Here is a 144,179-nt window from a genome sequence, read left to right as displayed (position 1 = left end):
ACTTAGACGTGAAATGACTGACAATTCATTTGGAAATACCCATTGTTTTTTTAAGTCCGCATTAGTAATTCATTGTAAAATGGAATTTCTGAGGTCTGTTGTAGCTTCATTTGGATGACCTCTATGTTTTGTAAAGGTGAGGATTCCACCAAGAGACAAAACAAACTGAAGTAGAAACAGGCTGAAACAGATGTTAAACAAATACTATTCTTTATATTATTACTTGAAAATAACTGATATCAAAGAAAGAAATAAATCCATCGTACATTGCATTGTAAACTATACAGAAGTAACAACTTCATACCACAATTCCTTAGAGCAGCAAATTAATGTAAGTACTCCGAGGTAAGTCTCAGTAGATATACTCAAACTGAAGCAATACAAATTCACCATCTTTTTCCTTTCTAGAAGACAGCTGTGACAGATAAGCTTTGTAAATCAATGATAGAAAATGGATTTACAAATTATGATTTGTGCTAATATGGACTGACGGTCATTTCTTACAAAAGGAACAACTATCCTGAGAACTGATTGTGATTAATTCACAACAGGGTTACCACAGAACTGCAGAAACACATCTAAATATGCCCTTTAATTTCAGAATATTTTTTATTCAAAACATACCAAAAGACATAAAAAATCAGAGATGTAATAGACTTATTTCCTTTCCTGAGTTACCAAAAATGCAATAAATTCTGGCTAGGAAGAAGAAACTACAAGCAAACATTGTATGGATTACTGCATTCTCCTCGACTTTGTCTCCTTAAAGAAGCAAAAGTAGTTTTTATTGGCATACGTTTTTCTGACTTTTAAACAATACAGAGTAACTTCATTAAAAAATAAACAACAAATCTTACGTATCTGTATTAAAGCAAACCATTGCACCCTCCAATATTTTGATATTTCTTTTGTCTAAAATTCTTCAGTGCATATTCTGAGAGCTGCACATTTAGTTATCTGTTTTTCCTTTGTCTTCTTTATTCCTCAAATATATATGAGTTTAGTCCTGTTGAGTTTATCTTTATCCTACAAATTGCATGGCCTATAAATTGCGAATGTTGCTTGAAATGCTGAGAACAATGTCTTCAGTTTATGCTAGGTCAGACCATAAGCCCATCTAGCCCAGAAAGTTGTCCATATCTGTGGCCAGACCAGCAGCTTGGGGGAAGACTACACAAATGAAAAATGAATATAGTGGTGTTTCCTTTGACAAACACTTCTGGCTTCAGGCAATGTGTGACTTGTGAATGGAAGTTTAAAATGTACATTTGTGTTTAGAGAGTTTTGTTTATATTATTCCAATGTTTAACTACTTTTTAATTTGAATTGATAGTATTTCTGCCTAAAGAATCCTATGGCATTTGGTCCCACCATTCACTGTATGATGAAGTATTTAGTCTCTTTAAAGACTTCTGCATAGTAATTCATGACCCCTTGTCTGTACTTTTATAACAGAAGGTGCTTTGAGTGTCCATTCCATGTTCACCTTCCATGAAGCACTCATGATTTCATAGCCCTTAATCAGAATTCTTCTTCAAGTTTCTTTGCAAATATGACCTCTTAATTCTGTGGGGGTTACCTGTGCCAAAAATTTCAGTCATTTTAAAAGAATCTCAAAATCCTCAGTTTGCCCAATGATTATTGTATTCAGAAATCCATAAAACTGTTTTGTTTTGTTTTGTTTTGTTTTGTAGGTGCAAAAGGTTGATACTCAAAGAGCTTTTTGAAACTCACTATCAGCAACTGGAGACAACGCTGTTTGATTTTTCAGTCCCATGGTCTGGCTCTGAATCTACCAGAGATTTTTATTTATTTATTTTTATATTCTCAGTCTTGTAGATTGAATTTATTAGTCAAAGTCCATGAAAAATATGTGGTATCAAATTGCACAAGAAGAATAAAAATGAAATTCCAAAAATGCAGCTGTATTACATTTAACTTGCATTAAGTCTGAGCCTAAGCACCTTGTCATTTACGCTCCTTAGTCTGTAATCTTACTTTCATTTGTGTTTTCCTTCAGAGTACAATAAAGGAGCTTTTTGTACACCCCTGTGTAGTTGGACATAGAAACTTGCAAAGGTAACTATTCATCATCTCTAACCATGAAGTGACACGGACAGCTTAAATGGGATATCTAAAATTTCAGCATTCACTTAACTACACTATAAACTGATGCTCTGAGTAAAATCAGTTTGTTTCAAGATTAGTAGAGCTACATTAGTATTAAAGAAACCTCTCCTCTTCCGCGTTATACACAGAATTTATTCATGAATTATTAGCATGCTACAAATGTCTTGGCTTCATGGGTCTTACCTGCTTATCATTAAGATAGGTTAATGCTTAGTGTTAGGAGCATTAGTATTTTCTGCTGGGGGATCCCAAAAGTCTGTCAGATGTTAGAATCTGCCTTGTACAGTGACTTACAGCATCAGCCTGGGGAAGACTCAGTGAGACAGGTCATGCCTCCAGCTCAGGTCTCTGTCATATGCCTGCTTCTCGAGACAGAAGATGCAGTGCTTCACTGCTGCCAAAGGCTCAGGCTTTCACTCAATTTTGTCACTCTTCTGAATCCCTTACGTTCTGCCTGCCATAATGCTTTGTATCAACAAATAACTCAGGTGTCCCGCCGAAGCAGTTTTCTCATGAGAATGTGAAGACCTGCTGATTGGTGATTTCAGTGCTGCCCTCTACTGTTTAAATTGCGGTATTTATTTCGGATTTTCTATGTACTTTCATTCAGATCCTGTATCTTGTCATCTGTGAGCTGTTTCTTTTTTAAGATGAAAATTCCTGCTCTGCTCAGACTCTCTCCGTGTGGAAACCACACCTCCCATCATCCCTGTCACTTATTTCTTCATACTTCTTCTGATTTCAGTACATTCTGTTCAGTACAGAGACACAGACTGTGAGCATCCAGGATTCATTCACAAAATGAGCTTATAAAGAGGCATAGCCACCCACGGATTCTTTATTCCCTTCCTTGTAGTTCAAAGAATTGTTTCATGTTTGGATTCCCACTGAATTAATGGTTTCAGAAAATTATCCATATTTAATAAGATTTTTTTTTCCTGCATGCCAAAAGCCCATTTAAGAGAAGCATATACATATCCATAGGGATTTTTTTTTTCATTAACCTTTTCCTATCTTATGTCTTTAAGTTCATCACGCAGCCACATATTTTTGTAGTTCCTTTGCAGCCAGCTTTACTTCTGCATGTTGTGAATAATACTACCCACTTTGTTATTTGTACAATCCCTTTTAAAATATCAACAAATAAATCTGAGGTTCCAGCTCTGAGCTTTTCTGACTTCCTAACAACCATTCCCAAGGTATCCCTAACTCTTTTCATGTGTCTTTTAGCCAACTACTAGCACAGAAGCATAGAAACTACTGTTTCATGGACGAAAGTACAGTACTTGTTCTCAAAAACCTTTCAGTTTCTCCCATACCTGTAATTAATGGTTGGCTGTAAAGAACTTTAAAAAAGGAGTAACAAAAGGATGAATGACTGAATAGATGACTGGAGAATAAAGCAGGCAGTACAGTGTGTCAGTACAAGGGAACAGTGGGGCAGGCTAAAATATGAGTCTGTATTTTATCCTCAGGTAAATGTCACACCGATTTTAGCACAGTTCTGTGTATTGTGACCCCAGAAAACTCAGGAAGACCGAAAACAAGAACAGGTCAGAAGGCTGGAAGGAAAAATAATGTGACACAGCATTCCAGTGTGTTTATGAAGAGACCACATACACACACCCCTTGCTACGGGTATGGCTCATTCTTCTGCCAATAAAGCACGCAGTGGAAATTTCCACTGCAAGTTAAAGCACATTTCCACCCTTTAACCCTACACATACTGAAGTTTTGCAATTCTTTATGGTGGTTGAAAAGGTATAACCTTTGCTTTGGGAAAGATAACTAATCTTTTAAAATCTAACTTAATCTAATCTTCCTTTTTTCTCCCCAGAATGATTTCTTTACAATTCTAGCAAGAAATACATGGATACAGTAAATTAAATGATGAAGAGTTTTCATATATAACCATAAATGTCTATTTCAAATCATTTAAGGTAGTTGAGCATTTTTACAGATAAAAGAAATATAGGCAAAGAATTTTTACAGATAAAAGAAAGATAGGCAAAGAATAGGTAATGGGAAATAATAATAATGAGAATTTGTGATTCTGACAGCACTACAACTTCTTTTGCTTCCTTCATTTACTGAGATGCATGAACGTAAAGCATAGCAAGGAAAAAAAACAGGAGAACATGAGGGCAGTAATGCAGTGCCTTGCTGTTCCCAGACAAGAGTGTTTTTTTCCCAGGAGCCTTTGATAGCAGCAGTAACTTAGTTCAGATCTGCTGTATGAAACGGTAACAAAGACTTGGAAGCTGCTGCCTCCTCAGCTGTAACCAATTTGCCTTTCTTTCATCTGAATATCAGCGACAGTATTACGTGTCAGCCCACTGTAATGAATTCAGTGCTTAGTTTTTGAGAACATCTGTATCTTTGCAGGAAATATGCTATTAATTTTAATTGAACTTTCTAATCCTTCTTTGTTTAGGCTTTAGTTTTTACAATTTTGTGCAAACTGGGAAATGTATGTCCTTCTTTCATTGTCCCACATTTAAGCCACTCATTGAGGCTTCTACTTCTTTAACATCTCTTCTTATTACAGTTTTCAGCAGTGTATCTTTAGAGCAAGCCTCAGTAACTCTGCATTACCTACTTGATCTTTGTATTGAACTGCTCTGATAAAAACGTGTCATTGAAAGCAATGTTAACAGTCCATCTATTTGATTGTATTCTTTCCATCTACACAAGCTTTCTTCCACCTACCATCTCATTAGATTCAAGTTTCTTGGCCTCAAAACTTCCTTCAGTTCAACATTCTTTTTTCAGCATGAAGAGATACTTCCATTTTCCCATGTCTGGACAATCCTTCAGAGTCAAGAAACAGTATGACCCGTGGATGTATATGTGAGGCTTACTTTGCAAAGTCTCGCAGTAAAAGCAGAATTGAGGAGAAGCGGGCAGTCTATATACTTTCATTACTACTGAGCTGCAGTAGAGTTGAAAATCTTAGTTATTTTGTGCACCTTTTTTAAACTAACCATCAGATAACAGTTTTGGTAATTATACCAAAACTGGAAACTAACACTGCGGCTGGAATCTGACTCCTGCTCTTTAGGTTTCCCATGCTTGGAAACTGAAACAATGATTTTCACAAGATGGTTTGATTTGGAGGTTGTAAGAAGGGAAAGAGCCTATTGTGGTAATGCAGTTTGATCTCCATGTCTTAAATAGTATATTGTTTGAGTAGATCCTTTTTTTGAAGCGATGCCATTCTTCAGCAGTGACCCAACTTTTTCGTTGCTCATCAGTCCTCCAGACTGTCATCTCCAAGTTTTGTCAATTGCAATTTTCTATTTTCTCCCAGATAAGTTGTAAAAACAGTAAGACATCATTAGGAAAAGAACTGAACTTCTGTGAATATATTGTGCATACACTGAATCATTTGTGAATATTCGGAATATCACATTGTTGAAATTGGCCCACCCTTAATCTGCAGTACTCCTTGTTTTGTGTTAGACAAACACTGCAGTGCAGAGTCAGTGGTCTTAATGAAGTGTCAGAGACAATACTCCAGCCTCAGGATCTTAGTAAATAAAAATATTTGGTTGCATCATTAGTAACTGCTTTCATTAGGTTTCTATTAACTGGACATATTTTCGATTTTTTTTTACAAAATTAGGGTCTGAATTTTGGTAAAATCATTCTCAAGTCAATGAATTTGTAATTATCCTGCCTGCTCACCTGTTCAATACATGTGCAGCATCAGCTTCTTTCTACTTTTCAAGAATTCTTCCTGTGATTCATCAGTTACTGAACATCATCACTTGAGGTTCAGATAACTCTGAACTCTTTAGTAATTAAAATTTCTAAGTGGAACTTATAATGACCCAATGAGTTAAAATATTTTTATAGTTTTCTATTTTTTTCCCTTAATTATTTACTTTGTTTTGGAATGGAAACTCTGTAATGATTTTCCTGGAGTGTATATACTGCTCAATATTTCACAAGAAAGGTGTAGACCAGAAAAGATAACTGCATGCTGCTACTTTTTGCCAGTATCTTAGTGTCTGTGTTGTCATGATCTAAATCTAATATTAGAAACTTATAAATTGTAATGTATGGAATATCTCATTACTGTCCTTGTTCATCCTGAACACACTGACTCCTCCTTAAAATTTTTGGTTTTTTTTACCTGTTTCCTAACATTTCCATTCTTTTATTTATTTTTTTTCTTTCTCATAGTTTCCTTTTTTGGAAATATATTTGTGAATATATTTTTGTATATAATACACACCCATGTACAGACCCTTGCTGCAGACACAGTTTTGTCTTTCAAAATTTTCTTTGTTAGCTTCTTCTTCTACTTCCAGTAATAAAAGAATAATAGAAATACTTTCTATTACATTTACATTTATCTCCCAGACTTTTGATTCAGTGATTTTTAGCAATATAAGATTCACCTTTAAAGAACTCCTCACAAAAGTATACATATATGGATGTGTATTAGAAGCTGAAGTTTTCTCCTGCTAGCATATAAAAACATACTCAAATTAGAGATTTTGCCACTTGACTGTTGACTTTTCTGTTTCCAATTCTTCTTCATGTGTGCAGTGTCTTTAAAGTTACAAAACTGAGATTTATATTTTTTGTTGTGGATAATTATTCTTATCATCACTATTTCATTGTGATTGATCCTTGGTAAAAGGGAAACTGGAAAAATAAATGTAGATAACTTCAGTTTACATGAGGAGTTGGTATACTCCATTATCTGCATTTAGAACTGAAGAAGATACTGGCTGCCCTTCTCCTTCTCAGATGGAAGTCCTCTGTGATAAAACAGATCCCTGTTATGAACTGGTTCTAGAGGTGATTATCATGATGAGTACTGTGCCATGCATGATGAGTACTGTGCCATGCATGATGAGTACTGTGCCATGCATCAAGACCCTCATAGTAACTTGTTCTGTCTGCCCTTGAGTACGTTCAATTTTTAAGTATTCTGGAACCTTTTTATAACATTGGTGTGACTTGGAAACTTGGAAACCACCTCTGGCACAGACGGAGACTCTCTTTGTGTTTCTTGCCCACTTGATTCTTCCTAAATACTTGAGACTGATTGTGAAGTGGAAAGTTACAGGTATGCCTGGGAGTAAACCTTCCAAATTACAGGCTGAGGTCAGGCAAACTGTGAGCAGTATCCTAACAGTTCTTTCAAATGAGAGCAAACAAAGCTTCAGACCTTGTAAAATATTTAAAGCTGTGTGAAACTCAGCAGTTTTTGTTGGCTACAGGCCTAACTTTGTTCTGTCTGCAGTTTGCATACGTTTGCATCCACAGAGAGCTCAAACAAGAATGTAAGAGGAAACTGAGTGAAATGATTATGCTTTTGATAGAAGCCTCAAAGCAAATATTTTTGACAACTTTCAGTAAAAATCCTACTTTGGCATAAGAATTATCCATACCTTGGTCCAATTTTGTCAGAAGGTTTAGTGTTGTATTATCCCTTTCACAGATGTGTGGCCAAAATTTGAGTTGTCAGGAGAAGAGATGAATCCTGAATACTGGATTTTATTAATTTAGAAAAATCTAGCAGCTTTGGTAAAGTTATCTTCAGCTTTGAAAGCCCAGACTCTGCAGTCACCTCCATGGTACCATCACAGGGATTCCTCAGTCCCATATCAACTCTTAGTTTTATCTGACGAAACTGAATCGTATCATTAAGTTGTTCCAAGAGTGAATTAAACTGCTTGTGCAAAAAAAAAAAAAACTGAGAAAGGAATAGCAGCCTCCTTCATCTCCTCACATCTACTCCTTTGAAATGGAGGAGAGCTTAAGTTAAAGTGTATCTTGAGATTTCAGACCAAAACAGTTTTCATTTATTATAATAAATATGATATGTAAAGGATTCAGTTTTCTGATGGCAGAAGCAGTTATTTTAAGGTGATCCATGTACAAAAGAGGGAATATAAGGAAATAAATTTTAAGTGGGATAAAAAAAGAACAAATCAGAAGAGAAATAACATTAACTGAAGCATTTTGTCAGTGGTTGGAGTAGTATAATTCTCTTTGTCATTATCTTCTTTGCATTCTCTAATACAAATTGACATGTGCATATGATGAAATTGGAAACTTGGAGATCGAAATACTGCATGCCAGTGTCTTTCTACATGTACTGTAACGCATTATTGTGAGACAGATTTCTTTGTCTAAAAGAGCTACATGTTTCAGAATGTCAGGATAATCATCATCACCTTCACGATGACACATGTATGAGCAACACAGTATATGTACCTTCCCTGCTTCAGCTGATTTCACTGTCAAAATTGCCACTGACTTCAGGGGGAGCATAATGAGTATCTTTAACAAGTAGAACCATTATCTTCCTGTGCTTCACCCCAACTTTCCCCTGTTCATGTTTTCTTTGGAGCAGTTCACAGTCACATACAATCTTTTTTTGCTTACAGATCTGAGTGTTTTCTTCTCTTTCAACTAAGAGGAAACTCTTAAAGAACTAGCAGTTACAGAGCAGCTGTGATGTCTTTTTTTCAGTTTAGAGCTCTCTAGGTGTTGGTGAGAATATCAGTCAGTATATAATTCATTACATTATATTGGCATATGTCTGTGGTTCAATCTCCTGGTAATGAGGTAAAAGTGTAAAATTGACAGAAGCTTGAGAATAATGTATATTATGATCTGCAATTGAATACAACTTCATTTTAAAATGCCCATCTCCTCAACATGCCTATTAAAATAAAATTCAATTATTAATCAAATGTCCTTTTAGGAAGCTAGCTAAATAAAAGCAATTTAAGACATTTTATTATCAGAAAAAAACCTTCAAAACTAAACTAAAACTCTTGCCCTATTCTTAGCATTATCAGGTGAGAACTGCGTAAAGCAGCACAATATTAAGTACACCAAATATCAGGAAGTACAGCACAGCGAGGAGTTATGTACTAAGGAGTCATGGTTCTGATATAAAGTTTTCTTTATTCTTGGTGCCCCTTAGATTTATTAGAAACTGTGTTTCTACTCTGTGTTTGCCCTAATTACTGTAGGAAAGCTCTCCCCATCTTTCTTAATTTAGATCTTCCTGCTTCTAGCAGCTTCTCTCACTTAGATCTGTTCTTCCCTTCTGTTCTGTGCTCGGTGGTACCTTCTCTCAGTGTCTGCAAATGGTTCAGGGGTTGTTCAGCAGCCATATTTGCACCCTGAATTGTTCTGTTCTGCTCATTACTGCTCAGTCACCTTAGATTTTCGGTAGCCAGAGGCCCTGCTTTAAACTGCCTTTGTCCTCCTTGTTTCATTTTGCGCTGTAATGGCAGTCCAAGTGTTCTTGTGTCTATCTGAAATCCCCATCCTTCGTCTGTTAAAGTCCGTTCTCTTCTCTTTAGCTGACTTCACCTAGAGGTTCATTTAATATACCCCTGTAGCTGATTTTATCTGTTAAGCTGAGGATTAAACAATTCATTACCAAATAAAACCTACACAGTGAAGCTTTTTATCATATGCACTAAAGCTTATGAATACATAGTAGTATTTCAATAACTGAATTTCATTTGGGGTATGAGATGTACTTCAGAGTCAAACAACCAAAGTAAGTTGATTAAAGTGTCCATGAAACAGCAAAGTGTTAGACTGTTATTCTGAAGACAGTAAGTCCTATAGAAGCATCACTTGTGTATCCTTTGGCTGCATTATATGCAAAAGGAGACAGGATTCATACTGTCTCCAGAATAACAGAAGAAAGCCCTTTCAGAGGGAATCCAGTTGGGGCTAACACTCCCAGGCAGTTTCTAACACAGTACTTCTGATTCTAAGAGATGTGGATGGACCAACTCAAAGCATTGTTCAGATACAAACATGCACTTCAATAGTGAATACTTTCTAGTAGCTAACAAATACAAATTCTGCTTTGAAACTGAAGTATCAAATACAACAGATTGTAGAAAATCAAATAACTTCATTGCACTCTAGCATCAGACTTCTAGCAATTACATTTACAGAAAATCCTTCTTTAAATTCCTTATGTTAATCTGATGATGTAATATTTCCTTTCTTTCAGATTCTCCCCAGTAATCATTCTTGCTTCTTTGCATCCTCTGTTTTCAGATCTCCTCTTGAAAGGACTGATGTAAATTAAAGTAGTAGAAGAAAGCGCCTTCAAAAAGTACTGAAGGAAAACATGCATATATTAGAGGTGCAAGTAAGAAAATATTTAGAAAATAAATATATATGTGTGTTATTACCTTTCCTACATGTGTGAATTTAATCAAGTATTATAACAAACCAGAAGCTCAGTTTCTTGCTGGATAATAGATGTGACGTCAATAGTATCCAGAATTCTCCTAGCAAGACACATAATGTATGGTATGAAAGCCTGTCTGGATAGAATATGATTGCTGTATTTCTTGCACATTATAGCAGAAAATAAGGACTACTCCAACCCTCATTTAAAATTTTTAACTAAATCTGGATATCTGAGTAAAACAAATTTTATGACCAACAACTCAGGATCTCACGACATGTTATTTTACAAAACTTTTAAATCAAATAGTAACATTAATGTTGTCTTATGTTGTTATTCTTTATATTGCTATAAGCAAAAAACCCTCTCACAGCTTAGTTACAGAAGTCTGCAGAAAGTGAAATTCCTGAGCCAGCTTTCAGGAAGTTTGGAAGTTTTAAGTTTGGAAGCTCAAGTTACTGAGGAAGGCTGGTGTTACAATACCAATTACTTCAAATCATCCAAGATTTTGGCTTTACAAATCAGCTATGTTAGGGCTGATTTTCAACTAAGAAACATCTATTTTTCTCTTATTCAGGTACATTGGATTTAAGCACAATCTTATGCTTTATGTATAATTATATTTAAAAGTCTTGTAATACAGGGGTGATTTTATTGAAGGAGCACTAAATCAGCATCCTTTCCTAATAATTTTCCAACATTTCATTCTCCAGCATCCATTTTACAAATTATTTTTTGATGGGTTAGTTTTTCCAACGGTCTGCTGGCAATAGAAGTGAGAATCTGATGTCTTTACTTGCACTGAAGAGCATCTTTGCTATGTCATTTAATTGGTATATTTCAAACTTAAAACAAAAGGTCCATTAACAAATATTTTGTGTGCTTTAAGACTACTGTATATCAATCCAAATGCATTCTGCTTTTGTATTTCAAAAAAACTAGACAAAAATACTTGTAATACAAACCTGTTACATAGAGTGAGAATAAATAGTTTTTGCTTTAATATAAATGAAATGAGAATGTCCACAGAAGTATAAAATACATGGCGCCTGAACTGCAGTAATTTAATAATATAGATAGCTTTGCTCTTTTATTTTATCTCTGCTCAGAAGATTTTTCGTGACAACATCAACAAATCCTGTTTAGAGCTATGACTTTTTATAACATTAGTAGATGATGTGAACACAATGTATTTGAGGATGAGAGTTGGAAGGGAGCAAGACTCAAATATTTTCCCCTGCCAGGTGTCCTGCGCTGGTGTTCTACATGTCAGAAAGGTTACTAAAAAAACATCCTCAGTAAGAGAAAAATCTTTTCACTCTATGTTGAGGTTCTGTCTTTAATTAGTTGCATTAGCACTGACTTTTATAACACATCAAAGCACAATTTAGCATTACATTGTTTAAGTAAGTAAAATGCATCAAGTTTTGACATCTCTACGTAGCAGATGTGCAGATTATTCTGCACCTGCCTGGAAAAAAACTTGAAAAAGTTGATATGGAGCCAAAATATGCATAGAGACAAGTAAATTGGCAATTGTAACATTTTTTTGCCAGCAGCTTCCTTAGTCAAGCAAATCAAGTGCCATTCTATCAGCACTAAAATCAGACAGCTTGAGACTCTCCTGCCATTTTAAAATTTTCCCTAAGCAAAGATACTGTAGTGGAAAATCCCCAGCTCAGAGGTGGGGATAGAGAAAAAGTAATCATTTACCTGTCACCATGTGCCTGTAGCCTGCACCTGCCTTCCACATACTCTAGTTGTGTGTTACAAAATTCAGAAGGAGAAGGATAAGAAATACGTGAAACAGCAGATAAAAAAATAAATCTGTTTTTTTCATAAAATATACTGCTGCAGCACAGACATGTAATAGCCATGAACAAATGAACAAGCTTTTGTTAATTTTTCTGCAAGGAGGACAATGGCAAAGCTATTGTTCATCTTTCACTCTGCCCTGCGATGCTGTCTCTAAGGCACTTGGAACAAAGAAAAGCATTTTGGCCAAACATCAGAGGGTAAGATCAGGGCACGACTGGTCTGTTCTTACATTTATGTGACTTTGTAGTCTAAATAATTAAAGACCCATCCTGTTAATGCACTGAGATATTCAGATGAGGATATATGCTTTTCTCCCTTCAGAAGATGACTTGCTAGGATCAGGTGGTAGCCTTGGTCTGTGGTTCACAGGAATAGAGAAAGAAAAATTACACAATGCTACACTGAGCCCCTAGGCCTGCTGCCTTTCACTATCTTATCCCAGTCTAACCCTGCTCCCAAAGCAGCCCTCTACAACAGGTTGGTGTCATGATACAGCCTCTGGAAAAACTGAACAGTACAATGGACTGCTAAAAATTACACTGAGGACAATAGGTGCTGGGGCATTCGGACGTCAAGACATGCATTTAAATAATGCTGTCTTGTTAGTCAAGACTCAGGGATTTCCCATGCAAGCTAGTCCTGCCCAGACAAACTTCTTACGTACTGTAAGAAATAAAGTCCCCATACATACATGAAGAGCATGCTGGGTAGGATGGAGATATCTGGTGTGTGCCACAAGGGGATTTGATGTTGAGTGGAAATAGGCAATAATCTGAATTATGTTATACTGCTATGCCTCATAAATGGTATTACAGTATGAATCACCCAGTAATGAATTCTGACCATTTTCTCCAAGCTAGAAGTGGCTTCAGCACTGTGTATCATCTCTTCTACCCTGTTAGGACAGATGGAGTGTGCAGTGGAGTAGTCACTAAAGACTGAATGGGCAATATTCAGGGGTGGCCCACAGACTACAGGAATGATGTAATTATTGATGTGTAATTAATCAGGACATGGAGAATGACATATACGATGTGGGAGGAGAGGTTTAGTTTGCTGGGCTTGTTTGCTTGTAGAAGGAAGGTACGTTACATGCAATTTTCTCTCTAACTTCTGTTAGGAATTCTTTATAATTTTAATCCTAAATATCAGAAGGAGTGCTGCAAGGAAGGGCCCTGCCACTGCCACTAAGTTCCTTCTCAGCTCTCCTGGACGGACCCCACTGTGGAGGGAACTATAAATGATGGCAGAATCATCTCTTGCCAGCTTGATGTGCTGGATTTTGAGCTTGTGAAGTGTGCTGCATGTTTCTAAGGTGTTCCTTTTCCTTTTTACGGAGAAGGGCTGCAGGATTATATTTCTCTTGTGGCATGCTGATACACTCTTTGGCATAGACCTCTCCTGTTTTGAACATTGTCTCCATGTGGCAGACTATTTTGCAGACCGAGGATGTCTCAGATTCAGCCTTCTATTCCTCTAGTCTGAGAATCAGTTTATTTTGAGGAGGAAGGAATGAATGTTGTTTAATCAGAATGACATTTGAATTTAACACAATGAGGTGAACGAGACCCCCGAGAAGAAAACATGCTGTGGTTGAGGTATTGTCCAATGACAAAGTCTAAGGTAACACCTGCTGGCAGATATGGACAGTACTTTCAGATGGAGGTGAGGAGTGGCTAAAACACAATGACTGCCTGCCTTGGCTGACTGGCTGTCTGGTATTGTGGCCCATGCTTGCTTACCTCAGTGGGGCAGTTGAGGTCACAGCCCCTGCCTGCCTACACTGGCTTTCTGGTGTGGTGGCCCCTGGCTTCCTACCTGCCATGGCTGTCTAGCAGGCTGGTATTGCTGCCTCTGACTACCTAGGCTGGCTGCCTGGTGTCATAGCCCCTGCCTACCTACCTTGGCTGGCTGGCTGACTTCACCAGTGTCCTGAGTAAAATAATGGTTGGCAATTTGTGACCTCCCCAGTTAGGAAGACAAACAATCATCTAATCAGTTCAGATCATCTATTGCTCCATGCTGTCTAGCAGTCTTCAGTCATATATTCCTGCACACTTCTGTTTATGGAATGCTTTTGTTACATTATCAACACGGCCAGAGATACCTGTGTGAATTGCAGTTAACCATCTCCACATACAATATTCTTTTTACTTGGCAGAATTACTACCTTCACACAAGAAGGCACATGTTCTGTGTTACAGGATTTTATGTGATTCTGATTACACTATACGACCTCTGTTGTAAAATGAGATTGAAAAACAGAATTGTTTTAAGAAAAGTCATTTTATGAAAAACTGTCTTTCCTGTTACAGAATTACATCTGGAATTTGCAGAGTGAGATCTTAATATTTTGAAGTGTCAGATCCTTCAGCACAGCGTCATTGCAATGAAATACAATTTTTCCCTCATATGAAGGTGATCGTCCTAATTTCCTAGCTATAATATGTGACAGTTGATCCAAAAGTAATACCTACTCTTTTGTTATGTTGGCCCATGATGTCACAGGTAGATGCTGAGATATGGAAGTAGAGGTTGAACCTTCCTGACAATATTCTGCTGCATTTTGCAGTGATGCCAGCAATGTGAAACATTTGGGCAGCCATGCAGGATTTTGTGAGCACGGCATGCAGGCTTATATTGATTGCAGGCAAAAATGCATAGATTGTGGTGATACTGAAAAAATGTTATTTTGTTGCTGAGAATTTGCTCTATCGAAGCATGTTACTGTTCTCCTTTTATCTGAAGTAGCATCTATGGAAATAAATAGGAAGCATTACTTTCAGAACCCATTTGCATTTATTTAGCAGGAAACAAAACAGACTTTCTCATTATCTATTGGAAGTAGTGCCTCATGTCATTTTAGAATGACTCAATAGTGTTTATATGCTCCAAAAGACTTGTAGACTAACTTACCTGAGTGGAAAAAAATATGTCTTGGATGGTCTGACAAGTAAAACAGATAGGCTAAATAAAATAATAACCCTTTCTGAGCTCTTTGTCAATGCATTTGTTCATGTTTTTGAACAACAACAACAACAAAAAAAGTGATTTAGGACTTCAAATTTGTCCACTGATTGCAATTTGTGTTTTGCGTTATAATTTTGAATCACTTTAATGTAATTTTTCAGTACTTAAGAGAGCAAAAATTATCCTTTATACCTAGTAATGTATATTCTGCCCCAATATAACTGTTTCAACAGTCCCATAGTTCTTTGCTTTTGTGACTTCCATTTGAAAGCACAAAGAGCTTACTAAAAGAAAACATGGTGTTAGAATTACTTGGGCCCTCTCCCTATGCAGTAAAGGCCCAGAAATGAATTCATTAATCCAGTAGCAGCTAGAAAGTGAACTGAAACTACAAATTCATGGTTCTTAGCAACAGAAAAGTAGCAAAAATAATTTTATTTTAAAAGATTGTTTTTCAGTTAAATATGTAGAGAGACTGTGTACCAAAAGTTAAACAATAATCATCTGCTTATTGTGAAATAGCAGATCATCTTAAATTCAAGGAAGATTTAAAAGAGACAGAAGAAAGTAGGTCTGGTATCAATTACCCTCTGTCATTCAGGCATTTATATTTGAAAAATGAGCAGTGGCACAGAGGGAAACAGAGAAGTACTGAAGAACACACTGTGGTTGTCTTTATGACTGGAATTTTCTATGATATTCAAAAAGAATGAAAAAACTGATTCAGTTAGTTTGTATGTATTCTCATTTATAAAGAACTCCAGAAACGAATTCTATTTCACATGAGAAATTTCTGATAAATTCATGATTGACATAGAGGCTCAACATTAAGCCTTCTAGATACGTTTGGGCAATGCTCACAGGTAACAATGACTCCCATAAAAAGGAAGAGAGAAAAAGAGAGAAAGGAGAAGGAAGGAAGGAAGGAAGGAAGGAAGGAAGGAAGGAAGGAAGGAAGGAAGGAATCGGAAAGGGAATAGGAGAGAAGGAAGCAGAAGGGAAGGAATGGAAGGAAGGAGAAGGATGGAAGGAAGGAGGAGAGGAAGGAAGGAGAAGGAAGGCAGAGGAAGGAGAGAGAAGGAAGGCAGAAGGAGAAGGGAGGAAGGAAGTGAGGAGGAAGGAAGGAAGGAAGGAAGGAAGGAAGGAAGGGAAAGGAAGGAAGGAAGGGAAGGAGTGAAGGAAGGAGTGAAGGAAGGAAGGGAAGGAAGGAGTGAAGGAAGGAATGGAAGGAAGGGAAGAAGGAAGGAAGGAAGGAAGGAAGGAAGGAAGGAAGGAAGGAAGGAAGGAAGGAATGAAGGAAGGAAGGAAGGAAGGAAGGAAGGAAGGGATATAAAAATTATTAATATTAATAGTTCCTTTTTGGCAATGGGCTAGAAACATTGCCTAAAACTGCTTAAAGATTTTTGTTGTGCATTTTCAGAATGAGCAGCTATTACCTGTGCCATGGCCTGATGCAGGATCAGTCAGATCTCTATTACATATAGCAATAGCTGTCTGCTTGACTCAGACTCACTTGGTTAAGTAACCTATTGGTTGATTGAACTGTTTTAATGTAGGTGCACAATGGGCTATAGGACTGGATAGATCTCATTTATTCACAGTTTTATAAAAGTAGATTATCTCCATCATTGTTTTCAATTAAGTACTGAAGCAAAGACATGTCATGACTTGTGCTTTGACACTGTGAGAACAGGTTTTATGTTATGTGCCAAACACAAAAGGTAAATGTGTGACATCACATTTCCTGCTTGGCAGAAAAAGAACAACAGTTTATATGTTTAACAATGTTGTCTTTACATTTTCTCTTAATCCTCATTAACTCTGCTTTTAATTGTTTGTGCTTCCCTGGAAACTTCTGTCTGGTTGTACTGAGGAGCTCTGTGTCCATCAATAATGAATTAAGCCTTTATGGAAACCTGTTATTTCCATTCTTAAGCTGCACCCTTCAGGAAAAGAGGAATTTGATGAAGCATCTGCTATTAGCAGAGACAAAACCACTTGTCTGCCTGTGCCCAAGTTATTCTGCCTCATTTCCTTTCAAAAGAACATAAATGCTTCAATTTTTCTCCCTGGTTTCCTTTTATGTGCTAATGCCTTACACAAAATCCTGAACAGTCTCTTACTCTTGTATTTGCCATCAGTCCAATTGACTCACTTTATGCTTTCTGAATTTGCCATTTATTGTAACCTTGAGCCATAGCTTTCTTTTCAAGCTCTTGCTTGGTGTATTAGGTTACATGGGTTTCTGATTTTCCTTGAATCAAGGGAAATAAATATGCAGCATTGTAACTTGTTTCTTGTTTGTGTTTTCTGGTAATGAAAAATAAATTAATAATTTTCACTGCATCAATGTTAATGATGGTAATTTTATTACACTGTATGACGAGCCATCAGAAAAGAAAATAAGCATGCAAAGCTACATCTTTTGTGGCCTTGTTTACAATGAAATACTGAAACTGGCAATTGTGGATAGTTAACTATTTGATAAACTGTGTAATGGTGCAAAAGAAAGTAAAGCAAAATGAAGACATTAATATTAATCAAAATTAATTATTCATTGGCTAGGGAATGTCAGAACATAAGATTCTGTGGGACTTTTTGGAGATTCTTGGCCATAAAAAATAACAACTGTGTTCTTCAGGAGGAAGCTCAGAGCAGCAAAACAAGGCTTTGAGGTGTCTCTGTCAGAATGTTCATCAGCCACTCTAGGCAGTGGAAGTGACCTGCTTCTTCTCTGTGTTGAACATCAGAAAACCTTCACAGACAGGCAGAGGAAATGGGCTTAAAACTTGCTAGCCCCACATCATGCATCATATAATTGCATGATGGGGACTGTACAGGAAGGAATTCTTCTCATGTTTATTGCCTACCAGCGTAGTATGACAGTGGCTGAAATTTAGTTCTCCTACTCTGGAACCTGTTTATTCATTCACTATACACACTACCTTAGCATAAAATACATTCTCAAAATCACCCCAAAACAGGGAACAAATGGGTATGAATGTCAGCATTTATCAGAGATGTATGATATCTAACATTTGCATTCCACTGAGTTTTTTTAGGCTCTTTTTATGATTACACTTGGTGTAAGCATAAATAGTCCAAGCTTTGCTTTGAATATCAGCTTCAAATGAACTCCAAAGGATTGAGACTCCAAAGGATAAGGAAATCTGAATTTCATGTAAGTAAATTCAGACCACAGGGAAACTGAGAAATTCACTGCTCTAGGAAATCATAAAAAAAAAATAAGATAAAAATCAGTCTGGATTGTGCATGTGTGTTTTATTTTCCAAGGACTAGATAATTATATAGTTAAGGAATATAAATTAAACCTCATGTTCCATGTAACAAAGTTGTCTGGTTACGTGTTGCAATGAATAGAGTTTTATAAGTTTAATAGAGTTTAATAATTTTAGCAGAGTTAAATAGAGATTTGATGTAGCTCTTGTTGAAATCAAAGGTATTTCCCGACTTTAATAGAACTGATGTGGTTCTGGCTCTCAGATGCCTCAGATCTGAGCCTAAATCCTGTGAAGCATCAGATGTTGGGAATGGCTATTTGAGCTGTTTTCATGTGATATGTTAGTAATAGAGGACTCCATTCATTTGGAAAAATAGCAAAGCGAAGACCTATGAAGTGGAAAGTGCTTTATTCCCCCTCAGAGAAATACTGTTTCTTTTATAGTCCACAGTGTCATGCAATCTCCAGAGATGTATATAAATGTGGATATAAGGTGCTGAGAGATGTAGGTTAATGGCCTTGATACTGATGGGTTGACAAGTGGACTTTATCTTAGAGGTCTTTTCCAGCCTTAGTGAATCTATGATTCTATGAATCATAAATAATTCTCATACTTCAGTCATTCAATTTGCAAATGTTAGAAAGATTAACCAATTGATGATAAAACCCAGTTTTGCCTAAAGTCTGAAATAATCATCAAAAACCTCTGTTCTACTGGGTGATAATCTGATGAAGTCTCTTGGTAGCACAGCTGTATGTGGAAACCCTTCTGAGACCACAGAAGGCTCTTGCCTTTCTTTCTTCAGAAAATAGGAAGGCTGTAATTGTCTTTGAATTAGTGGGTGTGGTTCTCTTGGGAAACTCCTCTACTAGCATAAAAAAGTGGTGAAACAAAAAAAAAAAACATTTTCTATGATACCATCTATTTGCTATTGACATAACACAAAGGTGAGGCAATAGAGCTCCTACTTTGTGCATTCCTAAACTGTCTCAGTTTTCAAGCTATTATGATAGTAACACCATATCTATATCTGTTACTGGTCAGCAGTAATTTAATTGAAGCTAAACTAAACCTTGTTGCTTCATAGTATTTACTGAAATAGGCAAAAAAAAAAAGTTCTAATACACTGATAGAAATTAGCCAGACATCCAAATGCCTTCCAGCAATAGCCTGAATTCTTAATATAATCTCTAGAACTTTGTATAAATAGCAATACAACCATTCAGTAAAGCTTTAAAGAAACATCTTCCACTAGCGTAATGTGTACAATACCCAAAGTAGCTTTAACCAATCTATGCAGAAATACATATATGTTCCTGCAACTATAAGATTTTCCAACACCTCAGCTATTAATAAGTATTTCTGCAGTTTTGCACTATACTAAAGCACTCAATACATGGAATAATCATCCGCAGCATTAAAACTTCTGCAGTACAGTGGAACTCACTGTGTTCCAGATGTAGTAAAACTTAGAATATATGCTGCATTTCATTCAAATATGAAACAGAATATGTGCTGCATTTTGTTCAAATATGAAACAGAATATTTATAACTGGCTATGAGATGCGGTAATTATTAGACAGGAATTAACAGTGAAACTCCCCAACTGTATGAAAAGATGGAACTAACATTCTTCTCTGAAGATGGGAAGTTCCATAGTTAATAGAGCTCAAAAGTTCTGCTGAACCTCTCATTTCTGTTTTCAAGGATGCCCATGAACAGTGGAAAATAGGGTTGAATGTTTTGTTTCAGAATACAATTTATTGAGAAGCTGTATGATATCAACAGACTTGCTTGGTTTGTGTGCTCATTTTCAAGTGTCAGTATCTCATTACCACTGTCATCCATGCATCAGCTTGTAGAACTACCATTGTATGCACACACACACTGGAAGCGTCTCACAGAATCTTGGTGGGATGTGGGAACTGCCAAGCAGTGCTGCACTCCTTTGGTAGCTTTGTAGAGTGGAGGCATTTCTGGTGATAAGCTAAGAAACATAAGAAAGCAGTGCTCAATTAAGACAAAAGTTGCAGAGTTTAAATTACAAATGTCAGGACGTGCCAACATGATGTTTCTAATAACAAGACCATGGAAAATGAACTGAACTTAATATTCCTGTTTCCACAGTAAAGTACATAGATTAGTATTTTGGCATATCTTATTTTATGAATGCCTCCAAAAAACTAATAAACACCAGCTTCACTTGCTGATCAAGTATAGAAGTTGATATATATTTCTGACATAATATGTACAAAATTAAGGCTATGATAAGATACTTCTATGTTTAATATCTACACAGTTTTGAAAGAAAATCTGCTCAGACAAAAGTGTTTGAAATTATGGGCTTAATATTTACAATACTTAAGCAGTTCAAATCATGTACTACAGTGTCTGGTGTATCAAGTGCAGTGCAGCAGAAGCTACAGGAATTTTCACTCTGAAGTAGTTTTGCAGATTTTCTCAGAATAAAGTGACAGAAGTGATTTTGTTTTCACAGGTCAAAATTCTTTTTACATAAAAATAATTGTTATTTTTAAAAAGCAAAGCTTTTCCAAAGACTTCAGAGTTCCTCTCCTGGCCTTCAGTATTTTTCCATGTGTAAATCTCCTGCAAGAGCCTTTAACATTATTATCTAGATAAGAGGAGACATAAACCTTCTGTAAACATTGTGTGGTTTCACATGCAAACACATTATTCATAATATTCATTATTAAACAGAAGATGTCAAATAAATTTGTGGATTGCCTCAAAAAGCAACTTCACACAAAGCTTTCTAGAGACCTCAAAAATCATGTGCACTATAGAAATAAGACTTACATATGGGTCTTGTTGCTTGCTGTGCAGCAGTATTTAATTAGAGGTCTGATGGTAATGAGCCTATTTCCCATCCCAGGTGGAGAGGGAATGAAGGCTGTGTGAAAGAAGTGGGAGTTATGTAGAGTCTCAGATATCAACAGAGAAAATGATGCTGTTAACAGCAAGGTGAAAAAAGAGAAAGCACAGTCTTCTCATAATTAACCCAAAAACTTCACCTTCTGTTCATTTCTAGACTTAAAACTTCTTTATTAATTTCTGTTTTTATAAATCACAGAATCACAGAATTGTAGGGGTTGGAAGGGACCTCTAGAGATCATCAAGTCCAACCCCCCTGCCAAAGCAGGCTCCCTACACCACGTCACACAGGTAGGCGTCCAGGCGGGTCTTGAATATCTCCAGAGAAGGAGACTCCACCACCCCCCTGGGCAGCCTGTTCCAGTGCTCTGTCACCCTCAATGTAAAGAAGTTCTTCCACGCATTCATGCGGAACTTCCTATGCTGTACTTTCATCCCATTACCCCTAGTCCTATCCCCACGCACTACTGAAAAGAGACCAGACTCACCACTAAGGCTCCCACACCTCAGGTATTTATAAACCTGGATCAAGTCCCCTCAGCCTCCTTTTTTCAAGGCTAAACACACCCAGTTCCCTAAGTCTCTCCTCATAGGGGAGATGCTCCAGGCCCTTCACCATCTTAGTGGCCCTCTGCTGGACTCTTTCCAAGAGATCCCCGTCTTTTTTGTACTGGACACAATATTCCAGATGAGGCCTCACCAGGGCAGAGTAGAGGGGGAGGATCACCTCCTTCGACCTGCTGGACACGCTCTTTTAAATACACCCCAGTATGCCATTGGCTTTTTTGGCTACAAGGGCACACTGCTGGCTCATGGTCAATCTGTCGTCCACCAGGACGCCCAGGTCCCTCTCTGCAGAGCTCCTCTCCAGCAGGTCTTCCCCCAGCCTGTACTGCTGCATGCAGTTATTTCCACCCAGGTGCAAGACTCTACACTTGCTTTTGTTAAACCTCATCTGGTTTCTTACTGCCCAGCTCTCCAGCCTGTCCAGGTCTCGCTGAATGGCAGCACAGCCTTCAGGCGTGTCAGCCAATCCTCCCAACTTCATGTCATCACAAACTTGCTGAGGGTGGTCACTATCCCCTCATCAAGGTCGTTGATGAAGATGTTGAACAAGACCAGACCCAGCACAGACCCCTGGGGGATGCCGCTAGTTACAAGCCTCCATCCAGACACCGCACCGCCAATGACAATGCTCTGCACTCTGCCAGTCAGCCAATTCTCAACCCACTTCACTGTCCATTCATCTATCCCATACTTCCTCAGCTTTGTTATAAGGATATCATGGGGGACAGTATCAAAAGCCTTACTGAAATCAAGGTAGACTACATCTACCGCCCTCCCCCTGTCCACCCAGCTAGTGACATCTTCATAAAAGGCCACCAGGTTGGTCGAGCACAACCTCCCCTTGGTGAACCCATGCTGGGTACTCCTGATAACCTCCTTATCATCCAGTTGTCTGGAGATGTCATCCAGCACAAGCTGTTCCATCACCTTCCCTGGGACAGAGGTGAAGCTGACTGGCCTATAGCTACCTGGGTCTTCCTTCTTGCCCTTTTTGAAGACTGGAGTGACATTGGCCATCCTCCAGTCTTCAGGCACCTCCCCAGTTCTCCAAGATCTCTGATAGATTACAGAGAGCAGCTCAGCAAAGACCTCTGCCAGCTCTCTCAGCACCCGCAGATGCACCCCATCAGGTCCCATGGATTTATGGACCTTAATGTTTCCTAGGCACTCATGGACCACCTCTTTCCTGACTAAAGGGAAATCTCCCATTCCCCAGACTCTCTCATCAACCTCCAAGGTCTGGGATTCCTGAGGGAGAACCCTTTCACTAAAGACAGAAGAGAAGAAGGCGTTCAGTATTTCCGCCTTCTCAGCATCCCCCGTTACCAGAGCGCCCCCCTCACTTAGTATGGGGCCCACATTCTCCCTAGCCTTCCTTTTGCTGTTAACATATTTTAAAAAGTCTTTTTTATTATTCTTTATCTCAGCTGGATTCAACTCCAGGTGGGCTTTGGCCTTCCTGGTCGCATCTCTGCAGTCCCTGACTACATTCTTATATTGTTCCCAAGTGGTCAGACCCTTTTTCCACATATCATGTACTTTCTTCTTTCCGTGGAGCTTGCACATGAGCTCCTTACTCATCCACGCAGGTTTCCTTGCACCCTTTCCCGATTTCTTAGTCACAGGGACGCACCGATCCTGAGCTTGGAAGAAGAGCCATTTAAATGCTAACCAGCTCTCACAGGCCTCCTTGCCTTCTAGCACCCTGGCCCACGGGATAGCCCCAAAATGCTTAATTTTTTTTCATTGCTTTTCATTCCTTTAGTCCTGTCTCCGGACTACTGAAGAAATCACTGAGGTGTCTATTAATATAGTTTGAAGTCAGATAATGGAGCAGACAGCGGACATTTTCAAGTCCTCTCTTGATTAGACATACTGTGCTCTGTTCAAGTCTTAATGAGCACAGCCAATTTTTCTCTTGCATTCCTCCTTCAATTTTCTTTCAATAATTACTGAAGGCAGGTTAATTAAAACCAAGCCTGTTGTACATAGAATTAAGTAATGTAACATTGTTCCAGAATATCTATTACAGGACCAGTGGAAGGTTGCCAAGGAACTGAGTGTAGCTCATATTGTCATGTGCCCTAGAACAGAATGTACAGTATTGTGGTAGTGGCCACACAGCATGCTGTCAAGCAGTGTGATGTTACACTTTGTAATGTCATGATGATGTTAATAGTTTATAAAATAAATCAGTTAAATGAGGCAGTTAAGAAGAATGGGATAGATAAAAAGAATAACATGAAATGAATCTTCATATTTCTGCATAAAATGCTCCAGTTTAAGTAACAAATACTTGGGTTTAGGTAACTAACAAATGAAATAAAACCATCAAAGAACATCTACTCCTTGTAATTTATCTCATTTTATATTAAAAAATGGTGTTCCGCATTTTTGAGCATATAAAAAGTAGGTAGGTATGATTCTGCAAGTACATAAAACTCAGCTTTTCATTTATTTATATTTGAGCATAAACTACAGCATAAAGTTCTGCAGACTTCAGAGGGAGATTTTCCTGAGTGTGGTCTACTAATGATAGCAGTGATTTCTGGGATTTGATTAGTTTTCTGAATAAAGGGGACACAAGACAATATTTACAGAGAAAGTCATCCTGTTAGAGACAGAATTATTTAAAAGAAACCTGATGTACACGTTCTAGTTTTATCTGTGTTAAAACATTTTCCCAAGTGAGCAGATTGGTTTTGTGACATTATAATGGTACAATGATGATTTCTGAGGTTTTGGGGGAAAAAATACATTGGCCTGAGTTTCAGTAAGTGGCAGTGCTGATGGTAAACAATTTCTTTAGCTGACTTTGAAATATGTTCCACAAAGTGAAACTTCATGCTGTGGGCGGAATGCATTCAACCTAACTGTAGTTAGGGGGTATAAAAACGCGGGGAAATGATCCCAGTCTTTTTCCTTCAGTCACTGTAGACAAATTTACAGCTACAGAGTATGAGTCATCTGACTTTTTTCAAACCTCTGTCATAAAACTTCTATACATATGGGGTCTTTTTTCCATATTTTTGGAGTGAGAAATACAACTTTGCATTTCCTCTGACTCTTATTTTTAGCACTTAAGATGGTTATGTAGGCATACTTGTGCCTCCGTTCATTACAGTTCAGTCTGGAATTGTCACTGACCACTTAAACCAACACAGCCTAACCTATATGTTGACATGCAAGTACACATTGCCTTCTACTACAGAACAGTAAACTGCTGTGTGAATAACTGTAAATTATCAAAACCTAAAACAGCAAGATAAATTCATTTAAAAAAAAAAAATTAAAAAAAATGTAAGAATCAGAATGCTAGCTAGCAGAGCAGCTACCAGAACAATAACGTCCTCTCCTATAGGAAGTGACATTTTTTTAAACTCTATTGTTCTTATTTACAAGAATAAAAAGCCTTCTTCCATAAGCCATGCAAATGCTCTGCAGTCAGCACCTTAAATCTGACTCACAAGAGAGATGCTCCCAAAAGAGTCCTCACAGATGGTTTGTTAGAGAGGAGGAGAGCAAAGAGGAAGAAAAAAAGCAAAGCTTTCCGTTTCCTACTTTGCAGGCTATGTCTACTGATGTGTGTCCAACTCAGCTTCAGCTTACGTTCTATCTTCTCACAGGTCACAGAATCACGGAATCATTGGAGTTGGAAGGGATCTCAAGAGATCGCTGAATAGGTACCCAACCTGTTTGGTAGGCATCCAGATGGGTCTTAAATATCTCCATATAAAGGAGACTCCACAGCCTCTCTGGGCAGCCTGTTCCAGATCTCTGTCATCCTTACCATAAATAAGTTCTTCTACATGTTTGTGTAGAACTTCTGTTGCACAAGTTTTAGGTCATTACTCCCTATCTGATCACTACACACCACTGAGAAGAGCCTGGCCTCATCCATTTGCCTCCCACCTCCCTTTAGATACTTATAAACATTTATCAGATTCCCCTCAGTCTTTTCCTCAGGCTGAACATTCCCAGGTTACTTAGCCTTTCCTCATACAGGAGAGTCTTCAGACCTTTTATCTCTTTGTGGCCCTCTGCTGGACACTTTCTAGGATATCCCTGTCTTTTTTGAACTGGGGAGCCCAGAACTGAACACAGTATTATAAATGTCCAAGTATTCAGACTTCAATCATAACACTAGGCCTTAGACTAAAACCTATTATCACATTTGTGCTAATATGGCAATATTTTTTTAAATAAAGTTTTGCAAAACTTTTGACTTAGTATTGCAAAATGTACTGATCGAAAAGCTGTGTTCTACAATATAAGTAGTACATGAAGAATGAATTAAAAATTGGCTGGTGTTGCTCAAAAAGTAGGTGTCCTTGGAGAATGGCCAGTGAACATGTGTGGGTGTTTCCAGAGGCTGGAAGTCTGCAGCTGTTCTATATTTAAATCAACAGTAGTATCATGATGGCTTTGAAGGGGTAGTATATATATATGGCCTTGTAACTCAGGCTAGTTCAAGGAATGTTTAGTGTGGCAAAGTAGAATGCTAAAAGTCCATCCATAATCAATGTGTGCATATGTTTTGTGGACAGCCCCAACTTTAGATGGACCAGAGATCTTACAAGGTTCATTTATAATGTGGTGTTCAAGTAGTTCTGCTCCCTGACCCTGCATGTTCAGAGGATGTGTTGGAATGAGATAGAGGTCTGTGTCTGCTGAGATTTCTACTGCATGAAAGTAGAGCATACTGGGGAGTAGAGAGTGGGGGAATTAAAGGGAGGGGGAGGGGGGTAGAATGGAAAATTGTGCTTTTCCAGGTTATATCAGAGTGGTTATAAATAGCCAACATGAGTGATTATTCTCCTTTACTCAGCACCTTTTGGGCAGCACTTAGAATACTGTGTTCAGCTCAGAACCCACCTCTGTAAGAAAGACTGATAAACTGAAGCAAGTTCAGCACAGAACCATTAGAGTGGCCAGGGTCCTGCTGGACATGCCTTGTGTGGAGTGGCTGAGGGAGATGTGTTGGCTGATCCTGGAGTGAAAGTTCCAGAAGTATCAAGTAGAGCTTCCAAAACATGGGAGCAGACCAAGCCAGACAATTCACTGTGGTGCACAGCAGAAGCACAAGACAGAGCAGTCATAAAATGAAATAGAGGATCTCAATCAATATTAAAACAAAACAAAACAGAAACAGATCACATTATCCAGAGAGGTCATGAAATCTCTTCACAGAGGTTTTCAGAATTTGGTTGGAGCAATCTGGTCAGATTTCAGTGCTCTCTACATTCCGAGCAGGATTTTGATGCTCTGAGGTACCATCTAAATGGAACCACTCTGTTATTTCATGCTCATTATATGTAATTTTTGATATGTAAAAACAGGAAAAAAATCCCAGACAATAATTTAAAAACTGGGGGAAAAAAAAAAAACCAAACAAACAAACAAAAAACCCCCTTATATTCATATATGTAGAGTTCCTTTTCTTTAGTACAAAATACGTACTATAAATAGTGCATATAATTATCATTGTCACAAATAAGTACATGGGAAGCACTGAATATGCACATTCTCACAGAAGGACATGTGGAAAATTTCTTCCCAAAATGAAGTGTGTTCCTCCAGGTCTTCAGTGAGACTACTAGTAATAAGACATTGCATTTTTATCAAGTCTTTCATATTTTGGACTTGGAATTATTAAAAGAATGAGATAACAAGCATAAAGTTAATTCTGAACTTGGTGGTGTATTTTAGTCTCAAATGAATTTGATTTGGCAGCTGTGGGATAAAAAAATGAACGCGTAGGTACTGAATGAGTAGCATTCCTGGGAAGCAATGAAAGTCACAAGGATTCTGTCAGTTTGTGTTCCTGAGCTGTTGGTTAAGCAGAACACCACATGGCCCCAGTCTGTAAAAAATGATCTTTTTTTTGCTTTATGTGCTTATTCTGGAATACCATAAAGGAAATTATCGTAGCAGATTATCCCTCTTTAGTTTCATCAGTATTCACTGAGTTTTTTATCTCCCCCTAATCCTTTGTAAGGCAGCTGTGCTAGGTGACCCAGCAGGGCTTAGAGCCACTTCTTTTCTGACTCTGCCCCATTTAGGAGTTAGATCTCATTTACCAGCCCTGAAGCTGCCATAAGCACCTAGTCAGTATCTATCTCCATCTGCATAAGCAGTAACTAGAGGTGGCAGCAACACATTTTCTCACTTCTTCATGCCTGTTTTCCATTCAAAATCTGTGTGTTGCAACTCTGTGTCTGGCAGTCCCAGTTTGCAGGGCGAGCAAAAGGAGAACACTTTGTGAGAGCTTCCAGCAGAACAGTCACATACTCAGTTACCTCCCTGAGCTCCCCTCTGATCAGTTGCTTAATCACACACCTGAACAGTCAGACAAGGCTGAAATCCTAGCACACAGACACATCTCTCTCAAATACAGACTTGGAATGGGTGTGAGAAAAAAGATATGGAAAGAGGTTAAAAAATCAATAAGAGTGGTTAGAAGAATGTGATAGGTGCCTTTTGGTTGAGTGATGGATATACCTGAAAAATAAAATGAATGTATTGAGCTAGCTCTATTCTTGCTATAAATAAAAATCAGAGGTTATCTCTGGAAAATAGAAGTCATGTGAGTACATCATGCTGACACGCACAAAATCAGAGCTTTGCTCAGAGGTTTTGTTTAATGGGAGAAACAGATCTGCAAGGAGAATGCCAGCCATACTTACGGCCACAGAACACATACAAGCATTTACCGGATTTTGTTTGAACTACAAGCGCTTGGTTTAGTTTGTTGTAACTTTGTGTTCACAAAAGGGCCAGATTTGATTACAATGCCTTTGGTCTACTGATCATAGTTACTTTGTAACAAAAGGAAGTCTTGCACCATTCGGAGACTGCAGAATTAATGACTTCATCTTACAGTGTAGCTATGGTAGCTATCAGCTATGATTCCTCACAGAATCACAGAGTGATGCGGGGTGGAGGGGAGTTAAAACTCACTCATTTCCAACCCCCTGTCATTGCCAGGGCTCCCCCACCAGCTGCCCAGGGCTCCTTCCAATCCAGCTTTGAGCAGCTCGAGGGCTGGGGCACCCATAGCTCTGCGGGCAGCAACACCAGCACCTCACCAGCCTCTGAGTAAAGAATTTACAATTGACATCTAATCTAAGTCTCTCTTCTTTTAGTTTAAAGCCATTCCCCCTTATCCTATTGCTATCAGACCACATGAGAACTTGGTCTCTCTTTTTTTAAGCTCCCTTCAATTACTGGAAGACCATAACAAGGTCTTCAAAGAGCCTTCTCTTCTCAAGCTGAACATGCCCAATTCCCTCAGCCTTTCTCTATAAGATATGTTCCAGATCTCGGATCATCTCCTTACTTTTATTTCTTTTCCAAGTAGTTTGTTTCGATTGTTACATAAATTGCATTTCCTCTCCCGTAGATCAGTGAAGATACTCCCCCTTCTTTTCCACTCAGCATAAAAGTAGTCTACATAAAATAATGTATCACTTTTGCAAAGGCCCACAGCACATCCCTTTGAATGCTCCATAAGGCTGCAGAAGCACACTGAACTAGTGCTCAGCTACATTTTGCACCACCAGATATTCAGATTGGATTCTAGGAAAAGGAGTAGTGTCCAGTGTTTTTAACCTTCAGCATTCACCACTAAAAATCAAGCATCCCCTGTTATCATTGCACCTGTCCCAGTACTGTGAATGCTTCACTCTTCTTCCTTACTCTGCTTCTGCTACATCCCTTGGCAGGAAGGACTCAGGCCCTTAACATTTTATATTTTTTTTCCCCCTGAATGTTTAATTTTACTAATACAAATAAGACTTCTATAAACAAAGCACTCCTCTACTACAGTGGACTTGGACAGCGACTGAAACAAAATGCGCTTATAAGGCAAGGTCAAATCAAATATTACTGAATAAAGAAGAAAAACTACAGAGTGAGGAGAAATTGATTACAACTCTTCACACTGTGGGAAACACCCAAGCATAATTCATGTTAAGCCAATGGAAACAATTTCTAAATTAAACTCGTGAAGTGGAAATTAGGAGATGTGTGTGAAATTTGTGTATTGAATTGATTCAGTTTTTCAGATATGAATATAAAAATGTAGCTATAAGCAAGAGAACCAGTAAGGATCATACATGAGAAAAACATCTCATCCACTAGGGAAGCCCAGTCTTCAAAGTTCAGACATGATCTGCCTGTTGGTCCATGTTTTCCAAACAGTCAGGCTTATTAGGGCTTCAGCCAATCTCATGTTTAGTAGAAAAAAATTACATCTAATTTCACACACCTCTAAACTCAAATTGCCATTTTACTTGGCCACATTTGGTGTCAAAATATATTCGTTTAATACAGTATTTTAAGTGAGTTTCACAGTAATACGTTGTCATGGCAAAGACTGATTACACATAGATCAGAACAGAATCCCAAATGATCTTAGACTGTTGATGAGTTGGAAAGGGGTCAACAAAACAGCAGCACTGAACATGAGTTATTTAATTCAGTCAGTCTAAGTGGAGATGGTGGTGCTGATAGGTCTTCCATTCTACTAAGTGAATAGTCATTAAAATAGTAAAATTGTAAATATTATGACTAATGACTATTTAGCAGACAAATAAATCCTTCATAAATACATGGAATTCAAAATTAATTATTGATTATCTCAAAAATGCAACTATTCATTATCACAAGCAGTGTGATAATAGCATCGTTCAATCTGCATCATGATAGAAAAACAAATGTCAGGGAGTGTGTTGGAGAGAATAAAAAATAATTCAGAAAACATCAGGTATGGCTCATGCATTGTGGCCTTTTTTGTTTGCAGTGCTGGCTATCCAGAAAAGAGTTCTCTGGAATTAGAGTCTAAAGAGTTGTAGAAAAACAGGGGTAGTTCTCAGTGAAGTGAAAATTGAAAAGTTCAGACTGGTTTGTTTCAGATGTGATAAAACTGAAATAATGAAGCACGTTTGAGAAGCTAGAATAGGACTGTCTCACACAACAGTAATAAGGGGATGTTCAACTTAAACTGAAAACTAGCAAAATAAAACACGACCTCAGGGCGGCTGCAGCTCCCCACAGGGAGCGGAGGGCAGCGCTGAGCTCTGCTCTGTGTGACAGCGACAGGGCCCGAGGGAACAGCATGGAGCTGTGCCGGGGGAGGGCTGGGGGCTCAGGAAAGGCTCTGCACCAGAGAGTGGTGGGCATGGAATGGACTGCACAGGGCAGTGGGCACAGCCCTGAGCTGCCAGAGCTCACAGAATACTGGGACACTGGTCTCAGATGTTGGGTTTGGATTATGAATGGTGCTGTGTGGAGCTGAGACTTGGGTCAGTGACTTCATGGGTCCCACCCAGCTCGGGATGTTCTATGATTCTATCAGGAGAGGTAAGGTGGCACAGTACAAGATTCATGCCGGCACCAACTGAGGTTGTGGTGAGGACTAATGATGAAGAGCTGCCTGCTTTCGGACTTGTGGGAATTTTGCATATTCTTCTGTGAAACATCGGATAGGGCTGTGCTGAGAATCAAGCCTAGAAGCACAGTTCTGATAAACTGTAAGTAAATTCCTACCTTAGATTATAGGCAGTGTAGCACTAGGCGTGCTGCCTAGCAAGCTGCGAGCCCCGACCCCATCCCCTCCGGGCCACGCCTGAACGAGCCACGCGCCGCAGACTCCGTCCTCCTCCCCGCCCTCCGGCCCGATTATGTTAATAACCGTGCATTACATGACCCCTCCCAAAGGCCCACCCCCTCTACGAGCTGCCTCGAGCTGTCAGTGCCGCACCAGCCGCCCGCACTGCCCGCCCGGTGCCTCCCGGAGGGCGGCTGTGAGCGGCCTCGGCTGCTTGGTGCTTGGGGCAGCATCGCATAGGGAGGAGTTACTGAGGCCAAATTCAAAGTCACAGTTGAGGCTTATAGATATGTAAACACATATATGTGATTACACGTGTATTTATAAAGGGGATTTTGAGGCCGTCAAAATGAGAAACCAAGAAATTTCGGCTTGCGTCAGGAATGTTTCTTACACAAATGTGCAGCTCTGTGCAGGCTGTGATGCTGCAGATGGATCCCAGTGCTTTGGGAAGATTAAACGTGATCTCACCGAAGACAGAGACCCCCAGGCTGTGCCCCCAGCCACAGGCCTGAAGGCACAGACCATGCACAGCACACTAAATCCAACGGAGGAGCACTGTACAGGTATGTCTTGTTGGCTAATATTGGTGTGTTTGCTGTGTGCCCACAGCAAGGGGATTGCTGGGGAACAGGGCAGCAATAACACAACGTGCCTATGTCCGATGGCCATGGGATTGCTCAGGTGAAGCAGAGCTTGGCTGGCAGTAGTTTCTTTATTTCAAGTTCATAGTGTGACAGAAATCTTCAAGTTATATATAATTTGGGTAAAAGATGCAATGTGACTGGATTTCTACCTCTGGAGCACCCCAAAGTGGTTCCTCTGTGTTTCTAGTAGTGTCACTTCAACTCTCTGCAGCTTTCCAAAGTGCTAGGCCTGACAGCAGGGAGAACAGCACTTATGTCCTGACCCCTGCACTGAGACACTGTGCCCTGAGAGCTGTGGTCCAGCCTGGCTCCTCTGGGAGCTGCGTGGACATGGGGATGAACAGCAAAATCCTGTGTCATCTGGATAGTGAGGAGGACTGAGAATCAAAAGTGATTCAAATGGAGCTGTAATAATAACATTTGTGAAGATGATGCTTTTAGAAACAAGTACCAGCATTTAGCATATTTTCAGGGGATGCTACCAATCATTTTTAATGAATGAACCAAAGTCAGCAGGAGGAAGTAGTGTGTACCTTCCAGGTCTCAACGTGGTGCTGTAACTAATTTACTTCACTGTGCTTGGGATAATTAACTGGTTAACTGTCCCTTCTATTTTGTGCTTAGATCTGAGAACACATTCTCCCATTTATTTATATGCCCAAAATGAAGAAATGTGTCTCAGCTGTACTCTGTGCAATTCAATTTCTGCAACAACTTCTATGTTACTTCATAGGGATTTGTGAAAATTAATATTGGTATAGTGAATTCTAAGTGATAAAGCACTATTTGGCCATAGATTTTGTTACCATTGCAGTTACTATTTTAGAGGCTTCTATAATTTATTAAAAATACTGAGCACCAGGCAGTTGGAAATGTTTAACAAACAATTTTTAGATACTTACCTTGGCACAGTTCTGGTATTGCAGCACTGCAAGAAGTAAGTTGCAGTGATAAGGCTCCCAAAAATATTTTCTCCACTCAGATGTTTGAAATGAAGCCAACTGGGTTTTCATTTTTTCATAGAAATTATGTTAAAAATTGTCGGGGGAGGCTATTTTTAATTCGTGTGTTGGACTTGTTTAAATGCCTGTTTATGTTTTGCCTGTGCAGAAATGAATAGGGGCAAAACATGCTGTATTTATAAAAGCTTTTGCAGGCTGTCAGCAGAGTTTCTGAGGCACAAGTGAAGTATTTTATTTTTCTAATCTCACATTGTATGCTGAAAAGCCATACTGAAGCTAGGAGTCATAAGCAGAATTGTTTGTGTGAAAGAATCCTTTCCTCACTAATCAGAAGATTGTACTTAGATTCTTCAACATTTGGAGGGGTGACTGAATAGAGGCAGAAAAAGCCTTCAAATATTAAGGCCCAATTCTGTACAACTTTGCCTAGATGAAGAATTCTCGCTGCCATAACTGCTCTCACTGACACTGACATTGTTTGGGTGGATTATGAACAATTAGTATGACAATGAATGTCCAAGAGTCTGAGTAGTACAGTAGAGTTGTCCTCACACTTCCCTCCCAGAAGTTTTATTGTGTCAGTTAGATGAACTTTCTCTCTCTGAGAACAAGAAGAACAGAAAGCACTTCTTTGGCAATGTACTTGCTGCTGATCCAAACAGGAATGTGTGAGATTGTTTATCTGTTCCCAAGCTGTTTGTACAGGAGTTTATCTGAGCCCAAGATAAGCACCATACATGCACTTCATATTTAAAACAGGGTGTATGAGCTGCATGCAGGGCTGTGTTCAGTGATCTCCTCATTTACCACTGAAAGGCAGTCATGTCTGTAGCATTCACAGAGAGACAAATGTCTGTCATACACAAAAAAATAAATCTAATTCTGAAACATATGCTTTCAAAAAGCAGAAGTGTTTGTCTAGAATTTCTTCTCCATGCATTTGAAGTACTTTATTTCAGTAACGCTGAAGCTATTTCTTCCAATAAGGCACTTTGTTATGGTTTTGGACCAGACACTGGGAATATTTTCTACTGAAATTTTTGCAAAATGAGAATTTCATAGTTTCATAGTTTCGTGCGGGTTGGAAGGGACCTTAGAGATCATCGAGTCCAGCCCCCGGGATTCGAGCCTCTGTGTAGCAGAGCGGCACTTCTACCACTTGCGCCACAGGGGGGATGAGAACTTGTTGCAAAGTTGTTGATTTATTGTCCTTCTTCAGTAGAAGAGTATTCTGAAAGAAAAAAATTCAGTTAGCTTACAGGTTGGAAGTGTTACAAAGATCTTAAACACGAAAACTTGTTGCCTGCACAGTAATAAAGGGTTAAATATATATTACATGTCAGTGGGACAAGGTCTCTTCTATGTCTGCATTTGAAAAACTCTTCTGATTAGTACTGGAGATTTGACTGGATTAGACTTCTTTGATTTATAACCTTATTTTATTTTCTAAACTTGTTTTTAGGAGTTCCGGATTTAAAATGACACAAAGAACACAACAATCAGCACATAGGTATAATTCTTTTATTCAGAGGTGCAGAGCAGCCATCCATGTGCATTCCATGGGAGCTCTCAACTGCTCAGCAGTTACACAGACATGACATTCAGAGTCAGCAAAGGAAATTTTTAGAAGCAGTTTCTGTACATGTTAAGGTAGATGAATTTTCTTAAGCTGGTGCCTGTAGCACTGTTTTAGGACATCTCTGTTTTGCCTCATGTCATCTTCCTTGCTTGAGTTCTGGCTTGTTATATAGTGAGGTCACTGAGGACCAGAGGATTTGGCTGCCAGCCTTGTTGTGTTCTCACTTGGCTGTGAAGTGATTCTGTTTTATCTTGCAAAGTGCAGGGAGTATTTATAAAACATAAACCACAGTTTTGTAGCAGCTTTGGCAAATCCTGCTCTTAGTCAGAATATTTTACTATTTTTACTTTTTACGTCCTCTTAGATGAAAACAGTCCATATCTGCAAATACAGACAGACGCGTGCTTCTATCAAAAGTAGATTAATAACAGTAAATATACTTAAGCATGAGTTTGAGCGTGGAAAGCAAAGACTATTTTCTTAATTTACTGTATATTTTCTCTATATGTATTTATTTTCTGCTTGACATTGCAGTTTTATTGTCTAAAGTATAAGTAGCTTTCTGTGCTTTTAGAGCTTATTATCATATCAGCATACAGTGTACATTTGGTGCTCTGTGAAGTAGTATGGTAATGCCAGTGGGCACAGTAAAATATTTCCTTTTTCTTGAATGAAACTATGCTAATTTCTGAATCCATGTCTTCTACTTATAAGCTAGATCACTGTTAGATATCTTTTTTCCTCTTCATTTCACTACAAAATACCAGGAAAAATATTTTGGTTTTATTTCAAGTAATTGCTGTGAACCGTCTTATGTTTGTGAATAGCACAGGCCTTGGTGTTTTTTTTCTTAGTATTTTGGTAATGTGAAATTACATTTGGCAATAAAAAACTCAAAAAACATTAAACCTCTGAACACCTTCCCTAATTTCACGTTCCTGCTTAGTTAAGATGTAGTGAAACAAGCAAAATAGCAACGTTGGGTACAAGATACATAGAAGAGTATGCTGATTCTGCTTAACTTCATACCGTTTGTGTTCTTACTATAAAGCCAACAATCTACGATATAGCTTTAAAATGAAGTTGGATTTCCACTTTTAAATTTGCAAATTACAGTAGTAGAAAATAGCACTAATGATATTAATGATGTGGTGTATTAGAGTGGAGAGAATTGTGAACAGTAATGCTGTAGCCTTATCTCGCAGCATGACAATATGCCCATCCGTTCACACATGTGAATATAGTGGTTTTTGGGTGCTGCAGAATACTTAGTAAGTTGTGAACAAAAGCTGGACAAAGTTAAAGATTTTGTCCATCAAGTACTGGAAATGACATTACTCAGGGATAATTTGAGAAAATTATCTTGATTAAGAATTTCTATCCTTATTTATTTATTTATTTGTTTATTTATTTTAACTGGATAAAGTAGATTTATAGTCTCTGTCTTAGAATGAAAGTTTTCCCATGAAGTCCAAATGGAATTGTTACGAAACTTGAGAGGTACCTGTTGTTATTTCCACTTAAAGTACAAGGAGAAAATAGAATTTTTTTAGGAGTTATTTTTTATCATCAGTGTTACACCTTTGTTGTGAGTTATGAACGACTTTGGATTTGATGAATTCAGTTCTGTAGCCAAGCTAACTCAGAATACCTGCAGGATAGAAAAGATAGATATAAGAACTCTCTACTCAGAGTACAAATGTGTTTTCATCCTCTTGAAGATGTTTGTTTTTCACTTTGCTCTGGGAGGAATAAAGCTACAGCACTGACAGTTACCTTGGACATAGGAATTCATGATTTTCTTTCCCTGAATATTGGGAAGGGTTGTGTTTGGATCCTCTCCACGGTGTCTTTAGGTCTCAGAGGCCACAGATTGTTTTTCTCTTCTCTGTGCAAGATGAAACAACAATTATAATAATGCTAAAATTGCTAAAGCTGCCACTGTCCTGCTTTTTGTGAGTGTGAAGTTTCTACAGCTTTATGAGGACAAAAGTGAAAGCAATAGAAGTGAGAAGTGTCACATTTAAACATTCACAGTAAAGGCAGAATGACTCCTCCACACGAATAATGCTGGCTCATGGTATGCACACAGAGTTGGTGAAAGCATTTTTAATGCTATTTCTGGCATGTCATACTGATTAGTGCTTCCTAGACTTAGACAGCAGCCAATACTCTTCTTTCCAAAAATGCATACTTGTATTTTCTTGCAAACTCAACTTTAGGAATGCAGTCTTTATCGGAATTTATGGACTAGTGTGTCTTACAAATCACCTGCATGTACTGTGCTAAGGCACAGCACTGAGCAGAGACATGGGGCAGGGACTACAGCACTGGGTGCAGGGCAGGCACCAGCCCTCAGAGCTGAATGCCTTTTGTGTAGGTGATCAGGTCAGAGTACATTTTCTTCTGCTTCTGTTTGGCACAAGCTGCAGGAACCAGGAGGCCACGCAGGTAAGATCTTAAACATGGGAACTGGGCACTTCTTATGTATCTTACGGGATACGGAATATGTATCGGGAGATACATATAAGATACGGGAGTGTTTTTATCTTCAAATGCAGAAAGCATTAGGCCAAGACCTTTCTAATTCAGCTACTGTAGGGAAACTGCAGAGAAGAAAAGAGCCCAGTGTGCAGTGATTATTCATAGGCAGGCCGACAGGTCTTGTGTCTGGACTCTTGGCTGCGGCTGGTGGCTTATTCCAGTCCCAGCAGCCAGAGACAGCCCATTTGGCAGTTTTTGCTGGTAACTTTTCCAGCAACCTCTTTAATCCAGAAGTACCAAGCCACTGAAACTGGAGAAACCCAGTGTTAACCAGGCAGTAGCCAGCCTCTGTCTGACTGCATCCTGTTGGTGAGGAGGAGGAGGGGTGGCTTCAGCTCACCTCTTTTTCCCTCCCCGTGCCTGCCTGCATGGAGCCTTGGTTCTGCTGGCTCTTCCAAAGGTTGGCCAGGCCCTGCCTTGCTGGGTGTCCCCAACCACTGCCAGAAGAGGAGGCTGCACAAGAACTTCTCCTTCCCCCAGCACTGCTGCCAGCCCTGGCAGCAGAAGCCTTAATGCAGAAAACCAAGAAAAAGAACACACAAATTTGCTTACTTGTGTTAAAATTAGCATGGTGACATGCAACTCCTTGGTGCTGTTATGGCAACTGCTATGACACCTTGCTGCTGCTGTTTTTATGGATCCACAGGTAATTCTGCATTGACTCCTCACTGTAGATCAGCTGCCGGTATTTTGTGTTTAGCTAACTGGGAAGATTAAAATGCAATGGGAAAACGATGTAAAGGTTATACATACAGCTAATATACATGTAAAACAGATGGCCTGATTGAGGATCTAACTGGTGAACGATGTGGAATGTTTTTCTGTAATTACAAACAGATTTTCTTTGTTTAGGTAGATCAGTACCCTAAATATGGTAACTGTGCTAGCATCAGGAACCTCTTGTTAAATATACTCAATAAAGCTTTCACTTTGTCCCCCAAAAAGTTGATGGGAAACATCTTTTATTCTTACTGCAGTGTCAGATTATGCGTATTTTTGTTTTGGAGATACCATTATATTCAAGCTATGAATTTTTCTGTTGGTAATGAAGCAGTTGTGAATTTTTCTACAGTAACATCTATGTTTTAAACTGTTACTGGAATGTTCATATTGTTTAAATTGCAGTGAACTTCCCCAGTTCCTGCAAAGAGACTTTTAGTTCCTGCAATGATTAACTGAGACAGAAAGTCACTTTTTATTTCATAGCAGTTCACTCTTTGCTAATTCCACACTTTGGAGTAGCAAATGTGCTTTTAAAAATATTACAGACTTTGAGAGGACTATGAAGAATATGAAAGTTCTGTAGTTATACTTGATTATTTGTGTTTTTCTTTCATTCAAACAGAGTACAAGTTCTTTCCTTGTGTGTGTGGTTTTTTTTCTTATTCTTTTTTTCCTTCCCGTTGAAATACTATTGTTTATGTGAGCCACTCCCCTCTAGTGAATAGAAGTGGAATTGCTCCATCTCACGTCATGCCATGGACCACAAGCTGCAAGTGAATTATGGAAATTTTCGTTAACTTCCAGTGACAGAGAATTATCATCTTGGGATCTGAACAATGCGATTTTTTTTCCTGCTTTCTCTATTAATGACAACTCGAATCACAAAGCATACCTCATTTGCTAAATCCAGTCATTTGCACAAACATAATTGCAAAATTAACTTCAGTAACAGCAAAAAGTATTAGCTGTTGCTGTTGTACCTACAGTGAGAAGTAACACAGTTACAAACTGAAGAATAGTTTGAAGACCAGGATGGAAATTATGAAAGAAATGGACAGGGGTTTCAACAAACAATCCCATTGAACCACAGCATTCAATGTATGCTGAGTCATCTTAGTATCAGCATTATGAACTGGACAAAAAATGATGTATCTTAAAGTTAAGAAAACAGTCAGATAGTGAGTGTATGTATTTTTCAAACCTTCTAGTGCATTGCCATTTTAGTTCAGTCACTGCATACTTACTGTGATCTGAGTATGGTCTCCTTTCTGCTATGTTACTCATTTTTCATACTGATTGCTAAATATAGTTTCTTTATATGAACATATAGTAAATTAAGAGAGCATTATGCTTAGGTGCATGCAGAAGAATTTGATGTCTCAACATACCAGATTTTGTGCTTGAGAAGTACATGTGTTTCCTTTCTTCAATTTGATAAACGGATAGAATTTCCTCACTGGGAAACTGTTCCAGTGTCTCAGCAGTCTCACAGTAAAGAATCTCTTCCTAATATCTGCTCTAAAACTACCCACTTCCAGTTTAAAGCCTTTTCCCCTCATCCTGTTGTAATCTGCCCTTATAAAAAGTCCCTCCCCAGCTCACCTGTAGGCCCCCTCAAGTACTGGAAAGCCACTCTAAGATCCGCTTGGAGCCTTCTCTTCTCCAGGCTGAGGAGCCACAGCTCCTTGATGAGACTTAAGCTGTGTTTCTTGTGCTGTCTCAGTTAATTGAATTTGCATCTGGTATTGGAGTCCAGAGAAGAACAACTAAAGTGATGTTTTGATCATATGCCTTCAAAGGAAGAGTGAAAGAATTTTTAGTTTAGGAGAGAATAAAAGTGAATTGAGACTTTAAAGACACTTATGAGTGCTTTGAAGAAAGGAACATGTTTCCCAGTCCACTGAGAATATGCTTAAATGCATAACTTGACATTAGAGAAAATTTCTGATGACAGTTCTGACATGAATCATTTTCCATGTCCAATTTGTATAACTGAACATTGACTGAGAAGGTTGTAAAGTCTCCTTTATGACAGTTTCAGGAACATATTGGATATTAGGCATTCAATTGTCAGGAATGACACAGGTGTAGCTGATGCATTAGAGAAACTGGATGTGTCTCCTGAGGACCATTTCTGCCCTGTGATTTCAGAAAAGATACTCTGATCTCATAAGTAACAAATTTGAGAAAGCAATTTGGAAGAGAGGAAAGATTCTTGCTAAGGGAACAAGGAAAGACATGCAGCACATGTAGGAGTAAGTGAATGTTACTCTGAACAGGAGCAGAAGCTCTCAGGCTCTTTGTACACAGTTCCAGTATTAAAATAATGGAAGAGATGGTCCAAATTTACAACCATCAAAAATAAAGGGAGCGTGCTTTTTAACTTCATAGGGGCATAAGCACAAACTTTGCACAGGACACGAGGGGAAGAGAACATGTAATTTCCAAAATTACTACTCGGTGAAATCTAAAACCCAGTACGTCATTACTTTCATGTAGATCCTGAAAACTTACGTGGTATCCAGGTGGAAATGCTGTGAGTTTTAAGTTTGCTTACACCACATAATCAAACATGTAGTTGGTAAAGGCTAAGGGTGATTCTTTCTTCTTAACTGAAAGAAGTATAAAACTACCAAAGCTAAATCTTGTAGCCTTCAATTAAGTAAAACTCACCCTGGGATTTGTGGGACTAACTCTTTTATTTTTTAACTATGGACACTGTTGTACATCATTGCAGCTTTTTGGTTTCTTCATCTCTAACAAAGAGAGAAAGTCTTGCTTACTACTGCATAGCACTTTAAGAACTATGGTTGATAAGGTGAATCTCTATTATGAGATTGTAATTAAAAAACCCCTCTTTTCCAGAGAGATCAGTGCTTGCCCAGCCAACATTTATGTTCAGAATGAAGGACCGCCCTTTGAAGGTAAAAACTTTAACTTCTGTTCTGCATCATTGATAAAAGGACACTGGAAAAGAAGATTCTATAGAAAATGATCCTAGAAGTAATAAAAGATTTTTGCCCAGATCTCAGCATTAACTGAGATTAAAATAGAACAAAGAAAAGAGAAAGGTAGAAATGAGACTGGTTTTAATACACATATATTGGACTGATATACTTTGTGACCTGCTCTAGAAAATGGCTGCTCTATTTTCCTTGACCTTTCCACACTTATTTTTTTTTTTTCCAGCGGCCTGCTGAAGATCCAGTTTGCAAAGCTGAAAATGGTAATAACCGCCTCACTGCAACAGTATAATACACTGATATATTTGTAGGGTCTGACTGGAAAGACATTTTGGAACTGGAAAGTGTGCATGGAACTTTATTTTGTATGAACTGGGACAAATGAGTGTTAGTAGTCTAAGATTACATGGGATATTGAGCCACCTTCTATGTCCTGATATATATGTCCCTATCTTAAATCAAGAATTCTTCTTGGCATCATACCTCTCACATTCATCAGGAAGTCAAACTACAAGAAGCCCTGAAAAGGGTCCAAGTATATTCATCAGCTATATTTGCTCTTAACTGCCCTTTTCTATTTGTTGAAACTATAGTATAAAGTAGCTTAGCATTCTTAGTGCCCTTCAAGCCTGCAAGCCATGATCTGATAGCAATGGCTTAATTTTAGGTCCCCTGAAATTAGTAGAAAAAACCCTATGGCTTCCTGCCGGGTGCTGACAGAGATGCTAAAACCCTGTTTTGCTTTTATAGATGGTCTTAAGACTGTTCTGTAAATCATTCCTAGAATTTAATGTGTTCAGGTTTTGATTCTCATAACACTGTGCTGAATCGTATGCCAATCACTCTCTGCAGAAAATTATATTTGCTTTTCTCTAGATTTCATCTGTTCTTCCAAAAAACGTGCAAGATCATCATCTTTTGCTTTCCAGAAGTCCATCTCAGAGTCTAATACAGGTATACTCTTTACGTACCGTCGTGTTATAATAACCGTAGTTTTGTACTCTTGTCTTCTACAGAAGTGAAGGAGATTTCCTGTCCAATAACTGTTTCTGCATGGTAGGAATGAAAATTTAAGCATATCTGTAAACTTTCCTGCCAATTTTCAATAAATGCCTCTTGAATTTAAAATACGTTATTTTTCTGTATTAAAATAATATTACATAAATAATTTAAAATGTATATATTCCATAGGTTTCCTTAATGAGCTCAAACAGTCAGTAGAAAAAGAGGGCTAGACAAGAGTGAGATGCCCTGGTTGTGGAAGAAATTGTTGTCCCTTCGGCAATTCCTGAAAATGTGAAGCAGAAGGACTTCTCTTTTCATCTAACTCACAGGAGGCCTCAAAGTTCCTTTGAGGACTGTGGTTTTTTACCACGACATCCAGAAGTGCACACAAGTCACTGAAGGCTGTTAAGCAGTGGGACTGGTCACTTTTTTATAGTAATTGTTTAACACAGTAGTGGGACCAGGAAGTTGCTTGAGTATTTGTGTATTACTGTATGTGAACAATATTTTTGTTTAGTTCTATGGCAAACCATAGCTAAAAGGCAAAGCATAGCTAAAAGGATTTAAGATAACCTAGGTTGCGTTCACGCTAAAAATTACATTGAAATCATGTACACACACACAAAGAATCAAACAAACAAAAACATAGGGTAGAAATTTTAGGGTATGTCTGCATTAAAATATGAAGTAGGATGCAAAAGCAAGCTTAGTTAGTTCTCTTGGTTGTCCACAGTATTAACTGATATCTTACTCCCTGCTTCCATTTTGAACCTCACCAACTGATGATCTCTGAGACACAGCTGCTGAGCCAGGCTGTGCTACTTGGCCTCAGAGATGTCTTCACTTCAGCAGTATAGACATAGCCTACTTTAGAAAGCAGTAGATAACAGAAAATAGTTTATACTCCTGTCAATTAAGATGTGACATTGATTTGTCTAACTTTAAAATTAATCTTGTTTTGCTCCAAATAATAATTTCAGTTTATTATTCTTTCAGATACAATGCTTGCTGAGAAAAGAGGAAGATCATCTTCCTTTACCATTCTTCCTAGGTTCCCTCCCTCCCGGCCAAGTAAGTAAGAAAAATAAATAAATTAGAACAATATGTATTTACATATTAACTTAATATATTAAGCATATATTAACTAAAATGAAGAGGTGTACAGAACTGCCTTCCTACAGAACAGGGACAGAGATGGACAGGATTTGGCTAGGCTGTTATTGGGACAGAAGAAAGAAATATGTTAGGAGGGTTGGCAGCTCAACAAAAGAAATGGTTTTTGCATTTGGTTTTAGGGAATCCTGCAATGCAGGGGAGGAATCTTTCAATGAGTTACAAATAGACATTTTATTGTGTTGGCACAAATAGTAATTGAAAAACCAAAATGGAGTTAAAGTAATTAAATGATTTAGTTTGCTTGTGATTTGATAGTTATTGATCCTGTACAAGTGTCATTTTCTTGTCTGGGAGCCTGTCTTTGATCTGACTAGTGACATTATCAGCATTCTCTTGCTTCTTTATACTGGAGAAGACATTGTGGACTGAAATCCCAGTCTGTCCTGTCAGGAGCAGATCTTTGGCAGACTTCAGCACGAGGGATTTCTGAACAGTCTTACAAGGACAATGTTGCAGCAAGAAATGGCATTCTTCCTGCGATGAAAAAGCAGTGATCATGTGTAGAGTATTTATCAGTTCTGTGCTTTTACAGTGTGATATACGTTTGCTATTATGGACACATTTCTTGATGTCATTTTTTATCTTTGTAAAAATGGTGAAAACATCAGCAGTGAAATACCATCACTGCAGTAAGTTATGAAAGCTTTTTTATGAGAACAAGGGCAGGGCACAGTAATCTCCTCCTGTGTTCTCAGGTCTCATTTACTCATCTTAAAAAATCATTAGATGGAACCAGATAGTGTTGCCATTTCAGAAGCTTTGCTTACTAGCAGAGCCTGGTTTTCAGAGCTGAATATTTTCAGGGATTTATGCATGTGTTAGTGTTCAAAAGAGTTTTGTCTCTGGCAGAACCAGAAAACCCATGGCACTTGCTGTACCTAAGTCAGTAACAGCTGTTCAGGTTAATTGGTTAAGATATTGCTTAGACACTAAGTGGGGAGAACTTACAGAAACGCTGAGTAATCATTTAGAGTTTATCTTATTTGTTAATCAAGTATAAATCCCTTATTCATAGCAAAGAACAACATATTCATGACCTCAGCTCTTCTTCAACGAAACACTGACATTGAAAGTACAAAAGAAGGTAACTGTCATTGTAATATTCATTCTCTGTAGCTCCACAAATACATTGTTAACAGATTCAGAAAAGGTAAAATTGGCAACTGTTCTGTAAGCTGAGTGATATGCTAATTGCCTTTTTGAGGTTTATGATTTATTTATTTATTTGATGGTGTAGATATTCCCTGAGTTCTTGTCTGAGGTTCTGCTTTGACTATTTAGCTCCTCAATGTAATCTCAAATAGTGAAATTCCACATTTCTAATACATGACTGAATAGGGATCAAACTCTACTCTTTGAGATGGCAATGAAATGCCTTCTTGGTGTCTTCATTAGCAAGTGCATGATTAAGCATGAAATGCTAGAAAGCAGTATTGATTTGTTTTGACCTAAATGTGTAATATATGTATAATATATTTAGGTCCAAATGTACATTTTGGTTTAAATATCTTATATTGTACATTTATACATATATATATATAGTGCATTACCCTCTTATCCTGATAGGGTAACAGGGCATAGTGACACTTTCAGAGTTATGTGTTTTAGAGGAATTAAGATATTTTAGAATATGTACTAAGGAAGCAGTAACAACAGAAGTAATTTGAAGAAACTTTGAAGCTTTCAGTTAACTACACAAAACACATCGATATTAACTAAATGCGGAGAAAATGTCTAGGTTTAAATATTTTGTCTTTGTATTTTGCAAGGATCCTTGTCAGAAAGTCAGTTGCGGAATGTCATTAGACCTGCCATTTTACAACCTCCACAAGCCCTGACCTGTTCTGAAAATCCTGTAGTGTCTCTAGTGACTAAGAAACAAGCACATATTCAGGTAAAAAGAAAAGCAATTTTACTGACAAAAAATATGTTTGAATCTCCATCAAATGAATAAAGTAAATAAATAAAAATAAAAAGCAAAAGCATGGATCTGTTCAGTTCAGTATTCCATGGTGTGATTTTCAAGGAAGTTCCTCTATCAGTTTGAGGGGAGTCAGTGGAAACTGCTAAAAGAATGCTGTTTTAAAAAATCATGTCTTCTTTGCAGTCTAATGCAACTTCCAGATATCAGAGTTCTTTGGGCAATGGAGTTTGGGGATTTCCTGATTTTTTTGGTGTATTAAGGGTGCTGGCTGAGTATACAGCAGGAGGAAGTTTTTACCAGCTATCACATATATCAACCTCAGTGACTCTGGATTTCTTGCAAACATGTTTATAACAGAAAATAAGCTTGGACTGATTAATACATCCTGTTTTATTATTTTATTTCTAGTTATCTGAAGACAACTCTTATTCCTCATCTGAGAATTCAGCAAGTTCCAAAACAGCAGTGAAGTCACCTATTACTGTGAATATTTCTAGCACTAAAACAGCACGGTAATTTTGATTATTACATTTGTACACCATTTGGTTACTTAGCATATCCCCTGCCCTTTTGTCCTGTATGTGTAAACCTATGCTGTCCAAATCCTAACTGTACTCACTGGTATTTGTGCGTGGTGCCAGGATTTGTGTGTCCTGACTTGAGTTCCATATGCTGTAATGAATGGAGTCCTGCCAGGAAACAGTTCATTTCTCATTAACAACTCCCAGGCCAGAAACTATTTTGGTTCACTATCTCATGCAGCTTTGTCATTTCAAACTATATCTTGGTATTGAATGTTTACAGTCATGTTTGTGTCCCTTTGGAGAACCCTGTTCTGACTATATAGCTGCCCCTCTTCATAAAAAGATGATTTGCCAAACTGTGCAAACATATCAGACAAAACTCATGAAGAAAAGCATGCAGTACCATCACTGATAAAAGCAGCCAATATGCTACATCTGTACACATACCAAAATCTGTGGCATAAGAGACTAGTAGCTGTGATGACTGCAGTGGAGTAGCATCTTTGTGCAGACATGGATTGTCCAGGATGAAGTTCTGAATTTCTGCATGAGGAAGGTGACTTCTTTGCATTGGGACCGTCACCTCCCTGTATAACTGAAATATATCAGTGTGAAAGTGGTCCCTTGATTTACTCGTCTCTCTCTGAAGTCTGGCTCATGAAAATACTAACGATCTTTCTGAGGTTAGCTAGTTTAGTGCAGATAGGCTATTTTGTATTAATAATGCTTGCTAATGGTGGATGACAGTTTTCTACATGAAAGTTGTGAGTATCAGGAAAATACCTGAAATGAGTTACTGATGAGAGAAGAACATTTCAAAACTGCTAGAGTTATGGTAGTGAGGTTAGGTTGCAGTTGGACTTGATGATCTTTAAGACTTTCCAACCTCTTTCCAACCTGAGCAATTCTATGATTCTATGATTTAATTGCTAAGGCCACAGCAAGTGTATTTTCAGTGTTGCATCCATTCTCCCTCCCACCCAAAGAGGTCAGAGAATATGATGGGGCCACAGGTAAAGAATCCCAAGCACAAACTTGGGATGCCAGGCTTCAGAGGAGATGATGGATTTTATATGCTCAGACAACTTAGATTCTTATTCTTTATCAACAAGAAGAGCGTTATTAAAGTGGAGATGCACAGTGGTGATTTTGGAAGAGCCAGCACACCCATGCTGTGATGAAACCCTGTGAGGACAAGATGGAGCCACGTAACTTACTGGATTTTTAGTAGATTCAGAATGGTGGTAATACACATATTAGAAAAGCTAAAGGAAGACTCTACCACCTTCAGGCCAATTGATACCTGCACAGTATCTAGGAAAGGACTAGATACAGTCCTAGGAGCAGCTATCTCTTATGAAACAGATGAATAGAGAAATGCTTCGGTGAGTTTCAGTACTGACAAGTTACAGGATTTGAAAGTTCTCAGTGTTTTTTTTCCTTCCACTTTTAAAAGAGGGATTTATCATCTGCTTGGTGTATTCTATGCCTGATCAATTTTGTGTATCAGAACTGTGGAAAAATGTTAATTGCCAAGCTGAACATTCATTTAAAAATGACCAGATACTTTCTGTTCTTTCAGCATTACAGGGGGGTGTTAGTGCCATTCTTCTGATCTCTATAAGGTGCTTGTTTCTTTGAAATACATCACTAAAGTCTTTTTCTGGCATAGCTCTTTTCTCAAAGGTAACTTTGCAGATATTCATACAGCATTAAATTCTATATACATGCTAAAAAATAGCAACCAATGCAGCCAAGGCCTACATTTATTCCTAAATAAATATCTTGAGTTTGTTTTTAATTATTAACCATGGTGAAGGTATTGACATGTGTGTACATTAAACAACAACATCAACAACAAAAAGGAAGGAAATTCAATAGCAGGGATTCTTGTTGCCTGTGGATGTCTTGTTCTGTCATTCTTCTTCCACTTGTTCTTCTCTATGTAATGCAATTCTTCAGAGTGATGAATTAAAATGGTTTCTTAGTCCTCTATAACTGCAGTGGCTGCCCATGTCCCATTTCCAACATCTCAGTTTCCTGAACTAGCAGTAGCTTAGAGAAATTTGTTGAGTTTCTTGAGTCTGATTATGAAATCAGTAATTACATTAAAAATACTAAAATGATTGTTATTGATATTAATTATGAACACTTAAAATTATTAAAAGAATAAAGGAAAATATTGTTAAAAAAAGGAAATCATTTCTGAAGCGACAAATACAATGCTGTCAAATTGCAGGCTTCTGATGATGTATTCAAGTTTTCACACTGATTTGCTTGAAAACCTGCAGGGGGTCAGGGCCAGCCCTAGAACTGGAAACTCTTTGGACATTGAGAAGGATCAGCTGAGCACCTAGATCTGCTTCTATCTTTCCAAGATCCTTTCCAAGTTTCTCCTTCTGTTCTTCTTTGTTCATGGTAATTCCCTGAATTCAGTGCCTCTGTTTTACATCTCCATGGCAATATCATCCCTGGCACATTTTGTTCTTGCCCTGCAGCAACATGAGGATATTAAGGTTTTAATGAGTCTCTCAGGCTGGTACTTCCAATTTAAGAACAACTAGAAAAATCCTGCACTGATGACTTCTTTCTTGAATTTCTCAAAACACACAAAATCCATTTAACACATTATTTGTGTGAGACAGTGAGTGCTCTGGCTTCTGGCTTTTTAGCTCTCCTGGAATGCTGTCCTTACTGATTTGCAGGTGCAGCAACCTGGAAACGTCAGATGAAATCTTAGGATAGATATGGATTGCAATTCAGTGAAACTTAGAGGAGAATTTACTAAAGAACAAGAAAGTCATTAGCTTAAACACACGTCAGGTTCCCCTTTAATGGTGAAAAACATGTATGAAGGATTTCAAGGCTGAAAAACTTCTGATTTTCAGATTTTTGTTTAGGCCCAAAATTCAATGCAGTACTCAAGGTGTGGACTTACCAGAGCTGAGTACAGGGGGATGACAGTGTCAAAGGGTTAGATGAAGTCTAGGTAGATTCTGTCAACAGCCTTTGAGAAGGAGATCTGATTAGTTAAGCAAGACCTGCCTTGAACCCATACTGGCTGAGCCTGATCCCCAGTTTGTCCTGCACATGCAGTGTGATCTCAATCAGAATGATCTGCTCCATAACCTTTCCTGGCACCACAGTCAGGCTGACAGGTCTGTAGTTCCCCAGACCCTCCTTGTGACCCTTCTTATTGGTGGAAGTCATATTGGCAAGCTTCTAGTCCTCTGGAACCTCTCTGGTTGACCAGGACTGTTGATAGATGGTGGAAAGATGGCTTGAACATCACCTCAGCCAGCTACTTCAGCACACCCTAGGGTGGATCCCACCTGGCCCCATGGACTTGTGATGGTAGATCTCTGTTTCCACCTGAATAGTGACTGGAGTTCATTTTGCTCCCCATCCCAGATTTTCAGGCCAGTGGTTAGAGTACTCTGAGGATAACTGACTTTTAAATTAAAGAAAGCATTGAGAACCTTAGCCTTTTCCTGATCTTCTGTGGTCACGTTTCCCACCGCATCCAGTAAAGGATGGAGATTCTCCTTAGCCATCCTCTGATTATTAATATATTTGTAAAAATCTTTCCATTCCCTTTTACCACAGTGGTCAGGTTGAGTTCAAGTTTGGCTTTTGCCTTCCTAATTTTCTCCCTACATATCCTAACAACTTCTTTGTACTCTCCCTGAGTTGCCCATCCCTTCTTCCACAGGAGGTAGATTCTCTTTTTCTCCTGGGGTCTCAAAAAAAGCTCACTGTTCATCCATGCCAGACTTCTTGCCTGCTAGCTCATCTTACAGCCCAGGAGGACAGCCTGCTACTGCTCCTTTATGATTTTCTTCTTGAGGAACATCCAGCCTTCCTGGACTCCTTTACACTTCAGGACTGACTTGCAAGGAACATTTCCTACCAGTGTCCTGAATAGTTCAAAGTCTGCCCTCTGGATGTCCTAGGTAGCAGCTTTGCTGCTGATCACAAAACTTCTACCAGCTGCTTGTAGAAGCCTTCATCCATCTCTTTGTCCTGGTTAAGCTGTTCACAACATAACCCCAGCAGGATGTCAGGCTTGTTGGCCCTCCCTCTGATCCTTACCCATAGATACTCAAATTTATAATTGCCATCCAGAAACTCAGCAACACTGAAGCTCAAACAAAGAGAGTCATGGCATCAGCCTCTCTTCCTTGCCTATACCTTCTGAATTTCTTATAGCCATACATTGCAGCATTCCAGTCATTGGAGCAATCTCACCATGTTTTGGTAATGGCAACTAAGTCATGGTTTGTCTGCTTCCAGTTTCTCCTCTTTGTTGCTCGCACTGCTTGCATTGGTGTAGATGCTCTTCAGATAATCCATTTTCATCACCTTCAACCCCATCATTCTTCCCCCAGGCTTATCTCTCATGAGCGACCTTTTAACTCCTTCCCCCTTCATAGCTAATTTAAAACCCTCTCAACAAGCCCTGCCAGTTCCTGGGCCAGATCATCATAATTGTAGCAACAAAACAAATTTATTAACAGAAATATCCTCTGCAAGATGTGTCACCAAGCTCTCCAAGGTGAGATAAATGCTCAGAAATGCCTTGATGAGTGGTGATGAAATGTGCAGTCTGTATCAGAACATCAGATTGTCTTCCTGCCAAAACTTCCTTCTAGAACGTAAAGAGACAAGAATGGTTTTGAATTTGACATCAAGAGATGCAGTTCTACAATAAGCACAAACCGCCTATAGGGCCTGTTGTCTAAAAATGCTAGCAGGAACAACTTACACACAAGAAATTTACTAGAACATTTTCAGTGAATTTTATGGAGAACAAAACAAAACAAAACAAGATCATATTAGTTTTAAATGGCTATGTAGTTACCAGTAATCACAATTAATAGTCACAACTCCATTTATACTAGAACATTCTTGAATGTGATCCACAAGTAATGTGCTTTCTACAAGTTGTGACCCTGTCACTACTGGATTAAGTAATCACCTCCTAAAAACCTCCTGAGAATCAAGAGGCTAATTGGGTGGCAATGCAAATAGAATTTAATGTTTTTACCTGGAAAATCTGAGTCACTGAGAAGAAAAAAGGGGAGAAGTATTTTACCTAGTGGAAGGTGTCCCTGCCAATGACAGGAGGGTTGGAATTAGATGATCCTTAGAGGTCCCTTCTAACTCAAACTGTTCTATGATTCTACAGTACTACTATTTCATGAAACTTTCATATTTTTACAATATTTATCTGATTGCTTACAAGGTCATTTTTTGTTTGTCCGTAATAATGTAAGATGTGGTAGATGTGTGAACTTATATTCTTTACCAAGTAATATATTTGTTTCATTTAAAGAATTTGCAGTCTTTAAATAGTTCTAAATCACATCCTTTTATTGTTCCCACAGAAGTCAGTTAGAAGACAGAAGTGTTCTAGGAAGTGGCAATTCTGGTTTTGTGTTTGGAGAAAACATGGTTGAGAGAGTTGTGGTAAGATCTGTAAATTCTGGCACACTTTTTGTCAAGACTAGCATTGTTAATAATGCATGTTTTTTTCAGAGATTGATTCTTTTTAGCTCCTTCTGTTCTTTTTAAGATATGAGTAAGCAGATTCCAGTGGCTGTTGAAGACAAAACAACTATTTTCTGTAGGAGGGGTAGGCATCCCTGTTTTACCATCCTACTCTAATTACGAGCCTGTAAGAGTATGCAATTTTCTTTTGCTAATTTTTGGACCTGTAAAACAGTTGCTTAAATATTCCATGTAAAGCGTAACAGCAACAATAGCAGAGAAATTAATGTGTCCTTTATCACTCAAATAGTTCTCTTAAGAACTGGGAGAAGTTCATTTGAATGCTCCTGAACAGAGAATATTTAACACTCATGATAGATTCTGTCTGTGTTAAAATATACTGCACATGCTGTGAAACAGCTTAATGAATTAAATCCTGCTGAGGACTACACCACTTATACTGGAATTAAAATTCACTTTCTAGTAAGAGCACAGTGAAAAAATATGCATATCTGCCAGTGAAAAAGTTTGAGAAGTGTAGGGCTGGTTTACAGCTTCTGACAAGGATTCAGATAAAAGAAGTTGAGTCACATTATTGTCAGAAGTCAGAAGTATTTACTTAAAACATATGTAAGAATCTTCATCTGAAAAACTGAAAGACTGAAAGTTTAAATTCCTCTGAAATTGTGTGATGTCTGGGAGCTTTAAGCTGTTCTGGGATTTAAGTGTGTAACTGGAAATTAGCTGTTACTTAAACATATAAATCCTTCAGTGCATTTAAAGCTTAGACCAGGATCCTTACAAAGAAGCCATTATTCTTGGCAGGATCATGAACTAATTTCATGACAATAAAATTACCTCCACTGAAGAATAAAATTATATAATTATTGTATAATAAAAATGATTTTTACTCGTAATGTATTAAAATTCCAAATCTTTTACCTACTGTACATTAAAAGACTCAGTGTTCTATTCGATAAGAAGTAATATAGCCACTTCATATAAACAGGAAATCTTACTTTCCCATTTTTCTTTTCTAGAGCCCTGAAAAGCATTCCATGACATGCAATGAAGCTGATTCATACAAAAGAGAAACGTCTCCTTACATAGGATCTTTTCATGTGACCAGTAAGCATACTCAACAAAAAGGTTCGACTAGCTTTCATACTGCATGTTTGAGTGTGTATTTGAGGTTGTCAAATGAATGGTGCTAAATAGTTTTCAAATGTTACCGGCATGTCTCATCTCCAGTACAAAATATTGCATACTTGCATGTGAAGTCTGTGTTTAGAATCACACAGTCATAGAATAGTTTGAGTTGGAAGGGACCTTTAAGACCCAATTCCCCTGCTACAGTCAGGGACACTTCCTTCTCCACCACATTGCTCACAGCCCCATCCAGCTTGGCCTTGAACACATCCAGGGAAGAGGCATACACAGCCTCACTGGGCAAACTGTTCATGTACCCTCACAATAAAGACTGTCTTCCTAATATCTAGTCCAAATCTAACCTCTTCCAGTTTAAAGACTTTTCCCCTCATCCTGTTGCAATCTGCCCTTATAAAAAGTCCCTCCCCATCTTTCCTGTAGGCTCCCTTCAGGTACTGAAAAGCCACTCTAAGATCCTCTTGGAGCCTTCTCTTCTCCAGAGGGGATGTGCTCCAGCCCTCTGATCATCTTTGTGGCCCTCCTCTGATCCTGAGCCAACAGCTCCATGTCCTTCTTGTGCTGGGGACCTCAGAGCTGGGTGCAATACTTCAGGTGGAGTCTCACGAGAGTAAGGTAGAATGGCAGAATCAGCTCCCTTGACCTGTTGGTCACGAGCCTCTTGATGCAACCCCAAATACAGTTGGTCTTCTGGGCTGCAAACACACATTGCCAGGTCATGCTGAATCTTTCATTAACTGACACTCCTAAATCCTTCTCAGGTCTTCTCTCAAGCCGTTCTCTTCCCAGCCTGTATGTGTGTTTGGGATTGTCCCAGCCCAGATGCAGGACCTTGTGCTTAGCCCTGTTGAACTTCATGAGACTGACATGGGCCTGCCTCTCAAGCCTGTGCAGATCCTTCTGGGTAGCATCCTTTCCCTCTAGCATGTGAACTGCACCATTCAGCCTAGTGTCTTCTGCAAGCTTGCTGAGGGTGCACTCAATCCCACTGTCCATGTTACCTACAATGATGTTAAATAGCATCAGTACTGGCATTGTTCCTCAAGGAACACTACTTATCACTCATTTCCTTTTGGACACTGAGCCATCCACTGCAACACTGCAGCACAGCGGAGTGCCACCATCCATTCAGTTTGTTATCCAGAGTGTGATCCATCCATCAAATCCATTTTTTTCCAGTTCAGTGACCAGGATGACAATGTCAGTCTACAATCCAGATAAATAATGTCAGTTGTTCTCCCTTTATCTGTTGATGCCGTAATTTCATTATAAATGGCCACCAATTTGTCAGGCATGACTTGCCCTTGGTGAAGCCATGTTGTTTACCACCAATCATCACATCTTTATTTTCTGTGTGCCTTAGTATGGTCTTCAGGAGGGGCTTCTCCATGATTTTGTCAGGCATAGAGGTGAAAATTACATTCCAGTAGTTCCCTGGATCTTCTTTTTCCCTTCATTGAAATTGGGGGTTATGTTTCCCCTTTTACAGTCAGTGGAAGCTTCACCAGACTGTCATGACCTCTCAAATATGATGGGTAGTGACTTGGCAACTTCATCCACCAGTTCCCTCACAACCAGTGGATGGATCTCATTGGGGCTCATGGACTTGTGCATCTTCCATTTGTTTAGATTATTTCGAACCTGACCTTCACTTACAGAGGGCAGATCTTCTTCTCTGATTTCATACCTTTTCTTTCTGCAACTTGAGCAGCATAGCTTGTGCCCTTGCTGGCACAGTCTGAGGCAAAGAAGTCATTAAGCACCTCAGCTTTTTCCATATCCTTGTATCTAGGTCTCTAGTTTCCTTCCAGAGAAGATCCACATCTTCCCTGGCCTTCCTTTTGTCCCTGGTACACCTACAGAATTTGTTCTTGTTCCTCCTTATGCTCTTGGCTAGATTAATTCTGCCTGGATTTTAGTTTTCCTATCCTGATCCCTGCTGCTGGGACAGCGTCTTTGCAGCTCTCCCAAGTAACGTGCTCCTGCTTACACTCATATAGACTTCTCTTTTGCACCAAACTAAGTCCAGGAACTCCTTGTTGACCCATGGAGGCCTCCTAGCACTCTTTCCTGCTTTTCTCTTTTTTGGGATGCACTGCTTCTGATCTTGGAGGAGATGGTCCTTCTTGAACTTCATGTCATCACCTGCCCCTCCTTGTTGGTGAGGACAAGAACAAGCATAGCACCTTTTCTTGCAGGTTCCTGTACCACTAGGAAGAGGACATTATCATCAGCACAGCTGGTGCTCTGCTGTGACATCCTTCCAACAGATATCAGGATGGGTAAAATCACCCACAAGAACCATGTTTTTTGAATGTGAAGCTGTTACTGTCTGTTTACAGAAGGCCTCATCCACTTGGCCTCTCTGGTCCAGTGGCTTACTGCAGACACTCATTACAGTGTCATCTTCCCCTGCCTTCTCTTAGTAATGGATCAGGAGCAGCAGACCTCTCTCAGTAATGGATCAGGAGCAGCAGACCTCTCAGTAATGGATCAGGAGCAGCAGACCTCTCCTGGTAATGGATCAGGATGACAAATGGGTGCTGCTGCAGAAAGCAGCTGTGGTTTGGTATTTGAGGTCTGAACTAGACTGACTTCAAAATGAGTTATCCAAGTTACACAGGAAAAGATAAAGTTTAACTGCTGTGTTTGATATTTGAAAAAGTGCAGTGAGCTTAGTGAATAACTTAGAGAATGCATTTCTGAACTACAGTTTGAAACTATGTGCTGTTTGTATTCATTCGTAACCTGATTGTAGGGCTAAAACTTCTGTAAAGACAGATTGCAGGGGTTATTTGTGACTCCATTGGGTAGCTTTTCTGCTAGGCAAGACACATAAACCTTGGCTGTAAGGGAATTCCAAATGGGTCCCCACCGTTAGCCATCTATGCACTGTTCTCTACTAATGGTTGTACTCAGATCTTCTTTTGCAGCTACATTCTTTCAAATAAAATGTAAAAAAGAAAGTAACAACATAGAAAACATATATAATAGATGCATCAATTGGGACATATGCCTTTCATTATATGTTAATCTCCAGAGTATTATTAGAAACCAGTTTTATCTGGAAAGTCAATTTCTGATTGTTTAGGGCTTGTTTCTGCAACTTGTCCCTGGGGGCAGATGGCTGCATCTTCAGAGAACCCCATTCAATTCAGAATGATCATAAAATATCTGAGACATTTTGCAGTATTCCAGCTTTTTTTTTTTCTTTCTTTTTATTTCTTCTATTTGGACAAAAGCATAATAGCACTAAGTGACATTGGATGCCACAGGGAGTAATGAATTCATGGGCCACCATACATGCCAAAAAATACCCATTCTACAGAGAAGATTTCCTTCTTTCTTTCCCTACAGAAACAGCTTTGCTGAGGAATGTAACACTGACTGAGGCAGCAGCTGCTCATATTTCCAAGCCAGGGGAGAAAATCCTGTTAGATAAAGTTGAAGTTATAACTGGAGAAGAAGAAGAACACAATGTATTACAGGTGTGTATTTCATAAAGCCCTGATGGTGAGCAGTTTTGTTATTGAAAAGGATATCTGAGTCTCAATTTACTAAATTTTACTGCATTTACAGAATCTACTGCTGAAGCAATCAGAACATCATTAAATGCTTTTATGTTTTAAAATTTAAATTTAAATTTTGTAGGATACACTTATTATTATTGTTATTATTATTTTTTAAAATATATATATATACCCATGCATACATATGTACTCAAAGCCATATCAGAAGACTTAAAAACATTAAGTTTTAGAACCAATAAAGTTAACTGCGGATCACAACTTGCATTATATATTTCTCTTTCAGATTAACTGCAAGCTCTTCCTATTTAATAAACTTTCTTCAGTTTGGATTGAGAAAGGCAGAGGATACCTGAGGCTTAATGACACTTCCAGCAATGAATGTGGAATGTTGCAATCGAGGCTGAGTAAGAATTAAATAACAAAGCAACTCATACACAAAACACTGAGTAACTAGTACTGTTGCTGACTAGAATCATTTTCACTCAGAACATTTAAAACTGAGTAGCTAACTTTATTTAAATCAAGCTGCTAAGAATCTTTCTATCCTAACCTGATAGAGCTAGCTTTGGTACAGACTGAAGCACTTCCTTGCCTGAGCGTTTTTCTCTTGGTTTCCTTATGCATGCAAGCTTGTGTTGTGAGGTTCTGTGCCTTTTTACCTGAAAGTATCTCTAGCTTAGCCATCAGTCTGACAGTTCATGCAGGAACACTGTTTCAAGACACTTCTGGAATGCTGTTTTTCCTGTGCTGTCATTTTTGTAACACATTATAGTTTCAGTAGATTATTTTCTTTGCATGCCAGATTTATTGAAGAAATTAATGTATTCTGAAAATATTAGCTGCACAGAAGTGCTGGGAGAAACTGCTGATAGAAAGGAAGACTGTTCCAATCACTTATGAATGAACCTCCTTATTTTAGTTATGCGAAATCAAGGCAGCTTGAGACTGATTCTCAACACCAGACTCTGGGGTCAAATGGTGATAAAAAGAGCAAACAGTAAAAGCCTGTGTTTCACTGCAACAGATCAAGAGGACCACTCCATTCAAGTATTTCTAATTCAGGTAATCAAGAGATAAAAACCCACCCAAATCCCCATGTCATTTAGGTTTCCAAAGACTTGCTGGGGCTATGGTTTTAGCGAATAGCCTTCTATGCCTTGTTAAGCTATGATTAGCTTAGGCATTATGTGGCTTTTGTTATGAAATGAGTTAACAGTGTTATCCCACCATACTTCAAAAAAGGTATGGAGATATGATATTGCCCTAGGAGAGATGCTTCTAGACTCTGGTTCAGATACCACTGAAGGAATCAGTATTGTTCCACAGTACAGCATGCATCACTTACTGTTTCTTAGAAAGGCAACCTAGTATGAATATTCAAGGATTGTCTACAGTACGAAATTTTCAGTACAAACAGCCATTATTCAGGGCAGATAATTTTTAAGGGTTTTCTTTTTATGTGATTATGGAATATTTTAAAGCTTCAACCACTGAAGGGAATCTGACATCCTTTGTGTTTAAATCTATTTTCAGAAGTAAATAAACTACTGTGAATCTTATGTACATTATCTTGATTAAAAAAAAAAAAGCAAAACAAAATAAAGTTATTTTATTACTTCTGAAAACTTTTCAGCATCTCTATAAAAATAAGGTTTCTTCTTTGTTAATTTTGACTCTAAATTTTATTTCTGCAGGCAAGATCAAAAGATGCTGGATATCTGTATGCAGCAATACATCACCGCCTTGTGGCACTGAGAAGCTGTTCTGAGCAAGAATCAGATGCTAATCAAATAGACACAGAGTCAGAAACAGCTTTTCAGCTATTAAACTGTGACAGTGATGAAGATGATGAAAAAATAACTCAAGTGAGCAACAGTGGATCTGGTAAGCAGAATTTTTCCCAGGAATGCTCTAATTCTTCCAAGGTATTCTCCTTCTAAGCAAAATTAAACTTTTTTTCATGCTGACTATAACTTTAATCAAAGTTTATGCTATAGATACTCTTAGCTAGGTAGATGAGAGTAATTCCTTGCAACTTACTGCTCTTATAGTGCTAGATTTTACTAGATAAATTGTAGGTAGAATAGTTTGGTTAAAATGGATCTATGAAGATCACCGAGTCAAGCTGTGTGATCTCTTCAGGGCTAATCAGAAGTTAAAGCACATTACTGAAGGCATTTTCTGAATAATTCTTAGACACTGACAGTTGTGGGGGCTGCTAGGAAGTCTGTTCTTTAGGAAGCTGTTTTTCCTCATGTTTAATGCAACACTGCCATGGTGCAGCTTTGTGCCATTCCCATCCTGTCATCAGTTTCCAGGAGCAAAGCCCATTACCTCTCTCTGCTTCCCCTCCTCAGGGAGCTACAATGATCAGTGTGGTTGCCTCATGCCCTCCTCTTCTCCAGACAGCACAATCTAAATGTCCTCAGCCACTCCTCATGGGATTTGTTCTCTGCCCCTATTACCAGCTTTGTTGATCTCCATTGGACTCTTTCAAGACCTTCTTTTATGGTCCTTACCTTAACACCCCTTTTGTATTGTGGAGCCCAGAACAGCACACAATACACAAGGTGAGGCTATTCCAAGGAAAGAATAGTTGGAAAATGACTGCTTTTTACTGGCTGCCTGTGCTGTGCTCAGAGCTTCTCTCAGGGCAGTTTACCCTCTTGGCTGCCCAGGCACACTGCTGGCTCATGCCGAGCTGCTGTCCCCAGCACTTCTAAGTCCCTTCCTGCTGAGCTGTTCTCTAGCTATTTGTCTCCCGTCCCCACCTTTGTCTGGCACTGATTGCTCCCAGGTGCAGTACCCAGAATTTTCCTGTGTTGAGCTTCATGCTGTCACTGATTGCCCGATGCTCAAATCTACCTAGATTTTTTTAATCAGAGTAATAATGTAGGCTCTTTAAAGTAAAGAATGTAGCTAAAACACGACGTAAGGGACAAACTGACTTAATGCTGCTCCAGAAAATGAAAGACGTACAAGCTCTTCTGTCTTGCCAGAACACAAGAAACATTTCTGGAGAAAATTCACTTGCTAGTGCCAAACTGCTACTATAGATACAGAAGCTACCAATTGAATTGTCTTTCTCATAGGACTAAAACAGGGAGGACTGAGTGGATGCTCCTAGAATTTGCTTCCTTCTTTAACTAAGTAACACGCTGTCCTCATGTTATAAACTCTTCTTTTAAAGAAGTATTCAACAGAAATAAGTCACGTACAACTAGCAGCTATGAGTAACTGTTTGCTTGAGGAAAACAAGAAAGCCTTTTTTCCCCATTTGACAGATTGCAGCTTATACCCTTGTTCCCGTGATCAACTGTTATCTAAATACACTTCAGTAGCATTCAGTGCTCTAAACAAAGTATGATGCTCTTACAGAAAATCTTCTCACATATTCCTTTATTCTGTTTAGGAAATGGAAAATTTTTGGCTTAAAAAACTCCCTATGTTGCTTCCAGCTAATCAAACATTCCCTCACTAATTCCTACATAATCTCTATTGACTTTACAAAGATTCAGGTAACCTTAAAACTGTGGATGGAGCTTGATTCCTTTCCAGGATTACTGTGATAAGAACTCTTTGTTGTTTTAGGAGGAAAAAAAAAAAAAGCCAGAAAAAAAGAAAGAAAAGAAAGAGGTGAAAGGGAATATAAAAGCAGTTTGGGAGCACAGATTTACTAGTTAAATATTTACTTTGATTTACAGAGATTTGTGATACAAATATTCGAATGGCATCCAGCAAACAGATTCTGAAATACGAGTGTCAGGTGTTCATGAGTGTCAACCCCTTTAGTTTAAGCTTCTGTCTTCTATTTGTGTTCAAACAATTCCTGTCAGCAGTTTTAACAATCCCTTTCAAATGCTTTTTGGATGACTTCTATCGCTCCCTGCTTATCTCTTCTATTATTCTCAGAGCCACGAGGCTTTAATTTTGTATAAATTTCAGTACCCAAGCCCCGCTTTATGTGTTTTACATGTGTCTATCCCTGGAACTTTAATTTCCAAAACAGGAAATTGTAGTCATAGCTTTTTTAATAAGGTGAGATCAGATTTAAATACTAATGTAGAAGCATATATTCAGATGCAGGAAATAATATCCTGCATATTTAAGAACATTTGATAAAGATCCTACCTTTTCATTTTCATTTAAATGTGTATATTGTTTTATTGATGTTACTCATTTCCAGGAATCCTCTCCTTTAAAATTGTGGAATGATTAAGGTTGGAAAGGATCTCTAAAATTATCTGGTCCAACCATCCACCTACTTCCAGTATTGCCCACTAAAACATGTCCCTACATACTATATGTGCCCTCTCCTTAAGGAGAACAGGAAGATGATGCTATATGTGTGCACTGAATTTTCTTACATGCAGTTCACCACTGTACTGTCCATAGAATAGTAACCCTGTACAAGGATGCTGTAAAATATAGGAGAGGCATTTCTATCATTCAGTATAGACAATTGTATTGAATTGTGTCACTTTCAAGTGCAGATGTTATTTTCATAAGATCTATAAGTAATAAGCTGATTTATCTGATGTTTTTATTAACTTGTGTTTCACTAATTACAAATCAGATACTTTCAGCAACAAAATGATGTTTAAGTCTGAATGGAGAGAAACAGCAGTTCATCCAACTTCAATCAATTTTTGAGAGTGGCTGGCATTTATCACTTTCTTAGAAGTGTTTATTTTTCTCACTGACTAAAAAGTGAGCTGAGTTTGGAATAGACGACAAACTTCTAGACTGACAAAAGTTAGGCAAACCTCTCCTTCCATTTATAAAACTTACTTGCTAGATATTGTCACTACAGCTGCCTCAAATTGTCTTTGTAACATCTAGCTGAGATCAGCAGAATTCTTTATTGTACATGGGAAAAACGTTCTCGCTAAATGATTTGAGAAATAAAATGATGAAAAAGTGGATAGGACAACATGCAAATAATTAGAATTAGAGTGCTCCTTTCTGAGGGGAATACTGCTGCCATCAATTGCATGACTCTCCTTTCTTGTTTTTCTTCTCTTGGAACTTGTAAACTTCATATTCTTTGCTCCATGATGGATCTGCTTCTACAGACAGAATGGAGAATTTTCCTTTGCAAAGCATACAGAATAGCTTGGTAAGGAAGAGTGGTCATTGTAGGCAAGAAGGTGGGCCCAAACCCTGTGGATAAGGAGGGATGAGTACCCAATATGTGTACTGCAATGAGTAAAATAATGTGCAAACGATTGTCACTTCCTCCTCTGCCCTGGATTATAGATCTCAAAATCTGTTTGGGATCTTCTTGTATGCTGGCAGACCAGAGTCAGGTATCTGTGCAGGTTCAGTCTGTGCAGATTGCAAACAGCTGCTTTTTAAGTCCTTTGACTACAGGCTGCCACAGTTTCGGCACTTGGGAGTAATGAATTCCTCTGCTAATACATACAAATTCCACATATAGTTTTTGTATAGATGGTTCTGTAATTTAAGTGCTGAAACTTTTTCAAGGTGCCTTCATCTTTCCACTGGGCACAAACAAAAGAGGCTCACAAAGTCAACCAGCAAGAACATGGGTCTGTTATTTAGAACCACAATACCTAAGCTTACCATTGTCAAAAGGTGATCAAAAGTCATTACTCAGACCAAGTAAATAAGATGTCCCTGAGAATATTCTTGCCTCTGATAATTTTAAGAGGTTGTACTGTGCTGTCTTAAGGCCCTTATGGAGACCCTGTCCTTTCTTCAAAGAGATAATGTTTTGCTTACATTTATAAACACCAGAAATACTAGAAGGTCCTTGAAGTGAGAAACTTCCATATTCCCTTGTGAGAAAAAAAATATAAATAGCAGTCCTTTCTAAATCCAAAATGGTCTCATAACACTTCAGGATTGTGAGGGACAAAGGTGACAGTTATTGTTAGGCAAAGAAATACTTTATGTCGGTTACTAGAGTGAATTCAAAGATGCCAGCACTCAGGACTAGGCAGGTCCCAAGGAGTCTACCCATACAGAACCATTGACCTTAAGAGAAAACTAAATTGGAGGCATACTGTGTCCTGTGCAGATGCACCAAGAATTGCATGGATTTTGGAGACTAGTGAGCATGAGATTATCATGTTATAGAAATGCTTTAGGTTTTGTTTTATCACAGAGAAATTTCTTAGTCCACTGTACATGTATCTCCTATATTGGCCTCACTGTCATCTCCTGTTGTTTATCAAGACATAAGACCTCTGTTATTGAGAGTGTTGTTGCTGTTACAGTTGTTGTTTAAAGTAAAATATAAAAGATTTTTTTTTTAAAGAAACTAATGCTCAGTAATGCTGTAGGAACTCCTGTTATCTTTGTTTGACATTTCTTGTCAATTTAAATTCTTATCCAGTGTTAAAGATTCCAAGTCACAAATCAAGCACAAGTGCACATAAGCACACACACATGCAGTTGTTAGTGATTTCAAAAAGCAGAAGAATTAAATCTCAACTTTTATTCTTGTGGTTGTTTCTGGAAGTTCAGTTTTCTTTATTCTTTGCAGTGGAAATCAGTAATGCCTTGAAAAATAAAAAAGAATGGAAGAAAAAAAGATAAGACATCTGTCAGATTGGTTTAAAAGCTGACTTATCAGAAAAGGTTTTGGGGGGACAAAGGGGGTGGAAGATTCAGATTTCATATTCTGAAATACAAAGCCTTTCAGTTCACCTGTAAAAGGTTTAAACATTTTAGTAACTGCTTAGAGGTGGCCAGGTGATTGCAGAAATTTTTCAGCAGATACTGAGGGAGTGATGTTATGTGTCTGAAACCAGTCAGTCAGCTATATATACTTTGGCAGGTTAGTAACAACATTCTAGATTACTCACCAGAGACACCCTTGGATACCTTACCATGACCAGTGAGTTACTGTTGCAATGAAATGTTGTACTTCTCACAGTTTACTGACATCTGTTATTAAGTGTTAACATCAAATTACTTAAGTCAGTGTTCCACTTAGAGGACAAGTTGTTTTGCATCCCAGAAACAGTGTTCTGTCTGGTCACCTATATCCTTAAGTGCTCATGTGCTCATCTTTATTGACATGGGGAGTCACAGGCTTCATTCACTATTCACATGCTCAAATATTTGTGAATAATCCTGCGTTATCTGGTTAGATATTTATCTAAACCAGGAACTGATTGTATCCAAACTTTAACCCACTGCTTTGGTATTATGAAATGCCAGTTTGCTTCAAAACGTGAATATGCTCAAATTTAAAGAAATGTTATTTAAAAATTCTGTTTCAGATCATTCTAGATGGACCCGCAGGCAGCCTGTAGTCTGCTCATGACATTTACCACAGTTTACAACTGATTGCTGAGGACTCATCTTCTCAGAATGCCAGAGATGCATCAGGAGCTGGAAGAAGGAAATCAGAACAATTTTGCTTTATGACTTTTAAGCAAAGTTTAATTTTATAAACAGTTTACGTTCAGTGCATTGGGAAGGAACACAAGATGCAGTCTGAAGGTTCCAGTCAGCCTGCTTTGCACAGAGATGAGAATAACATTATGGCTCCTAGTGTTCAAGAACTGTTAAAGTAGCTTCAGATTTTAAAATTAAATATACTTAGATGCATTATTAATTTAAGGACCTTTATAGGGAATCTATGTTTATTCATCATCTTGATGGGGAAGAAAACAAAACAAAACAAAACACCAAAAAGAACACACATAACCATTAAATAATAGCACACCTGAAAATATATTTTATATTTTTTTTGTCTGTTATTTAAAAGATACATTTTGAAGACTTAAAATTGGGCTTCCCTGAAAACACTTATTTAAAGTTGCCTGGTAGTACTCAGCATCCTGTCAGTAAGTACACACAAGCAGAATGGTCAGTAGCAGTTCAACATGACAAAGGCCAACCGAAATCAAATGCTTTTTGTTGCTGTTGTTTTTGATATGTGGAGCAGTCACTGCCAAGACTTGCTAAAGGGCAAAGAACTGAGTTCTGCTCTTACTCCATGAGACCACAACATGAAGAGCTGTAAGAAGTTCTAGGGGACTTCTGAGCATTACAATCTAAAAGTGAATCCGTTTGCACTTACGAACTTCTTTTTGCTTGCACAGGTCTAGCACTTGCACTCTTAACTGTCCATTTTATATATAAAAATAAATGCATGGACATTATAACTGGAGATCTGCATAAAATTTATCTTATATTTGTGAGATTGTCTAAGATTATTTCTGCTTTCTTATTAGCCACAGTTATCCCTAAACAGCATGAGATTCATACATTAGTCAGATACGTGCTATAACCCAAACGATGCCATCAACTCTGAAAAAGTGATTCCACAAACTAGCCCACTACCTTGCCATTCTCATGGCAAACTGGAAGGTCAGTTCTACAAATGCCACATGTGAATTAAGACTTTCCAGCTACTTTACAAGCCTATGCACAGTACAGGCACCATTTAATGCTCCGTGCTTTCTATTCTGTTAATGGGTACAAAAGTGTATTTCTGTAGTCATTCTGCTGCAGACTTCTCTTGCCTGTTATATCGTTGGTTACAAACTATTAATTCCCAGTCGTCCTCAGAGCTGGGGGGGAAAAAAGTGCTCTGAAGTATCTTAAGTCCTTCTAATTTAAAAAGTTGTCAGTGTTTATCAGCCTTAAAAGCTGCATCACAACTGAAGAGTCAAGTTACAGTTTAGTCTTCCCATCTGAACATAAGTATGAAGTTGGAAGAATTCCAGCTTCTTCCCAAATTATCAAGATTAGAGTTCAGGTGAAGCTGAACTACCATCTAGATTACATTGAATCTTACACAGCCTGCCAAAATTAGCACTTCTCTGACTTATGGATGAGAGCAAGTTTAAATGGGAATGGATTTTTGCCTTCACCATAAAGCACCTGTCTCAAACAGGGAAGCACTGGAACTCTTTTTCACCCTTCAGTTTGCTGATAACAAAAATGTTCTTGCTGGAGCAGCTGTACAGTGTGTCCTTCTGTGGCAGCCTTGCTCCTAAGCACAACAGCATTTCCATTACTGATCTTCATATTTCATTGCTGTAACTCATACTCAGGAACAAAGCTTCATGTTACAAAAACTTCAGCAGTTGTAAAAAAAAAAATCCAGCAATCTTATGTATTTAGCAACAGGTCATGGGGAGAACTTTGCCCTGGAGCTCAACTGGTTATGCACTGAATGTAGAGTTTGATTTCAAAGTCTGCCCCAGCAATCAAAGCCTTCCATGAAACTGAATTTAAGCTCCCGAGTGTCATCATTTCCCACAGCTTCTAAGTTGTACTACAGCATACGCAACAGAATTTTTGCAAAGGACTTCACAACTTTCTAATATCCTTCTACAGTGAAAGCACCAAAGCTTATGATCATTCATGAGTAAAAAAAGCCTTTCTTCCGAGCTGCCTTTTCCCAAGACTGTCATATACATACACACACCAGTATACACACATATGCTCAAACATACACACGCTGAAAAATGAAGCTACACATCCTACAAGCTGTGGAGGAAAAGAGATGTCTGAATACTCTGAGGAGTGTGGATAGTGTGGTAACAGAACACATAGAAATACAAATATGTGCAGACATATTTGAGGTATGAAGTTTTACTCTTGAGATCCCAATAAATCCATTATTTATTTCATTTAGTCTCATTGCACTAAGTTTTGTTGTTTCTCGAGACTGAAGGTATGCTGGTTTGTAATACATTCACTTGGTCTTGAAAATGTAACATTTGTCACTTTATGAAAGCAGGAACAACCATTTCTATGTCCAAACAATAAACAATTTTCTTACAGCTTTTATTTCCGTTTGTCGTACTGTGTGTGAAAGTTAGCACTTCCTCCTGTTCCTTCCACAGTATTTCTTGCCTGTTTTCCTAAGGAAAGGTCCCATCCAACCCAGCCTTGAGCACGTCTATGGATGGACAGCAGCACCAGCGCCTCACTGCTCTCTGAGTGAATAATTTCCCCCAACATCTAACTGAACTTCCCCCTTGTCCCACCACTAGCTGTCCATGTAGATCAGTCTCTCCTTTTTAAAAACAGTATTTATCGACTGTTTTGCAAGCAGGCCCACCTACATGGTGACACTGCACAAAGTGATTTATGTTCTGTGACTCTGCCTGAGACTTCCTCTTGCAAGTCATGGATGAATCACTCCATTTTCTGTGCCTCAGCTCTTCCAGAAAATTTAGTTTGTAAGCCATCTCGAATTTACATTTTAAAAAGCACATTCTGATATTGTATGCCTATGGTTATTTGCTCTGGGCCTCAATCCAAAAGGCCGTATCATGATAACAGAATGGCCTCAGAGTAGGACAGTGCTCTGCATTCAAGACTGACATAGTGTCAGAAGCTGATTTGTTTTGTATGCAATGATCAGAACAGCTCAGTGTAAATAGGTGCTGTGAGAGGCACAGAAGTTAATGTGCTATTAAAGTAGGCATCTCGCAGGACACAACTTTTCAAATCCTCTGTTATCCACTTGTTCTCCATTACCTCATATTATCTACTGTTTTGTACAACCCCCACATTAATGTTTATACAGAACGAGGCATTTTCAGGCGATTAGTTGTGTTTAATTGCCCTCCAGATAATCCGTTTCGTGGCGGTGTCCTTCAAGGCTAAGCTAATCAGCAGACACAGGATCCTCCTCCTGCTTTGTACCGCTGCAGGACGGCGGGGAGCAGCCAAATGCCTTCAGCAGCTCCATTTCCTAAGGCTCCCAGTTAAAAGTCCCTGCACTCATGGCTAAACAGCTCCAGCTGCTCCAGCTGCTCATCCCGGCTGACCCCAGGTACACACTCCCCTCCTCAGCCTACGTGCCCGGCGCTGCGTCCCGCCCTCCACACACAGCGAGGCGGGAGCCGTAGCGCTCCGCAGGGCGCATGCGCATCCCGTGCCCCTGTGCTCGGCTGTGGACCCGCCGGGCACACGCTGGCCCTCACCCCCGCGGTGATGTGAACAGCGCATGCGCACAGCGCGCGAGGCCCAGCCCGGCAGCTCAGCCCGGCGCTCCCGCCCCGCCCCGCGTGTTCTGATTGGTGGAGCTCGTGGCTGCGCGCGCGCGGCGGAGGGGGGCGTGCCGGGTGGTCCGCGCCATGTGTGCCGCTGTCCGCTCGGCCGCCTCACAGAGGGGGCGTGTGGAGCCGGGCAGCGCTGCCGCCTCGCGCCTCCCGTGCTGAGGAGCGGGGAGCGGCTGAGCCGTTCCATGTCCGTACCGCGGCGCTACCTCTGCGTCGCCGGCCGGGCGGCGGGAGTCGCCTCCGCCCCGATGGCGCTGCCGCTGCTCGGCGGAGCCCGACGACGGCTCCTCGCCTCCCGCGGGCTGAGCGCTACCGGAGCCGGGCCGTGGTGGCCGCGGCGGCGGAGCTGCGGGGCAGCGGAGGCGGCTGGTGGAGGGTTCAGGCCGGCGCGGGTGGCGGTGGTGGTGAAAACGACGCGCTACGAGTTCGAGCAGCAGCGGTACCGCTACGCCGGGCTGTGCGAGGAGGACCTGAAGCAGCTGGTGAGCGGGGCCGGGCTGCCGGGAGACGGTGCTGGGCAGGGAGAGCGGCGCGGCCTCGGGCCGGGGCTGTTGTCACAGGCCGGCGGTGCCCGAGTTTGTGCTGGGCTGTACGAGCTCGGCCAACCCCGCTCTTATTTTCCCTTGTACCGCGCGGTGAGAGGGCTGTATGTGCAGAACTGCAGCGCCGTGTTGCGAAAACCCCCACCGACACCTAGAGAGGACTTGGTCCCGTTTCTTCCCACCCCTTTAGCTCTGCTTCACTTCCTCGTTTCATCGTTTTTTTACTAACAACTGCAGCCAAACGCTCAGATGCCCCGTACAGGTGGGTGTTGGGAAGGCACGCCAAGGGCGGCGGGTGTCCCTCGAGCTGCCGCACCTGCCCACCGTCTCACAGAATCACAGAATGACCCGGGTTGGAAGGGACCTCAAGGATCATGTAGTTCCAACCCCTCTGCCTGGCAGGGCCACCAAACATACACCTTTACTAGATCAGGTTGCCCAGGGCCCCGTCCAAACTGGTCCTGAAGACCTCCAGGACGGGGCATCCACAGCCTCCCTGGGCAGCCTGTTCCAGGGCCTAACCACTCTCCTAGTGAAGAACTTCCCCCTAACATCCAACCTAAATCTTCCCTCATTTAACTTAAAACCATTTCCCCATGTACTGCTATTGTCAGCCCTTTCGAAGAGTTTACTCCCCTCCTGGGAGTAAGTTCCCTTCAGGTATTGAAAGGCTGTCTCTGTCGTCGCTCTGAACTGGTACTTTGGATCTGCAGCTTTGGATGGGCTGAAACTTGCAGAGGGGTTTCATTTCTGTAGGAGACGCCCGTGATGTGTTTGTGTTGCCTTCAGAAGTGCGGTATCTGAAGAAAGAGAGCTCTTGACATTTTTCAACGTCTTCCTTTTTAACCTTTTCCCTGGGTACTTGAGGCAGCTATAGATCTCCTGTGGAGTTCCTGTCTGTGCATACTGTGTGTTGCATAGATCTCTTTACGTGATTAGACTTCACGTGGTGCCACCTGCTTACATTCATACTGTCACTGTGTGTAGGTTAGTGCTGCTGAGTGACTCCCTGTCCCACTACAACTGCAGAGAAGCAGCATCTCACCCAGCTCATCTTGGGACTGCTCCTCTGTGCTCACTCAAGCTTCTCTTAAGGGAACTTATATTGCTGCAAAGTGTAGCTCAGTACTCAGTGTGTATCAGCTCAGTTCCTCAGTGTACATCTGAACCCACCTTTCCTTAACTGCTTGTGTGCAGGCTAGACCAGAACAGGGGATCAATGAAGAATGTAAAGGCCCTGAGCTCTCAGCTGCAGCTCTTCCAAGAACAAATGTTTTGCAGGATCAGTATCCTGTGTCAGCTGGAGATCCCTTAAAGAAAAGTAACCCTGGATGCACAGTGCTTGATTGCAGTAGTTGCAGAAAAATCTTAAGTGTATTTTTGGAGAAAATCTCAAGAATTCTCAGTTCTCCAGGTTGGGAGTAGTGCCTTTTCTTTAAATTTAGCTTCCCCCTCAGAATACTTCCATGAGAGAAATTGCAGCAATAAAACTATCTCCACGTAGTCAAAGTCTAACTTGCCTAAATACATGTCAACCACTATTTATTTAGGCTTTCTGCAAAAATGCCTCTATTTACTATCTGCTGGGAATCAGGTCTTGGATTCTTTTCCTTGATCTCTGGGCTAGCAGCAGCCTTAGTGAATGCATTAGATGAGGATTCAGGAGATTCTTACCAGGTCTCATATGTACTGACAAAATGTTTTTCCTGCTATGGACAGCCTTGGAACATAGTGCTTTTTGGTTCTGAGTTGGTCATGCTGCTGCCTCCATCTCTGCTTCTGGTGTAGGCTGCAGAAGCTGGTCCCAGGGCTGCTGGTCTCTGAGAAGCTGAAGCCAGGCATATGGACAGGTTGTCCCACCGGGGGTACCCGGGGTTGGGGGGGTTTGATTCATCCTGAAGGCCGTGCTCTAATGCAGATGTGAGTGGTGCAGAGCTCAGTTGCATGGGGGGGTGAGGCAGGGAGCAAAGTGGACATCTGGGCTGGCCTGAAAGCCTGTGGGTGATTAAGTGATGGGAAAAAAGCATGGAAGTGTGTAGGAAATAATTTTTATGAGCCTAAGTGCTTGTGCCTGATCATTACAACATGAAAGCAGGCCCAAATTTAGGTATTACATTTTGTATGTTTTTGCATGAAGACAGAAAAAACAGTAAGTCACTAATGCAGAAGTGACACTGTACGTGCCTTTCAGCTTAAAATTAAACAATTACACAAGCAGTTAAATTGTTCTGTATTCACAGAGACTCTTTTTTGAGGTGCACCAAGTGAGTTGTACTACACAGACACTGTTAAAAGTTGCAAAGTCGAAGTGGCAAGTTCAGAATTCCTGAATTCTTTCTCACTGCAAAAAGGGAGAGGTGAAGAAATAATCCAGGCAGCAGAAAAGTAGAACAGATGGGGGAGACATGTGAAGAGAGTAAACGCTGAAAGTATTTAGGAGATCTCTAAAAGATTAAATCTTTCATTGCATCTCTGCGTGTACGTCATGCATGCTTTTCCCAAGAGGTTGTGTTCCTATATCCTGCAGCAGATGCTCTGCACACCCAAAAATGAGTCTGTCGAGAGCTGTGCCTGTTCACATCTGACTTTTGTTATTCACATTCTATTTCTGAATGCTCTGGAAAGGGTCATTAAGTGCTGTGAATGCTACTGTGCAGGAGAGGATTTAAGAGTCTTGAAAAGCTGAGAAAGGGAGTAGAATACATGTAAAAGATGATGCATCTTCTGATACCTTGAAAGAAAAATACCCTTAAGTAATCCAGCACTTAAGTTTTTGCATTAGTAAGTTCTGTGCATCATATTGTACAGGAGCTGTTTTGTCTGCCCTCATGAGATTTTAAGATACTTTCATATTTTTAACTCTTGCAGTTATCGGCTGCAAGTTCAGTATCAGTGATGGTCGTTTTGCAAGTCCCTATACATAGTTTGCTTACCATCACTGACAGCACTCTGCATTTCCTCTGCTTGGTGTCTAAATGTTGATGATTACTAAAATGAGTGATTCGGTCAGCTAATAGCGAAGGCTGCTGTTGATGCTGGAAGAATTTCATTGCCACTGAAAGCCTTTATTTTCTTTGGAGAAAACTTGTGGAGAGCAAGCATTGCTGTCTTCCATACATAAACCCAGAGAACGCTTGGTCCCAGTACTGGATAATTTCCTCAGTCCTGTTTATGTATTTTTTCAGCTTTACAGAGCAATTGACACATTACTGCTGACTTGTCTGTTACTGCTGGAAGGTGTTTAGGGGAGATCAACAAAATTAGCTGCCCAAACACACATAAGGTGCAGTTTAACTTCTTTTGAAAGCATCCAGTGAAAAGTTATGGTTGTGTTTGTCTTGACTGGAGGAAGGTGATTTAATGTGGACCACAGTTGATATGCTGCTTTGACTGTTCTAGGTGTCTGTCTTTGGAGTGGGGAAAGGAAAGAACTGAAATTTTGGACTGCTGAAGCAAGTTGGCTGAGATGGTCATTTCAAAAATGTGCTCATTTAGGTATCTTGAAAATGGCAGATGGGTATAGAAGGAGTATTCAGGTATTGCTGCCTCTGAAAGAGGCATGATATGAGCTCAGTGTTCATATGGGGTGCCAAAATAATGCTAAGCAGGGCTGGTCCAGAATGGAGTTCCCCCCAGCAATGGGAAAGCCTCAGCCGTGCTTGTGAGTTCTTGTGCACCAAAAAGAAAATGATAGAAGTGGAGAGGAATTGGGTGCATCCCTCTGGGTTAGATGCTTGTGGCAGCAGCTGTTACTAATCTGTGCATTAAAGTTTCTGTGCTTTCTAGAAGATCATCTCTTACGGAGCAGAAAGGGAAAAGCAATGTGCAAACTGACAAGTTTAACAAAATTCTCATTTTTAAATGGAATCTCAGTCTTTTTAAAAGACATAAAGCCCCTCACCTTTTCACTTTGAAACTTGAGCCGGGCTAAAAAGCTGTGAGCTTTAGTGTATATATCAGCCCATATGTTGTGTGGATCCAGATGTGTGATGTGTGAAGGTAGGATCTTTGAATGAAGACTTAATTAACAACTGAGGTGGTGCTCTGAAGCTTTTCTTTACTCGGATGAATTCAGTCTAGCCATCTCTGGTCACTTGTTCTGTAACATGAACTGTTCAGCAGATTATCTTCTAGGGAGAGCACAAAGAGTGTTTGAAAACTGGCAGAACCATAGTTTACTGCCTCACCTTGAAAAGAAAAAAATAAATGAATGCTGTGTACTGAATTTGAAGCATAATGGAGTCAAGAGATGGGTTACAATCTACAATGCTAGGATTATATAAACCTAGGATGCTTTTCTCACAAAAAGTTTGAGCTGCTCTGCTGGAAGCATTGTTGTGGGTGTAACTGTGGTTCAAATCACAGTCACAGTGTTTTGCTTACCTTTACTTTTCCAACTTGGTGTGTTTGTCTCAGTGTTCAGTAAGTTTAGTTGCTGCTTTATAGAATAAAATGCCTTCTAGGTTGTCATTTTGTCATGTGAGGAGTCTGGAAAATGACTGAAACAAATGACTGGAACATTATTTCTTCCTCCATCGTGTTCGTTTTTCCAGCACCTCATTCAAGTATACTTAGTTTTATATATAGCAAATAGACATGAATGCACAGGGTTTTGGTGTGTTTAAATTAAATGTCAGCTATCTCAATCTAATGCTTAATACAGCCAAAAAAGGCTTTTTTTCCTCCCCTTTTTTTTTTAAGAGGGAGGGGGGATAGAGGAGGAGGAAGAGCCTTTAAGTAGCTGTAATTTATATCATTGTTATGTTTTTGTCTGCTTGGATTGCCTGCAGTGTGCTGGATTTTTGGAAACCTGTAGCTGCAGAAAGAAATTCCTGGTTTGTTTATAGTTAACACAAAAGCTTGTTCTGGATTAGCCCTCAGATTGAAAACCATTATGTGGATTCCTCAGTTGTGGTTAAGGTAACAGTACTTTAGTGTGGTAAATGAAGAACTAGTAAACAGTTTGTGGTATTTTTTAGTTTTGTTCATCTGCAGATAAGATTCTTACCCCCCAAAGCAGCATTTCTTTAAAGCTTTGGGAAAGTGATGTTGCCTGTTGTACTTAACAAGAGAATTAGTCAGTCATCTGCTACAGAAGTAATGGAATACAAAATGCTTCATCATTGTCATTCTATGGCAGTTAGAAAGGCAGCATTTGGAAGGCTGCTGTCCCCATATAACAAAAGTGAGGGGTCTAAACTGCTGGGAGAGAAGGTTTGGGGGGTGTAAGCAAAATGCTTCCTTGATAAAGCAGCCCACTAATGTGCTGCAGCATGGGAAATGCCATACAGAACTAACAGAAAGACAGCATGCATAAAGGCCACATGCTGAGAACAGTTTGTGTAGTTACTTGTGTCCCAGACTGGGACAAGAAGGAAGGAACTGGGCTTACTGCCTGCAGCCTGCAACTCAGTGGTACTTTGAAATGGAAAACTCAATTCATGTTCAAAGTTTTGTAGGGAACTTAAACCTTGAGCCCAGGTCTTGCTGATTCTCAGCAGGGCTTTGTTTTGGACGGGTCTGTGTTTCTTTGCTGCTTCAGCTAAGGGAAATGGTCATTACTAAAGTCATCCTTTAAGCAGACATTGAGTTTGTGTATTACACTTTTTAAATTAAGTCGTCTGAAGTCAATGTGTTGTAAGCTCATCCAGGACCTGTATCTCAGTCACACGGTTGGGTTTGCTTCACAGAGAGCTTTGCAGCTCTCATTAGGTGGGGCTGCCTGGGCTGAGTGACCCCAGGTGGGTTCATGCTCTCATGTTGCAGGCACAATTCTGCTGTAGCCTGTCATATTGTTATCAAAAGCTTCAGCCACAGCCTAATCAAACAAAGCATCCATTCAGTGAGCCTTATCTTCTTTGATGAAGATGTAAATCGGATTCACTTTTTGTCAAATTTGATGGTGACACAATCTTTTTTTCCTCTAACAAAACCGTAGAGGGGCAGCTTGGATGCATTTTGGTATTTGTAGTGCAAAAGCAAGTAGGAGAACATGCTTCAGCTTTAGGGAGTTTGAAAAGTCTAGAGTCCTGGTGAATCCCGCAAAGGCAGGGCCATGGGTATAAATACAGCAGCCGGAACTTGTGAGTAGACACTATTGCCTGGGTATTTGGTCTTCAGCTAACAGAAGCTGAAGGTGGGCATGGTGTGACACTGTGATGGCTGCTGTTGTCCTCAGATCCAGACACCTGCTGTATGAAAGCACAGAGCTGAAGCCCTTCAGTCTTATTTTGCTCAGTCTTATTTTTATCTTTGTCTTTTTCTCATCATTGTCTAAAGTCCAGAAAATGAACCATCCTTCATTCCCTCCTTATTTGTATGCCTATTATTTCTATAGTAGAAAATAGGAAAGCTTAATATGTGGTTGAACTTTTAAATTCAGGTGAAGAGAAATGGATAAGCTCCATGACTTCTGACTGCTGAAGAAAGTGGATTTGCTTTTAACACTGCCAATTATTTTATCTAGTAGTTAAGACAAGAGCATAGGAAGACAATTTGCTTGCAGTTTTAGGTTGGCAGTCTCAGGCTTTGGTCTTTAAGCAAGTTTTGAGTCAGTATTCCTTACTGGTCAAGGGAACTAAGTAGTGTGTGTACTGCCTGAAGTGTGCTATGTTCAGAACTGTTTCTAGGCTTGGAAAAAGAACTAACAATTTTCCATAGTGTCATCAAAACAAATGGTTGTTTCTTTTAAAAGTGTGAGTGCTATCTGTCTGTGCTTGGGAGATGATGTTAATCTAGAGAGAATTTCTGAGGGTACAAGGCTTCTAATAATGCTGTGCTTTGCTTAGAAATAGTCTCTAGACTTTAGCTATAGTAGTTGTAACATCATAATCTTCAAGCTGAAATTAAAGCTTCTGTGTTCAGTTGTTGCATTCTAAATCTGTTTGGTGATTCTTTCTATGGAACTTGGGTAGGAAACCAATAATCTGTTCTTTTGCTTCTTGTGTGTGAAGTGGGAAGTTTGTTGTGGAAGCCTGAGTAATTGTTTTTAGTTTGACTCCAAAGGTGTTTTAAAACAGGCAGTGGTCTGCTAAGGTGTTGCCTCCATTCTACTGCAGAGGCAACTTAAGACTTTGTCAGTGTTGCAGATTCTGAATAAGCTTTAGAATACGAGTAGATACATTACGTGCATCTGGAAAGCTATTAGGGTAAAATGTAGAAGGTGATCAATTCGTAGCTTTGCTCAGGACAATATTCATATTTACTGTTCTACAATCCTAATGCTTAGGTTAGGAAATGTCAGTAAAACTTAAGCTACAGCTTTTCTTTTCCCCATTCCCTAATACAAGGATTGTAATTCCCATACAGACTGCAGCAGGAGTTCTGAGGTGTGTGTGGACAGCAGCAGAATCCTGGTGCTGCCAGTGTGGCACTTGGCCTGTCAGTGCAGCACGGTCTAATGGGGCCTGTGGGGCTCTGGGACAGTGGCTGCGCAGTTCAGGTCCCATGGGGTCAGGCTGAAGGCTGGAGAAGGAAGGCAGCATCCAGCAAATGTCTCATGTCAAAAAGGCTATTAAAATGCATTATGAAAAATCAGCCTTTCTTTGAGAACGGTCAGGTAGGAGGTTGTGTTGTGGTGTTACACTATCAGACAGCTCAGCACCACAGGGCCACTTGTTTGCAGGGAGGATGTAAAACAGGATCAGGGAGATAAAAGTGCTTGAATTCATGGTTGAGATGAAGACAATTCACCAGGTAAAGCAGAAACCTTGCACACAGAATCAAAGCACAATGAGGAATTCACTGGCTGGTTCCCATCAGCAGCCAGGTGCTCATCCACTGCCAGGACAGCAGGGCTCTGAACACATAGTGCTGTGTCAGGAGGACAAATGCCATCATTCAGTACTTGACCTTCCTTCTTTACCTGTGTGCTCATTGCTCAGTGTGATGCCCTGACCTCTTGGTCCAGTTCAGGTCAGCTCTCCTGGGTCTGACCCTCCCAGCTCCCTGTGCACTCGCAGCCCTTCACTGGCAGGGGAGTGTGAGAAGCTGAAACCTCTATGGCACTGTGTAAGCACCACTCACCAGCAGCTAACATATCAAGGTGTGATCAACTGCATACTCATCTGAAATCTGATACAATGCACCGTATGTCTACAAAGAAAACTTTAGGTAGAGTAGCTCTCATGTTTGTTCTTATGTATACATATATATGTTTACAAGTTTACATGCTTTTGAGGTCAGATTAACCACCTGTAGTTGTTTGTTTCTTCCTTTTCTTTTTTCTTTCCTTCTTTCTTTTCTTTTTTTTTTTTTTTTTTTTAACTTATGATGAAGTCACACTTAGCTGATTGTCCTTATACCATGATGCTGGATTTCCTGTATGTTCTGCCCTTACAGAAATAAATAACAACTTTTTCCAGTTCTGGTAGTCTTAGCAAGTAGGGCTTGGCAAATGTTATATTTCCCATGTTACAGTCTTTGTCTTCTATTCATCAGTATTTTAGTACTTTCAGTTTCCTTTGCTGTCACTGTTCTTTTGTACTAACCACTGGAATAAATATTTACCTGCAGTGCAGGGCTCCAGGCTTTCAAGTTTCTACACCTTTAACTTAAATTCCAGGTGTGCAGCAGTCTGCAGATCCTGAGCTCTGTACGACTAGCATTTTATCTTCCACTTGTCTATTAAGTCAGTTTTCAAAACGGCAGTTTCTGAAAGTATTTTACTTTCTAAGTTTAAATGTTTTTGTGTTTTGAAAGTCAGGTGAGTGTTCATGTGCTTTGCATGCTCTCTTCAGCCATCTTTTTGCCTTGCTTACAAGGTGGTTATAGAAACAAGTCCTGTTCAGATGCTCTTGGTCTTTTTTAAAGATGGTGAATTCAGTTTGCTCTTCCTTTTTGGATATAGTTGCATGGTTAAGCTGTTCTAGAGGAGTTTTTGAGGGAGACAGTGAATTCCCTTCATCCATTATCCTATTCTTTACAAGCTGGGAGGCTGTTGTGCTCACTGTTGGATGTTGGAAGCAGACCAGCCTGCCAAAGCCTTTTTTTCTGAACGGAGAACTGTGACAACTGTAAACCAGGGCTTCATCTGAAGGGTGGAACTTGCCAGCTTGTCATCACACAGAATGGCAGGAGTAGGACTTGAGAGCCGGAAGAGTCAGCTGGTGAGGTCCATCATGGGCCTGTCTGAACAGCAGGCCTGGAAATTAAGTCTGCAGAATGAGCTTGTCAGGTCGTCCAGCCATTGCCAGGCTTTCCAAGGATATGACTGCATGTGCACTGACTGGGGTGTCTGATCTCTGCCTCCAGCTTTTTAAAAGTAAAAACGAGACAGTGGTCTGTCTGTGTTAGTGCTTTGGTATAGAAGAGCTCTTTTAAGAAGTCATGCTAGTAATCCCTTTGTGGCATTCACATCGTGGGTATGAGGCAGGGCACAAGGCAGTGGGTACAAATGCAACCACAGGAGTGGAAGCATTCCATGATTCTATGAGCTCTCTATAAGGGCTGTGGATGCTTTTCAGGTTATTTGAAGTAATTACTTGAAAAGCTGCTAATACAAGTGTTCATGTTTGATGCACTTTGCTGTGGGTAGGCTGAGGCAGGCTTTTAAAGGAGGATTGAAGCTACAGATAAGCTGACTTTTAATCTGCAGAGCCTTGTGCATATGAGCAGGGTTCATTATCTCCATAGATTTAGTTTAGCTGTTTAAGGGTAAAGCATTGACTTTTCATTTCTCTTGTAGGTTATTGATGCTTACTTGTTTTATTGTTGAATTCAAAAAGGAGGACTTTACACTTTTGATATCTATTCTGTAATGCTGATCTTTGTAAGAGGAGAAATATCCACATAAATTTTCAGCCAGTCGTCAGGGAGCTTATCTGAGCACTGCTTCTGCTTTCTGACCAGGCAGACTTGGTTCCCCAGCAGTTAAATTAGCCATGCCTCTCTTTGCTGGTAACAGCAGTGAAGTGTTGGCTGTGGATGTGCCATTGATGATTATGATCACAAATGATCATGCAGAGATTCATTTCTTGCTCATTGTTCTGAGTCAGAAGCTTCCTTGTACTAAGCTGAAAGATCGTTTGCTGACAAATCTGGCCAATGAATAAACAAAACTGCAAGAGTTTGTATGTCATGTGTGGAAGTAAATCTGTGAAATTAGCAGTTTGAAAAACATACACTGCAGTGTCTACTGGCCAGGCATAGAATCATGGAATCCTAAAATCACAAGGTTGGAAAGGACCTACAAAATCATCTAGTCCAACTGTCTTCCCATTACCATTGCTACCACAGCTACTAAACTGTGTCTTGTAGCTCCTCATCCAGATGCCTCTCAAACACTGCCAGGCACAGCCACCTCCCTGTGCAGCCATTCCAGTGCCTGACCACTCTCTGAGAGAAGAAGTTTTTCCTTACGTCTGATCTAAACCTCATCTGATACAACTTGTGGCCATTTCCTCGGGTCCTGTTTGTTGCCTGGGAGAAGAGACCAAACCCCTCCTCATCACAACCTCCCTTCAGGAAGCTGTAGAGTGCAACAAGGCCTCCCCTGAGCCTCCTCTTCTCCAGACTAAACAATCCCAGCTCCCTCAGCTGCTCCTCATAAGACTTGTGCTCCAGACCCCTCACCAGTTTCGTTGCCCTTCCCTGGACACATTCCAGGGTCTCAGTGTCCAGTAGTGAGAGGCCCAAAACTGAACACAATACTTGAGGAGTGGCCTCACCAGTGCTGAGTACAGGGGGATGATCACCTCTCTGCTCCTGCTGGCCACACAGTTCACGTTGATTGTTTTCAAATAACTTAAAGATTAGCACAAGTCAGGGAGTCCTTTGCCTTATGTAAAAACATCAATATATGTATCTATCTATCCTATACCCATGCATGAATATGTATTCAAAGCCATATCAGAAGATTTAAAAACATGAAGTTTTAGAACCAATAAAGTTAGCAGTGGGTCACAATTTCCATTATATATTTCTCTTTCAGATTAACTGCAAGCTCTTCCTATCTAATAAACTTTCTTCAGCTTGGACTGAAAAAGGCAGAGGATACCTGAGGCTTAATGACACATGGTGCTGAGTACAGGGGAATGGTAACTTCTCTGCTTCAGTTGGCCACACTATTTCTAATGCAGGCCAGGATGCTGTTGGCCACCTGGATACACGGTCTGCTCATGTTCAGCCAAGCATCAACCAACACTCCCAGGTCTCTTTCCTCTTCACAGTCAGCCAGTCACTCAGCCCCAAGCCTATAGCTCTGCATGGGGTTATTGTTGACAAAGTGCAGGACCCGGCACTTGGCCTTCTTGAACCTCATCCCATTCACATCAGCCCAGCGGTGCAGCCTATCCAGATCCCTCTGAAGGGCCTCCCTACCCTCAGGCAGATCAACACCACCTCCCAACTTGGTGTCATTTGCCACCTTAATGAAGGTATACTTAATCCCCTCATCTAGGTTATAAGTGAAGATATTAAACAAGATGTGCCCTAGAACCGACCCCTGAGGGACACCACTTGTAACGGGTTGCCAGATGGATTTAACTCCATTAACCACTACCTGCTGCACCCCAGCAAAGTGGTGCTAATAAGCGTAATGACCTGGAAGATCAGTGAAGGTGTTTAGGTTTATCTTTGCTCATGACCAAGCACAGCTGGCAGCTGCCTACACTGTTTGCCTGTAGTGCTGTTGATGGCATCCAGGCAAAGCCTAAGAGCCCTTTCTATTGGAGGAGGTTTCCTGACCCAGCTGTAAAACCAGCTGAGGATTTCATTTCTAGTAGGTATCAATCACTGATTCTAAACCCACTAAGCAGCATGAGGGCGCAATTCCAGAACAGCCAATTCCATTCTTTTCTATAATTTCTAGAGCAGTTTTTGTGTGTGGCTCACAGTTGGATTTCTTGATGTCAGTTTTTATCAGACAAATAAAAATTGCATTTGTTGGGTATTGAACTGCAGGTTACTGTGATTGTCTTGTCTTGCCTGTCCTTCCTCCTTTGCTGTGGGAATCTGTGGTGTGGGAATCTGTATGAAAATGGGATTAGATTCAGCTGTCTGGCACTGCTTGTTCTTGGAAGGCAGTGCTGCCTTGTATAAAAGCACAGGAATGAATAGCTGGAAATGCCTTTTTAAAGTTTCTGGCACACACAAATTTCTCTACGCAAACTCAAGGAGGAATTTTTTTCTGCTCTGCTGAATGTGAAAGGGAAATGATGACGGCATCATCCTAGAATACTTCAGGTTAGATGGAAGCTTAGGAGGTGATCTAATTTTGCTTACTGCTCCAAGCAGGATTTCTTCCATTAGCAATGTATTTGCTATCTCCTTTCACTTAATAGCATCTTTTTTTTTAGTAGAAAACGTCCAAATTCAGCATAATCTGCATATAGACGCATATTTGGCATACCAGCACCAAATAAACAGCCTAAATAATGAGGTAGAAAATATATAGAGGGAGGTAGTGACTGAATTACTTGAATGGTAGTTTGTTGCAAAATAAAATAAAATAAAAATCAGATAATGAGCCATAGGCCTTACCTGCCTGCTGATTCCGGTCTTACCCACGTGAGCTTCTAAATGTTCACACAACCTAAAGTGTGCCCTGAGATGAAGTATTTAAATTATTTTGCTTCCAATAAGGATGGTTTCTCTTGTTACTGGTGTGGTTTTGAAAAATTTGGGCTATGAACCAAGGGCCAATATTGAAGGCAGCAGTTGGCTTTACCTTAAGTTTAGTTTCGTTTTTGATGCAAGGGAAGGGCTACCTTTGTTACCACTTGGCAGTCTTCCATTTTTGCTCAAAAACAACTTGAAGGTTAATGCTATAAGTCTTTCAAAGATACCTGTTTTAATTAAGCTTTTTCTTGCTGCTTTTTTCTTTTTTCGTATTGCTTTTTCTGTTGTCCTCTTTCTGATTATCACGAAGTTTAGGTAAATAGCTAATTACTTGAGTGCTTTCATCACATGTTAGTGGAGGATATTACTAAAATTATCTTATGTAGATTTACACAGAGTCTAAATCACTTGAATTCAGGGAAGTGTCTGCAGTGGCATAGAGGTCTGTGTACTGTATCATTTGCATGATTGTGTGCAGCCCTGGAGGTTGATTGCTGTGACAATGTAATTGCTTTAATGTGGTGAATGTAAGCTGGCTGGGATGTATACTGAGATGTAACTAAAGAGACACTTACAAAAGCATGCGTATTTATAATGAGATAAAGTAGGCTTTATATAGCTTCTGTTTATATTAATCACTACACTAAATGCTCTTGATTAACTGTTCCATTTTCTGTCTTACAGCTTGCCTTGAAGGGATCTAATTATGCTGGTCTATTAGAGAGGCATCGCATTCATACGAAGAACGTGGAGCATGTTGTAGATAGCTTACGGTAAGAATACATGGATGCTGAGAATTTCAGAAGCAGTGCAACTGTACATAGGTTGTATGAAATTATGTTAAGAAAGCTTTGTATGATGAGTATTAGTAAAAAATACTGAAAACAGGATGATGTGGATAGACAGTCATCCCTGAAACATCATGTGAACTAGTTTAGTTTGGTTAACTAACACACTGAATGATTATCTTGAAAACAGATGGAAAAAATAGAAAGCATTTGTGTGGGCATAAAATGTTTATAAGCCAAATGACAGTCCAAATAGTCGTTAGTTACATGTTAGTTTTCCAGAAGGATGTGACAAGAAACAATACAGGAAACATTCTGGCTTTTTCCTTCACTTTTCAGGAGTGAGAAGATAGAAGTCCGTCTTGTTAAACGTCGAGAATATAATGAAGAGACGGTTCGATGGGCAGATGCTGTTATATCTGCGGGAGGTATGACTGTGGAAATCAAGTATTTCATTATGTTTTCATAGATGCGTTTTTCAAATGAAATTTGCAGTGTGTGAAGCATCTGGAGATGTTCATACCTTGGAAACAAATTTTCTATTATCTATAAAGTTGTAGCAGTAGGAAATAAATGTCAATGTGTGGCCACCTTGGATATGTTTTGTACTGGCTTGTGTAAAATGGTGGAAGTTGTTGATTTTTCTATTGCTTTCTACTGAAGAGGGTGCTTTTCTTTGATTACGTATAGCCCATCACCTCACTGTTTTTGAGAAATGTGAGGTGGAGACCAACAAACTACTGTTCCCTTCTCAAATTGTCTTTCTTTCTTTCACACATAATTCCTTTGACTGACAGATGCATCCATTTGGATAGATAGGTAGAGGTCTTAGGGATGTGTTTATATGAGAAGCACCCTAATAATACTGCTGTAGACTTCAGTGAAATCTTCAAAGTTGAAAACTAAAATGAGGGTTTCCACTCATATTTCCACTGCCAGCTTGACTGTGGCAACATCCATCATGGTTATGAGAGAAGTGGCACATCAAAGACTTCCAGAGCTCCTGTCTTCTTGTAAAGACTGATTTGGATTGGAATTGTCCTTCTGTTTGACAGCAAACTATATTAACATCTGAAGAAACAGTGGCATTTAAAGGCCTATACCTTCTCAGTTTAATGTGAGACTTTTTTCCAAACATGAATACATGGAGCCAAATAAGATCTTTAAATTATGCCTTCTGAGACGAAACTAAAACTTTATTTATTTATTTTTTTCTTTCCTTTGATGGGAATCACTGTAAAATCTGGTATTGTTTCCTGGCTTCTGTGTTTTTTGTTTAGCATTATTTTCCAAGTAATTCTTCTTACTAGGTAATAAGCGTGTAGAAACTTCCAGAAATCTCTTTTCAAACTTTTTTCCAGTCACATTTGTTATCTTGAATGTAGTTGGTGGTACTTTGCTTTAAAAATACCAGTAATTTTCTGCTCCCTTTCTTGGTGTGTGTGTGTGTGTGTACCTCTTAGGTACATACAGGTACATTTATATTTACATGGGTAAATACAGATAGGCGGGGGAGGTTCAAATGTGCTGCAAAACATGTGAGACTATTTGGATTGGAATGCCAGAACGAAAAGTGAAACTAACATCTCTTTGTTTTTCTGTAGGTGACGGTACAATGTTGTTGGCAGCCAGTAAGGTCTTCGATAAATTTAAACCAGTTATTGGAGTAAATACTGATCCTGAAAGGTAAAAACACATTGGGGAAAGCAGTGCTCCATTTAATATTGGGCATAATATGCATCTGTTTTCATGATGCATGTAGCATGCCTGTGGCATTTAGCAACATTTGTGTCTAATGTACTTGATTTGATAATAAAAGTTTTCAGAATGAGTTGTCCCCTCTAATCTGGGAGGACTAAGGTTTATTGGATAAGCATTATTCAGCTGCTTTCATATCAGTGTAGCAATACTTAGAGCTTGGTAACTTGTGTTACTGACCACAAGCTTGGGGCTAGAGGAGGTGGTAAAGTACTGAACAGAAAAGAGACCTAGATAACAAAAGCAACTAAGTGTGGTACCTGAACACATATTTAAAGAGAAGCATTCTTGGAAGATGCTGCCTCCTCAACCACTTAATGGCATTTATTTGTCCTCTATAAACTCTACCTAGCAGTAAGATTGCTTTGGGCAGGTGTATCCAGTGTATTAGTACTGCCCAGTTGATAGAGCCTTCAAATGGATGGCAGGTAAAAACTCAGAATTCACCCAGGCTCTATCCGCTGGGATTTTCAGATATAGATTTTTGCTTCTGGTATAATCAATTAATCAAATATTAGTAGGTAAGAAAGCAGTGGATAAAATATTATAATTCTTTAAATATCTTCTCTTAAAAATTTTTCAAATTCTGTGAATAAATTTTCTACAGTATCAAGTCTTAATAGCAAGGGTCATATAACAAGTGCCTTCAAATGATCAATTTCACTCATGAAACAGTAACTGTGTTTAGTTTTCTGGCTTGGACATGCCATTCATTTGATCTTGGGCAGGTCAGCTGCCTGTCCTGTATCACCAACTTGAGTTAAATATTGTTTCTAACTGGCAAAGTCTTTTAACTTTGAATTCCTTGCCTAGAACTGCAGTGACAAAAACTCTTTGTCAGTACACATTCTTACAGAACTGCTAGCTTAGCAGCCCCTTGTTAGAAGAACCCGGTGTATGCAACAGGAGCTGAAAGATGAGTGTGGTTGCTGATGTACTTTGCTTGCATAATACTGTGGGCTTTTAAAAGTAAAAAAGTCTTGCTTTGCTTTGTGTAACAAAAAAGGCTTTTTTCTTTTTCTTTTTTTAAGGTACCAGATATTGGTATACTCATTTTCCAGTGTCTTTATTCCTTTTTGTTTCCAGATCAGAGGGTCACCTGTGTTTGCCTGTGAGATATACACACTCATTTCCTGAAGCGCTACAGAAGCTTTATCGTGGTGAGTTCAGGTATGATTCACTGATTTTTCATTTTACAATACCTTGATTGGATAATGCTTAATAATGTGTGATCTATAAAGGAACAAGTGACGCTTAGTAAAATCATAAAAGTTCAAATCATTAATTCTGTGTAAATGTTTACTGTACTGAAAAATGTGTTGTTAAGAGTGTTGCTGGACTGTAAAGTTGGCTACATGTTCCTGGCAGAAAAGGCATTTGGCAAGACCTTCACCAGTTGATTTTTCTCTTCTGACTTAGCAAATGCATGAACAAGGGACAGTAGTCCTATGGCAGGATGTGTTGCCTTATGTATTTCAACACTCAGAAACATTTGTAGTACAGTGACTGGTAATGCTAATAGAAGCTAATGAAGCCTACACAGTTAGGAAATGGTCAGTTTGATGTAGATGGTTTTAGCGATTAAGGTACAGTGACTTAAATTTTGTTGTTAGAGTAGTCTTAGGGAAAGCTTCTCTTTATTATAAAGGTAGCTTGATGCTATCAATACTAGATATTCTCAGAATAATTAAACTCACTTGAACTAAGGAGGAAGTAATTTGAATGTTAAAGGACAAACTAGGGGAGAGTTTTTTGCAGTCTCCTATTTAAAAAGGGAGACAATGTTCTGCTCTCTTTGCTCTCTTTGTTCCCTAGTTGTGCCTCCTACAGCATTAGAGTAAGGGCTTCAGATTTGGAAGCTCTTTTTATTTCATTTATTAGCTTCAGTTCCAATCCTGTTACACTGTATTATCTCTCATTCTGCTATTATATTTAATAAACTCTTTTTTTCTCCTAGCTTGTTGACAGTGTTTTCCATGTCTAGGCCCATCACCTTTTTTTTTTTTTTTCTTTTTTTTTTTCCCTTCCTCTGCTGCTTTTTCCACTGGGTGGGTCTGTGGGTCCCTTTACCCCCTTATCACTGAACTAGACTGAGAGAGGCCAAACTGACATGTGGCATGTTAACATTCCAGGAATATTTCTGTGATGACAAGCAGTCAAACAGAAGCAAGTCATTCACATTGTAATATATCACAATTGTTTTTTGTTCATCATTCTAGCATACTTAATTTGTAGCTTGAAGCATTCTTGTATTTGTGCCATGAAAAATTCTAGAATGAGGTGAATATAGCTATCAGGTTTGATTAGACGTAACTGAAGGAGTTTTAGTAGTTGTTACTAAATGAAAAGGTACTTTTCAAATCAAATGTCCTAAGGCTTAGAAAACAGAAGCTTTTAACTTTCCGTCTTGCTGAGTTGTTCAGTTAAAGCTGCTGAAGTCCCTTGCTAGTCTAGCCACTTGTTTTGTTGGATGCTGTGTTGAAATTTTCATTGCTTTGCTCCTGTTGTTGCTCTGACAGAACTACAGCCTCACCGGAGCAAAACAGAAAAGATCTTTCTGATTATTGTTTCAGAGTAAGTTTGAAAACTGATACTCCTAAGCAAGGACTTGAGTGGGTGTAATCTGATTTGTTTAAACATAAGGAAGCTTTGTACTTGGTGGAAACCTGGATCAACTTGTCTGAAAGAACTTCTGATGGCTCAGAGTTCCATTAGGATGGTGATGCATGTGTTGGAGGCTGGAAAGAGAGGGTGTGGGGTTTTTTTAAGCCTTATCCTTGAACTGTGTGGAAGTCACCTGAAGAATCTGTAAACATTTACTGCGTTCCATGTAACTACCAGTCCATTTATAAAAGCCAATCTATATCAGACTACCTTTGTTTTGTGATGGTGAACAGTTTGGACATCTATGAATGCAAGCAAGCAGTGGTAAAAGTAGAGCAGGCATTGTTGTATAAATTCTTTAGTACTTGTTCTCAGACTCAGTGCATCAGTCATGCATTCAGAAATTAGGATCTCATTTTTTAAAAAGACATTTGTGTGTCAGTGCTGGGTCCAGTCTTCTTCAGCATCTTCATCAGTGACCTGGATAAAGGGCAGAGTCCACCCTCAGCAAGTCTACTGGTGATACAAAGCTGGGAGGCATGGCTGATACATGGAAAGATTGGCAGGAAGGAACCTGATGAGGTTTAACAGAGCAAAGGTAGAGTCTTGCACCTGAGGAGGAATAACCACCCACATCAGTACTAATTAAACGATGACCTGGAGTGGAGCTCTGCAGAGAGGGACCTGGTGGGGGGGTCCTGGTGGACAACAGGTTGGCTATGAGCCATCAGCGTGCCCTTGGGGCAAAAAAAGGCCAATAGAATCCTGGAGTGGGTTGAAAGAAGTGTGTCCAGCAAGTCCGGGGAGGTGATCCTTCCCCTCTACTCTGCCCTGGTCGGGCCAGAATACTGTGTCCAGTTCTAGGCTCTGCAGTCAAAAAAGACAGGGATCTCCTAGAATGAATCCAGTGGAGAGCCACAAAGATGTTTAAGGGCCTGGAGCACCTCCCGTATGAGGAAGGGCTGAGTGACCTCTGTTCAGCCTGGAGAAAAAGAAGACTGAGAGGCTCTTAACAGTGGTGTGTAGTGACAGAACAAGGAGCAATGGCCTACAACTTGTACATAGGAAGTTCTGTACAAATATGTGGAAGAACTTCTTTATGTTAAGGGTGATGGAGCACTGGAACAGACTGCCTAGAGAGGCTGTGGAGTCTCCCTCTATGGGAGATACTTAAGACCTGGCTGTACACCTACCTGTGTGATCTATTGTAGGGTAGCTGCTTTAGCAGGGAATTGGACTTAATGATCTTTTGAGGTCCTTTCCAGCACCCATGATTCCACATGGTTCAGTATGATGTAACTTTTGCAGACATCTTTTGGTCAGTTTCATCTTATTTTACACATAAACAAAACATCAGCTGGCAATTTGGTAAGTGTAAAGTATTAACATTTTGATATGATTAACTTCATAAGTAGAGAAGTGATAATGGAAGCTATGAAACTTGAAATGGGACCTTGTATTTTGCCTTTAATCATAAGATGCTCTGCTTTGTGAATGAACTGGCAAAACTCTTGTGTCTTCAAGACTCTTTGATCTTAGCTAAATCTATGATGAATATTTTGGGTACTGATAAAAACTTTTCCCTTCTCTAAGGTGGCAGTGGCGACAAAGAATCCGACTGTATCTTGAAGGAACTGGTATTAATCCTGTCCCTGTAGATTTACACGAACAGCAGCTAAGCCAAGAGCAACACAGCAGAGCTCATATAAATGAAAGATTCCAGGATCAAAGTAGGTTGAAGTCTGTGACAGGAATGTAATCACTTTGCTGTGATAACTTTGAATGGGAGGCAGAGATTTGTAAGAGCTGAAGTCTGGTTTTGAGTCTGGTTACTGTGTTTGAGAAGCAGGAAGAGACAATACTTGTTAGCTCAAGATTCAGACTCTGGGTTTTTTAGATGGGAGAATGATCATTTTCTATATGTTTGTTCTGGACGTTTATGTTTAGAATTAGCTTTCAGTGTTAACAGTTTCAAGAGATTTCTTAAAATAGTATCACCTGCTGGCAAAATACCTCCGGCTGTTACTGAGTCGTGGCTCTTAGGATTCCTTGGGGTTACCATAGGAACAGTTTACCGTGAATTTGGCTGCTCCACACTGAAAGTGTCTCTGCACATACTTCACTTCTTCTGAATTTGAGGTAGATTACCTCACAGTTGAAAAGTAAGCTGTCACTCTGTCTGCAAGCAAATGAGAAAAGACAGGTGACAGTTTCTTCCTGGGTAATTCCTAGGTCATCAGATGCCTTTAACTATTTTCTTTATGCTGGACTGAGAATTCAAGAGCCTCATTTATCCAGTCCTGTATTTCCTCACTGAGAAATCCTGTCCATTATGAAATATTTGTTAACCCCCTTAAATTACCTGTGATATAACTTCTAATTCTTTGAACATAAATTAAAACATCTATTAAGTCACTGTCATTGAGTTCAGGCTAGAAGAAGAGATGATCAGTCTGGCTGCCCATTGTTTCTCAGGCAAAGCAACGTCTGAAAACGTGTGGCATTGGTTTACTGACCTTGGTTTAATTACTTGAAGTTTCCACTAAAGGACTATAAGTAGGTATAGACTATACTGGTGAAAAAAGCGAGTCCTTGAGTTGAAAATTGGACACTGAGAACCAAGATCTAAATGCAAACCCAGGCAGTAAATTGTGCCTTCCAATGGATCATGGGTTGTTTTTCAAATTCTAGACTTTGGAGCCATGATTTAACATGGTTCTTTTCAATATCTGCAGGATCTGATGTTTCTGGTCCACATCTTTTACCAGTGAGAGCACTCAATGAAGTCTTCATTGGGGAATCTCTTTCATCCAGGTATGCTTCATTGTTTTTTGTTGCAGCTTGGCACAACTGACTTCATTTTTTTTATGACACTGTAGTGGGCAATCACTGATGATGTCTTTGCTGTCTAATTTCTGCTTTAGCCCATCAATCTAAAATCCAGTAGGTTGGATTGCTGCTATTTATGAACTGTGTACTCAGAGATTAAGTGCAAAGTGCGGTGCTGTAAGCATCTGTTTTTCCACTTTCCAGTCTGGTCATTCTCTCCTCTGTTTTTCTTGTCTGTTATTTTCTTGGGTAGCTATTAACTAATCACATACTTTCAGTTACTGTCTTTACTATGGACTAAAGATTTCAAAAGATAACTTTTAATTGTCTAGTCTTCTGCACTTCTTAAATATATTTCCACTAGCCTAGCATGAGCAAACTGAGATACTTATCATAACTTCTTTCCCCGTCTCTGTATTTAGAAGAAAATAAATTTAGAAGAAAATAAAAAGAAAAAGCCCTGCATTTGGCTGAAACCTTGTTATTGCAGGAAAATGTCCTTGTCTAAGAAGACAGTTTGTATCACATAATGGTACTGCATTATGCAATGTACTTTCATGACTGTCCTTTCTGAAGATAAATGCATTTCTGCTAGCCAAATGATAACAAGAAAGATATGGGGAATATGATTGGGGCTGGAAGGAGTTAAAACATGATCCTCAGTCAGCGCTTCACCAAACTTTTACTTGTATTTTATATCCTTTTACTCTGTATTTATTTATTATTTTTTAAAAAACTTTAGTGTGTAACATCTTCTTGTGTTTGTACAGTGCCTGGGACACTGTGATTGCTGCTGGAAACAGTATAAATGTTCCATGAGTGCTTTATCTTCCATCTGGACTGCAGCCTCAGACTGGCAGAAGGAATTAGTCTCAAACAGATACATATGTTGCTGTCTACTAATCAAATATAATTTTATCAGGATTCTAAAAGGTTTATTGAATGTTCAATGACAGAGGAACACAAAGCTGTTTTCCAACACTTTACAATAGCCATCTACACCTGGATGTCGTAAATACTTTGTGTTCCTTAGTTCAGTGTATTTGAGAAGCAATGAAGAACACAGTGCCTGCCGGAACAAATCTCTAGTAATAAATCTTGTGTTAACAGGACTTGAAGACTTCAATATTGATGTCACACAGATGGGTTTCATTTTTAAGGCTCAAATGCTGCATAAAAGGAGAAAACATTAGGTGCATCTTCCAAATGTCAGTTAAGAAAACAAAAAAGTATTACAAGTTTTGCATTCTTAGTTTGTCCAGACCAAAACATCAATCACTAAAACTCAGTAAACTTCTATGAAGAAGTTTAGTTATGCTGAAAACAGTGATTGGGATGTGTTTCCAAGGGGTTATTTATCTGAGGACTGTATCGTACTATTTCTATTAAGCATCAACAACTGTAGCTCATAAATATGTCTGGAAGTTCTGAAGGATATGGAGAGAGATTGATTGTAATAGGCCTAAGATGAGGAATCCTCTGATACATCAGTAATACCATGCAGAATGATGATTGTGCCCCAAGATCAAGAATTCAGCATGAAGCCATGCTGTTATTTACTCTTAGAGTTCCCTGATGTACTTTTGAGACCCAGTCACAGCATAAGCACAGTTTATGCAGTAGTTCAACAATTATACAAGGAAGGTAATGTATTTGCAGTTTTATTCCTAAGTACAGCAAACCCTGCTTGTATACAAAATCACTGCCAAATGATCCAGAGAATTCTTCACATGGAACTGAACAGTAGATGTGGCTGCAAGGAAAACTGCCTAAAACTTCATGCTGCAAATTGCTTCTGTCCATTATAAAAACTGCTATAAAACTGAGTGAAAAGTGGTTAACAAATTGGAAGTACTCGGCAACGCCTTTGAAATTGTCATCCAGATTTGAAAATATCCCCCCTAAATTTTTATGTGCCTGATAAGGCTGTGTGTTCTGTCTTATTCAGGGAGAACTTTAAGTCCTGCAAACCCAGTTTTAAATTCTCGCTTCATAGGGCCTCCTATTATGAGATATCAGTTGATGATGGTCCTTGGGAAAAGCAGAAGAGTTCAGGGCTCAATGTGTGCACAGGAACAGGATCTAAAGCATGGTAAGTACATGCCGCTGCTTTGACATAAAATATTGTTTCAGATAAACTAGATTGGCATGTTTTGCTGAAGCATACTGTCCATATTAAGACGCTGCTGAGCAATGAGCAATGTGTAAATCAGTTATGTCCAAATAGTGTCACTGTTAGACATAGTTTGAAGCTGTTTTGCAGTTTTTATGAGAATTTCTCCCTTATAGGTATGGTGAGAAGAAGCGAAAGGATGAGGAGCTGAGGGGTTGAGACAAAAGTGGAAGTTTGTGTGCCCTCTCTAGAGAAGAGAAGTTGGGGATGTTGAGGGAGAGATCCTGCTCTGCCTGGCGGGTTGCTCTGATCTAGTCTTGTTGGTTCAAATTAAACTGCTTAGATTAAGAAACTCAGAAAACCTCTATGAAGAAGACTGAAGCAATGGGAAAACTTGTACTTAAGTATTCTCTGGCACATCTATTTTTTCCATTCTCTTTCCAAGTCTCTTTCAAACGTAACTGAAAAGGCACCATTTTTTGGCCAAAATATTCTTCTTAGGTGAAGAAGCGTGAATCCAAGCAGAGCTGTACTAACGTAATCAAAGGAGTAGATTTTCTTAGCAGCAGTTTAAACAAGCTGCAGTGCTGCATGCAAATCTGATCAATTTTGTTTTCTGTGCAGGGAGAGAGAGTTAGAAATTGGGCTATCCTTATCATTTCAGGTTGTACAACAAGCTGGATTTTTGTGGCAAGCTAAGGTGGACTAAAAGAAGCTTTTAATGAAATTGGAAAAATGAATATTCATGTTGTAACCATGGTTACTGGGCTTTACTATTCATTGTGACTCAGAATCTTGTATTCAGTCAGCATAACCTTGTCCTGGAGGCTGCCAAGAACGAAACTGGCAGATTGCTAGAACTTTCCTACTGTTTGGTACCTTGGGAACATACAGTTATAGTTCAGAAGCTGTTCTTATGCATTTCATTTGCTTATGTGTTTTCTACTGAGCAATCTCAGCAGAGGATTCCAGGCTTCCATCCAAATTCCAAGATCTCCCATCTTCATTGCTGTATAACTGGTGTCTGGTTTAGGGGCCTCACTCTGAGATTTCAGAGCTCCTCAATCTGTGAGGCATTTACATTTAAATGTCCAAGTACTTCTTCAGCTGCCAGGTTAGCTGGTTAGGAGAGAGAACAACCATGCATCTCGTTTTCTCCTCAGCATTTGTTCAGGTTTGTAGGCTGGTAAGTGTAAGAGGAACCGCCTTGGAAAAACATCCATGGCATTTCTGTAGTGTGTCATGTGAACGTCTGTTGCATTCTAAGGTTTTACAGCCATAACTGAAGCCGTGTACTGAGAACTGTAAGCTGTACAGAGAACTAGGCAGCCGAGATGTTCACAGTACTGCTGCACAGAGGCTGCAGTCAGTTTCTGAATCTGGTCCCGGGAGGAAAACTGTTGTCTGCCTATGCTTAACAGCATTCTTAATTTTCCCATTGTCTGAAACCTAGTTCTTTATGTGTATGCAAGGTATTTGGGGCTTTTGTTTGTTTGTTTCCTCAGATTTTGTTGCTTACCAAGCAAGATGTCTACTTTTCTGTTTAGGTCCTATAATATTAACAAGGTAGCAAGTCAAGCTGTTGAAGAAATCCTTAATATCGGTGAGTGAACAGCCTAGTATCACTGGCTAAGTTTACACAGAAATATTCCTCTCTGATTGGTGCTCTTCTTAATCTTGTTCCAACAGCTAAAAAGCATGGAAGTTTGAATATGCCGCTGAACACAGGAATAGTACAAAAAGGTTAGTGAAAAAGGCAAGATTTCTTTAAGATATCATAATGTTGTCCAGTTTATTTTTATATTCTCAGCACTTCAGCTGTTTTAGTGCTCTTGCAATGTTACTGAATCAGAGAATTGTCGCTGTTAGAAGGGAAGTCTGGAGGTCACGTAGTCCCAACTCCTGTGCTAATGCAGGAGATACATAATCTGTAGAGCAGATTGCATAGGAAAGCATCCAGGTCTGTTGTTCCAGAGAAGGGGACTCCACAACCTCTCTGGCTGCTTGATCCTGTGCTCTGTCACTGTCAAGATAAAGAAGTTTTTCCTTTTTAATCTTTCTCAGAAATAATATTTACATGTATTTGGTGGAAAAAACTTCTGACTTGAATTGTAATCATTAATTTAGACTTGAGTATGTGTAGATCTTCATGAGAATTTCAGTTGTCCTAAGACTTTGAACAAGTAAATGCTTAATTGTTACTGAAGAGTTAGTGAACGTAGGTCATGGAATAGAGCTGAAGTGAACTGTCATGTAGAATCACCTGAAAGGTGAAGGCTGTCAAACACCTGGCAAGACTCAGTGTTATTTCCAAGTAGGGAAGCTGCTCTTTCCCAGACGAATGTGTTTTTCTAAAAACAATTCTACCTACAGAAACTAATGGCTGATTTCTATTTACAGTGACAAACGATTACAATGAATCCCTGCAGTATAGTCCAGAAGAACCAAAGATGTTTTTCAGTGTTCGAGAACCTATTGTAAACAGAGTTTTCTCAAGCAGTCGGCAGCGTGGCTTCTCTTCAAAGTAAGCACTGACTGTAGCAGCTACTGAAGACCTTTCCAATTCTGTTTATTTTCTGTGTGTAGGTAACCCAGGAGTTTTCTTGAAGAGTTTTAACTACCAGCTCGTGTTCTGGGTGGCTTGAGTATGGTTCTAGTAAGAACAAGAAGAAAATGTTTCCAAGCTGCATGATGCTTCCATAACATCTGAGCCACACATGGTCTTACAGAATAAAAGAATCACACTGTGCTCAGTTTAGCACATATACCATTGCCCTCACTATGAGACAGGCACTGACAAACAAGTGAATTCAGGGATGGGTCCCTAAGAGTATTATGGGGCTCAAACACATGGTACTTACGGGGAGGAGTCAAAAGGTATTTCTTTAGCCTGAAGAAGACAAGACTAAGCAGGGGGATACAGTTACTGTCTTCGAGTTACAGAGCAGAAAGACTCTTCAGAGCAGAGGAGAAAGAGGCAACAGTCATGACCTATATGTTATAGAATTCTGATAAGGAAATATTTTTTCACTGAGAATGGTTTGACAGTAGAATAGGTTGCTGAGAGACTTGGAACAGTCCACACTTGAGAAGGCAAGACCAAAAGCAACATAATCTGTCATTGAAGAAAGGCCTGCTTTGAGTTGAAGGCTGTGGACTAGATGTTCTTCCAAACTAAACTGTTCTGTAATTTAGTCATTTTAACATAGAGCACTTTTAATGGAACTCACTATAGTTAAATAAATAAAAGCATATGCAACTGTTATTGTACCTTTAGAATAACTATGCTGAGAATGATACAGAGTGTCAATATCAACCAAATGTTAATTCAACCTCCTGTGTCAAAACAGAGGAGTTTGACTTTGGAGACCTGAATTCTCCTTTTGAGCCACAGCCATGTTGCAACATTTTATGACAAAGAAGTAGAATTATAATGTCTTAAATGTTTACTGCTTCTTAGTCATTTTGATATGAGAGGTTTCCAGGTTGAGCAAACCTTGAGAAGCTCTAAGAGTTAACTTTAAAACAGAAATAAATAACTGAATTTTCATCTGTAAGTGCCACAAGATCAATTCCTGTCCTGTCAACATGGGATATTTTACAGAAACACTCCTGCAGTAAAAAACATCTACATACCTATGAAGGATATCTGTCCATTTTTCCTCTTTGAAGTAGTTTTTGCTGCCTCTCATGGTTTGTCATTTGCTCTTTTAGCTAAAAATCTTGCTATTGCTGTTCTTTCTCTTTCCTGAGATACTTTAGCTGTCTAGAGTGAAATGGAGGAATGTGCCCCCAGGCTTCACACTTGGCAGCGACTGGCTAAGGTTTGACACTTGGCCACGCTTCCAAGTTTTTCATCTGTGTGAAAGATGAGTCTTCATGAAGATTTAAGTCACTGGAGTAATTGCTGATTAAATCTTGGAGATCAGAACATGTCTAGACCAAGGCTTAGGTCAGGAACAGTCAGGCCCATCTACGTAAGGCTGCAGTCTTGCAGCTTTTCTGAAATCACTCCTGGTTCCCATCTGGCAACATGAAAAAAAAAATAAAATGTTGAGAACAGTATTAAAGAGAGTATTCTTATTTGCTATATATTTGAAAGAAAAAATCTTGATAGGTGTTAATTTCACTTATAACAATAAGTGAAGAAGATGGTTAGTGACTATATCCTGCCTGGACCAGCTGCAGAAGAGCTGCCTTAAAATTTATAAGCAAGATTTTTCTATTAACCAGACTGCATACTAGCCAGACCCTTAAATATTAAAAGGAAATTGCTGCCATACCTACTTAAGTTGTGTGACAAGCATTCTTATCTTCAGCCTCACGTTTGAAATGACTTTACCTTTTCTGTGAATGACTCTTATAGCACAACAGAATATGGTAATATCCAGAGTATCTGAATTTCAGACACTGCTAGTTGTAAATGCATATTCCACTTGAAGGCCAATACATTGAAATCATGCTAAATTATATAAAACTTCATTTCTATGAAAGATTAGGCAAATCTTTATTAAATGGGATCATCAGTAGCTTTGTTTAAAAATGCACATGAACTAGTTTCATTATCAGGTGTAGTATTATAAGAGCCTTCAGACTCTTGGAGTAACAGCCTGCATTTGAATAGGTCCTCTGATCCCCTCTGCTTTGGTATTACTACATATGCTCCTGCGTGATTCAGCATGTACTGGCCCACAAAAAGAAACACTGAAGAAACAGTCTCTGTTCAGGTAAGTCAGTGCTTCCGTGAACCACCTCACTCCTAAACTGTTTCATTTTTTTTGTTGGCAGAGTTTGTGTCCGTTCTCGTTGTTGGGACGCATGTATGGTTGTAGATGGAGGAACATCATTTGAGTTCAATGATGGCGCGATAGCTTCAATATTGATCGATAAGGAGGATGCACTGTGCACTGTGTTGCTAGAAGAATGAAAGGAACCCAGTGTCTTCTGCTGAAGCAGTTCTGGATCCAGAGAGAGAACTCCTGGAGGAGGACAGCACATGATAATGCTGCATTAAGTGGGAAGTTGGCTTTTTTTGGTTGTATGAGAAATTGGAGGAAAACTGAGGTGCTTTTCATTCCTTGGGTTGGGGATATCTTGGATGCCTATTTATGCTCTTTTTGCATCTGGTATATAAGAAATTTATCTGAAGTCTTACCTCTAAGTTCAGTGCAAATTGACATTTTTTAACCTGTATGGCAAATGTGAAAGAACATCTTTTTAAACCAGGGGTAGAGGGTTTAAGCACTAAGTCAGTAGCATTAAAAATTCAGATGTACAGTTTTTTAATAAGTGTGGGACTGGTTAAATATATATATATATATATATCTTCATACACCCACTTTTATAGAAAATCTGTCAAAATGTAGAGATTTGGTGCAAGGATGTATAGATTTTGGTAACTTCTGATGTTGACAGAGTAGAAATACAAATCTTTTGTATGCTTTTCAACAATTTTACAACTTTGTAGTTTCATACAATTCATGGCAAATTTTTTGGCTCATCCAGTATTTTTTTCTACGTTGTAGATTCACATCAAAAGTGAAAGCCTGGTTTAATTTCCAGCTCTTTCATATCTTCAGTGAGGTAGCTCCTACCTTTGCTCTTTGAGTAGATAAAGACTTGAAACTTAAGGCTTCTGTTGAGCCCTTTACTATGAATACGATATAGAAAACATGCATACGACATCTCCCCTCACTGAATGGAGTACCTGGTTTGTGTGTGTGCAGTCACAGTGTGTGCAGTTAGTTACCATAAAGAAAGATACGGACCTGAAGTTGAATGATTTGGAACTTTAGGCTCCAAGTTTCTTTACAGCTGCAGAAGAATGAAATGAGCTCAGCTGAGTCCTTCTACATAGGCTTCTGTGGAAACAACGGTATAAAGAGCACAACACTTTTTGATAGTGCTGGATTCTCAGCTATAGAGCAGTTTATCATCGGCAGTCACCACCAGTGATGAGCAGTGAATGTGAGCCTGCTCATAGAACTGCACCCGTGGAGATGACCCACTGTCACTGCAGCCGCTGCTGAAACACGCTGCTCACCACACTGTGCTCACATCCACTGCATGTTCTCCTTCAACACTCACCAAGTGTCACTGAATGTCAGTGGGTGCCATTTGAGTTGTGTACCTTTGCTTCACCTGCACTTCCATGTCAGACTGACCCCTGCTGCCATCTGTCACATGGCAACAACACGCAATGGGGTATTGGTGGGAAGGTTCCTCCTGTACAGCCCTACCACCATCTGCTTCTAACACAATGGGCCAATGTAATGAAAGAGGAGGCCTTACTTTTGGAGCAGCCCTTGTAGTCAGAGTGCAAATAACACTTACACGTTACCCTATTACTTTCCCCACAAAAATTATGCTGAGTTCTAACTGATACCGAACTGACAGCATAATTTTATGTGCCTCTGGTTGTTGGTTGCATAACAACAGGTTGTAGGAGAGGAGGTGACTTCAGATACTGTTTTAGAGAAACTGTGAACTTTGCCTTTGTAAATCTGTGCTGATGGATGCGTAGATGACAGGGCAGAATTTGACAAGACGAAGATTTCTACAGCAGGAACTCTTCTGAAACATGACTTGAAAACAAATTCCTTTTTCCTGTCTACCAGGAAAAAATCTATTTCCAAAAGTGAGTTTTTTTTTCAAACTACTTTTGAATGAAGAGACTTCTGTGATAGATGTTCTCAGTTTTAATGGGGATGTTCTCCGGTGTGGCCAATCAATGTATTTATTGCCAATCACAAAATATAAACTTGATTCTGTAGGTGTAGGAAGCGTATAAAGGATTTTTCCCTTACACTGTGTTAGTTTTTGTATTCACTTAGAATTTAGAAACGGGTTTCAGTTCTAAGAAGAACCTGGTATGGATGGAACTTGTTAAAATAAGTTATTGCTGTGTTGTGCACATTTCACCTTTAAGTGTGCCGTAGACCAATTTATTCACCTGATCTTGAGTTATCTGGACTGCAGACCAGAAAAGGAAAAGCAAAACAGCCAAATATTCTTTCAAAAGTATCAGAGTGAGGCTCTTGATATCTAAAGTAGTATGCAACATTGATCTAAGTGTCAAGATACAAGACTTTAAAACACTGGCTGCAGAGAATAAACTTCTAGTTGCTCCTAATCCCTTCGTAGCCCATCAGGGATGGCCCTATGTGCCTTTTATCCAGTATGCTTGTCAACATAGTGTTTAGATTCAAAAAACAATGCCAGTAACATTAATTTACAACTTCTTAGGACTTTGCCAGCAACTTTGAGATTAAAATCTTATTTAGGCATTCAGTGTAGCTGAATCGATAACAATTCCTGGCAGAGCTCCTACATGCTAGTTACTCAGAGTCGTTTTAGCTGTCACGTTTTAAAGAAGACATTTTATCCTGGGTCAGTTGTATTCCTGATAAAGATGCTCTTATTCTGAATGTTGGGACTAAAACACAAAGCTTTCCAGTTCTGTGGACCCAAAGCATAATCTGATGTAGGGTTTACATTTCACAGTTAAGTTCCTGACTGTTACTTAGCAAAATGTAAATGACCTACTCATGAGTGGCCTCTACTGGTTCTGTCTGTATTTTAATTGCACTTGTGTTATAGCATTTACTGGTGAATGCTTGATTTAAATAACAAGGATGGGTGAGAGATCTATAATAGATAATCAGTAAGCAGCTACCTTTTTTATTAAAGAATTGTAAAATCCTTTGTTACAAAGGAAAGCAGTACAGACAACTTACCTTGTAGACAGTGTTCTGTGACAGGGCTGAGTATTGGTGTAACACTGATTTAATTGGCCTGGACTGGCACTGAACTCTTCTACCTGCTGAATCAAATCAAATCCATGGTGTCATCTTTTAGTGCCTGTCCACACTTGTGTTCTGCTATACTAAACATGTCATCTTTGCTTTTTTTTTTTTTTTTTTAAAGTTTATACATTATGTAATAAAATTAAAAGTTTAATAGATGCTTGAAGCTGTCCCAGGCCTGATTTCAACTTAAATATATACGTGTGTGTGTGTGTGTGCATGTTTAATGTGCTTGCTTTCATGTACTAAGCATGACATGATGATACCCTGTCATGTAAATCACAGTTGGTCAGGCACTGATTGAACAAGTTCCTGCTTTTTCAGTCACACCAAAACATGGGTGGCAAATCACTAGCCATTCTGTACAATATAGCAATTCCTTAGCTCTTTATTAAATGCAAAACAAGTTTCATGGGGTTACATTACACAGAGAGAGAATTACAAATAGATACACCTTTCCTCTTGAAGTAAACGTTTAAAGTAACTTAAGGCATGAATGCAAACAAGCAATTTTCCACACTACACAGTGAACTGTGTGTACTTATTACTGAGCTTTTTATCTTTGGACTGACTTTGGAAGACTCTATGCCTATGCAACAGCCCATTTACCACAATGGTATATCCCCTACTGTTGCTCACTGCTTGCAAGTTTTGTGCTAAGAGACTCTTCAGATAATGCTTACCCTCGTCCCTGGAACATGCCCAGCCCCCAGCTGGACTGGGGGTGGTAGTAGCCTGAGCCAGGTCCCTTCCCCCAGAGGTGTGGGCTCACTACATGTCCCTGGTCTTAGTTTGGTTGGGTTTTTTGGGTATTTTTTTTGCTTTTTTTGTTAGTTATTCAGCTTTTTTTGTGACAATGTAAACTCCTCCTGTTAGTGTTGAAAGATACAGGAAGTTAAATACTAGAAACTTAAGCTGAAAGAGAAATGGATGTCTCTTAATAGCCCCAAAGGAGCTCCTCTCAAAATTCTTACAGTGCAGCCCCAGTCTGTTGCTGCTCAGTTTCAGAACCAAGATACTTGCTCCTGCAAGCACTTTTTCCAATATACTACATACAGCTCAGAGACCCTATGTAAGAAGTTTTGAGATTATGCTCCTAATTTAAGCTCACTTAAGCACAGAAAAGCAACATGGAGTCCTGTTGAAAAACTTCACAGCAACTCAATTATTATTGCTTCTTATTCATACAGCATTGAGCTCTTAAGTGCTTTCCTGTAGACCTCCATTCCAATGCTTCCTTACTGTTTCCATATTCAGTGAATTCAGACTCACTTCTCTGTCCCTCTCCCAAACAGGATAGCTTCACATCTTAGTACAGATGTCACTCAGTTAATAATTTTAATTGCTCTGACAGCAGTACCTGATTTGAGTTTGGTAAACTCTAGACCAGCAGAATCCATTCAGGAGACATATAGTGTCTCCACTGAATTTTCCAGGAGTTGCAGAGCTGGAAGAGTTAATCGAAAGCACCTTTACAGCACCGCAGTACAACCACCGCTGCATCAGAACTTGCAGCAGTTCATAAAGGTTGTAACAGTTTCATGACAGTGATTGTTTCACAAATTCTTTTTTTTTTAAAGTAGCTCTCCTAAAACAAAAAGGTTTTTTCTTGTTTTCCTAAAACAAAAAGGTTTTGTTTTTTTCTTTTAAGTTCCTATAATTGCTCACAGATTGCCAAATTTCTAAAGGCTTTTTTTTTTTTTTCTTTTTCTTTTTTTTAAAGAATATAAACGTGTTTATAGAACTACGTTACGGCACAAGACCAAGATACGATACTTTATAAAAATGCAACTATGATTGGATGTGCTCTGACTTTCTGCTTCTCAAGGACCTTCACTACACAGTGCATCCACGGCATCCACCATACAAGACCGTTAGCCAATACAGTTTCTCAGTGACAATCTGCATTTGATACCCCAAATTTCATGGTTCCTTCTACTGCCAACAGTTGGCCTTGCAATAGTTGTGAAATGTGAACAATTGATCTTCACTTTAGGAAGTGTCTCCTTGAGGACCTGCAGGGAGCTATCAGACACTATTCCAAATACCTGAAGAGTCTTTAACGTTGGAATTTCACCAAGATCTCTAGAAAGAAAGAAAACAGGGAGAAGTTAATCATTATACTGAAGGCATTTTTTGCAGTCTACATCCAAACTAGATATACATGCTTTTACTCAATTTTTTAGGCTAAAGGCTTTGGTTTCTTACTTGAGGGCACACTTTTTGAGACACAAAACAGGATAGAGCTGAATAGTTGTAATAACGGAAGGCAGAAAAAAATGCCCTCAAGCAAATAACTCTGTGCTGTGCTTCGGTGCTAACCAATAACTGATGCAGGTGCAGAGAAAGGAAAGTTATACACAGATTCTGACAGTGGTCAGCAAGTACTGTCCATTCTGTTAACATTTCTGAAAGTAAGTTATTGCCACACAATTAAAAGCCTAATGCTGACAGATACTGAGACTGACAGGGCTGGCAAAGTAATGCCTTTAAACAGAGACATAAGGCACGCTAGTCTCCCCATTATTTTACTCCTAGTTTGTACCAGTAAGTTTATCAAAACAGTATTTGTACTTCTTAAGCCTAAAATAAAACAAGTTTAGAATTACTGATCCTCTGAATTAGTAAACCAAGGGCAATTAGGGATTACTTACACTAAGGCAGCAGGTGATATTTGGTAGCATCGGCTAAGACAGAGATGTTGCAGAAAGATGAGTCGATGAAAATACTGGAAACACTCCGGCTTCAACATCACACTGTCGCTGTACGAGAGTATATTAATTAGAAATTATTCTTTAATTGTAAAACAGAAGTAAATTTGATTTCAAATTTCTCAAGCTGAGAAGTATAATAAACATCAATTTGTTTTTCTGCCATTAGAGCAATTGAAGGGCAAATGAAGCAGAGATTCTCTGCAGGTAGGTTTTCTGCAGCAGAAGCCATAACAAGAAAAAGTAGTTACCTTAGAGTGAAATTTGAATATATATATATATTTTTTTAAATAAAATCAAAACAATTCTGTGGCCATGTAGTACAAGAGCTGAAAGAAACTCTCACTAGGGTACTATAAGCTCCTTAGCTTTGCATGTCCAAATGCTTCCTTTTTTTTTTTTTTTTTTACCTGTTGACTGCTATCATTTATTAGTGAACAAATCCTTTATGTACATACTATTTACACTGAGGTAAAAAAAAAAATGTTTAAGTTAGTTACTCTCTCCAGACTAAGTCAAAACAGATAGTATTTTTTTTCTAAGTTTAACCTAGGAAGCAACTTCTGGCTGTGCAATCCTACTCAGCTATTAATTACTGCTATACGGTTATTCAGAGCAGTATCGTTACCAACCCCCTGCACCATAAGGACTTGAGGACTGCCTGCACAGGAGTTCTTACCTTAGATCTAAGTGCACAAGGAAAGGACATCTTTCCACCAGCGTTTTAACATCTGAAAAGAGGTCACAATCAGCCCATCTTTCAGTTAAGACATTGATGCTTTCAATACCACACATATTGATATTATTTGCCTTCTGAATTAACTGTAGGATCTGTAATGTATTATCTGTAGGATATTACATTGGTGCAGAACCTAAGTAGTTATTAGGCTTACTGTTTTTGAATGACCTTTACAGCAGCCACAACAGCAGAAGCCTTATATTAAGAATGCTCCAAAAACTAAGCTCCCTCCCACAGTATCAGAAAGGCTGACTCACAGCTGAACATGAGATCCATTCAATCTATCCTGCTTGCAGGCTACACTCTTCAAGTGAAGATGAAATGAGTTCTACGTAACCATACAAATTATCTCATTCCTTGTGACTGAGCTGGAGAAATTAGTAGGATTCTCTGACAGTGCAAACATAAAGCTCTATGCAGAGCATAGAATCAGTCTCAGCACACAGTGTTTCTAATACTTACAGTGGACGCTGATCAGAAGAAAATATAAAGCCTGCTGCTTTGTTTCTTAGTGGAATAAATATTAGTCATGCTTCAAATTTACCTGATATTTGTAGGTTCTGTCTGTATCCACTTAAGTTCAGTTGGGTTACTTTTGAAGTAATGTGACTGACTGCTGTTCTGACATGAGTGGCTGTGAAGTCACACCAGGACAAGTTCAGCTCCTGCAACCTACACACAAACAAAGAACTGTTTGGAAGAGTAACTGAAATGGAAGTTTTAGCCTTAGAAGTATCAATGGTATTACATATACATAAGAACTCAAACTGTGGTACATCTACTACCAAGTTTCTGTATTAATTAATACGAGTTTCTCTATGACAATAATTAAGCACTGAAGCAAGTTGCCTAGATAGGCTGCAAGAAATTTGTAGAGGTTTCCAAAGCTCAGCTGGACAAAGTCCTAACCAGAACTGCGTTTAGAACCTGCTGTGGGCAAAGAGTCAAAGCAACTTCTCAAGATCACTTTCAATCAGAATGATTCACAATCACTGTAGGAAGTTAAATGGTCAAGGGGAGACACTTCATCTTGTATTTGGTTGGTGATATGAACCTGTTCCCACTGACCAGATCTTCACACTGAGAGGCAGAAACACAGATCTCCTACTATCACTTATTAGCATTGGTCAGGTGACCAATTACACTGTTATCATAAAATACTTTATAGTTTTATATATGCACTGGCCAGGTTGTGACCTTACCTCAACTACACACTCAGTAGCATATTACCAGTCATAGTACTGTTTTGTGTGCAGCTACAAGAGATGTAACCTGAGGACAAAGGCACAGTAAACAGCCTGACCAGAGCCTTTAGCTCGTTATGTAAATTTGAAAATACTGCTTTTTAAAGCAGATGGCAGACCTGATCTTTACGCACTGTGCATTATACAGATACTGCCTTTCTTTAAGAAGCTCAGCATCCAAGTAATCAGATCCAGCAGCAGTAAGTATTAACTACCCAGAGCAAGATTAAGGTTTTGTCTGTCCACTGGGCTACTGCAGTTTGATTAAAAATAGTATTTTGCAGAAACAAATTGAGTAGCTTGTCCAACATCTCACAGGAAGTCAGCAAAGAGATCAGGGTGTAAATCCCACATCTACTGAAGCTCAATTCAGTGACTTTTGAGAGCAGCTGGTTTAATCGCTAGACCCATCAATCTGAACACGGTGCATCAAATACTGAAGAACTGTTCTACCATGGATGGAAGGGCACAATGTTTTCTGCCATTCATACTGTTCTCTGACTGCATGGGGAGCTCTTGTACTCCGCACTCAGATGGTATCTTCCACAAACTTGTATGCTTTCACACTGTGAGAATTACATATTGCTTTCATTAAGAAAATCAAATGGATATACATGGGTTTTTAACCAACCAAGACCTCCTTTAAGGATGACTAAAGAGACTCACAAATAATTACTGAAGTATTTCTTTGCTATTAAAGAAGAAAATAGATTGATGGAAAGAAATTATATAAGTATTCAGGTAATAGCCAACAGTTAAGCATTTGAGAACATAGTAAGCCACATAAGAAACACAGTGACAGACAAATACAGTTGGAATGCTTATAAAAAAAACAAAAAGGACAATTCCTCTCAGAAGTTAAGAGTAAGTAGGAATAGCAAACACTATTTTTGTCTTACATAGTACATTTGCTTAACATCAGCTCCAAGGCTTCTGCAGAAAATCCTGAGCACCCACAAAGATTCAGTCGTATCAGACCGGGATTCTTAGCAATGCTCCTGTAGAAGAGAAAAAAAAAGAGAAGTCTGATAAAATCTTGGAACTTCGCTTTTATTGCTAAGATACACGATAATGTTTAAAAGTGAAGATGTTGTGCACAGGTTTGTTGCATGTTCAACACTGTATCTCTAGTAAATTGACCTACTAAAAGAGTCACTAAGGATCTCAACTTCCTGCTGCATCACAGCACAACTTGATGAAGAACACTTGTCTGTTTAAGCGCTGGTCCAGACATGCTTTTGTATTTCTAAGCCAAACTAGACAGGAAATAATTCCTCTTCAACTTCTCCTGTTACATTTCAATGAACAAACACCATGGCCTATTCAAAATCATTTTACCTCTACAAAAGACTAAGCGATCTCCCTATAGCACTTACTAGTGAAGCATTGGAACAGGTTGCCCAGAGAGGCAGTGGATGCCCCATCCTTCCAGACATTCAAGGTCAGGCAGAATGGGGCTCTGAGCACACTGTTGTAGCTGTAGATGTCCCTGCTCACTGCAGAGCAGTTGGACCAGATGACCTCTAAAGGCCCCTTCCAACTCAAATGATCATATGACTCAATTAGATGGAGTCTAATTTTTCAGATACTTTTTTCAGTGAAGGTCAACAAAGAAATGAGAAACAGTACAGAAGCACACAGAGCATCAGGAAGAAGAGTTGCTGGAACTCCTTAAAATACAAAAGAATATGTACACTAAACGTGAACGTGCCCTGGGAGCATAGAAATCACTAAATAAAAGTAGTTCTGCTCTGCAGCTCACAAGCAGGAACAGTAAAAGGACACAACTGCCACAGAGATAAGCAGTTTATCAAGCTTCCAAGAACCCTGAGAAATTTCAGAAAAACAAAAATAAACAACAAACAACTGTTCCAGAGCAGTGTTTCTTTCCCACTTGGTCTCTTGGACAGGTGAGAAAAAGGCAGCTTGTACAACCTGCCGGCTAAATCCTTTAAATGGCTAGAGCTGGCCATTTCAAACAACTCCCACAGGGGGCAACAACTGTATTCTGTCCCTAGCCTGCACAAAAGAATGGCACTGAATGTAAGTTATTTACAGAGCATCCCCAAACATTTCACTCACTTCATGATATCATCAGAAAGCACTAGTCCCTCCAAGCTTAGGTTCTCCAGTCTCTCACAACGACAAAGAATGCTCTGGAGATCTGCAACAGCTACTGTGCAATTTGACAAATCCATGTGTTGAACTCTGAGAGGCCTAAGAGATGGGAAAGCATGGTTAATAAAACCGCACCAAAAAAGCAACTACAAATTCCACACACCATAAATCCAAGCAATACTGAGCAAGTGTGCAAAGCTTATAGAGAGCAGTTGTATTTGTGAATTTCAGCTGCACACTGTGTAGACTGTTAACCTTGCTGGCTGTACTAATAACCCACTAGCCAAAACTCTAGAACTTTTATCTTTCTGGTATTCACAACATCTCCAAATCTACCCTGCTGGAGCTAGACTGACTTTTGAGGTTCACATGTAAAAATGCTGACAAGGCTCACATTTCTTGGTTCTATAAGAAATAACTTGCAAGAGCACAATGGTGCTGGAAGTATACTTCCAAATACCATGTTAGCTTATTTCTTAATAACTGACTGATGAATACAGCTCTTACTTCAATATATGCCTAACCACTGATCAGCTATTCCACACTCCACAGAGATGACAAACGCTAATACTGGTGAAGATGTTAAAAAAAAAAAAAAGAAAAAAACAGAGAAACACTGAAGATTTGAGACAGTTCCATGACTCAGTACACAGCGAAAGCCTTACTTCATGGTTTTAAACAGTGGATTCCCAATACAAGATCTTGGGCAGCGGAACACAGTAACTCCTGCAGGTAGCAACTGTCCAATAACTCCTGGCAGCAGACTTCTGCAATTCAGATCAAGAGTCTGCCAGAGAGATTCATCAAACCTAGGGAGCAGAATTTGCTCATTAGCAAGGAAAAGTCACACCTATGTGTACAACTACAGAAACTTTCCAGACTCCAAAAAGACTGAGGAAGAAAAACCACCCAGGACAATTTCATAATGATAAAATAATTGAGTTATAATATATAATAGACTGAATAACACTTGACCACGTTAGATGGAAACCAAATCATTTATCAACCTATGGAAGCAAAGTTCTTCTTAGCATTAAGTGACGAGAAGTAATACTTACGACAGACGATGCCACCTCTTACAAACCATGGAAACTTTCAGCAAGTCATTCAAGGGCAGATATGCAAAGATTGCCAATAGAAGTTCATCTGGAAGTTCATCCCAAGAAACACCTTTAGGGAGAGTGAACACGCTCTAGTTAAATCTGGCTCATTTTTGCCTGCTGATGCCTTATTCAGTTTGGTTGCCAGAAGGACCACTACAGTATGTCCCTGGACTCTACATACTACTCATCTCTCTTTCACCTCTTCATTTTAAGAAATATACTTCAGGAAATGAGAGCATTTCATCTATTTCATTTGTATTCGAAGGCTTGTATGTTTCCCCAAGTGCAGGAAGGGAAAGACTTTTCTAGACAGACATCTCAGGACTTCTTGTCTCTATACATCCCTGCTGAAATGCCCATCCTTGCAACATACCTTACACCCCAAGAAGGGCCCTAAGTGCTCTTCAAAACATCTCTCAGAATCTGTTTAAGTTTACTGTGCGTAACCCCAAATTCTCACATGCAGATACAGTGCAAGTGCTTCTGTCTGCCCAGGAAAAAACTGTACATGTTGGAGCTTCCAACAGCTGCCTGTGACCCAGAGCTCATTCATCACTGCTCTGAGGACTGAATCCTTCCCCTGCCAGCCCAGAGCCTCTTTCCAGTAGGGACCCTTGCACCCATTACAGTCCAACCCCAATGGAGTGGAGGGGCTGCTCCTTGGCACCCTGAAGTGAAAGATGCACATCTGGATTCTCATAGTCTGGAGGGCTCAGTTTCTCAGTTTTAAGATTTCTATATACAAAATTCAAGTCCCTGAGTTTCAAAATTATATTGGGGATGGGTACAGCAATAACTTCTGTTAATTCAGCAGGGTAAATGAAGGCAGGGCTGCCTACCAGTACCTGGCTCTGCCTCTCGGAGCAGACGAGGTCTGCGCACGATGACAAACTCCTTCTCCTTCACCTTCAGCCGCTTGTGGGGTGTGCAGGCCGGCAGCAGAGGCTCCTGCGGGGTGTTCTCATTGCCCAGCCTGTCCTTCTTCAGCACCGACACCCCCATGCCTGACAGCAACTCCGAGGCCTTGCTGGAACCCCAGTCCCAGCTGAAGCCAGTGGAGACGTTGCTGTCGGAGGAGGGGATCTCCTGGAGATGTTTCCTGCAGGGATTGCAAGACTCGGGTGAACCAGAGCTCTGCGAGACCACCGCCACGTTCTCTGGAAGCCGCCGCGAAGTACAGAGAGCCCCGTAGCAGAGAGCAGGTCTCGCTAACAACACATATCCCCACCTAATGCAACAATACCCACTAAGAAAAGCTTAACTTTAACCCCATTAGAGCGGGGCGATCCCTCAGCTCACATCTCGCCTCACGCGGCCGTTGGGCGCCAGCAGCGCGCGGGCAGCGTGTGGAGAAGCAGCGCGCCTCAGCGAGCCGGACCGCGCTCCTCACAGAGCCACACGCCCCACAGCCCATCTGCCCCCATACCCCGCCAAGCCACACGCACACACCCCCATCCCTCCTCCCGGTTCGTATTCATCCCTCCCCGCGGGTGCTGCTCCACCGTACCTGAGCATGGCTGCGGACGGCAGAGCGGCACAGCCCCGCTGAGCGGCACAGCCCCGCTCCTCGCAGCGCCCTGCAGCCCGCGCGCCCGCCCGCCAGCCTCGCACCGTCCCGCGCATCCCCAGCCGGCCGGAAGCCGCTGTGCGGGCGCTGCCGGGAGTTGTAGTTCGCTCCCCGCATCCTGTGCCCGCCTCCCGGCCGGGGGCGGTGACAGCGGCGGCGGTGACGGGAAATGTCGGCGGTGCCGGGCCCCGCGGCGAGGAGCGAGTCGGGCGGTGCTGTGTGTGTGGCGGTTTGAGGCCTCGTTTGGGGAGAGGTGGCAGCGAGCATGGAGGGCGGCCCAGCCCCGCGGGACGGCGGCTGCTGAGCGCGGTGAGGGGCGGCGCGGGCCGCAGCGCCGAGTCACGGGCGGGGGGAGCGCGGACGGGCTGGGCCCGGCCACAGTTCCTGTGTCTGGGCTGCGCCGAGGGCTGAGGAAGGGCGGGATGTGACGCTTGTTGTTCGGCTTTTTAGCCCATTTCGGTTGTCTGATTTTCTCCCGAGGAACACGGGCTGTGTGTTGCAGAGCGCACTTCGCTGTCTCCGCTCCGGGCTCCGCGGCCGGGCTGTGTCGGCGCTGTGTGGAATCCGGCCCCGCGCTCAGCTCCTCGCAGTGCTCACAGGGCCGTGCCCGCAGCACCGCGACGCGTGGCACATGGGGCCGGAGGGATAAATAAGGCGTCGTTATGATTTCAGTTCTGATTTTCTGAACAGGCCGTCTGTCTCACTGCAGCATTATGGTTGTAACCACACGGAGACCTCCTCAGTGACACCTGTTCTGTGTGAGCATCCCCAGGCAGGCCAACATTACAAGTTTTGTTCTGGGTTCATCCTACGGCTGCACGGCTTTCTTATTATACATCGTAGTGCCTCCCTGCTGCGTGTTCTCTCTGCTACTATTTCCAGGGTGTCATATGCAAAGACTAAATGTTTAGTTAGTTTTAAATCTTGTTTACATACATTATCACAAAATCATAAAGAGGCAGGGGTTGTAAGGGGCATTAACCCAGTTCTAATCCCCCTGCCATGTGCTGGTTGCCTTCACCAGCTCAGGCTTTCCAGGGCCTCATCTAGTCCAGTCTTGAGCACCTCCATGGATGGGGCACCACAGCTCTCTGGGCAGCAGTGCCATCACCTTACTACCCTCTGAGCAAGGAATCTTCTCCTAACATCTGACCTAAATCTCTTCTCTATTAGTTTAGAGCCATTCTCCCTTGTCTGGTCGCTATTGGACCATGGAAAAAGTTTGTCCCTCTCTTGCTTGTAAGCTCCCTTCCTGGAGAGGAGCAGGCTCTGCAGGGCATCAGTAACAACATCAAGCTTGATAGAGTTCAGGAAGTGTTTGGACAACGCTCTCAGACATATGGTCTGGTTTTTGGGTGGTTGTGTGCGTAGCTAGGGGCTGGCCTCAATGATCCTCGTGGATCCCTTTAACTCAGGATATTCTGTGATTCTGTACTTTCCAAGATAATTGAAATTGCAGGTGCTAATACAATACTAGTTGGTGCATGGTTTGATCTCTGTTTCTTGGAAGAACAAAGCTATGCAGATTGCACCTGTTGGTTCATTTCAGAGATTATTTCTTCCGGGTGGTGCAGTAGGGTAACTGCGCTGGTCAGCTTCATGGACAGCTGAAGGCCTGTTTCTTTCTGTTGGTAGTTTTGTCAGTGCTAAGAAGCTCTTCATCTGTCATCTGCTTATCTGATCCCTGTGGTGCAAGGGTCAGTGTGTACTATGGAAGCTGGGAGGAAACAAAATAAAAAGACAAACAACAGACTGAGCAGAGCTGAGTATGAAAGTGTCTGAAGGGGTTGTTTTTCAGCGTGGTGTTACCTTATCTTCCTTTTAGTGTTTATAAAACATGAGATATTCCACTTTATTTTTTAAAGATGAAAGTTTCTAAAGCTTAGGGTTAAGCACTTATATTGGTGCAGAGGATTTAGGCATGTCTTTGGGATTCTTACCAGACAGTTTAGCAGAGTAGGGCAGGCATCAGAGCCCTGTCACAGGTGTTATGGCAGACACTTTTTCTTTTGCCAAATATGCTGGAACACCCTTGTTGACGGCTGGGAGATGGCTGCCATAAGGGCAAGAGCTCACCATGGAACTCAGCACTGATAGTGTGCTGGAGGTGGCTGCTTTCTTAGCTGTGCTCCAGAGCTGTGGAATCAGCTTGAGGTGGGAGGTGCTGTTTCACAGATGCTTTTTCCAGTATGCTTCAGCTATCTTCGATGTTGTTCTTTACAGCATCTCTTTCACGCTTCATTAACTTCTTTGCTGGGCCTTTCTTCACAGATGTGCACTGCTATTATTAGCCCTGCCTTGGATTACCTCTGTTATAAAATTGAGTGCTGTTTAGAATCTTCAAGAAACGACTGGGTTGTTTTTGTGCTGTTTCATCTAGTAACACGTAATTTCTGTGCCAGGCTGAGTGAGCAGTTAGTTCATTTGTAATGTAAGTACCCCTGGGCTTCTTCAGTCTCCAGGCTGCCAAGGTAATTTAAGACATGGTGGTAGGCAGTCTCTGAGGTAATTAAAGTGTGAACTGCCCCTTTTAGTGTTCTTGCTAAGTCCTTAGCTGTGTTTGGACCTTCAAAGATTTCCTGTAGCAGTTTTGAAACTCCTGTCCTGTATGGGGATACCCAGGTTCTTCCATTCATAGGATTCAAAACACGTGGTTCTAGTCCATGTCTAAAACAAAACAGATTTCCATCTAAATTGCAACAAGTTGAGGGTGCTTTATCCTACAGTGATGGAGTGTGTCAATAGATACTCTTCCTCTCAGTGATAAGTTTGTTACTTCTTGTAATTAGAGGAAAAATAGGAAGTTCCGCACAAATGTGCGCAAGAACTTCTTTACAGTGAGGGTGACGGAGCACTGGAACAGGCTGCCCAGGGAGGTGGTGGAGTCTCCTTCTCTGGAGATATTTAAGACCCACCTGGACGCCTTCCTGTGTGACATGGTGTAGGGAGCCTGCTTTGGCAGGGGGGTTGGACTCCATGATCTCTAGAGGTCCCTTCCAACCCCTACAATTCTGTGATTCTGTGATTCTGTGATTCTGTAATTGCTTAACAGAAAGGTGAGAGCAGAAAGAGCTCTTCTGAAGTAGTTTGCTGATCTCGGGAGAAAATTCTCCAGGGTTCAGGAATTTTAGCCAGCTGGTTCAGGGGAGTGCTAGTAGTTGAGAAACATGATTGTGGGCAAGCATCTTTCTGTAAACTAACAGCCAGCTTCAGAGGTAAATTCTGTTTCCCACAGGCAAACAGTAATATATTCTAAGTCCTGATTCTATTAGCAAGGGTCCCAGGTATGGCTGTCCTCCTAAGAAGATTTTGTTCACAGCAAGAGCTCCACTCAAGAAACGTGTTTCTCTCTTTGCAGGACTTTTTAAATTTTATTTTATTTTTTCCCTAGAACTACTTTTTACTATTTTCTGTCTTATAGTTTTTGAACCAAATCTTTGAAAGTGAATTGAAGCTGTGCAGGTTCTGTTCTGTTGTAGGCTATAAACTATAAATTCCCTCTTGATTTTAGTGTGTTCAGTACAGGCTCATAACATTTTTGAAATCTCTGGGTAAGAACTGAGTGCGTCATCTCACACACAAAATTTTCATGTTATGTATTGATTGCAGCTCCTTAGGTGTGACTGTAGTAAAAAGTTCTATAGGTATGACTCATGGAGCGTATGATGTATAATTTTAATGCATAGCATGAGGTGTGGCTATGATGGGCATCCAAAGCTGCATTTGTCAGACAGCTCTGCCTTAATTAAACTGGTTTTGAGTGGGGAAGAAATGCTCTGTTTTAGTGGAATTTGCTCTTATGCTATAATGTAAAAGACTTCATTTTCTGAGGAAATGAGAATAGTACAATAGAATACATAGAATGAGCTATCAAGAAGTAGATTAGATATATTGAATTTGTGGATTATAAATTAGCCGTCCTAAATGCAGTACAGGCAAATAGTAGGGGGATGTTTTGACTTGATAAAATTACCAATTATTTGGTAAACTTATTAAAAAAAGTGGACAGAACATAGGAAATGAATGTGTACAGCTTTCATAATATACAAGAAGGCAATTCAGCCTACTTTCAGAATATGGGGTGCTCTGTATAACAGATGTCATGAAGTAAATAGGCTGCTTTCACTATCTGGAAATTAAATGCAGAAGGAACAAAATGGGGAAGAACATTTTGATGGAAAATCAAGTTAAGCAGGGTAAACATTTTGTTTATTTTACTGTATGAAGTGTTAAGGATCAGAAGCAATTTTAGTAACCATGTAACAAGGTGGTGACATTTTCTCTAACAGATTTGTGCAGCTCACTGGTCTTTTGCTTAATAGCATGCCTGTGCGAGGACGAGCTTTCAAAGATTTTTAGCAGTCTTGACTGTAACAGTAAGTCATCCCAGAGGAAAAGAAAATATAGCAAGTCTAATAATGAATGGAGACCTGTGTTCTTCTGGAGAAGAGCAGAAGAAAAGTAGGAAGGTGAATTAGCAAACACATTGCCTCATATGAAATTTTAGAAGAGCTGCATTGCAAATAGCTTTGCTGTGTTTTTATGCTCTATTAACTCTTGAGTAGGGAATTTAAATTTGTAATTGGTGTACAGCCCATTAAATAGAAGTTTCTCAGTAACTTTTTGGAAACGTTTAACTTTAAACCTTTCCTTTATTCAAATTACTCGCATTCTGGTTATAGACTTTCAGGCTATAGAAAATGATTTCAGGATCTTCTGGACCACGAAGATGCAGAGGAGTTCAGAGCATCTTGCAGAAAATCTTGTTCTCTGTTTTTAAATGAAATCAGAAAAACCTGTTAGTAAGTTTAAAATATAAACTGAAAACTCGTTTCTTCCTAAGTATCTCTGAGAGATTCTAATGTAATTAAATGACATCTTGTCTTGCAGTTCTGATCAACATTTTTATGTGAGCTGTGCTGAGTGCCTGGAGTCAACCTTCAATAATGAGTGGTGCAGCGTTGGGCCTTGAGATTGTGTTTGTCTTTTTTCTGGCCTTATTTCTACTTCATCGATATGGAGACTTCAAGAAACAGCATAGGCTGGTGATCATTGCAACGTTACTGGCTTGGTATCTCTGCTTTCTGATTGTATTTATACTGCCTTTGGATGTCAGTACGGTAAGAAGTTTGTAAGACTTTCCACTGTGATGTAAAATGAGGCATCTGTTTTGTTTGTTTTTAAAGTTGTATTTGCAGAATACTCTATCTAAAACAGCAAATAAAGTTCTCAAATAGTGTCTTTCTAAACTTAGAACATCACTGTTTGCATGACAACTTCTCTGTTATGGTTAATTTTGTTGCTCTCATAAGACAACAAATCTTTCACGTTTTAGAATACTTTTTGTTTATGGAAGTTTTTAAATTTATTTCAGCAGCATAGAAACACTTGCATTTTACCTTGTTTTCCTGCACGCAGACTGCATGTTGAGTGTTTATTACTTTAATTGCTCCCAAAAGTAAATTCAGAGGAAAGGAAATGTGTTTAAAATGGTACTTGTTGTTTTTAAGTACACGTTGCACTTTTTTCCTGATCACTGATAAAAGCAATTGTCTTTTAGACCATTTATAATCGATGCAAGCTTGCTGTTAACTCCAGCCCCGCAGAAAGTAATGGCTCTTTTGTTACTCTTGCTCCAAGGTAAGTTTTCTTCAAATAGGCTTTTCTTAAAGAAATATTTCATGGCTTTCTTTGTGCATAATTGTGCATATATAATGATTAAAGTTGGAATAGAGTAGTTCAGTTGAATGTAGGAATAGTTCAGATGATCCTCAAAGATGAGTGCAGCTGTCTGACCACTTTAGGGCTAACCCAAAGTTAAAGCGTACTGCTGAGGGCATTATTCAAATGCCTCTTCAACACAGAAAGGCATGGGGCATTGCAGACATCACTAGAAAACCCGTTCCAGTGTTTGATCACTCTAGTGGTAATCAGGTTTTTCCTAATGTCCAGTCCAAGCCTCCCTGACAAAAATAAAAAAATTAAAAAATTAAAAATCAGTAATCTGAAACTGCTCATTTGCTCTCTCCTAGCAGGAAGGAAATAATTAGAGATGGGAAATATGGATGTATGTTGACTCTTTCTGTGTCTGCTTTGCCTCAGTTGGCTGGTTCCACATCTTGCAGATATGTGCAGTGTACTTACATTCAAGGTGTCCATTATGTGCAATGTAGTGCCAGATTTATTCTCCAAAAGTAGAGACTGCCAGGATATTGTTATTTCTGAAAGCACTGTAAAATGCTAGGCTTAGTAACACAGCTTTTTACCTTTTGTTTTAGACTGCTCAGTGTTTGTTAATTAAACATATTTTGGTAAATGCACAATGTGAAAACTTTAATAACCTTGTGGCTTGCCTGTAATTTCAGAATATGCTGACAACTGTTAGACAGTATATGACTTGAGACTATAAAATAGAAATATTAACTTGGTTGGCTAGATAGTGTTAGCAGTAATCAGACCTTAACATTTTGTTTGAAACCTATAGTCACACTGAATGTCATGCTATTTTAATTTGATAGTTCTGAAAATATTTAGACTGCATACATAAAGGAAAAAAACACCTCACAGCACAGGTTTAACTAGTTTCATTCTGGAAAACATCAATTATTTCTCAACAGATGCTCCTATTAAACTGGTGGAGTTGCCCCTTGACTCATCATTATTTAGTTACTCAGATGAGTGTGGAAAAGAACACCACAAATATCTTGGTGTAGATGAACACCATGTCATTTGTTCTGCTCTGTCAGAAAGGCTCCAGTGGCTTTTTTTCCGTTTGTTTCCTGAAGCAAACACTACCTTCATTGTACCTGTCAAAAAGTACAACAAAATCAGTTTGTACAGATGTGATGACTAAGCTGAGCTGGGTTGTAGGAGAAACAACTAATATACTTTCTTGCCACTGAATGGTCTTCTTAGTATGTCGAGGTGGTGTGCTCCTAGACACTTTTGAAAAATCTACAGTGTAAAGTTAAATGCTTTTCTGTCTACAGAAAATATGTTTTTCTTTGTATGATGAAAGTATTTGAAAAAGAAGAAATTTTTCTTCTTCCAAAGAAGAAAAATTAAAGCCTTGAATTGCTTATTAAAATGTCTCTTTGAGCAGGTTCTTCTTTTAAAAAGCTATCTTGCCCAAATGTGATGCTTTTGATAAGTTAAATACTAAGTGTACTTCAAATCAGGATTCAGTTTATTTTCTTCTGATGTGGTTGAAATTGACTACTTAAAAAGTATGTGTTATATCTTCTGCTGTTTTCAAAATCTTTTCTAGATAGTGGAATTTATGGGGGGGAGGGGGAGGGGAGGGAGAGGGAGTGAAAATTCAACTCTTTTGACTACTAACAAGTAGTCAAACTACTCTTAAACTACTAACAAGTTTCCCTATGTTATTACAGCAAGCAAAAATGTTTCAAACCATGGAGTTATATCCCCGATGGAATTATGCCAATTTTCTGGCGTGTTGTATACTGGACATCACAATTTTTAACATGGTAAGTTAGGCCAAGGAATATCAGTGTTATGCACATATAATTTATAAGTGTAATGTTGTAGCAGTTGCAATACCATCGTTCTACAGATCTATCAATGAAATTTCTAGTTGTGGTTTAACTTGACAGATGGTTAAGTACCACACAGTTGTTTGCTCACTGCCCTCCCTTCCTAGAGGGATGGGAGAGAGAATAGGGGGAAAAAGCATAACTTGTGGGTTGATATAGAAACTATTTACTAAGATAAAAGGTAAAGGAAAAAAAAGAAGGAAAGAATGAAAGAATAACAGTTAGCTGTCCAATGCCCAGCTAGTCCCCAAGCAGCAGGGGCTGCCCAGTGAACTCCCCACCCTTTTTCAAACTTTCCTTCTGGATGATGTCACATGGTATGGAATATCCCAGTTTATGTCAGCTGTCCTCGTTCTGTCCTCTCCTGGCACCCCACTTTCCCGCTCTCACTAATGGGACAGTACAAGAATCTGAGAAACCAAAATTTCCTTGGCTCTCTAAAACACTGGTCAGCAGCAATTGAAACATTGATTTGTTATCAACACCGTTCTCCTAAAGCAAAGCATAGCATCACACTAGACACAGTGAAGAAAAACAACTTTATCTCAGCTGAAAGTAAGATATTTCTCTCAAGTACCATATAGAGTGTACTTTTTTTGTGCCTGTCACTAAGGTGACAGCCTTATACCCGTAGTTCATATTTGTATCTGAGACTGACCAGCTTACACACAAACTTTTATGGGGAGATTGTCTGAAAAGGTTGCATCTTAGGCAATATAACATCAAAATAATTCTATGAATAAGTTGGGTAATTTTAATGTAGTAATAGTAAATATAATAATAATAGTAAATTATTTGATTTTTATGGAATTGTATAGTAAAAAATTGTAGATATATCTACTTCAAACTGATTGTGCTTTTGGTTTAGATTAAGTATGACCAACACATTTTTAAATAGCTACTTCTTTTTCTCAGTCATTAAAATCAAGATTGGTAGTGAGCTCTTGATAAAGAGTTTTTTTGTAGTAAAGCTATTGCTTTTATCTATAACTTTTATAGATTTAGATTTATAACTGGAATAAAAACTTCATTAACTTATCTTGACAGAAGCTTTAAACACCTATGTGTAAATATCTTGCACTGGTTGACTATTACATGTATATACATATATATGTGTGTGTATGTATGCATACATATATATATATAGGGGGTTTGTTGTTGTTATTTTTGATTGGCTGATCTGTTTTGCTTTTGTTTGCTTCCTTCATAGGATTCTGCTACCTTTCATGCAGTCTTATGCTAGGTCAGGAGGGTTCTCCATTACTGGAAAGATTAAAACTGCACTGATTGAGAATGCAATCTATTATGGTACTTACCTGCTGATTTTTGGAGCATTCTTAATATACGTTGCGGTAAACCCAAAGTTCAATTTACAATGGTAAGAATAATACTGTAAGTAATTGCACAAGTGTTTAAAACAAAGTGTAATAAAAAATTGTCTTGTGTAAAAGTCTTCTGTAGCTGAAATAGCTCTTTAAAATATACGCACACACAAAATACCTTTTAGTTGATGCAACTTTTGCTAGACAGACTTAAACTTCTTGTTGAACTTTGCTTTTCTGTTTGTGCTTTTCATTTGTTTTCTTTAGGAATCAGCTTCAGACTATTGGGATTGCTGCTGCAAACACATGGGGTCTCTTTCTTCTTGTGTTGCTTTTGGGCTATGGTCTGGTGGAAATTCCCCGTTCTCACTGGAATGGGGCTAAGAGGGGTTATCTTCTCATGAAGACCTATTTCAAAGCTGCCAAACTGATGACTGAAAAAGCGGATGCAGAGGAGAATTTGGAGGATATTATGGAGGTAATTAACTAGCTTATGTGACAAAGTAAGTGAAGGTTACTGTCAGGCTGTCATTGCTGAATTTCCTGGTAGTAGGTATTTGTGGCAAGAAAATGCAAGTACTTACTGTGAGATATCTGTAATTTAAGAAGATCATCATAGTATGCCTTTTTGACACTACATCCTATATAAATATTGGAAGGGAAGTAGTTCCTAACTAGAAGAATATTTATCTCATGGCAACCTGCTAGTCATTACTTGGTATTTGGTTTATTTTTTTCCATGTATTGACCCTTTTGTAGTAATGCTGGTGACTAACAAATAACAATCCAGAGTGTTGCTGGAAAATCTAGTGTATGGATATTTTGCTAGTGTTTGTGAACTGTGTTGTGTATACTTTTGTGCTGACCTTTCAATATATTTTGGAATCATAGAATGGCTTGGGTTCTGGTTCTAACCTCCCTGATGAGGGCTGTCACTCACTAGATCTGGCTTTCCACAACCCCATCCAGTTTGGCCTTGAATGCCTCCAGGGATGGGGCATTCACAGTATCTCAAGGCATCCTGCTCCTTTACCTTATGAGTAAATAATTTATTCCTAACATCTAAGCTAAATGTAAAACCATTCCCACTTGTCACTATCAGACAGAAAGCTGGTCTCGCTCTTTTTTACAACCTCCTTTTAAGTATTGGAAGGCCCCAGAGCGGTCTTTTCTTCTCCAGACTAATCAAGTCTAGCCTTTCCTCATAATAGAGGTACTGCAGCCCTCTGATCTTCTCTGTGGCCTAGTTTGTGCCTGTTTCAACAGCTCCACATCTTTCTTTTGCGGGGGCCGCAGACCTGGATGCAATACTTCTTCTGACGGGAAGAGCAGAGAGGTGCAATCACGTCACCCTGCTAGTCACTCCTTGTTAGATGCAGCCCAGGTTACAGTTGGCCTCCTGAGCTGAGACCTAATCCTTCTCTTTAGCTGCTCTTGCTGGTTCTCCCTTTTGATTTCTCACGGGGGACTCTTCTCTTGCTTCTCTCTTCTGAAAAGTGTACTGTAGAATCCCTTCTTGTTATTTTTCATATTCTTTGTTAAGTTCAGTTTCATCTGCACCTTCACTTTCCTGGTACCGTCCATGGATAACGTCCATGTATTCTTCACAGTCTTTGCTTCTGCTGCCTGTACGTTCCATTTTCCTCAGTCTCACAAGCAGTCCTTGATTAGCCATGCCAGTTTCCTGCCTCTTGTTCTTGATTTCTTGATTTCTGCAATGAAAATACTAAAAATATTAAAGGGGTATGTAACTATGAAATTTAGTAGAGAGAGAGCAACAATAACTTTGTTTAACAAGATAACACTTATTTTGTGTTTTGTTGTTTTTTTCTGAGGTTATATCTTGTACAGCATAAAATTAACTATATTGTTAGTGCATATAAAAACTTTTGTGAAGTATTCAGAACTGGAAGTTACTTGTCTTTTGATCTGCAGACAGTGCACTTTTCCTTTAGAAAACTTGTCCAGTATATATTTTCTTTATTTCCCAGCCTTCAGAAGAACACTGAAACTTGAAAATATTTTCAAAAACATTTCTTATTGCTGACTCTTGTAACTTGATTGTGAATATTATATGTTAGTGTTGTGGCAATTGTCACAAAATTTTGACGTTTACCCATTTTTGTTTAGACTTCTGTTTTCTTCCTTTATCAGAGAAAGAAATTACTAAAATGTCAGAAATTGTAGTAACAGAGGACACTTAGGAAACTACTTAGCTATGAAAGCAGAACTACACCATATAAGAAGCAAACTCCTTCCCCTTATTTACAGCTGAAGCAGGAAAATAAGTTCTGTTTCAGCATTCATGAGTAGAAAAGAGTACTTTACAGAGCAGAATAATATTTGCACACTGGCACTGTAGTATGCTTTATAAATACGTAACTTCTTTTAAAATTGTTGTTCATTTGTGTTTTTATTAGATGTCAAGTAAAAAACTCAGTGAGTTTTGCTGGTTGTAGACTCTGATGGTTATTGTTTTCACTGGTAAGGAAGGAATTCTTTTCTTTTCCTGTAAAACTTTATCCACTGACCAAACAACTCTGTTGTTTTTGTTTTTTTTTCTCAACAGGAAGTTCGTAAAGTAAGTGAGAGTATCAAGTATAATCACCCTTTGAGAAAATGTGTTGACACAATACTAAAAAAGGTAATAAAAAAATTATTTTTCTCTTCTTTAATTATCTTCAGCTTATTCATGGGGGAGGGAGTACTTCCAGCACCTACGGGATGCTTGTGTCTTATTTTCTCTTTAACATGAATTTTCTAATTGGCATCTTGTGGCTTTCAGACCAGCTTTGGAGTTGAAACGAGTTGTTTTGATTAATGTAATTATCTGATGTGTTTTGAGATATGTAGTATGTTATGAACAGAATTTGTAGTAGCTGATCACTTATGATGGTTCCTTTTTCTGAATTTTTGCAAAACACAAAGTATGTTTTTGAGAAATAATTTTAAGTGCTCTATCTTTTTGGCTAACAATGTCAGACTGTTCTTTTTTGAGCAGGAAAAAACATTTCTTCTAATAGAAGAAAATAAATGTTGGCATCAGAAGGAAAAATCTGTAGTTAGGATGAGCTTTTCAGTTGCATGAAATGTCCATAACATTGAAAAACATAAATAAATAGTTATCTTTCTTTTCTTTCCAGTGTCCTACTGAGTACCAGGAAAGAATGGGTAGGAACATGGATGATTATGAGGATTTCGATGAAAGACAGAACAGTTATCCAAGTGAGAAAAGTTTGGTCAAACTTCACAAGCAGGTATGCTAATAAATGAGGGAATGTGCAGTTTATTCTAATGCAATAAGAATAAATACAAATCAAACAAAGATTTTTTTCAAAGTGTTTTGCCCGAATAGCTTACTGTAGTGCATGATTGTCCAGCCTTTTTGCCTGCCTGGGCTGCTTTGAGTGAATAGAAGTAGTCCTGGTTTGCATGTACGTAGATTGCACTAAAAGTAATGCCTCCTAATCATTTCCATGGAAAGGGCAACAGATACAAAGAGCACAATAACAGTATTCAATAGAGTAAATTCTGAGCTACAAACCATTGTTTTTCAACACTGTCACCACCATTCTCTGTGTATAGTGATGAACAAGAGCCTGAATGCCACACTCATAGCAATCTGACCTACTGTCACCACTGCAGAAGCACACTACCCACCACCTCACCATGCTCACATTCACTGTTTGGTTTCAGTAACAATTAAGAAAGCATTGTTCAATATCAGTAGGTGCAATTTTTTTCTGCATAGAGGAATTCAATGACAAATCTTTGCTTCATATGCACTTCCAAGTCAGACTCCATTTTGTCAGACTGCCCCTCTGCTGCCATCTGTCACAAGGCAGTAAATCATAACGGAATATTGGTGGGAAGGTTCAGCCTCTGTTGCTGTATCTCCAGTACTCACCTCTGATGTTATGGGCCAACACAGTGAAACAGGAGATATTACTTCTGCAGCAGTACATCCAGTACTTCATCCTTTCCAACAATTGTTCAGAATCCACATACTGCCCAAAAATGATGACGTGAGTAAGGTGTGATTGTGAAGGATATTTTGCTCTGCTAAGATAGGAATTTTGTAAGTCTGGTAAAGAGGCATGATCAGATTTTTGAGTTAAGTATCTGAATGCAACTATATGCAATCAGTTTGAAAATTTGCAGGTCATGTGTTTATATCAACTGAAAATGATCTTGCAAATGTAAATTATTTTTTTTCATTTTGTGAACCCCAAGCTATGGAGTGCAGTTGGCAAAACTGAGGGATAGGATGGGCTCCATCAAGAGAGGGCTGGTCAGCAGGGACACGGAGGTGATTGTCCCTCTCTGCTCTGCTCTTGTGAGGCCCCATCTGTGTCCAGGAATGGAGCCCCCAGTACAAGACAGAGAGCTGTTGGAGAGAGTTCAGAGGAGAGTCACAAAGATGATCAGGGGGCTGGAGCACCTCCCCTATGAAGACAGCCTGAGGGAGCTGGGTTTGTTCAACCTTGAGAAAAGAAGGCTGCAGGGCAACATTATTGCAGCCTTTCAGTACCTGAAGGGGAGCCTACAAACAAGAGGGGAGTAAACTCTTTGAATGGATGGATAACAGCAGGACAAGAGGAAATGGTTTTAAGCTGGAGGAAGGAAGATTTAGGTTGGATGTCAGGGGGAAGCTCTTTACTATGAGAGTGGTGAGGTGTTGGAATAGGATGCCCAGAGAGGTTGTGGATTCCCCATCCCTGGAGATGTTCAAGTCCATGTTGGATGGGGCCTTGGGCAACCTGGTCTAATAATAGTTGTTATCCCTGCCTGTGGCAAGGGGGTTGGAGATTCATGATCCTTGGGGTCCCTTCCAATCTGGGCTATTCTGTGAGACCTAGGCAGGCTGAGCAGTGGGCCCAGGTGAGTCAAATGAGATTCCATAAAGCCAAATGCAAGGTGTTGCACCTGGGTTGAGGTAACCTCTGCTGCCAGTACAAGCTGGGAGATGAAAGGCTTGAGCACAGCTCTGCTAAAAAAAGACCTGAGAGTACTGGTGGGTGGCAAGCTGTACATGAGCCAGCAATGTTCCCTTACAGCCCAGAAAGCCAGCTATATCCTGGGCCACATCAAAAGAAGCGTGGCCAACAGGGTGAGGGAATGATTCTACCCCTCTACTCTGTGCTGGTGAGGCCTCACTTGGAGCACTGCGTCCAGATGTGGAATTCTCAGAACAGGGAGACATGAACTTCTTGGAGTGCATCCAGAGGATGGATGCAAAAATGACCCAAGGGATGAAATGCTTTCCCTGTGAGGACAGGCTGAGAGAGTTGGGGCTTTACAGTCTGGAGAAGTGAAGGCATCAGATAGCTGGTAGCAGCCTTTCAGTATCTACGGGGGAGCTGCAAGAAAAAAAGGGACAGACTCTTTAGCAAGGTCTGTTGTAGTAGGAAAGGGAGAAATAGCTTCAGACTTGAAGAGTGTAGATTTAAGTTGGGAAAAAGTCTTTTTAAGTTGGGAAAAAGTCCCTGGAGATATTCAAGGCACACTGGACCAGGTTGTGAGCTCCTGAAATAGCTGTGTATGTCCCTGTTCAGTACAGGAGATTTGGACTAAATGGCCTTTAAAGGTCCTCTTCAACCCTAAGGATTTTATGATTCTGTGATTCTATTTTCAAATTCCTTTATCAAAATAGAAAGCATGGCTGCATATTCTTCTATTTTCACAGCCCTGTGTTCAGCCTATGTATCAACATGCATACAATTATTTGCCATCACCTGAGTCAGCACTGCACAGCACTGCCCTCCCTGTGCCCTGCTTTCAGTTGACAGTGTTAATAGCACACTGACAGTTCAGCTGTTGCTGAGCGGTGGCTACATGCCCAGGACTGCTCTGTGGGGAAGAGCTGCTGTTTCTACAGCAGGAATGGGATGGGCTGCGTTGTGAGCCGTGCTGGGCCACAGGTTGAACTTGCCTGCTGTAGTGGGTTCTGCAACACTACTTAGTGACTTTTCAGAGAGAAAGAAAGTAAAGAAGTTCAATATCTCAAATGATATAGATCTACTTTCTGGATATGTAAAAACTCTTCCTCTTACAAAATAACTCAACAGTATTTTAATTGGTTAGATGATTGATGATTTTTGGGGCCTTGCAATGACGTATTGGCAGTTCATTGTAAAAAAGCATGGCATTTGCTGAGTTGCAAAAATAAAAAAGCTATGTTGGGAAAAAGTAGTCTTGCTAATGATACAGATTGATTGTTATGAAAGCACAGCAATAGCCATGGAATGTGTTGTTCCCTTACAGCTTACCTATTAAGAGAGTTTACTGCCTGTCTTTATGGGTGTATGGAATTAATCTTAGCAGTTATGTAATGTGGAAATTTTTAAGGGATTTCTGCAAAGCTTTTCTCTCACTTCTTGGAATGAGTATGTTGTAACCATAATTTCTTGGAATTTATTGTAGGTTATTTATTCAGTACAAAGACACCGTCGTACACAGGTCCAGTGGCAAATTCTTCTAGAACAAGCCTTTTACCTGGAAGATGTGGCAAAAAATGAAACTAGTGCAACTCGACAGTTTGTTCATACTTTTCAGTCCCAGGAACCAGAGAATAAAATTATTCAATATTTCTACACACCAACTATTGGTAAGTGCTGTTATCCAGATTTTGAATATATAAAGGAGTAACTGGTAATGTTATGTAAGAACATGTGGCTTTATATGAAGATATTCAGAAAGATTCATCAGGCACTGACTTATGCACTTGACTCTAGATTTAAACCTTTTACAAATTTAAAAGCAGTAGGTTGTTTTAATAGTAACTGGAATATTTTGAAGCTTTAAATGAAGAAAAAATTAGAGATTTCAATTACAGATTTGTACCTGACTTCTACATTTGTAGAATATTGGAATATTACAGCTCTTGCAGTAAAGCACAGGGGAAAGAGCTCTTTGTCTGTCCTATACTGATAATTGGCAATGTTGTTGCTTATGCACTTTATTAGAAAGTGTCTTGTCACATATTATGTTCTAATTCGATGTATACTATCAGTGTTTTATTTCTTGCTACAATTTTACAGTCCAAACTTTGTTTGTGGTAGAGTAATATATGAACAATAAATAAAAAGTGAGTATTTGGGCTGAAAGTGGAAAATCCTGTTCTGCTCCCTCTAATACTTCTCCCAAATAATTCTGCAACATTTGCAACCCAAGTCATTTCTGTCCTACACAGCCGTGCATACAATTCTTTAAGGCTGAGACAGATCACTAGGCATCAGCAAAGCTCAGAAAAAAGTTTAAAAGCCATTTGGATGTGATGCTGAGGGACGTGATTTAGTGGAGGGTTGTTAGAAGTTAGGGTAGTATGGTTAGGTCATGGTTGAACTCAGTGATCTTAAGGTCTTTTCCAACCCATGTGATTCTATGATTCTAAGATTTAGCCTTGATTGTGAGGGTGTTCATGCAGTAAGTTATCAGTGGGTTTTTGTTCTTCTGCAGGAGTTTCATTTCTGGTTGTCTTAACTTTCACTGATCAGTAGGGATGTATGTGTGCTTGTTTTTCAGAGTGGTACTGGGAGTGTCTTTTACGACCATGGTTTTACAGGGTTCTTGCAGTTGTTTTGGCCACATTCTCTGTGATTGTCGTGTGGTCGGAGTGCACGTTTTTCAGCACAAGGCCAGTTTTATCACTATTTGCAGTTTTCATACAGCTGGCAGAAAAGACATACAATTATATATACATAGAGGTAAGTTTGAGATAATCACTCAACAAAAACTTTAAACTAGATTGTTTTACAATAATAGTAGATGAAACAGACTTTAAGTTTCTGTAAGTAATTTGTAAGCTTTCAGAAGCTCTGTAAAATATTTAGTACCAGACTTCGGTTTTGTGAGGGAGGTCTGCCTTCTGCATCTCTATTACGCAGTGAAATCCATTCCACCTGAATACTACATGTAGAGTAATTTGTGAAGTGTTAGCTTGGAGTCCTGACTCTGTCCCCTTCCCTCACCTTGTGCACCCCCTACTCCTTGCTGATCAGATAATATGTTGACTTAGTGTAAAGAATTGTTCAACAGCAGCTAAATTGTGGATACTTTATCAACGTTATTCTAAATCTAAAATACAGCAACATATCATCTACTAGGAGGAAAATTAATACTGTACCAGGCTAAATCAGGATAGTTCTGTATTCAAATAATTTTTTCTCCCCTTCTTTTACAGATGGCCTGTTTTCTTACCATCTTCTTCCTCAGTATCTGTGTTTATTCCACTGTCTTTAGAATTCGTGTGTTTAACTATTACTACTTAGCTTCACATCATCAAACAGATGCATACAGTCTCCTTTTCAGTGGCATGTGAGTATGTGGTGCATATTTTGCAAATTTTTCATCAAGTTATCTATTGAAAATGTCAATTAAGCTTTTTACTCATATTCTTTTTCATTTATATTCATATATTTGTCTGAATTGAGTCATAGGACGGTTTGAGTTGCAAGGGACCTTAAAGATATCTAGTTCAAGACCACTGTCTTGGGCAGGATTGCCTTCATGTAGGTCAAGTAGCCTAAAGCCCCATTCAACCTGGCTAACTTTGATATAAGCCTTTAAATATTTTTGATGCAGTAAGTTGTTTTAAATGCTGTTTGTTACCTCTTGCATTTATTCAGGTTATTTTGCCGTCTTACTCCACCATTATGCTTGAACTTCTTGGGCCTGACCCACATGGATGCAACAATCTCTCACAGAGATGCTCAACCAACTGCTTACACATCAGTAAGTACAGGAAATATGGCATTGAGGCTTTGTCATGGTTTGGAGAATAGGAAAAATACTTTGTGATAATTCTTGTAGTAAGATTCAAATATTTGTATTTTTGCACTTTCAGGGTAGAAGCAGTTATAGAGAAGGAGTTTGGTAATGATTGCTGGCTACAGTGGCGTTGTCAGCCAAATGTTTTGTCCGCTCTGTCCTAGAAAAGTGTAGCTTGCTGAAGAGTGTAGGCTTCTCCTCTTAAGAACTTTAGCTTCCACTGGCTTCAGCATATGGTGTATCTTTAAGGATTGGGAACTAAACTAACTGGTTGCTGAAAATTGGTGGATTTGGTTGTACTGAACAACTGGTTTCTAACAGCATGTAATATTTAACTTTGTTCTTAGCAAATAGTCTCCTTTGTTGTCCTTCCACACCAGATGAAATACACTGAATTTGTACTGAATTCAGGTTAGGTGAGATGACGAGAATCAGATCTGTGATGATAATACCTATGTTTCTGTAAGCAAAGGATTGTGTATTTATGTGTTGTGAACTGAAAAGCTCCTTGCTCTTCTGGATCTGTTTTCCAGATAATGGGATCAATGAAAGTGCTGTCCTTCATTGCAGATGGATTCTATATATATTACCCAATGCTTGTTGTCATTCTTTGTATTGCCACATATTTTAGGTAAGTAATGTGCAAGACTCATTCTCTACATTTCTTTATATTAATAACTTCAATTTTATCACTTAGGAAGAGACTCACTTCCACATGATGAGATGTGACATAGTGACAAAAATGCAGAAAGAAACGAACAAACAACAAAAAAAGCAATAGTTTTATACTTATTTTCGTTAAATGTATACATTTTAGGGATATCCCTTGTATGACCTCCTAACTGTTTGATTTTCTTTAAAACAAATTCCATTTTTCTGATACACAGATTTGCAAAAACTGTAGGTAATGGATGTTCCAGCAGACTTGCAACAAATATATGTGTGTGAAACTGAACATTTAATTAAAATCTGTAAAAGAAAGGTGTTTCACTTGTTTAACCCAGTGGTTACCAGACTATCTAGAAAACGTGGTGGTTTGTATCACTGGATCTTTCTCCCTTAAACACAGATTGTTGGAATCTGAAAAGATAATTACAAGAAGTACTGTTATGTGCTTGCTTTTCTTTGTTTAGTTTCAGTGTGCTTCTGACCAGTCTTAAGAGATATGTTTTTATGTTTACTTCTTCAGTCTTGCATTGCTGTTCAGTTAGAAGCAATATGTATGTTTAGAGTTGTATGCAAAGTAGTTTGATGCTAGAAAGTTTGAACATCCACAGATAGCAAGAATCCAGTCCTAGTTTTTCCCTACCTACCTTCAAGATAAGTGGTCTTGTATTAGAAATGGATGTTGGTGGCCCTGTGTGAGGCAGGAGGGTTGGAGCCTGATGATCCTTGAGATTCCTTCCAACCAAAGTCATTCTATGATTATATGAAGGGAAAAGAATCCCCTAACCAAACAAGAAAGCCACAAAAAATGTATTGGTTGACTTGTCTGTGATGATCTTTGTCTTTGCTTTTACAACGTAACATAAAGGAAGGGAAAGGGGGGGAAAATCTAGAAGCTGATTTGCATGAACTCTAGTACTTTCTAAAAATTCAAGTACATGTGAGACTGAATGTTTATTAAAGTTTATCAAATAAAGCTATTTAAGCCAGCAGTCCTAATGCTGAGATAGGACAGGAAAAATCTTCGTAACTGAAGCTGTATTTAGACATAATATTAATGTTCTGGGTTAGAGACAGAGGAAAACAAAACAAAACAAATCAAAACAAAAAAAAACCCAACACAAACAGCAGTTGCAGGTTCTGGTAAAAAGTTGAAAAAGGTCCCGGATACAATTCCAGAATTAGCTTAATCCTTTGTGAAAGGTGGAGCAAGTTTATCCAAAATGAGAAGTGTCCCTACAGCTGGAAAAAGGAAAAAAAGCCAGGTGTTTCTTCTGAGTAATAGCTGAGATGAAAGTAGCTTTCCTGTTGCTGTTGTTTCAAAAACAGAAATCTTATTGCATACAGTCTTCTCAGTAATTTTATTCTGGCAGAGGAGAGTCAATAGGGTACCATAAGTGTAATTTCTATTATACTTGAGAAGATATCAAGTCTTAAACCATTTTTACTACTCTCAGACTATAAGCTTTTTTATCCTACTACTTGTACAGAGATCTTCCATCTTTTCAATTACATTCAGGGACCTTGTCACTGTTTTGAATTTCTGACTTCTCAGATAGTATAATCTGTTTTCTGTTTTTTAAATTTTGTTTTGTTTTTAATTTCTTTATTTCTGAAATTCCTGTTTTACATTTTGCGGTATGATATATCCATTTACTCATTGAAAACTAGGACTAGATGATCTTGTTGGTCCTTTCCAACCTTGTGATTCTATAAACTAACACAGGAAATTTCTTATCCTTCTGCTTTTACCAGTTTAGGAACTCGTTGCTTGAATCTTCTGGGTTTCCAGCAGTTCATGGGGGACAGTGAAATGACCTCTGATTTGATTGATGAAGGAAAAGAGTTAATCCGAAGAGGTAATCTAGATCCTATATCCTAATCATCCTACAAAATATAATCATTCTTCCATGTCTGGAAAAAAAAATAATAAAAGACATAGCTTTTCAGTTTTTGAGCTGTATAGTGGCACAACAGATTAACAGTACTGGTTGCTATGTAAGTACTGTTCGACTTTTTTTCATATCTGCGGTAAAATACCAGCTTTACTCATCCAGTGGGTAATTTTACAATTCAGTTAAGTGGTGGTACTCTGAAGTCATTACTATCTAATAATATCTTAGTGGGGCTGAGATCCTCTTTAATATGTCATAAAGGATAGTTACTGCTTAAATTGTCATTATCAACAGCCTTATTTTTGGCTTTCTTTTTATAAGTGTGCTTAGCTAAGCTGTCCAACTTTCATCATTTCCTTAGGATTTTGTGCCAGGTCAAGTAACTATTGTGCATTATTACACTAAGTATGTACTCTTTAGAGCTTAAATTATCAGCTATTTGGGATAATTTCTTGATTTTTCTTTTTTTTTTGATGTTTTGGTTTTTTTTTTTTTTTCAGTAAAAAATTGTGTTCTTGTCTCAAGCTAACAGCTTGAAAGTAGTTCTCGAGTAATAGTTCAGAAACAAAATTTTGTATGTAAGTTATATTATGCAATACATTTATACTCCTTTCATAGTGTATTAGAAACAAGATTGACTGGCTTAGCTAAGCATAGTATTCATTCCTGAAGCAGGGGAAGTGTCACACAATACCTTAAGCAACACATTAATCTTTCTTTAGTACTGTGTTTTTATTGGAGGGCTGCTCTGAAAGTAATGCCTCCCATTTTACATTGTTGACCTGTAATGTCAGAGGTGGATGTTGGTGGTATAGCAGTAGAGGCTGAGCTTTCCTACCAGTATTTCTGTTAAATGTTGTTGCCATGTGGCAGATGGCAGCAGAGGAGCAGTCTGACATGGAAGGGCAAATAAAGCAAAGGTGTTTCATTAAATTCCTCCATGTAAAAAAAATGGCACCAGTTGGTATTCATTGATACTTGCTGAATGTTCAAGGAGACCAAACAGTGTCTGTGAGCATGTGAGTGGTGCATTTCAGCAGTGGTGACAGCCATTGTCAGCATGATAAACTGATTTTAATGACAAATTCCATTACAATCAACTTCATGATTTCTTCTTATTAAATTGTATTAACCACCTATTTCAGTAAGAATCTCATTAGCAAATGTTATTTTTTTCATTACATTTGTTTAAGAAAAACCTGTTAGTAGTGATTGTTCTTGTATTTAGCTACAGACTTTTTTTTATTATTTCATTTCTAGAGAAAAGAAAACGGCAAAGGCAGGAAGAAGGTGAAAACAGAAGAAGGGTAATAAGATTTATTTTATGTAATCAGAATGTTAATATAATAAAATATCTAAGAATGGCCATTGCTATTTAATCCATCTGACTTATTTGACAACAAAAAAGCCCTCCAGACACAGACGGAAACAGTATTTTGTAGAATAGTCCTGGCTGAGGGAAAAAGATAATTTAAATTTTATTTTTAAAAGATAAGAGGGTAATTGTGGCCATAATACTTGTACTCTGTTGTTACTCACTCTGTTCTTAGAATAAGTTATGGCTACAAACATAGTTCATGATAAGCAGAGTCCTGAACTGTAGGACTCAGGATAATCTGGAATGGGTTGTTCTCCATCCATTCTGTTGATGCTGAATCTGCTTGAAATAACTACAGAGTTGCAATGTTCTCTTGGAGTGGGGACCGTGTGTTCTTCCCAGACTTACCTGCTGCTTTGTGTGGTCACTGGCAAGTAATTGGCACAGTAATTGGCGAGTAATTTCTGAGAGAGAAAACAGTTCCCTTTGCAAAGGAGAATGAGTAGGAAAGAATGAGTACTGCTGTCACTAAGTAACAAACAAAATCTTTGTTTCAAATCAATTTTGAATGCTTACTGAATTGAGTTGTAATTCAGAGTTTTGCTGAAGCAGCTTCAGTTAATTGTAGCTTTTGTTATTAACCAATAACACTTTGAATTCAGTATAGAAAAAAAGATATCTAAAGAGTATATGTGAAAAATAAAGTGACTAAAGGGAAAAGCATTATCTGCAGAAAGCCAGGATAATATTGGGTCTAAGACCTCTGGATTCTTCAAGGTCAGGGATGCTTGTATTCAATTCTTGTTAACAGCCAGTAATGCAAAGACCTTTCTTCTGATGCTCTGCTCTGCACGTTCCATACCACAGTTTTATAGCTTTCCCTTAATACAAAATTAAGTACCAGTCAGTGCACTGTATTTGTGGTGCACGCTGAAATGAACTGAATCAGCAATTTTAGTTTCAATAGAAAACTCAACTTCAGATGTTACCTGTTTTTTGTGTTTGCATTTTAAACGGTAGCACGTGCATTCTTGAAATTTTTGGAGCGTATGAGAGTATTCTTTTGTTAGATCGTGATAAATACTTCCTCTACAGCTTTGAACTGTAAAATCTGTTGGCATAAATCAGCCGAGTAACTTCTGAGTATATTGAGGATCCTTGTATGAATCTGATCAATATGGAAGTTACTGAAAGAATTGGATAAGTCTCTACTGGGATATGAACTTATCTCCTAAAAAGAGCAGGTTTTCTTCTTTAATACTTTATAATCCTTCATATTAAAATTACTAAATGCTAAAAGGTTATGTGATAGAAGTTTAACAGTAACTGTATTTTTCTTTTTTGTCTGGGTATTTTACCATTCTGCCACTAGATGGAAATAGAAACTAAACAAGGAGCATCTGTGGTTTGTTTCCTCTGAGTATTTTTCTTCTAAAGAGCAGTTACTGAAATTGGTTTTGTGAAGGTACACAAACATTGAGTTAGAAACAGAACAAGAACTCTTCTTGTATCGGGACACCAAGCAGTAACATTTTAAAAGTATTTCTTTCACTGTGTGGCGAGATTGAGCAGTTAGCTCTACACTACAGTACGTTTTGATCGCGTGTATGCTTTTGTTGTGTTACTTTCCTTACAGCTCATGTTTTTCTTTTTTTGTCTTTCTCAAGGAATGGAAAGAGCGATATGGAAATAGAGAGGATTCCACTAGAAACAGGGTTGTCCACACAGAGCAAAAAGAATCCAGCTTCTCAGAGACTAATGCTAATAGACGTAAGTTTTGTGGGTTTTTGTTTTGAGTGTGGAGATTTCTTGTTTGCTTGCTTTTAGGTTTTTAATATCCTGTCTGTGCAATACTGACTCTGTAAGTTAAAGTAAATAGTTTCCTTTTTGTCTTAGATCATATATTGATACACTTCCTTCTGTAGGGAGGAAATAGTGCTATCTTGCTCATTAAAGACAAGTGCCATGTTTCTTCCCATCTTTTGCATTTTGACTAGTTGAGGCTGGGGAATCTGGCTGGTCTAAATTACTCAATTTCTCAAATGGCACATACATACACCTAGAGTAGTAAAAACATTTATATTTAAGGTATACCTTGAAGGTGGAAATTTCACATGTCAAAATGTACATGAACTGATAAGGGCTGGAGAAATGACTAATAAATATAAAGCCAGAATATACACAAGTGCATGCATGTCATTTAATAGCACATTAAACTAGCCAATTTAGATTGTTACATGTGCAGTAGTATTTGTTTGTAGAACAACAATGTTGAATTGAAAATGTTTGAAAAAAAGCAAACCTTCTGGTGTCCACTGAATTTTTTTTGTCCTTTTGCTAACTTTTAGTGTATAAATCCTGTATTCTTGTAAGCTAACAACAGGTGAGAAAGGAGACTAAATAACCAAATGTGGCAGGTTGAATGAAGTGGTGGAAAACTAAAGTTTAGAAAATAAAGGGGGGAAGATTTAAGGAAAGTGCTTTCAATAGAAAATAAAGTAGGTCTTCCTCCCACTCTTTTTAGCAGTAGGAAACCAAAATCTTCAGACACAGACTAACTGAAATTGTATTCAAATACGTTCTGCTGTTAACCAGGACCAAAATAAGATGTATGCACTGGCCAACTGAAGCTGGCAGTGAATTGCCAAACAGCTGTTTCTTTCATTCATGAGTTTTTCCATTTCAAAACTAACAGAAGAAAAAAGAACAACAAAAAAAAAATCCAGCTAAATTTTGCACGTAGCATCCTTGGTTAAAAACAATTATTTGTAATGTTTTTATATAACTTTTAATTTTCTTTGATTCTTTGCAAAATGCATCTCATCTGCTTGTCGAAGTTACATTGTACTGTAGATAAACTAAAATAAAAAATCCAAAAAGACCCAGATTTTGAGTGTATAGCCAAGTCTGATTTAATACTGAATTTATTCTAAATATTTGTGATTGTACTTTAGATGAGTTACTAGCAAAATATTATACTGGTCATTAAAGTTGGATGTTTTCACACGCTGGGAGGTGTTCAAAGAATAAGTGGATCTTTTTACTTCCTTTTACCTATTCAGCACTATCGAAGTACACCCGAACAAATGGTAGGACTGAAAGAGACAGAATAGAACTTCTTCAGGATGCAGAACCTTTGGATTTTAATGCAGACTCAATTAATGATGACCCTCTTGAATCGGACTCTGGAAGGTGAGGAATCTTCTGTTGTATTTACAGTTTAAAAATATTAATAGCTCCTATCTCCTGACCTGTAACAGTTATGTCAGATGATTTTGTAGTAATACCGTTATAAACAGTATTTGCTTCTCACATACCTATTTTTCTTTCTTCCTTCTCACTGTGATATCAAAAGTGTTTTCAACACAATTGAAACCTTTGGGTTTTATCATTTGTCTAAGTAAGGTTTGAGATGAACATAAATTTGTGTGTTAGCATAATCTGGAAATGATTGCATGTGAATGCAGGAGTGAACGAACAGAATAATGACGTACAAATACTCAGTATTTTATTTTTTTCAATTTCTCACAAGACTTCAGAGAGCTTACTTGGTTTCCTTGTATAAATGCAGGACTGCAGGAAATGAAACTGAGTATTATGGGACCAGTAGTTGCAGGAGTGCTCCAAGGCATCAGATCTTGAGACTAGTAAAACAGCTGAAAATCTAAACCTATTGGACAAAGTCTTAGACCAGGCAGCATAGCTATGTGAATAATAGGGAATTGTGTGTGTTTGCAGTATCTGTCATAAAGTAGCTGCTAAACTTTACTTGCATTCAGGAAAGAAGTAGCATGTTTAATGGTGCTTTTTTAATCTAGACAGCTATGTTTTAGAACTGTATTATGTTAAATCATTTAAAATTTCTCCAGAAAAAGTTACAATTTGTATGTTGTTTTCAGTTTAAATTAGCATACCAATATCCAGTAAAACATCTGAAACTGTTTCTGTTGAGTTTTGTCTGTAACTTCAGCAAATAGATGCCAGTTCATAGGCATGTTCATAAGGAATGCTTATGAATGATGCTGGCAGGTTCTACAGATTAATTCAGCAGTACTTAGTACTGACAACAAAATTGTCTAATCTAATGTCACCACATTTGGAAAAGTTTTTGCTTTTGAAGTTTTTTTTCAGGTTTCTTTTTAGCACAAAAGTTTAAAGAGGAAGCAGCCTAGCATAGTTCTGTTTTCCACTTCTATACAGTGTTTGAAACAAGTAACAGTCTACAAAAATGGAAGTAGGCATATATAATTTCTTAGGGACAGATACAGTATCTGAAGTCTTCAGGCACCTACACAGTGTTTGCAGGGGAAAACACTCTGGTCCTTCACTTCAGAAAGAAAACAGGGATCCAGAGAACATAACTGAGCCTTCTTTTAGTAACCTTAATTTCATCTCATGGAGGTTATATATCAAGATTAACTGCATTTAAAATTTTAATTAACTTTAAAATAGCTTGTATAACATTGTGTGTTTCTTATTCTTTGTTTGTTTGTTGTTTTTCTTTTTTAATGATAGCTGTTAGAGTAATTACGAATGTCCATGATGATGTAATAGCACTTAGAAGGCTAAGTTCTGATTTTGTCTGTTTGGAGTTTACTAAGTACTGCAGAGAGGGAAGTACACTGTGCTATTATCAGATTTTATTTGTGCTTTTAAAATCCTTTTAAAATAGACTTGACCAATAATTTGTGAAGCTGCTTTCTCCTTCCTGCCTGACACTCTCTTCCTTTCTACCTCCCTCCACCTCCCAGAAATTATGCAATCATTTGCTTTAATCATCTTTCATGCTGTATTTCTCCTAGGAGTATGAGATGTTCTCATTAACATGAGATGTTCTGTTAATCACCCAAGCAAGAATGCTTGTTGAAAAGTTTGTACTATTCAACAAAAACATTCATTTTCTTTTGTTTGTAATAGATAACAAAGTTCTTCAATACTCCCTATGTTCATATCACTTTTTCTTGCTCACATGAGGTTTACTTTAATGACTGCCTAAAAAGTACTTATGGAAACAGTAATCCAGTAGAACTTCAGATCGTATAATAATCATTGAGGCTTAAGGAGTAAGGAGTGCAGTGAGAACTGTACATATTCATAGTTCTTTCTTCTTTTTGATGTGACATCTTTTTATGTTTAAAATTCATTCTGCAGGTACCAGCCTGGTGGAAGATATCTGTCAATGTCTCGAAGCAGAATATTTGAGGATGTCTAATCTAAATATAAAGAAAAATCATTGGCAATCTATTTCCTACTCACTGCTTGGTAAACATTGTATTTATGATTATTGCTGAACTAGAAAAGACAGTTTTTGTTTAATTAAAAAAAAATGAAGAAACAACTACATTTTCAAAGTGTATCTGTGTATGGTAACTCTACCGTTTATGACAAGAATATGTTTTTATTTCAGATGTTATTGTGCATCCATATGAGCTATTTGCAATGATCAAAAGGAGGGAACTAACAAATTAGTAGAGAATAAGTTTCATAAAAAAGGCTCAACTTGCATTACAATATTAAGTTTTACAGTGAACGTTTTCTGGAAGGATTATTATTTTTTTTTAATAGAAAAAGATGCTATGATAAAATCTTGATGCATCCAAAGTGCAGTTATAGTGACTACAATAGTGGACACTTTCTACATTTTCTGTTTAAACATTTATGATTAGTCCAAAATTTACAGATTTAAATTAGTCTTCTTTTGGCTTCAGTGTTCTTTAGATCAGACCCTATAAACAGAAGGGCTGAATGGCAGCCTGTTTTCGTAAATCTTGCGATTAGTTTTTGCTCATTAGTTTTAGAACAACATGTATTTGTCAAGAAAGGTAATATTTTCTTTTCCAGTGTTCAGGGCCAGGCTGGGTGGGGCCATGGGCACAAGGAGTTGGATTGTCCTTATGGTCCAACCCAAGCCATTCTAGGATTCTGTGTGTGATTAAAAGAATATGGATGAAGGTTTCACTGTCAGAGGAACGTATGTGCAATAGCAAGGAAATGTTAGCAAGACATGACGTCTGCTTAAGATTTTTACAGTACTAACTGTAGAAAAGTCTTGGCACACTAATGTTTTGGTTGGTGGTTGTTGTTGTTTTAAGCATAAAAGAAGTCTAATGTGAATAATGAGTTAAATTCTGAAAAAGAATAATTTGCATGAACTTCAGACACAGCTTAAAATTTTTGAGTTTTTCTTTAGAGGAAGGGAAATACATAGCATGACTAGATAATGATGAACACTTTTAACATCTCAGATGCCCTGTTTGCATTATGTATCAGTTTTTAAGGTGCCTGTATTTTGCAGTAAGTTGTTGCAAAAAAGAATAAATGCATATTCGTTTAAATGCCATTCAAAAATGCCAATTATTAACTATGTAGAAGTGCTTCTATGTGATTTAATTGGTATAGATACGTTTTAAGCTGTAGCTAGTCAAATGAACTTTCAAGTGTAATCATAAGGTAAGAGATGTGGTCATACACGTGATATCTTGGGAAATATGATTAACTTAAAATGCTGCTTTATTGCTTTATTCCTTGCACTTGGGAGTTTTCTTTTGATCTTATTGTAAAATGATGGTGAAAATGGAAAGAGAACATGCTTCTGTCATAAATTCTATATCATACTTAAAAAGACAGGCATCTATTAAAGCATCTGAGACTAAGATAGTCTGAAAAGTAAACTTTTATGAACTACATGTTCTACTAATTTTTAGAAGTAGTCTTTTTCTGAAGTAAATGGGGATCTAACTCTACCTCCTGTGATTTAGTACATTATGTGTTCTAACAGTAGTGGTATTTATAATGTATTGATCTGCCTGTTTTAAAACAGTGTATTGTTATTATGAAGGAGGAAAAGTACTTGTGTAAAAATGGTTATGTAAATAAAGGGCAGACATAAATTAATCCTCAGTTCTGAGGTGAATACACTGAATCACAGCCATGCTCAAATGTACCCAAGCTCATGTATTTTCTACATTGCATGTAAGAGAACACTTTTTTTTTAGTTTGGGTATTTTATGTCTTTTAAAAGCTTGATCAGAATCTCATGGCTGTATCAGGGAATGAAAGTCAAGAAAATTATACACTTGTTTTTGGATGCAGACTGTTCTATAGCAACTTTGTGATGTTACATATTTAAATTTTATTAGATACACTTAGAAATGCTATTATTCCAGCCTGATCTGAAAGAGGTTGTATATGTTTTTGGACATCCATCAACAATTAACATTTCTAGACTTTATATTTCTATTTTTATAGCTTATATATCATTTAATTGCCCAAAAGTTTATTTTTAATTTGTATTTGTAAAAATACATGGATGAAATAAAGTGTAAATTCTTTATTTAACTCTTGAAATGTCACTACAAAGGGATCTAATTCAGTGCTAATGGAAAAATCCTGAAAGGAATGTTTGTTTTTCAGAACTCTTGTGAAATATTCCTATCTAGCTGCTGTTGACTTCAGAGTATTGAATCAGCCTTCTCAGGGCATGATTTTTCTGTACTCATATTATCATAAAATCATAGAATAGGACAGGTTGGAAAAGACCTTAAAGATCATCAAGTCCAAATACAACCTGACCATACTACCCTAACTAACAACCCTCCACTAAATCATATCCATGTAATTTGAGGAGTTTACTGTAAATTATTTGCCATGGGAATCCATCTGCTAATATTGAAATTATGAGGTCATTTAGATGGGAATCTTCTGACCTTTTATTGCTTGTTGCAGTGGAGTAGTAGAGTAACCAATGGCTGCTTTTTGAAACCACACACATAGCTCAGCAGTTCTCTCTGGGTAGTGCTTCGAGATCCCCAGTGCCACATACCAGCTAGATACTAAGAATTTAAATAGGGAGTTGATAAGTGGTGTCATCCATCTGATGTTTTATCCATGTATTCATTTCTGAGTAACAGTTTTTATTCTTGCTCTAAGTGCATTTTGTAGCTAATTAGTGTTTCAAAAAGTAATTGTAAGTTATTATGACTAAATATGAAAAGCTTTCAACTAAAAATGACTGGTTACAATAAAAGAACATTACAGAACCAAACCATATACCTGCACAACATTTGCTGTGTACTTGAGCTCATTGCAGACTACTTTGGTTACTGCTTAAGAAAATAATGCAGAACTTGTCTGGGGGTTAAGTAAGTGCCTGAAGATTTACCCTAACTCCTAGCTAGACTGTGGCATCTGTTGCTGAGCTCTTTGCTACTGTAATTATACTATAAAATAGAGTACCTTAAATAAATAAACACAAGTAAATAAACTAAAGCCAGCTTTGGCATGTTTAAGCAGTGATTGTAATATATGTTAATGTTTTTGTTGCAACACGTTTGATCCATAGTAGATTATTTGATGTATAACTACCTTGCAAAGTGTGCTTTAGAAAACAGGATGTTAATTTATCAATTCTGTTGGTACGCAATCATGTTTCTTTGCAACTAAAGACTGTCAGTTATACCTTAATTTACAATTTCACTTTTTGAATTGCCAAGCAGCTGGAGTATACATCTTAAGCTGTGAACACCACATACACATAGAAATGGCACCAAACAACTACCCAAGCTTGTAAACCAATGGGGAGAATCCACGTAAATTGTCACAAACTTTACAGAGTGGGAGTGAAAAAAAGTAACTACTTAAACAGTCTGTCAGTGCTGGATTTCTTAAGAAGTACAGATAGCAAAAAGCTCTAATCAAACTTACTGCTCCTGCTAGATTTGTAGTTCTGTGTTTTCAGGCATTTAAGCATGTACATGTTCTGCTAACTTACATACATTGCGAAATGAGCCCTCTCTGCATGTGAAGGCACAGCTCTTAGTGATGTGAAGTCAGGAATTCTTTTTATGAGGGAATATAAAAGACACTGAGCTTCTAATCTGTGTTAGCAAGTGATAACGTGGGCACACTATGATATATTCTGTTATTTAGGTACAGCAACAAACTTTATACTACTGTAACTTACACTACTGGAAAAATCACAATATATAATATGTCTTTGTTTTGCAATCAAGCACTTGTAAAATAAATTGTCATTAGCAGTATTAATGGGAATGGTGGAAAGCTGCTATCTGTTGAATATTTATTCTTGCTATTTTAAAACACAGTCTTGATTTTTAGATATGAAATATTACCAATGGTTACTCTGATTTTCAGTAATGATGATAATTCTCAGTTTATTAAATTTATCTCAGAATATTGACAATGTTTAATGAAAAGTACATTATTTCTTCCAGTTTTCATTACTGCTGTTAATTACTTGCCATTTGAGGGGATATACAATACTAAATAGAGATCATTTTATGAATGGAGACTTCCTGTGAGGCTTCTTAAGGAAATCTGCCTATTTGTGACAGATAATTGTTTCTATCTTAATAATTAAATAAAAGCCACTCATTGCATATATTGGCTCCTAGCTTTTAATTTTTGTTTTAGCATTCAGAAAATGATCTTTTTTTTTTCCTTTTTCCTTACAGAGAAGCTTACTGGTGTATCTTGTAAACCTTTTGAAATTCTTACATTCCTTTTCCCTAATGGACTCTGCAGGAATATGCTGCTTCACAGCAGTTCTCTTGATCTTATCTGTGCCTCTAATTAAGTAGTCTAATCTGAAGCTGAGACACTCCTACACCATTTGATTATGTTGACAGAAACACAGCATCCCTAGCAGAATAGCACCTTGAACTAGATCCCTTTCTAGTATATAGATGGCTGTCATTGATTGTATTGCATTACATTTGGTATCTTCTGTTTCAACTGTACAGTAATCCCAATCACATTTGTTCTTTGTCTCCATTAAAATGCACTGGAATGTGTTCCTCAGCATGCCTAATTTTGTGTGCGTGTGTTTTAGCTGTAATTGAGAGGCAATAATAATATGCAACTTCAATTATTTCTTCAGGATATTGTTGTTATATTTGGCATTCCTGTGAATTAGTTCAAGTGTGATATCTTAACTGTCACTGTAGGAATTACTTTCTTTAAGAGATCATGTTATACAGGAGTGTCTGGAAGACAAGGGAAATTATTTGCAAGTATAGTAACAGAAGATGTTTATTCTCCAGTGTACATCAAGTTTAGGCTGTAGGAGTGCTGCTCATGGATAGACTAGGTTCTTTTGCCTTATGATACAAGTATGTGTGCATAAAACATTGTTTTAAAATTCACCGAGTTATAAATCTTCCTGTGTAGTATTTAAATTATTGATGTACTGGATATATTTTTGAAATGTATGTTAAAATATTTAGTCAATGACTTAAGTTGGCATGAAATAAATCATTTCTGCAATACATTTTTTTTCTTGTTGTATTTTAGATACTCAAGACTTCTCTGAAATGTTTTTGATAATGATCTTTCAGAGAAATTCTACCTATTTCTTCTTTCCAGACAGAAAGAGAGTTTATTCTGTGAGACAATATAACCACATTCTGGTCACCTTTTTTACATCTTTAAAGCAGATTAGAAAGGGAAGTTGCTCAGAAGCCTGCATACCTTGACATATCATTGTCAGAGCCCAGACTTGAAGCATGGACTAGCACTTTGGTCTAGCCCCTTTACTGGCAGCTCACTCATGCTTCTGTGGATGTGGAGAGAGTGTAAGCTTTCCACAGTGCATACAGAAATGCTGCAAAGAGCCTGTATGATCCTGAAGCTGATTGGGCCCTTGGTGGGGGACAAAAGATGGGCAAAGGGCATGGCTCCATCCTTTTCCATCATCATGCTGGAACAGAAGTCCTTCTGGGTATGTCCAACTGTTGGTGACAAGCAAGAAACTGTTTCCTATGAGGAGAAAGATGAAGTGAGGAAGGAGTTAACTCTCTCATCTCCTCTTCCACTGCTTGCATGCTTTTCTGCCCTTCCTAAAAGCAGTAATAATAAAAAATAAAAATGTTACAGACATCTATAGTGGCAGAACATGTATTTAGGTTTCTTTTTTTTTTTTTTTTTTTTTCTTTTCATTCTAATGAAACATGGTTTTACTTGGAAACTACAGAATTATCTTTTGAAGGTACTAATTTGAAAATCCATACCCTGGAGCAAGCAATTACTCATTGTATTAGCACATCAGGGTGTCTACAACTAAGTTTAGGTTGACTGCTGTCACATCCTGTCTGGAATGTCATCCATTCTTCCTCTTTGTTGCTGGACTATCACATTTCTTTAGAGCTTGTTTGTTTACCATTTTATGTGTACGTGGATTCAGGATAATGCAGCAGATGAACTATGCATGCAGATGTTAGGAAAGATTTGTAACAAAGTTCATCTCAGTTTCTTACATTCCAAGGGTGACATTTCCTCTGTTGACTGGGAAAGGGAGAAGTAGCTGAGTGATCTTCTATCTTTGTCAGATTTTTATGTGCTTCCAGAGTAATATTGATTCTGTTGATTAATTCTTAGTAACAGTAAGAATTCAGTAACACGCCTATCTTGTGTACTTGGTGAATGTTACACCTTTTGAAATAGCAGTGAACTGGCAATGAATTGTATGAGTTGTGACTATCATCTCACTTCTCTCCACCTGCACGGTGTCATGCTGTGCCTGCTCAGTCTGCTCTGCATGCTGTGATGAAGATCTTGTTCTTTCCTCTTTGTACGCATCTTATCATTTGCATTATCTTGTGCTTTTGTTCACCAGATGCCATTGCCATCAGGTTTGGTTTGTTTTTTTGAGAGCACCATTGCGTTGGTGAGGACCAGACACTGAAAAGACAATTTTCCTTCCCTTCATGGAGAACATGACAGAAGCTGCAGAGGGAGATTTAGCTCAGAAGCAGAGACCAGGAATTGGCACAGTTGTCAGGTTATCCACAGACATACAAAAAACTCTTGGGTTCCATCCACACAAACAGCTTATCTGGTTAAAGGTGTGGACTTGAACAGCTCAGTCAGCATAAAAACAAAACTGAGGCTTATGCCTAGACATCCTCTGTGAAAACCCACGTGCCTTCTCTTCCCTCAGAGCCTCCTTCTGTGAGCATTAATATAGTAAAAGCTCTGAGATTTTTACTTTGGAGGATTTTGTTTTTCAGATCTATGGAAACTGACAAGTTACAAAAGTAATGCATCACTCTGCATGTGGAAAGGAGTAAGGCAAGGGATTGAAGGCCAGGCTTTACGAGTTCCTGATCAGTCTGATCTAGTGGCTGACAACCCTTCCCATAGCAGGGGAGTAGGAACTAGATGATCTTTGACTTCCAACCCAAGCCACTCTGTGACTCTGATTCTGTCATTCTGTGATTCTACTTTTCTATGGTATGACCTCCAGATCTCCCTTCCAATACCAACCATTCTGTGACCATCCTTAGGAATCCCAGCTGTAAATTTTACCCTGTGACAATTTGAGCTCATCAGCCATAGGGACAGAGAATAATTCCAGGTGCTTGAGGATAGAGAATCAAAACTAATACATTTCCAGAAAAGCATTTTCAGCAGTAAGGCTGGGAATATTTTTTCAGGGCTATTTCTTCATATCTCTATACTTTATACCCCAAAATCTCTGTCACTTTGGCTTCTGTCATGCAATTAGGACAGGGCAGTAGCTGTTATCCTAGTTGGATACAGAGAAAATGTAGTGTACTTTTAGAATTCTCTATATGTAGAGTCAGCTTTGCTTTGAATTTGACTTTTTCTTCTCTCCTGATCACTTTGGATTTAGTCTATTTATGACTTTCTGCTACTAGTGATCAGAGAGGCACAAAACTATGTGGCTCCAGAAGTCCACAGTTAAGTGACACTGAAATACTGGCATACTGGATGTGTATGGTGATTCAGTCTTGTGAAGCTCTGTCAATAGAAAACTATGCTGTGGAGTTCAGACTTATTGATTTTTTTATACATCAGAGAAGGAAGTATTAAAAACATGAGCTGAGTCATGCCAAACTTCTCTTTCAAGTTATTGAAGTATATTGCTGGATATAAAATTCAGACATCCTGAATCAAGTTTATATGGAATGAAAAGGAAAACTGTCTGGGTTCTATTGCTTTTAAATATTTTAATTATTATTTCCTTGTGAGATCTATAAATAATGAATTCTGTACGTTTTTGTGGTTTACAAATTAGCAAATTTGATTAACTTTTCAGTGAGTCCTCTGGAAAGTGTGTAATAGACTATATTTAAGAAAACAAATGGAAAAACAAAGCAAAACGAAAGCCTTACTAGTTAAAGTTTTAAACGATCCTTTGGTCCTTTTTACCACTGAAATCCACAGTGGTAAGGTTGGCTTACTTTACATCCTTACACAGAAGAAGCGTGTTTCATTAGTGCTCTTGCCAGCTATACATATGCCCACTTATAAGCTGCTGCTTCCATCCTGCCCCACAGCAAACTCTTCTGGTCTGCTTACCACTTCGCTCGTGTTGACAGGAAACCATGTGTTGGTTTTCAAGAGACCAGAGGTGAGATAAACATTGCAGTACCTGAAATAGCCTCGTCATTCAAGTACGGCAAAGTTCTGCCTCCCAGGAAATCACTATCAGGCTTTAAAACTTCTACAGAACAGATTATGCTGATAGGTAAAATCTACACCAGGCAGAACACTTGTTGAGAAGCTTGTTCTTCATCGTAGCTCCGAACACATCAAATCGCCAAGCTTGGTGTGATGATCCTTTCATCTTTCTCAACAACTGAAGAGCCTGCCCCACAGCAGTCTCTCAGGCCTGACACTGACTCTGGAACAATCTTTGGTGACAACTGGAGCAGAATTCATCAAGAGAATTTCTCCCCATCCCTACCCCAGGATAACAAAGAACTGGACTGAGTTCCTAGTGTTAGGCAGAAAGAGTTTGGTTTTTGGTGTTTGTTTTCAATCCAAGCTGCAACAGTCAGAGAACATCCATATGTCAGTAACCCCTGGCTCAACACAGTATCTCTTTCCAGGAAGCTTCAGTACTGGGAAAGTCCCCGTGTAAGGGCTAAAAAGTCTGAATTTAAGTGTTTTGTAAACTTTGGAAGGGAAAGCTCATACCCTCTGCAAGTTCCCCCAGTGCACTGTCTGATTTCTGAGGAGTTAATCATTAAAGTGGGTGACTGATGCTCCACCCACACCAGCCACAGCAGATTTCTGATGCTGATGACCAGGGATGTTCCAACCAAAAAGACAAAGCCTCAAGCAGAGAAAGTATAACACTATCTGCACAAGAGATGTGTTGTATTTTGTGCTTCCTTCTGTTTTCACATTACTCATTTGGGGTCTTAATCCTACACTGAAGTGTTGGTAATGAATTGAGAACTACACTGACTCTGCTCAGTGTCGTGCCCAGAATTATTTTGTATTTTATTCTAAGAATAAGGTCCACTGGGGAAATCCCTAGACTTGAAATAAGGGTACTTAATTCTAAGCAGGTTTTATCTTACAGCTTTTGCTTTGCCTTGGAGTAATATGGTAAATTATGGTATGTCATGGGGGAGAGAGAAAATACTTTGGCTGATGGATGTACTTTTGCAGTCTGACATCTGTATCTAATGCCTAGAATTTAAGAAGATCCTAGCTGGGACCATGAGATGGTGATGGGTTTTGCAGACCGTTCCTCTCCTCCACAGACTTTTTCTGCATGACTTGAAAATGTATATTTTTTTGTGAGTTTACTGGTGTAGTTCTGCATATCATAGTACTTTGTACCTTGGTAGGGAATGTCTACTTCTATTTTAACCCACGTGACATATATTTATTTGTTTATTATTTTTTTCCAAAGCAGGACATTTTTAGGACATTGTGTTTTATTCAGCCTTCCTTCTTTTCTCCTTGAACTCTTCAGAGGCTAAAATTTACCTTGTGTTCTAAAAATGAGTCCAACACAGGAATGATTAACGCTTGAGTTAATCTATTTGAGGCAAATAGTTCAATATTTGTTTTGATTTGGATCCCAGATTTGGACAATGACGGGGCAGCTGGATACCAGGAATTAAACCTTTCAGAAAGATCCTCCAGCAGAGGGTAAATCCCAGTTACACATTTTGTCCCTAAGAAATCGGGCCGAATTTGTGCCTTGCCATCGCAAGTCCTGGGAGTTCTGAATTTTTCAAGGCTTTGTAGTCCCCTGTTTTCCTTTAGTCAGTCAGATTCTTTGCAGGCAACTGTGCACAGGTGTGATAGCGCAGTCGGGAGCATTTACTTGGCATTTACTACGTTTTGCCTAACATGCACATCAGTCTGCAAACCGGCAGTGTAGAACTTTCATTATTTTTGTCGTGATTTGTTCTGAGGAATATTTAGTGTTTGTTGTTACTGTGTGGGACACGGGTTTTTTGTGCCTTTTTTTTTCCTTTTTTTTCTTTTTTCTTTTTTCTTTTTGGTTGGCATCATCAAAACAGCCATCTTGGGTGACGTCTGGATCGCATGACTGTTTGTACAAAAACTTGTGAGGTTTCATCCATCAGAAGATAGTGACTTCCTCCCAGAGATAACAAACATGCCAGATTATGCAATTTCTGGGTAGATAACGCTAACAAATTCTTTTTAGCACTATCTGGATTGAAATGCAGGAAAAGTATATCAGAAACAGAGCATTCATAGTCCAGTT

General features: G+C 39.1%; 4 protein-coding genes across 11 annotated transcripts; 3 read left to right on the top strand and 1 right to left on the bottom strand.

Annotated features, from left to right (window-relative positions):
- Positions 1 to 31,545: 31,545 nt before the first annotated feature.
- On the top strand, positions 31,546 to 65,437 carry RANBP3L (RAN binding protein 3 like). 3 transcript variants are annotated; one of them, XM_015848519.1, is made up of 15 exons: positions 31,546 to 31,989; positions 40,744 to 40,802; positions 41,068 to 41,104; positions 41,718 to 41,795; positions 42,843 to 42,917; positions 44,038 to 44,106; positions 44,792 to 44,916; positions 45,355 to 45,458; positions 50,858 to 50,939; positions 52,001 to 52,088; positions 55,485 to 55,615; positions 55,941 to 56,061; positions 56,577 to 56,719; positions 57,352 to 57,541; positions 62,911 to 65,437. In XM_015848519.1, exons 1-15 carry the CDS (start codon positions 31,773 to 31,775, stop codon positions 62,952 to 62,954), a joined length of 1,563 nt encoding a protein of 520 aa, XP_015704005.1. In that variant the 5' UTR covers positions 31,546 to 31,772; the 3' UTR covers positions 62,955 to 65,437. The 3 variants fall into 3 exon arrangements, with proteins under 3 accessions (XP_015704005.1, XP_015704004.1, XP_015704006.1); XM_015848518.1 differs by having other exon boundaries at positions 52,001 to 52,109; XM_015848520.1 differs by lacking the exon at positions 44,038 to 44,106 and having other exon boundaries at positions 52,001 to 52,109.
- Positions 65,438 to 66,693: 1,256 nt separating this feature from the next.
- Positions 66,694 to 97,507, top strand: NADK2 (NAD kinase 2, mitochondrial). 5 transcript variants are annotated; one of them, XM_015848479.2, is made up of 12 exons: positions 66,694 to 67,142; positions 80,445 to 80,533; positions 80,888 to 80,976; positions 82,153 to 82,234; positions 83,393 to 83,476; positions 86,504 to 86,640; positions 87,646 to 87,724; positions 89,736 to 89,831; positions 91,400 to 91,455; positions 91,542 to 91,595; positions 92,253 to 92,376; positions 94,641 to 97,507. In XM_015848479.2, the coding sequence occupies exons 1-12, from the start codon at positions 66,846 to 66,848 to the stop codon at positions 94,777 to 94,779; spliced, it is 1,326 nt and encodes a 441-aa protein (XP_015703965.1). In that variant the 5' UTR covers positions 66,694 to 66,845; the 3' UTR covers positions 94,780 to 97,507. The 5 variants fall into 5 exon arrangements, with proteins under 5 accessions (XP_015703965.1, XP_015703967.1, XP_015703968.1 ...); XM_015848481.2 differs by having other exon boundaries at positions 89,688 to 89,831; XM_015848482.2 differs by having other exon boundaries at positions 87,646 to 87,728; positions 89,665 to 89,831.
- Positions 97,508 to 98,020: 513 nt separating this feature from the next.
- SKP2 (S-phase kinase associated protein 2) lies at positions 98,021 to 107,222 on the bottom strand. The gene is made up of 10 exons (XM_032441434.1): positions 107,080 to 107,222; positions 106,418 to 106,671; positions 105,528 to 105,639; positions 105,135 to 105,278; positions 104,434 to 104,568; positions 103,251 to 103,349; positions 101,652 to 101,779; positions 101,048 to 101,099; positions 100,312 to 100,419; positions 98,021 to 99,742 (listed from the first exon to the last, which is right to left on the bottom strand). The coding sequence occupies exons 1-10, from the start codon at positions 107,193 to 107,195 to the stop codon at positions 99,532 to 99,534; spliced, it is 1,359 nt and encodes a 452-aa protein (XP_032297325.1). The 5' UTR covers positions 107,196 to 107,222; the 3' UTR covers positions 98,021 to 99,531.
- A 74-nt stretch (positions 107,223 to 107,296) lies between these two features.
- Positions 107,297 to 138,950, top strand: LMBRD2 (LMBR1 domain containing 2). 2 transcript variants are annotated; one of them, XR_001551905.2, is made up of 19 exons: positions 107,335 to 107,448; positions 112,030 to 112,259; positions 112,700 to 112,779; positions 114,531 to 114,626; positions 115,903 to 116,070; positions 116,282 to 116,492; positions 118,584 to 118,658; positions 119,158 to 119,271; positions 122,438 to 122,621; positions 123,539 to 123,720; positions 124,197 to 124,330; positions 124,642 to 124,747; positions 125,317 to 125,414; positions 127,205 to 127,308; positions 128,605 to 128,651; positions 130,330 to 130,432; positions 131,725 to 131,854; positions 133,814 to 133,924; positions 138,136 to 138,948. XR_001551905.2 is itself a non-coding variant. In XM_015848478.2 (18 exons), exons 2-18 carry the CDS (start codon positions 112,086 to 112,088, stop codon positions 133,872 to 133,874), a joined length of 2,067 nt encoding a protein of 688 aa, XP_015703964.1. In that variant the 5' UTR covers positions 107,297 to 107,448; positions 112,030 to 112,085; the 3' UTR covers positions 133,875 to 138,950. The 2 variants fall into 2 exon arrangements, 1 of the variants encoding a protein (XP_015703964.1); XM_015848478.2 differs by having other exon boundaries at positions 107,297 to 107,448; positions 133,814 to 138,950.
- Positions 138,951 to 144,179: the final 5,229 nt, after the last annotated feature.

Source organism: Coturnix japonica, chromosome Z, assembly GCF_001577835.2.
Source record: "Coturnix japonica isolate 7356 chromosome Z, Coturnix japonica 2.1, whole genome shotgun sequence".
NCBI lineage: Eukaryota > Metazoa > Chordata > Aves > Galliformes > Phasianidae > Coturnix > Coturnix japonica.
This window is presented reverse-complemented; position numbering and strand designations above follow the sequence as displayed.

What these genes read in the sequence shown, in the direction of transcription:
- SKP2 (XM_032441434.1), bottom strand. Translation starts at nt 107,195, where the DNA reads ATGCGCGGGACGGTGCGAGGCTGGCGGGCGGGCGCGCGGGCTGCAGGG. An exon ending in ACAGAACCTACAAATATCAG is followed by an intron (nt 101,100 to 101,651) that starts GTAAATTTGAAG and finishes ACCTCTTTTCAG; the next exon opens with ATGTTAAAACGCTGGTGGAA. An exon ending in ATATCACCTGCTGCCTTAGT is followed by an intron (nt 99,743 to 100,311) that starts GTAAGTAATCCC and finishes CTTTCTTTCTAG; the next exon opens with AGATCTTGGTGAAATTCCAA.
- NADK2 (XM_015848482.2), top strand. Translation starts at nt 66,846, where the DNA reads ATGTCCGTACCGCGGCGCTACCTCTGCGTCGCCGGCCGGGCGGCGGGA. An exon ending in CATGTTGTAGATAGCTTACG is followed by an intron (nt 80,534 to 80,887) that starts GTAAGAATACAT and finishes TTCACTTTTCAG; the next exon opens with GAGTGAGAAGATAGAAGTCC. An exon ending in CACAGGAATAGTACAAAAAG is followed by an intron (nt 91,596 to 92,252) that starts GTTAGTGAAAAA and finishes TTCTATTTACAG; the next exon opens with TGACAAACGATTACAATGAA.
- RANBP3L (XM_015848518.1), top strand. Translation starts at nt 31,773, where the DNA reads ATGAGAAACCAAGAAATTTCGGCTTGCGTCAGGAATGTTTCTTACACA. An exon ending in AAGAACACAATGTATTACAG is followed by an intron (nt 55,616 to 55,940) that starts GTGTGTATTTCA and finishes TTTCTCTTTCAG; the next exon opens with ATTAACTGCAAGCTCTTCCT. An exon ending in TTCAAGTATTTCTAATTCAG is followed by an intron (nt 56,720 to 57,351) that starts GTAATCAAGAGA and finishes TTATTTCTGCAG; the next exon opens with GCAAGATCAAAAGATGCTGG.
- LMBRD2 (XM_015848478.2), top strand. Translation starts at nt 112,086, where the DNA reads ATGAGTGGTGCAGCGTTGGGCCTTGAGATTGTGTTTGTCTTTTTTCTG. An exon ending in ACAATTATATATACATAGAG is followed by an intron (nt 123,721 to 124,196) that starts GTAAGTTTGAGA and finishes CTTCTTTTACAG; the next exon opens with ATGGCCTGTTTTCTTACCAT. An exon ending in AGAGACTAATGCTAATAGAC is followed by an intron (nt 130,433 to 131,724) that starts GTAAGTTTTGTG and finishes TTACCTATTCAG; the next exon opens with CACTATCGAAGTACACCCGA.